This window comes from Lissotriton helveticus, chromosome 4_2, assembly GCF_964261635.1.
Source record: "Lissotriton helveticus chromosome 4_2, aLisHel1.1, whole genome shotgun sequence".
Lineage (NCBI taxonomy): Eukaryota > Metazoa > Chordata > Amphibia > Caudata > Salamandridae > Lissotriton > Lissotriton helveticus.
This window is the reverse complement of record NC_136064.1, coordinates 126,890,136-127,034,314: the sequence shown is the minus strand read 5'-3', so window position 1 is coordinate 127,034,314 and position 144,179 is coordinate 126,890,136. Positions and strand designations below refer to the sequence as shown.

Sequence of the window (144,179 nt, the reverse complement as noted above, 5' to 3'; positions counted from 1 at the left end):
TATAGTGGGAGAAAGGAAGTAACTATGAGCAAACTTACTATGTATCACAAAAAAAATTGCACAGTATACTATAAGTCTCACATTATATTATATTCATTTTGGTACTATTTCATTGATTACATATAAAAAAGAATAATGTCTGGAACAATTTTTAATTATTAAATATAAATTTATTGCTCTGATTTTTAAAAATGTAATAAGACTTCCAACATTATGTCGTCGGGAATGTCCTCATTTGGATTACATGATTCCATTTCTTCCACATATTTGAGAAACTCTTCGTCAAGAGACTGATCCAAAAAATCTGAATCGTTATTCTCTTCCTCTGGGTTGTCCTGAAGATCAAGTTTGAATGAAATTTCACATTTATTTTGATCTCCTTCCATTATGTTGCTGTAAATTGCATAAAAAAAAAATATATCAGTAGAGATAGGGCACTGTTGGGTTTAAGTTCAGAGAGGTACTTTTGAGTTTTTAACAGTCAAGTTATCTTTGGGCAGTGTATGGTGTCAGTCGGGAAGTTGAAATATAAAAAAGTGCATGTGAAGAAGCCTAAGTAAATTCATAAATATACTAGAGAAGCCTAAATCAATCCATAACTATAACAGAGAAGCCTATTTGAATCTATAACTATAACAGAGGGACAGTAAAAAACCTACATGCATCACTTTTTTAATATGGCGCAAAAGGTACATGTTGGGGCTTTCCTGGGGAGCGCAGGTGGTGAGGCTTGTGTCTAAGAGTGCAGTGGACTAGGCTTCATGAAGCCTATCCCCGACTGCACTCTTAGACACAGGTGTCTATTTGACTCTTTACAATGATGTTACCTGTGTTAACTCAGTGTAGGAAGCATATTGAGTTTGTTTGCATGGAGGAATTGTATTTTGTAAAATTGTGGAGCTCCATGTGAAAGCGTTTGCCTCAGTCTTAACTCTGCTGCGAGGCAGATGCTTGTACAGAGGACCTGTGCTGTGTTTACTAAATGTGATGTCATAAACGATTTTGGGGAAAATAAAAATAAAAAGATGCGTCTGTTTTTAAACCTCTGCGCCACATTATACTCAAAAATGTAAAAGCCATTTATTTTCCCCAAAATCGTTTTTGACATCACATTTAGGAAACACAGCACAGGTCCTATGTACAAGCATAGGCTTCATGAAGCCTAGTCCACTGCACTCTTAGACACAGGCCTCACCACCTACGCTTCCCAGGAAAGCCCAAACATGTACCTTATTGCGCCATATTTAAAAAGTGACGCATGTAGGTAGATGCGTCACTTTTTAAACCTCTCCGCCACATTATACTCAAAAATGTAAAAACCATTCATTTTACCCAAAATCATTTTTCACATCACATTTAGGAAACACAGCACAGGTCCTATGTACAAGCATAGGCTTCATGAAGCCTAGTCCACTGCACTGTTAGACACAAGCCTTACCACCGACGCTCCCCAGGAAAGCCCAAACATGTACCTTATTGTGCCATATTTAAAAAGTGACGCATGTAGGTAGATGCGTCACTTTTTAAACCTCTGCGCCACATTATACTCAAAAATGTAAAAACCATTAATTTTCCACAAAATCGTTTTTGACATCACATTTAGGAAACACAGCACAGGTCTTATGTACAAGCATTCCATGTCATTACTGAAACCTCACTATTTTACAAAATACAATTCCTCTATGCAAACAAACTGAATATGGTTCCTACACTGAGTTAACACAGGCAACATCATTGTAAAGAGTCAAATTGACGCCTGTGTCTAAGAGTGCAGTCAGGGATAGGCTTCATGAAGCCTAGTCCACTGCACTCTTAGACACAAGCTTCATCACCTACGCTCCCCAGGAAAGCCCAAACATGTTCCTTTTTGCGCTATTTTTAAAAAGTGACACATGTAGGTAGATGTGTCACTTTTTAAACCTCTGCGCCACATTATACTCAAAAATATAAAAGCCATTCATTTTCCTCAAAATCGTGTTTGACATCACATTTAGGAAACACAGCACAGGTCCTATTTACAAGCATTCCATGTCATTACTGAAACCTCACTATTTTACAAAATACAATTCCTCTATGCAAACAAACTCAAAATGCTTCCTACACTGAGTTAACACAGGTAACATCATTGTAAAGTACATAACACTTGACAGAGGTATAATGTGGCGCAGAGGTTTAAAATGTGACGCATCTACCTACATGCGTCACTTTTTAAATATGGTGCAACAAGGCACATGTTTTATGCTGCCAATGCGTCACAAAAAGTGACGCATCAGTAGCGCAAAACTGACGCATGGCTTTATAAATGAGGCTCATCTTTTTTTTGCACACTACTCCAGTTTAGTCCTGTCCACTGCACTCTTGGACACAAGCCTCACGTTTTGTGCTCCCCTGGAGAGACTTCATCTCATCTGCACCCCTGCTTAGGTGTGAGAATCGTATCACATGGGGAAAGCCCCATGTGAAAGCGTTTGCCTCAGTCTTATCCCTACTGTGAGGCATGTGCAAGATTTTGACATAACAGTTTCCTAAAAGTGCCGCAGTGAAATTTTATAGATTTCACTGTGTCATTATTACGAGGCTTTTTGCAGAGAAATGACCCCTCTCTGTACATTACACTTGACAGAGGTATAATGTGGTGCAAAAGGTTTTACAAATGACGCATCTACCTACATGAGTCACTTTTTAAATATGGTGCAACAAGGCACATGTTTTATGATGCCAATGCGTCACAAAAAGTGACGCTTCAGTAGCGCAAAACTGATGCATGGCTTTATGAATGAGGATCAATTATGTCATCTGTGTTACCTGAGATTAGGAAGTAGATTGTGCAGATGAGGTGAGACATGTCCAGAGGGACAGAGGAGGTGAGGTTTATGATCAAGACTGTAGTGGGAGAGAGGGCTTTCCCGGGAAGCATAGGTGGTGAAGCCTGTGTATAAGAGTGCAGTGGACTTAGACATAGGTCTCATCTTCTTTGTACCTGTGGACAGAGCTGTCTTCCACTATACTCTTCAATACAGGCCTCACCTTTTGTGTACCCCAGGAGAATCCTCACCTGATCTGTAACCCTGAATAGATCGTTTGTTTTTTGTCATTGCTTTGTTGTTTGGTAATAGTGGTCTATAATGTGCTATTTTTTTCTTTAACACAGATTGAAATCAAGATTTCAAGAGTAAACAAAGATGCCCACAAGGGAAAGGACAAGAAAACAACATAACCGAGAAAAATCAAAAACAGCAACGGAATTACAGCACTCTTCCACAACAAATACTTCAAAAAACAGGAACCAAGCTCCTGGTAAGACAACTAAGTCTTTTATTCGGAACATATGTACTTTAAAAAAAAATGATGGACAGCATGTAGAAAAAGAAAATGAGAGAGTAAATTTGAAAAGGAAGGAGAGAACCTCAAAGAATCCTACAACTGGAGAGAATAATATGTATAGGAATAGAAGGCAGAATCAGTTTAGAGACATTCGTAAACTAATGTTTCGCCATAGAGTGGTTTTAAATGTGTTAAAAAACATTAGGAAAGGTTAACAGAGAGCTGCTTTTTATAAGAAAAAAAAGTGTAGAGAAGATTGTTGATCAGGCTTTTGAAGTTATGAAAAAGTTATTTATTTTAATAATCAATAGAATTAGGACACTTAACAAGACAATTGATGTTTTCAAATCAAACAGTAGATGGAAAAGAGTAATTAATCGGACTCATTTTTGTAAAGTTTTTTCTGGAGAATGGATGCACAGTTCAAGTTGTGAGCCATTTTTTAATGAGGAGAGTTACTTCCAGGAGAATGATTTAGTGCATGCAGTTGACACCAGTGGTCGAGCGTATGAAGTGAAAGACAGTTGTCCGATTGAAAAAGAGAAACTTGTGCCTAGAGAACCAGAAGAGGTGTTAACTGATGAAGTTTTAGGGAGACGTACTAAGGGTCCAGTGTACACTTGGAAGTGTAGTCGTATTTGTTGTGTGCAACAGGAATCAATTGATTTGTTTTGTAATTTCTTACGTACATATAGTAAGAAAAGTATAAAGAAGAAAGTGAAGTTGTTGCAAGACTTAGATCCTTGCAGAGTGAGAGAAAAGACAGGTTTGCAAGGCCATTCACTGGCTTGTTTTTCTAGAAAAAGTCTGTCAGAGTGTTTTTCATCATTTTAGGATGATAGCAGTGCATCATACCAAAATGAGGAAATTAGTGAGAATGTTGTATTATGCAAAAAGTCCAGCACTTAAGCTTAAACAATTAAACAGTGCTCTTTTGCATGGAACTGAATTAGATGTGAAGAAGATTTGTGAAGAAATTGAAATTTGTTATTTTGATAAAAAAGAGGATAGTGTAGAAATTGACACAGCAATTCAAGGTAATGTGGAAGACAATGTACAGATTTCTAGTACAGAAAAGTTTGAGCAGGAAATTACCAGGTTTAAGGTGAAATCAAGTGAAAGGCCGAATTTTACTTGTGTGTGTTGTCGACGAAGTCATTATAAGCATCAAACTAGATTAGTTGATTTATACGTAAAAAGTGAAAAGATGAATAATTATGAGTGGAAGGATTTTGCAACTTATTTGTGGGTGGAGAATTGTTTTGATTTGAGTTCTGATCAGCGTATTTGTAAATATTATTATGATAAATTAAATCAAAACAGAATGCCTGCTGGAGCTGTTCATAATAATCTGGAGTTGGTAGACATTCCCCCTGAATTGATGGATTTAAATACATATGAGTCTATTTTGATTCAATGTGTCCACCCTTTTCAGGCAATTGTTCGCATGGAGCCTAAGATAGGGAAATTGCCTCCTACAGATTTGCAGAGAGGATTAAAGGGAAGAGTTGTTTATTTGCCTCTAGATTTAAAAAAAAAATACAATTGGTATAGAAAAAGTAGAAGAGGAACCTTTAGTTATTCTAGTTAATGGGGTTCCGACAAAGAGTAAAAAAATCGGGCAAGATTTAGTGGATGTTAGGAAAGTCAAAAAGGCAACGTTGTATTTAGTCAAAAACAATGAGTATTATAAACATGTATGTGTTGCAGCAGAGGAAACAGCTGCAGATGAAGACAGTGATTGTTCAGTCGGCCAAATTGAAAAAGTTGATGTCTCTAGAAGTGAAGAAATATATGAACGTTATATTGTTCATCCTTTGCATTCCAATGGGGAATGGGGAATGCAATTAAATTGTTTCAAATGAAAGCAGCAAAAGGAAGTCCCGTTAGTGTATGGGAAGAAAGTTTGGAAGCTCGTTGTTTTCCACAGCTATTTCCAACAGGTCGAGGTGGACGATATGACGATCGACCACTTCAAATTCCTGCATCTGAATATCGAAATGTAAGATTATATGCTGAAGATCCAAGGTTTCGTCAATGCATTCCCTATTTGTTTCATCTACTGTATGAAAGTGACTTGTCTGGGCTTTCTTATGCAGTAAACCATATGTATGTATGTATGTTGGGATTTATATAGCGCTTATAACCCAGGGGTCTCTAAGCGCTTTGCCTTGGGAACCCGTCCTGGCTTTTCCCTGTGGGCATCCCCAAGGTGAAAGCCAGGCATCCCGCCGCGGGGGGCCGTTGTGGAGATTAAGCAAGCTTAATGCCCAGAGTTGCAGAGTGTGAACCCATGATTAGGTCAGGCACCGAAGCGAATTATCGAGTCCGTGGACATTTGAGCTCAAGACCCTGCCGCGTCGGGAATTGAACCCTGGTCCCGGGTCTGCCCTCTGCTTCAGGGTCTGCCTGCTCTAACCAGTGAGCCACACTTCTCCATATACTGAAAAGTGGAGCACATCTACAAAATGTTTCGGCGAGGGACTTTATGGAGAAAGTGAATCTGCAAGATAATATTTTGGAATCTCATCTAATCAATCTCATGGCATGTCAGCGTGGTACAAACGAGTATTGGTACCGTCGTCATGGGGAATTGAAATGTATGCTAAGAAACTTAGGATCTCCTACATGGTTCCTCACTCTTAGCTGTGCCGAGTATGCATGGGATGACTTACTTCAATTTCTACGAGAGGCAAATGCAAATATACAAAATATGGAATTCAAAACACCTGGAGAACTGTGTTCTTTGGATCCAGTAAATGTATGCAGATATTTCAATCATAGATTTGAAGCTATGATGTCTTTTATTACCAACAAAAAAAATCCTCCGCTTGGAGAGGTTTTGGATTTCTTTTGGAGAAAGGAGTATCAAGCGAGAGGTGCTCCTCACATACATATGTGGTTGTGGATTAAAGATGCACCCACATTTGGAACAGATTCGGATGAAACAGTGATGAGTTTCATTGAAGAGTATTCAACATGTGTTGTTCCGAAAACTACAGAGGAAAACTGTTTAAGGCAACAAGTTTTACGCTTTCAATCCCATCGTTGTGGAAAGTACTGTCGTCGAAAATTCAGAAACAAGGACAAGTTCTACACAAAATGTCGTTTCGCCTTTCCACGACCAGTGATTTCTAAAGGAAGAGTAAATAATTTGATGTCTTCTCTGCGACATACTGTGACGAGGAAATCACCAAAAAATACATACAATTTAAAAAGAAATGAAGAGTCCAAGTACATCAACGACTACAACTCAGTGATTTTGTCCATGTGGAATGCTAACATGGATATTCAATTCGTTGCTGACAACTCTATTGCTGTGGCTCGATATGTGACATCTTACATCACAAAAAAAGAAAAGACAGAACTGAAGGAAATGTGGGAGGACATTTCACATGAAAAGAGTCTAAGCAAGACATTATACAGTTACAGTCTGAAGATGTTGTCGCATCGAGAAATTGGAGCATATGAATGTTCTGATCGATTGTCTTCGGCAAGTCTATATGCAAAATCTAGAACCATCATTTGGATGAGTCTAGGTCTTGCTGCAACACGAAATCGAGTTTTGAAATCTGTACAAGAAATAGAGTATTTGGCGGAGAAAGAACCAGAAAGTACAGATATTTTGAAGACCAACATGTTGGATACATACTATCCAAATAGAAGTAGTCATCTTGAGAACGTTTGTTTGCATTAAGTTCTGCAAAACTATATTTATAAGAGAACCATCAGAGAAGATATTAATAATGGGATATATGCTATCATTGGGTGTGAAGGATGTCTAGTGAGACAGAAAAAAGGCCATTTGATTAATCATCGAAAATTGAGTTGCGAAAATCCAGAGAAAAGGGAATTTTACTATTTGGCTCTTTTGCAACTCTTTAAGCCATGGCGTACAGAAGAGGAACTACTTGGAGATTTTCTCTGTTACGAAGATTCTTTTAATGCAACCAAGGATACCATAGAATGTCCTGTTTTTCCAAATTATCTGCAAATGTTGAACGAAGAAATAGAGCAAGAAACCACAATTGCTGCAGAGATTGCTAGAGACAGTTCCCAAGACAGTCAGAGTTCTGCTTCATTGAGTCAGGATCCACTTGGAGGACCAATTATCCAAAATGAAGCTGCCACTGCCATGGATGAGGTGGAAAGAGCTATGGAACAAGCTCAAGATGATGAAGTTAACTTAGAAGATTTGGTGAAACAACTAAACTTTGAGCAGAAACAGATATATGACGAAGTCACAGAACAGATTGAACATGGATTCAGTCATGAGAAAAAGAGAGTGCTCATGTACATCATTTAAGCCTGTCCAACTGTACGTGAGTGGAGAAGCGGGAACTGGAAAAAGTTTTCTGATTAAAGCAATTGCAACTTATTTGCAGAAAAGGACTGAATCACGGCTGTCTTGTGTTGTTACCGCTCCAACTGGGCTGGCAGCACATAACATTAAAGGGATTACTTTACATCGTTTACTGATGCTGCCAGTGGAGCATGATAACAAATTGGAGTATCACAAGCTATCTGGAGATGCGTGTTCCGAAGTTTCGAGAGTCCTGAAGAAAATGAAACTTCTTATCATTGATGAAGTAAGCATGGTGTCAAATATAATGCTTGCTTTTGTGCATTTGACATTGCAAGAAATTCTTAGAACAGACTATGATGTCTTATTTGGAGGAAAACATATTATTGTTTTTGGAGATCTTCTGCAGTTGACTCCAGTGAAAGGATTACCTGTGTTCAAAATGCTCACACATGAAGATACCAGGAAGTGCTTAGGAAGCATTGGAAACATTAAGATATGGTTAAACTTCAAATATGCATAACTGCTTCAAAATATGCGGCAGGCAAAGGATGAAGATTATAAAAATATTTTACAAGATGTAAGGATTGGAAAAGTAAGTCAGCAAGAGAAAGAAGCTTTACATGGACGGTTAATTTCAAATTTGTACCCAAATGAAAACATTCTTCCAGAGAATATTTTTAAGAAAATTAACGAGAGGAAATCTGCCATATGTTTGATGCCAACTCTGAAAGAATGTTCCATGTTCAACAACAAAATTTTAAATTTAGAAAATGAAGAGATAGTGAAACTGGAAGCTACAGATAAAATAGAGCATATGGGAGCAACAATTGTTTTGTCTGAAAATTTGAAATCGAAATTGGATTCATTAGAGAAGAGTATATCTAAAACTGCTGGTTTTGAAAAAACTCTGAATGTGTGTTTGAATTGTCGTGTCATTTTGAGAAGGAATTTAAATGTTGAAAGAGGTCTGGTAAATGGAGCAATGGGTCATGTTGTTGGTTTTGTGAATTACAAAAATAGAGATGGAATTGAAATTTTAAAAATTAAATCTGATGGCATTGATGAAATAGAACAAATTTGTTGTTGTTCAGCTAGATTTTTGCTCGTGAAAGACTTATATGTTCGCCGAAAACAGTTTCCTATAGTCTCAAGGTTTAAGTGTAGATAGCGCTTTGGTGAACATTGGAAGTTCTGTGTTTAAAGAGGGTATGGCATATGTGGCATTATCACAAGTCAGAGCTTTATCAGGATTGTACTTGATTGAGTATGATGAAACAAAGATTTGTGCAGATCTAGATTGTGTTAAAGAATACAATAGGTTAAGAAGAGAGTATGCTCCACATTTGCCTCAATATCCTCTGATTGAAAAACGTGTGGTAGGCCGAAAAAGAAGAAATGAGAGTAATTGCAGTGAGGTAGTAGCAAAAAGACAAAAAGTAGATGAAACTGTAATTGTAAGGAGAAGGAAAAAAGATTCTGTTGAGGATGTTGTTGGATTTCAGTTTGAAAACAGTTCTGGTGTCAACTGCTATGCTAATGTAGAAGTTAATGTTGTTTTTTTTCTTCAAAATTTACAAAAACAGATTGTCGAAAATCGGGAACAAACATTGTGCTGTTTATTGAATTCTGTGTTAGAGAAATGTAGTAGTGATAGAGCAAAAATAGAAAGTGTTTCAGAAATTAGAAATCTTCTAGACATATGTTCAGGTCAAAATCAATTTTCACAGAATATTCAGCAGGATTGTCAGGAATTTTTAATGTATATGTTTGATGTATTGCAAGATGAAGGAGTAGATATAAAAAATCTTTTTAACCTTTCTTATCAATGGCAACATGACTGTGATAACTGTGCTTAATCAACTACTACCAGAATAGACTCTGAAAGATTTATATATTTGACTTTACCAGACTGCAAATCAGTGCCTTTTAATAATCTAGTTAAAGCAGCGGATCACCATATGGTGTGTACCCAATGTAAGTCTGCAATGCTGTCCACATTATTTCTACAAAATTATGGTCAGTATGTCATTTTAATGTTCCAACAATGTAGACCTGATGGTACTAAATTGACAACTTCTATTAAAAATGTTGTGCCTTCTCAGTTATCGATATCAGGAAGAACCTTTACAACTGTAGCTATTATTTTTCATGACGGTCCTTCTACAACATCAGGGCATTACACATGCTATTTAAAAACTTCTAAAGGTTGGACCCAATGTAACGACACTCATTTGACTTTCAAACAACGTTTACCTTTTGGCTTTATAAATTCATACCTAGTGTTTTTACAGCCAAAATTTAGGTAAATGTAATTGGCCTATGAAGACGGGAGGAGTACTCATATATACTCATACATCTGACACTATTTGGCCAAATGGAAAGATGCAGGAATGAGTAAAGAGTCATGACTGAAAAAAAGGAGTATATGAAAATAATGAAAATATTTCCGATGTTCTTGGAGCTTTTCTTATGAAAGTCGATTAAATGGATTTTTAAGTGAACAGCAAAGTACTTTGCAACGAGAAAAGGACCTCCATGATATACTATTTGGCCTCAAGGAAAAGTAAGTCAATCCAAGATTAGTGTACATTTGTCATTTGTCAGTATCTAAGTTTTTTTTAAAAACACAATCTTTTAGATTGTGTTTTTTTTTTCCCGCTGTCATATGATGAGTAATTTGAACTCACTGTTTTAAGTGAAATTCAATATATTCTGAGAACAGCAAAAATAAACTATGTAACATGTTGTACAAGTTATTGTATACTTTGGATTGTGTAAATTAAATTGTATTCCCATTGTCTGACACTCACTTTTCTTTTTCCGTCCTCTTTGAGCTCTTTTAACTCACTTATAATGTCTTTCTCTCATTCTCTGTAACCCCTGTTCTTTTACTCCACTTCTTTGACAAGCCCTCATTCTCATTTCAACTGTCTGCATCCCCTCTCTCCCTTGCATAACTTTTCAGCTTTCAGTCTCTCTGCTTTACTTCCCTTTTCCGTATTTTCCTCCTTTGCACTTTTAGTAATTCCTGTTTACTCACTCAGCAGTATTATCGCACTCTATCACTATAAATCACCCACTCTCCCTCGCTTAGCTTTGTTTGCTCCTTACTTTTGACCTTTTCTATCTATTTTTCGTTCACTACTTCTATGTCCTCAGTGCCTCACTCTCCTTGTGTTATGTTTACTTGTGTTTATCTACCTTCTATCATTTCTTTTACAACAACTTCACTGCTCCTCTCTCATCGTTCTTCATCCCATTTCTTTTACTCTGGTTCCATTACTATCCCTCATTTCCTTTCTTTCAATGTCCTTCTCTTTACTTTCATCACCAAATTATTTTCTCTCAGTACCACTGCTTTACTCATCTTCTCCTCTCTTTCCTTTTTTTGATCCCTTACTCATTTCCTTTTCTCACTCATTGTACTCCACCTCACTCAGTTTTTCTCTTAGTGTGTCTCTCTACTAACTTCCTCACTCCATTTCCCTCAATCGTTGTATATTATCATCTCTCCCTTCATCCATTCATTCTATGACTGTTCTTCACTTACTCTCAGTTATCTTCTATTCCTCATTCTTCTAAATGCATCCTTAATTAGACTGTTTTCTGTCTCAGTCATTATCTTTTTACTTACTACTGTTTCCTGATTTAGTTTTGCTAACTCACATTGTTTTAGTATCTTTCTTACCTTCAGTTCATTTCTCTGTTCTTCTCTTCCTCTGTGTCAGTAAATCTATATGCCTTACTCTTAGTAATTTGCTCTCATTCTATTTCTTTTTTCTCTTTTTATCCTTCTACCTTACTTTATTTCCCGTTCTGTGTCCTTCACTCTTACTTTATTTCTAGATACACTGTTATGATTTGTAACCTCTTCATTTGTATCTTTTAATTTAAAATACATATTTTACTAATTTCTCTTCTCTCTTTCACAGATACAAACTGTAGTAAAAAAATGTAATTAAAGTTACATTTATTATATGGTAAGTGTGACTAAAAAAATGTAGTTTATCATCACCCTTTGCTTTAAGCTCACTAATACTTTCTCAACCAACCTCACTCCTGTTTCTTTACTCTGCTTCCCTCACTTATTCTTATTCTCCATGTTTACTCCAATTTCCCTATTTCCCCTCTCATATTCCACTTCTTTCAGTCCCTATTCTTTACTTCACTTACCCTCTGTTCCCTTCCTTTGCTTCTTCACTCATTCTGTTTTTCTTAATTAATTACCTTACTCCTACACACACACCTCATCCCCCTCCCAACACATACACACACTTCTGACATACACCCCACACACAGACCACACACACACCTCATACACAGAAAAAAATCCCCCCACACACACACTTCACATACACACACACATTCCATACACACACATACATCTCACACATAAACCCCCCACACCCACATACCCCTCACACATATCTCACACACCCTCACCTCCACCCACACCGAAACACCCCACACAGCCACAACCACAGAAACACCGACACCCCGACCTACACCCACTGACTCCCTACAACTCACACAAACTGCATTACTTATCTTTGTTTGCTATTTCACTCAAACCCATTCAGGTACTGTTACCTTTATTTTCTCTGTCCTTTGTGTTTGTCACTCCCCATCTGTTATCCTAATTCTATTTTTCACTCTCTTTCACCCCTCTTTACTTATACTAACTGGTCTTTTCTTACCCTCCCTCACCGTTCTTCATTTATCCCAGTTACGCCACTACCGTTCTCAATTTTTTTCTGACCTATCTTTTTCTTTCAAAACCCACTCACATTCTCCCACTATCTCTAGTTTAGTGTTCTTCCTCTCTCTTCCCTTCTTTCGCTCCTTTAGTGATTTTACTTTTCTCATTTTCACCCTATTACACTTTGTCTGTTTTTAACTATGTAGTAAACAATCCCTCTCTGTTTCTCCCTCTAGCTCTCTTTCTCTTAACATTACTCTCTTTGTGTTCTTCCCTCATGCTTACTCCTTCATTATTTTTTTTTATTTTTTTTTTGGTGCGCTCCCCGGTGCGCGCCCCGGTGCACGTACCGGTACGCGTACCCTGCAGAAAAAAGATTGACACAGATTCTTTAAAAATATAGGTTTATTTTTATAAAGTAAAGGTAGTTCTAAAAAGAACTGTTTTGCTTCTTCTTTTTGTTGTTTTATATTTTTTTTATGTTTTTTTGAACATTTTGTACTTTTTTGGGCTTTTCTGAACACTTTTAAATTTTTTTTGTATTTTTTATGGGGAGAAACAAAAAACAGGGAATTGTAAATGGCTCAACTGGAGCATGAAAAAAATCAGGAAAAATTAGGGGTTTTTTTGGACACTTATGGTTATCTTCAGAAACCATGATAAGTTCAATGCTTTGCTCACCATAAGCAAGTAACTTGTTACAATATTTGCATAACATTTTGTAATCATTAAACTTTGGTTGGATAGCAGCCAATGTGTCTCTTGCCCCCGAACCCGATGGAGTGGGTTGTTTTGATGTTGAGCGTCGAGACGTTGATGGGGGTAGTTTACTGCAGAGGTCCCTTAACTCTGCATTAGAGTAGTTATTTGGATGCTAACGCATCATGTGGCGAATCATCGTATGATTCCCAAAGGAATACTTTTTGTTAGGGTTCCCCCTGGATAGCTCAGCACCACAAATTAAGCAAGTCACCTTTGCTGCGTTGACTTTTTTAAAACCCCTTGGGAGTTTGTAGAACTGCCATACAAAGTGCTCTTTGGGTTTGTAGGGCTGTTTATCTTCTGGCAGGAACTCTCTTGTCTGTGCCTCCTCTTCCTCATCCTCCTCCTCTTCCTGTTCACCACCAATATAATCTTCTGGTGGTCTTTTAGATGGTGGTGGTGGTGGGCCAGATGCTCCAGCTGCTGATACTACTGTAGCCCTTTTCTGAGATAGAACTCGAAACAGGTCTCCCTCAGTCAAAGGACAAAGTCAGAATAAGGAAAAAAGGAGGGGGCTTTCATCATTTGGAAAACAAAAGTGTTCTGAACCAATGAAAAGTGTTATTATCAAGTCACATGATCCAAGCTTTCATCATTTGGAAACCAAAACATATCTACTCCAATGAAAAGTGTTATTTTCAGATCACATGACCCGACGCGCTTACGCTACGTGCCCCGGGGCGCGCCCCGGGGCGCGTCGCATAAGCGAGTCGAGACATTGCTCGATCGTATGCGATCACGTGCTTCCGGGTGCGCTTACGCAGTGCGTCATATGACGTATCACGCGACTACGCGAAACGTCATGATGTTGTTTTCGTTCGCGGGAATAGCGCTCTCGAGACGCTCCCCGGTACGCGCCCCGGGGCGCTCCATAGCATTACGCTCACCCGTACGTTCACCGGTACGTGCCCTGGGCGCGTACCGGGGCAAACAATTAAAAAAAAAATATTTACACAATTTAAAATTTGTTATAAAAATTATTACTTTCATACCTATAGATATTTGCTATTAAAAAACCTATGAAATTCACTGAAAAAAACATAGGTTTCACCCCAGTTATAGTTAGGAATTAGCATTTAAAAAACCTATTAAATTCACTGAAAAAACCATAGGTTTTACACCAGTTATAGTTAGCTGGAAGTATTACTCGCATAAAACCATTGAAATTCCCACGTTATAGTTAGTTGGACTCACTATAACTTGCGCGTGCAATGCACTGCTGATGACGTCACATATTACATCACTCATGACATGGTCAGTGACATCACTCATGACATCACTGATGACACCATCCAGTGAATGTGTGTCTTTCTGAAAAATAAATATGTGTTATATATGTATATGTAAAAGTTGATGGAAGAATAAATGTTTAAATAAGTGTTTACATGGATGTTTTAAAAAAATACAAAATGATTGGTTAACTGGTTTATTAAGTGTATCCTAGTGAACATAAAGAACAGCTTTGTTCAACCAGGCTTTTCGAACGCACGGCGGGTGCCTCCAATGGTTAGGGGTGGACCTCTACTGTTATTCAACAACTACGACTCGTGGAGCACCCTCAGGAGTTAAAGGTGATATGTATATATTACCTACTGGCGGTCACCAGTAGGTAGTTATAGTTAGGACCTAGTTTCCATAGGAAATCCACAACATTCTATTTGGAATAACTTTGGTGCTGGTGGACAAATCTTTGTTAATTTCTCCAAGAAAATGGCCTGCTCGGTTCTGCTCCTTCCCTGAATGTTTGGGGGTCATTTGTCAAGTGGGGGCCGAGAAAAAAGGGGGGCCCAAAACGTGTTTTCCCAAGGCAATTTTCCATAGGGACCTTTAGCCAGGGCTACAGCCGAACGACTGAACGGAATTACACCAAATTTGGCAGAGAGGTAGAGTTCCGTTCGCAGATTCTGCTTTTTGTTAAATGGTGTAAATCCATTCAGTAGTTTCTGAGAAAACCATAGCAATATCTAGAGATGGAGTTCTGCAAGCATACGGAAATTCGTACAATTTCGAGCACGAGCTGCAAGCTGATTGGCTGTCAACTGTCTGTCAACACTCCAAACCAGGAAGTGTTGGCAGCCATCTTGTTCATCGCTAGAACCGAGTCACAAGAAAACAGTAAAACAAAGTTGAGAAATAAGGAAAGGGGGCAGGGTGGAAAAACAATTTTTTATTTAAAAAAAATGTAAAATCGTGGCATATGCGTATGGTACTCGTATGCGGTGGAAAAGGGAAAAAAAAAGTTGAAGTCTGTTTTATTCATTAGGTCTCGGGGGGCCACATTACTGGGGCAATTTTTAGAGTTATATTGTTATGATAGTATGTAAACCTTTCCGTTTTTTTTCTGCACCATTGTACTCTGTACGTATGCGCAGCCTTGTTTGCAAGCACCATTTTTTTTCTTTTTCTCAAAGTTCGCCAAGCAAACCTTTCCTCATTTCGGGTATTACATTTGCTGCTTTCTTTTCACGGGTCGTGTTTGTCATCCGCTGGTATACTTATACTTATATTAATAAACATATTGTATCTAGATTTATTTGAAATGTAGTGTTGAGGTGCCAACCGCCATTTTAGTAGTTTTCCTCCGTTATTTTTATTATACCTGTTACTTTCATTTTACCCTCCGCATATTTTCTCTGTGATCGATGAGATTTCCTGCCAGAGACACCATAGTGTTTGTCCTTAGCCTCTGATGTTATTAGACGTGGCCACACGTATAACTTTATATTAAACAACTAGAAAAATAATAAGCTTAAACAAATTGGGAAGTTGACTCCAAAAGACGTATGATTGGTAATCTGCAAAACAAAAAAGAAAATTAGAGTTTAGAATTATGTAGATGTGACTAATTGAGCTGAAGCATTACAAGTCAAGGTAACATTACGATTTTATGCGTGCAGTGTGCCTCGTATACTTCAGTTCCGTTATAGTGCTGCATTGAACCGGATTGTAAATAGGCTGAGTTATTTCTAATGCATTGCAATGAACGTATTTTATATTTAGGAATCTGTGCTTACAATTGTATAAACACTGCGGCCGAAAACACTGCGGCCAGTGAAATTCACAACTTGAATTGAAATTTTCTTCTACATGTCGAAGGAGACAGAATTTTCTATAAGTTTAAAAGAGAAAGAGAAATGATGTCACAGAGAGTGAGAGAGAGAGGAAACATCAATAAAACTGTGTCGAAGAGTCTGATGTTGAGATGTTTTCTTGAAAAGTCAGACGTACATTTAGAAGCTGCTTGTGTCACTTTTCCCATATTAAAAGTGATAGAAAAGTGGCGTAATAAGCTTGTAGATCTGTTTGTCAGACTGTTGTAACCTATCTGTTGTCACTGTTCGGAGGTAATTAAACATTTTACACAGAGAAGCTGTTGCACACTACCGACTGTCTCTTTTCACAAATGAAGGTAACACTACAGTGTGCAGGGTGCCTAGTACATTACAGTTCCGTTAATGTGCCGCGTTCAAGTGGTGTCTATATGGAAGTGCCTATTGCGTTAGTGACACAAATGTGGCAGAACAGGATTGTAAATAGGCCGAGTTATTTCTAATGTATTGTAATGAAGGCATTGGGTATTTAGCCTCTGTCCTTATCGTTGTATAAACACTGCGGCCAGTGGAATTCACAACTTGAAGTGAAATTTTCTTCTACATGTCGAAGGAGACAGCATTTTCTATAAGTTTAAAAGAGAAAGAGAAATGATGTCACAGAGAGTTATTGAAAGATGGTTCTCTAGGTGTGGAAGAAGCCTTCACTGTAATCAAGAGAGTTAATCATTTCAATTTAGATAATGTTGTATAGAGCAGAGTGGAGATAGCAAAGTCCAAAACTTTAAAAAAGAAAGAGAAACGATGTGAGATAGTAAGAGAGAGAAAGGTAAAAAAGGAAATTAAAACGTGTGAGAGACATACACGATAGGGGAGGGGTACGTGAAGCCAGAGGTGCAACCACAGCCAAAAATATTGGGGGTGGGGGGGCTAGAAAAATTTTGGTTTGGGGGCTTAATTTCAAGCAAGAGTCTTGCTGCAGGGGCTGTAAGCGGGGGGGAATATCAAAGCCTCATTAACAAGCAAAATGTGTTTGAAAGACTTGTGATGTACTCGGGTGCGACTGAGTTTTGGCCCAGGAAGCTATGTCATCCTAGCTGAAGCCCCGTTAGCCCAATGTTTTTATTGCACTTGCTGTATACTACAGATTCTCTCTTTTGACAGATAAGTTGTCGTTGTTTCAGAAACAAGCTTCTTTGCTCACCTTGTGCTATTGGCGTCGTCCGTGTTACATAATCCATCGTGAAGTTGGACATCTAAAAGATATTAAAAGAAAGATGGTATGATTGGTAATTATTACAATATTATTTTGGAGTTAGATAATAGTGCGCTTTTGTAGATGTTGCAGGGCCTGTGTTCTATCGATAGCCTCACCCCATCTGTCTGTACACCCCGGTGTTTTCACGCATGCGCATAATTCCGCGCAGCCGCACTATGGTCCATGTCCTTAGATGCATGTATTTTTAAGCTCACCACTCAGAGTTAAGGTATACAACCGGAGTTCATTAAGGCTGTGGTCGGTTATGATTTAAGTTCAAATACGTTAAATTAATAAAGAGAGAAGGGACCGAAAGCTAATTCGCAATACAGATTATACATTGTTTCGCCCTGGAACCTTTTTATGTTGGTTACAATTATACAATATTTTTTTGTAGGTTCCGAGGCTATGCCATGGCATCATCCATGCAAACAGCTCAAAATGGGGGCCCGAGTAGATAAAACTGAATTGAAATGACGTTTTCTTTCTACATTTTAAGCGGGTCTCTCTAGGGCACGGACTTAACGCTGAATATTCCATCATTATTAAGGATATTTTGATTGTCGAAGGACCGCATTTTAGATTCTCTACGTGTCGGGAGTGCACAGCCAGACGGGGGAGCATGAATAGACAGGGAGAACCTGCATGTATCGGCACCCCTCTGACGTAGGGGGTGTTCAAAACGATGGGGGTGAGCATATAGTTAGAACACAGGACTGGCTACCGGGCATTTTTACATTTTGCAGAGCAGAGGGCTGATTTTGTTGATGGGGACCTGCGTGTGCAAAACAAAATTAGTTTTGCATTGATAATTTCGAAGCACACACAGGTCTCCATCTACGAAATTAGCCCCCAGCTCTGCAGAATATCAAAATGGCCGTTAGCCTGTCCTGCTCTGAGACGTTGATTGTCACATTTCTACGAACTGTTTGTATTGTGAATATATTCCGGACATTTCAGCAATTATAAAAATGTTACTGCTATTGGAAAAAAAAATTTAAACATGTAAATTAATAGATTATGTAGGAGTACGTTTGTCTAAAACACTAAGTCGTATTTTTGTATGTAGTCAGCTACAACCCTTTGCCTCCCTCCGATGCGTACTCAAGCCTCACTGCTCACCTTTTCGTGGAAAAGAGACATTCTTTATGATGTAGTCCCGATCTCCAACAAAGAAGTCTCATATATGGTGCCGAGTCTTGATATCTGTATGGGTAACGACATACTCGTGCTCCCATCATCATCATCGCAGGTTTTTCACCCGCTCAGTGCTTCGGGCACCACTAACTCAGTGACCAAAGAGACCACGCATGTGGTAGTGGGTCCCTTGTTCGGTGCTTTGGGAACAATTCTAAAATGGCATAAAACACGTGCGCTCCGTCTTTTTTATACATAGGGTCACGTGTTTGGTGACGGATACGCTGAATGGGTGTGGTGTGGGTGTATACCAGCCATGAGGGAGTGTGTGTGTCGATCTGATAACTAGACTTGCAACTAAGAAATCACTAACATGGAAATTTGGGCCTCATAGTATTGTTGTGTTTTCCTGGTAGCGTAAGAGTGGCTTTCTTTTTTCTATGTGATATTACAATGCAGTCACTACGTATGTGGCCTATTTTGTGACGCATTTTATTTTGTAATGCGTTTCAAAAACTACTTGTGGTAGGGTTCTTTTAAATTAAACTGCTTACGAGTTAGTTGAGTGTAGAAGTGTTTTTTTTTCTATTTTCTATTCTATCATAATTGTGCTGATTTTTCTCCTTAAGCATGCAGTACTATATTATTTTATAAAATGTATAATTGTTGAAATCATCTTTGAAAGTAGAATGGAAGCATGTAAGCGGCTCTTTGTGATGAAAAGCAATGCCAGCTCCCGCAGGAAGTGGGAAGCCGCTGGGAGCGCGTGTAGGCTTTTGGGCTCTTCCCACGGTCCGCAATGTTAGATTTGAACCCCGGGGGATTAGGTTCTTTGGGGATTATGAAAAATTAGTGATAAAGGCTATTTTTTTTAATGTTAGATTTATCGTACGTGTAACAAGCACGTATGGATGATGTAGCGTGCGAAGATTGGAAGAATATTTTTAAGATATTTATGAAGTGTTTGTGTTTAGATGTTGGATGGCTCTAAAAAGAGCCCTGATGTTTATAGGTAGTTTTTAGTGCCTACAAGTAAGTACCAATGCAGAGTCTAAAGTTCAAGAGGAAGGCTCTCTAGAGTCGTGTGAAAACAATAGACAGCTATTTCACTCAGTCAAGTGTGCATACTTAGTTTCACTAGAGTGCAGAGAAAAGAGAGACGGGCGTTTTCAATAAAAGGTGTTATTTATTGAGCAGTCTTCTTTCTCATACAAGAGAAATGAATTGCCACAATTGCAATATTTAGCATAAAGTAAAGTGCGTACAGTAAAAGGAGTATTAAAATATATAACTGTAAAAGCATTGATAAGGTTTCTTAGCCATATGTTTCTTTAAAAAAGATAAAATATATACATATAAATATAAATTGACTAACGTACTCAACTGGTGCTTCTAAATACGCCTACCCCGGTGTACCTGATCTAAGCCCAATACGTGGGAAGGAGTAAGTAAGTAGCAGTTTAAGTTAAGTTGGTTTTGCCAAGGAATCTGAATCAAGAATTCTCTTTAAGGGTTTAGTCAGCTCCGTTCCTGGGTATTAGAAAGCAGGAGGTCTTGTATCTCTCTTTCAGGACTCCATATCCCAGTAACCTGCGAGGGTATTGGGAAACACCGGAGCTGGATTTCTCGGCAGGAGAAAAGACAGCGTCTCTCTCAGTGCGTCAAAGAGGAGGGGCGGCGTCCGTGGGCTCTCGCATCAGCTGGGCTCTCGTACAAGTAGATAGCTGCTCTGCTCCAAAACCACCACCATGTGTTTGCTTAAGGCAACGTTGGTATATTTATACCTGAAAGGTGCTGGGTTTTGACGTAAGGTTGGACATAAGACTTCAATAAAGATGTCACTAAGTACTGGCCATTCTTAGAGTGCTCACAGGAGTTCTAGGACGAAATCAAAACAGAAGCAATGGGGAATTCCCAGGTTGCTGGAGGTTTGGTTTGTTTACAGAACTCGTTGTACTTTCTAGGAGCCTGGGGAAGTAGCCTTGCTTAATTTGGGCAGCATGGGCTATGACTAAATATGGATATGATTCTTATGCCTTTATAGGGATATTATTTATTATAACCACACAAGGGCATAAATCAGGACTATCGAATTTAGGGTCCTAGATAGAACTACAACACCCACTCCATGATCTAATGTCCCTCATTACTTACAACTAAGCAATAGTAAATATAATGATGCATGTGTTTTCCAACCCACCCCAAAATACATAAATCTGCATATTGAAATGGCATATGGTAATACACGAAAATAAGTATTGGTGCTGTACGCTTTTCAAGCAGTGTTATCATTCAGAAAAAAGGATTGCATATAATTATCAGCTGAATGATTTCCGAAAATTACACATGTAATGGCTCTTAATACAGAAGAGAAGGTCGAGACCATTCCATCACATATTAATACAAAACGCTGTACATGTGCTAGAGGCTGAGGTAATATATTGTCTCTAGAGTTCCTAAAATAGAAGCCCTGTTCTCTAAGAATAGTTCTACTTTAAGCAGAGTACATGTGCCAGAAAAAGGTAAATATTTTGGAAGTGGAAAAAAGTATTTTCCCTTCAGGGGAAAACACTGTTCAAAAAATTTTCAGTAGCTTTTGTTTATCAAAGCTGAAGGCCAAATTCAGAGTTCAGGGAACGCTGTGTGCTCGTTGCTTAAAAAAGTAATTCTTTCTGTTCAGGGGAGACAGATTCTCAAAAAATCGGTCTACGGCTTCAGGTGAAAGTTCGACCAAGTTTGAAAATGCCGCAACAGTACAGTCGTGAGAATGATTGCTATCATCGATGTCAGGATCAGCAATGCTCACAGAAGGTCGTACCTGGGTGATGCTGCTTTCACCTCGTACTTCACTACCCCCTAATCGTAGTGGTGAAGTCTCAACAAATGCCGTCATCAGAATGGGTAGCTGCTGGGGACAACACGATGCATGAGCCGTTATTGGACTTAACAAAGTATCTGTATCCAATGGTACTGCTGATGGTAGTGTAAGACAGACGTCCAACACGCATTCTTCTCCGCATAGCATACATCAAAGCACAGGTAAGATGCAATTCTGCCAGATGGGTCTGAATGAAAGAAACCAGGTCATATTCAGATCTCTTAGCTGGGCTGATCCAAGGACTTTAGTTATGCGGTCCCGATAGCGTATAGCTAGGATTGTTTCTTCCATCATTGCTGGAGTCTTGTCTGCGACTTGGCTTGCCATATCGGAGCAGAAGTATCAAAAATAAATAAAATTCCTGCTACGAGTCCCAAAAGAAGTGGTAGGCCGCCAAAGCCAGAATGGACAAAATTAGGAAAAATGCCCGGAACTGTTTCGAAGGGTGTTAACAGTCCCGAAAAAATTGTCTTATATACATCTTGGATGCCACTGGTATGTATTTCTGCCGTTGTCCTTGCGACTTGCAGATCATACATTTCTTTTGATGACGTTAAGGGCACAGTTGTCTGTAAAAGGACAGACTTTATTCTGCTTAAAGTATCAATTCGAATAGAAGAGATATTCAAAGAAGGCCAAATTGCCTTCGAGTTGCCTCCGTATCTGGAGTGCTGTTTGGATACAATATTTGCATACAGCAAGTGACCATGGAACTCATGCTGACGAGATAGGCTTTTCCTGGCGCCATGCCACAACAGCTGAGGTCCACTATTAGAATATAGCTCCCGTTAGAAATCCGTCTAAAGAATGGCTCTATTTGTGTTGCAGGTGTGCCGTGCTGGTGACATGAAAGGTTATTTGATGTCCCCTCGCAAGCCCCATGCAGGTTAATACCTTGACACAGAAGTATACCGCTCAGTGATCGTGTACAATTTTTACCACTAAGAAATACATTCTGTTTCTTTTCACTGTAACATGTGTGTGTGTAAGGTAATTTCCATGATGACTTGATGTACCCTTTACCCAACCTTTCATACTGGCCCGCTGGTATATACTCTTGGCAGTATTTAAATTGGAAAGTTGTTATCGGAATTGTGATTATTCCATGTATTATCCATTCAATGACAGGTCTTTCTGACATTGTCAATGGTAATCTCTCAAGTTTTTCAATGCTCAGAATCGTATAGTCTGCTCCTTTTTGTGCCAAACTGATTTGTGTATCAGTAAGGTTAAAAATAGAGAATAATGACGTTGTGTTGATTAAACGCCAGGGCACGTAGCCTGAACGCAGATTTTGCAACGTCCAGCCAAGCTGTACAATAGAACGTAATTGGGACTGACCGTGTTGTAACATTAGTAAGTCCTGCTCTATTATATCAATAGCAGATGATACAATACTGTCCAGTGAATATATTCTGGAGGACAGAGTCATTAACCCATTGTCCACAACAGAAAGTGATTTTTCCAAATTAATACGATCAATTTCTCGTCTTTTTTCTGCCGTTTCAATTTGCATTAGTTTCCAAGCTTCGTTGTACGCAGCGTATATACCGTCCGCTATGAAACATTTTAGACACTGTTTGTGTGGTCCCATTATGAAATCACGCAAGTCAGCACCGTCTTTAAGTAAAGTCAAGTGTTGCTTAATTTCAGCCAGAGTGAATTTCTGTAGCCACTTAAGGCATAGTTTGCCTACACTGTATGTTGTCTCTGGGAGTATCTTGGGTCTGGCCTGTTCAGTTTTAACCCCTGTAATTTGTTCAGGAATCTATCTTGACAGTTATTTGTGTCTGTGGGCCAGATCAACCATTTTTTCCAATCAGGATGTGTTCTGTTTTGGTTAAAAATATGGGATACGCCTATCTCCACATCAGTAGTGCTATTACTATCTGGCTTGGGCATTGGAATAGATGGTTTGCTTAAGTCTTTAATTTTGGCTAGGCCAAGACAGGTTGTCTGTTGAATTGTGTCATTCAAGAATATTATTTGTTCTGTGATCATGCAGGCTCTAAATAATGCTTCTAGGCCTTGGACCTGCCATTCTTTTTTACCCCAGATGGTTTTTGTTTCAATGTTATTTTTCCAGAAATCAAAACCAAATGTAATCATTTTTTCATAAAATGTTTCTGAATAAATCAATTTAGTATTTGTCAGTATCGTTTTCATTCCTGTCTTATTTAACATTTTGAAATAAAACGTTTCTGCATCAGTTGTGTTAAACCCTGAGAAGTATGGGAATTTCTCGTAAAATGTTTTCAAACTGCTTTTAGGTGGAGTTGCACAATGTTCCCATTGATTATAATTAAAAATATTTCTAGGTTGAGCAGATTTATGCAAATAGAGATGTGCAAAGTGATTATAACAATACATTTCTTCATAATTCGATGAACCCTGTAAGTAATCATGTTCTGTAAATTTTGCTGACATTACTAAATCTGACATCATATCATTAATACTTTCAAAGTCCCAATCATCAGAGAATGTACTTGGTTTTACAAAGTCACTTAATGAAATCTTTAACTGATGTGGATATTTCAAGAGCTCAACCGGGCCATAGATTTCGTAATCCGTTTTGTCCCATGCTACCCCACCGGGTATTGGATTGGCTGTGACATTCACTGATGATAGTTCTCTTTTCTCGATGTGGGATGACTTGTAAGGCTTTAGGACCAAGTTGATGTTCTGACTTGCTGTGTCCATTGTACTGTATTTTCCTTCACTGAATTTTCCCAAACAAAGAACCATGATGAGCCAAAGCAGGGGGAAAAGTACACCTAACACAATCCAAAATTCAATCCATGGAGAAATCAGATAGGTTTCTTTGAGTTGATGTAGAAATTCAGTTACTTTGTCTTTAAAAGTTTTTATTGATGGCAGCATTTCTTCCGGGTCGCTTGGATCTTCAGAAAAGTTATCGAAATTGATGAAGTAGCCAGATGCAGTTCTGTCAATTGTTGGAATTGCTTCCGGATTTTCAGTTGCTTTTGCATTTTTTGTTTCATTAGCATAGTCTGAGGCTACATCGTGGTAGACCGGTGTTTCTTGACGAACTGTTGCAATTTGGGTTTCAAGAGGCACAAGTTCCATTGCATTGTTGCATAGTCCTTTTTTATTCACTGCAGGTTTATCAAATGTGATTAGTCTCTTAGTTTGAACCTCTTGTATTGTAGCAAATTTTGGTACTCTACTACTTCTTGGGAGTCCACTGGGCCTACTACTTATTATTGGCCACATGATTGTGGTTTTACCGGGTCGATGGATACAACTCGGTTCTCCTTTTTACCAGCAAGGGGCGGTAGTACAACTGATCTTGTTCTGCTGATAGCTAAGACAGGTACTGCCAACATTCCTTCTTCACCGCGATCTCCTCCCTGACCAGATCCCCAATCTTTGGAATCCAGACAGGCCTTGCTGGGACAGGTGGTTTTTCTTCAGTGGCTGTTAGCTGTTGTTTTAACTTTATGTTGCTCAGGTCTTTTCTTGTTTCATTTAAGTCCTGTAAAATAGCCAAACGATCTTTGATATCAAAGCATTTTTCTTCTACCACTGAAGTCTGACTATCTAAGTCCTGAATATGTATTCTAGTCCCAAACAATAGTTTGTACGGACTGAAACCTTTTAGAGAATTTCTTGGCAGATTATTAAGACTACGTTGGACACTTGTTAAATGTTGGACCCACCCATCACCCAAACCTAATACCCTCGCCGTTATAGATTGCTTTATGTCCCGGTTTTTTCTTTCCACAATCCCATTTCCCTCAGAATGGAAGGGACAAGAGTACCGCAATGCAATGCGCATGCTGGTCATGGCCTCCTTATAAGCCCGAGAGCTAAAAGCAGGACCCTGGTCAGAATGTAGCATGCCAATTGCGTATGTGCCAATAAAGACTCGCAAATCTTTTATAACAGTTCTGGCATCAGCCGAGCGCTGGTGTCTACATTTTAAGTGAATCTAGTCTTAAACATAAATGGGACGTATTTCTCCTATTGGATTTCTGCATATAGATAGCTTTATGCTTTCTAAAAGAAGGGTCCTGGCAATACTTCGGTCGGTTCACGACTGCGATCTCTGTTGCAGTTTTGACAGCCGATTGCAAATTTGTAGTTGTGCAGGCTCATCCCCGGCCACCAGTATTCTGATTGTAATTCTTTCAGAGATGTCAAGATCTCCTGGTGCCTTAGACCTAATCCCATATGTGCTTCTTGAATCAAGAAGATCCTCCTGTTCGTGTTTGGAATCACTCTATCCCCCACTCCAGGGATTCGAGCAAAAGGAACGGAGTTTGCATCTATTACATATGTATAATTGAGTGGATAGTTCAGAGGTAATGCTGGACAGTTGCCATGTAAAGACGTTTTTACTGCCAGCATGGTTTCTCCGTCTATGTATTTTTCTGAACGCTTTTTTGTGGCTACGGCAGCCGGATTAGTTGCTTCTGCTATGGCTGTGTTAGCCAATAAATTTCCTGCAGCGTGAACGCCATCAAGCTGATGCCTCAGTGTATGGATCACGTGAATCTTTTGTAGTTCCTTCTGCAAAAGAATTACCTGTTCCCAAAGCTTTTTATGCTTTATTGTGGCACCTGTGTCATCTTTAAAACCGTTTTGAACCCAGTTCTGCAAGTCATTATTGTAAGATTTGACGCAGTAATGCGAATCGCACACTATTAGTGCGGGGAATTCGCGATCCGCAATATCGAGCGCCATCTTTAAAGCTAGCAGTTCACTTCGTTGATCTGAACTGTCTTTTACAGATTGAGTCATCGTTACCAATGGTGTCAATTTTCCTTCGTGCCACCGGCATTTAACAACCGCGCACGCAGCACTGTATATATTACACAGGCGTAAAGTTGTAGAGGCAGAATCTCGATTGGCAGAGGATATTCTAATTCATATTTTAGATTTTTTAATTTTTTCATATACGCGTCAAAGTAGTATTTCACGTCTTCTGCAGCAAGAGAATTTTCCCATTCGATCCATTTTGGATCTAATGCCACGTTAGTCAAATTGCGTGGGCTTGTTAATGCCTCAAAGGCTGATTCTGCTATTAAAACAGTTATTCTTTTGCCTTATGCTTGGGCTCTTTCTTTTGCTACAGCAGTTTGAACCGCATTTACAATGCTTTCTGTAATACTGAATATTTTTTTCAGCTTGTGGGTACAAGTGTGATTTGTAAGCTATTGGTACCTTTTCTCCCTCATTAGAGGTCAGGTACGTGAATCCGCATCTTACTGGGATGACTCGGATTACAAGGTTGCGTATGTTTTCGCGTGTTTGTAATTTTGTTTTAGCTAACATGTCTGTTTGCAATGATCTTAAAATTTCTGTGTGTTTCTGAGTCCAATTGATTGGTTTGAAATCAGGTTTTATTAATTCATAGAGAGGTTTAACCCTCTCTGCATAATTTAGAATGTATGTTCTTCCGAAATACAGGAAACCTAGTATTGATTGTAAGTTCTTCAGCATTTTTGGTGCTTGGAGTACAGCGCACTTCTCTAAGAAATTGATCGCTAGGCTTTTGCCTTCACTTGATAATTCATATCCTAAAAACAGGATGGTTAGATGGACAATTCGGGACTTTTTAAAGTTGAATTTGTAATCCTCAGCTGCAAACCCAAGTATTATGGTGTTTACTCTTTTCAAGTGAGTATCCAAGTCATCATCTGTTAGATAGATGTCATAGATAAAAGATAATGCCTCATCATCATATATTTGTAGTAACTCTGTTACCCTTGCTGAGAATAATCCTGGGCTATTCTTGAATCCCTGTGGGAGTCGACAGAAATTTGTTCTGCGACCCCATTATTGAGAAAGCGGTAAAATACCTGCTTTCAGGTGCTATGTTTTGACAAAAGAACCCATTAGAGGTGTCTAATGTTGTTTTGTATTGTTTGCGCACGATGTTATTCATTAGTGCTGCACTGTGTGAGTTTTGTACTCCAAATGTTTTGCAACATGAGTTAAGGTGTCTCTAGTCCAAAAGTAGACGATATGAATCGTCTGACTTAAAACAGGAAACAAAGGATTGTTCAGTTGAGAGGTGCATGTTTCAATCACCCCTTGGTATTCAAGTTGATCGAAGATCTCCCTGACTTGCTTTTTAGCTTCTTGTTTGATTGGGTACTGCCCTTGTGCAGTGGGTTGACATTTTAACTGGATTTTGCGAGGAGGAGAGTCCTCATCCCATCCTACGTGATTTTTGTATAATGCAGGAGCTTGGGCTACTGCCCATTTTCTTGCATATGTATATTTTCTATGAATTGGAATATTATTTGAGAAGCCAGGCATAATCATTTCGTCGCCATGAGGGCACTCCCTGACATACTCTGGTGGCCAGTCTTTCTCAGCTAAAAGGATGTCATAGCCTTTTGAAAGATTATCCTAAAAGAGACCTCTTACTTTCCTAGTCTTATCTCCCTCTATATGCAGTGTTATTTCGTATAATTTATGAGGTTTGCTAACTCTGGTATCTGCAGTTTCCACCTGAATGTATTCATTCGTGTTCACTCTTTCCAGAAGATTCATTAGGATCTTGCGAGCTATGGTCACTTCTGCTGCACTGTCTAGCATTGTCTGGGCCCAATCTTCGTTTTTCAGTTGTGTCCTTAGTATCCTCGGCTTGTTTAATTATTTTAATACTGGCTACCTTCTTTCTTGGCAATTGTAATTTTTTACTTTGATGAGCAGGTTCCTTGTCTTTGGACTTGACATGCTCTTCCCTGTGTTCTGACCGTCCTCTTCTTTCCGATTTCTGTGAGGAAGTCTGAAAAGATTGAGAGGGACGTGTATCAATATCTTGATATCTATCAGGTTTTTTCAAATTATCCCTATTTCTAAGGTTGTATCTTTTCTCAGAGGGCTCCCTCTGGGGAGACTTGTGCCCTTGGTCCGGAGATCTTTCTCTCCGCCGAGGAGACCTTCCTCTGAACTGGAATCTTTTTTCTTTGGGAGGGGATTGTTTATTTCCATCCCAGCTCTTTTTTGGAGTGTTTAGATTATTTTTAATAAATATATTTTCAGGATTTTCAGTTAGTTGGGGTTTCACTGGTTTCCCACCCAAACTATCTCTACCTAGTTCTTCATAGGATTTTTCTATGATTCTGGCAACTTCAAATGGCTGTTCTGCTATATCTGTTTCTTTCAATTTCTGGCGGATCACCACAGATGCTGCTTCTCCTTTTATATTGGCTAATAATATAGTCGAGACCTGCTTGAAGTCTTTCAGTAATTTCATACCCAGAGTTAAAGCAGGTTCTGGACCGTATTCATTTTGAATCTGTCTTAGTACATCTGGTATTACCGCCATGGACGGAACACCATGTGTTTTAGTGTAAATGGAAACAAAGACTGTGCCCCAAGTGTCACAGTCCTTCACATGTGGTGCGATCCCCATTGGAAGACAGATAGTCAGAATTCTGTGTTTCTTAGAAGGTGTAGTATCAGGAAATACTGCCTCTATTTGAGTGATTTTTTGTGCTAACCAGAATGGAATTTGTTCCCGTTTTGCGGGTGTTTTACCAAGATAGGATTGTATGTTCTGTGGTGTAATTTTGTTTGTGTTCCCCCGATGAGGCATCTGCTGTGGAATGTTAATAGCTGGTTGAACTGTTGTGGTCCGCATTACATATTGGACTAATTGTCTATGTATTTTAATCAGTTATTTTAGCTGTGCTAAAAGTTCTGGTACTGACATTTTTTCGATGTCTGGATGTGGTGTGTAGCTGGCTAGAACCGGCCACGTTGCTCCTGGTCTACCTAGTGGACCGAGCCTGGTGATGTGATTGTTATGTTTTAGGGCGCCTTTAAACCAGAGCAGGTGCTCTTGGTAATTTAATGGGATTTCAATCTCCTCGAAAGGAGTGTATTCATCCGGAGGTTCCTCTATTTTTTAAAAGTCGAAGTCGTATGTGACAGCGTTTGATCCTGGAAAGTTTATCCATGAATAGAATACCTCTGTCTGCCGATATTCATGGGCCTCTATCACGAATATGACTATACCACCTTGTGATGTCAGTCCGTTTTCTATAAGTTTAATTGTTATAGTTCTTCTTATGTTGACCGGAATGAGTATAGCATTCGGGTCATTCTGTTGGAGAGTTGTGTCTTCCAACAACAGTTGAAACGCTGTAGTATCTCTTTCTTCGTCTCCGTCAGGCATTTTACTGACAGAAGGTTTTTTTTGGGTTGCAGATCAGGTTTCAAGGAAACAAAAATTAGGTGCACAATATTTTGGAACACTGTATCCTTCAACGTTGACTAACCCAAAATCTTTACATAGGAATCTCTTCCTACTAAGTTCGGGGGATTTTAACCTTTTACCCACTCCAGACGTCTTTTGGAGTATTTACGGGAAAAGGGTTCTGTGTGAAAAAGCACGACTGAGTTACTCTAACGTCTTGCGTTAGATTTATCGCCTTACCAAACGTTGGGCGCCATGTAGTGTAGTTCCTATATTCCCAATAGGCTCTGCGCATTGGAATAATATATTCAGCAGTGTAGACGTAGGACTGAAGTCGACTAGGTCTCTACTGACTATATTAGACTTAAGTTTTGCCAGCTAGCTCAGAGGTCACTAGAAACTTTCTCGAATAAGCGAGGAGGAGTTCAACCTCCCTGGATAGACAAGAAGGGATTAGCTTCTGACAACCATATAACATGACAACTTTGCTATCTCAGAATAAGAGGCTATCTCTAGAGTCGTGTGAAAACAATAGACAGCTATTTCACTCGGTCAAGTGTGCATACTTAGTTTCACCAGAGTGCAGAGAAAAGAGAGACGGTCGTTTTCAATAAAATGTGTTATTTATTGAGCAGTCTTCTTTCTCATACAAGAGAAATGAATTGCCACAATTGCAATACTTAGCATGAAGTAGAGTGCGTACAGTAAAAGGAGTATTATAAAATAATACTGTAAAAGCATTGATATGGTTTCTTAGCCATTTGTTTCTTTAAAATAGATAAAATGTATACATATAAATATACATTGACTAACGTACTCAACTGGTGCTTCTAAATATGCCTACCCCGGTGTACCTGACCTAAGCCTAATACGTGGGAAGGAGTAAGTAAGTAGTAGTTTAAGTTAAGTTGGTTTTGCCAAGGTATCTGAATCAAGAATTCTCTTTAAGGGTTTAGTCAGCTCTGTACCTGGGTATTAGAAAGCAGGAGGTCTTGTATCTCTCTTTCAGGACTCGATATCCCAGTAACCCGCGAGGGTATCTGGAAACACCGGAGCTGGATTTTTCGGCAGGAGAAAGGACAGCGTCTCTCTCAGTGCGTCAAAGAGGAGGGGCGGCGTCCGTGGGCTCTCGCATCAGCTGGGCTCTCGGGCAAGGAGCTAGCCGCTCTGCTCTAAAAGGAGTAAGATGATTGCTGTTTCCAAACCAATAGCAAAGGAGAGCAGAAATCCACTGCAACCAGGATGTATTTTAAGCCTCATTTAATTGTAAGGGAAAGCAGTGGTCCAGATTAATACAAGTCAGAGGTTTGTCTGAGATCAATAAATGTGTCTAAGGTGGTAGTGTTGTGAGCTATCCCGACGTGGCGGTTAAACCCGTTGGCGTTGGAGGATGCGGCATTTAAGGCTGGTGTACGCGTTGGGGTGGAAGGCTATTTCGATGCTGATGTGGGCACAGCTTCAAGTAGGGCGCTGGAGTGGGACGCCTTTAAGAGGCGTCTGTATTTCGGCTACCGCGGGAGTTTGTAAAACCCTCCTCCAGGATGCCACGTGAAGGGAGGATCGCTCCGCGAGGAGGAACGGCGTAATCACGTGACTCCTGAGGCTCACGGAGCGGTTTCGGCCGCGCGGGAGGTAGTGGCGGCAGCGATGGAGAAGCTGCGCTGCTTTGACTATAAGGAGTTTCTGGTTCGAGCTCATGCTGAACGCGACAAGGTGGGCTCGCTGCTGGCCTGGTTGGCCGATCCTGGGACCCGGGGCACTCCTATTGTAGCTCTGGCCACCCCAGAGGGACACATGGTTTATACTCAAATGGAGATCAACGACCAATTCTTGACGCATTATGTGCACCTTTATAGGAGCGGGATGCCACGTGCGCCTGTGGAGCTGGATGAGTTCCTATTAGCGGCGCGGCTTCCCCAGCTCGACCCGGAACATGTGGACCGCTTGCGCAGGGATATCTCCGAAGGAGATCCGAGTGGCCATTAAACACATGGCTCGCCGCAAGACCCCTGGCACAGATGGGCTACCGATTGAATTTTACGCAGCCTATGCGGATGTACTGATACCGCGATTACAGGAGGTTTACCGGGAGGCCTGGGACACCGGGGTTCTACTGGCGACCACTCGCGAGGCCTTGGTGATACCCTTACTGAAGCGCAGCGGCGATGCTGGCTTCCGTTCGGCCTACCGCCCACTATCCATGCTCACAACGGACTATAAGATTCTGAGCAAGGTTCTCACGACGTGGCTTCTGGCCCACATGCGCGCTTTGGTGCACTCAGACCAAGCGGGCTTTATTCCCAAGCGCACCACCGCCACCTGCGTGCGTCGGCTGCTTCGGGTCATGGGGGGCAATGCTGCTGCCCCACCGGGTGCCTCTGTCCTTTTGATTGACATCGAGAAAGCATTTGACAGCGTTGAGTGGCCATACCTGTTTCTTCCGCGTACTGGAGGCCTTCGGACTGGGCGAACGATTTGTGAAGTGGACCGCCTTGCTTTATGCCGCGGCCCCTGCCCGAGTCAAGACTGTGGCCACCATCTCTGCCCCATACAGGGTAGGAAGGGGGACTCAACAGGGATGCTCCTTGTCCCCCCTACTATTCGCGCTCGCTATAGAGCCCCTGGCCGCTCACGCCCGTATGGGCCGAGCGTATGAAGGCCTTCCACTGAGAGGCGACACCCATTACATCTCTCTCTATGCAGACGATTGTTTGCTGTTTTTAGCCGATACTGACAATTCCCTGCGTGGGGCCGAGCGCTTGCTCTCGGATTTTGGCCACCTTTCAGGACTGAGAGTCAACTGGGGGAAATCTTGCCCCTTGCCGTTGGCACTAGGGACGGGTGACTCCCGGCGGGAGGGTGAACTGCAGTGGGAATACCATTGCCTCCCTTATCTAGGTACGCACATCTATCGTTCATCGTTGGACCTCCTGGAAGGTAACATCAACAGAGCGATCCGGAGTCTGCGAAGCTGCATGGGATTCTGGCGGACGCTGCCGCTGTCGGTCGCGGGACGAGTGGTGTTACTGAAAATGGTAGCACTTCCCCGTTTATTGTATCTGTTTCGCACTCTGCCGATCTGGATCCCGGCGTCGGTTTTTACCAGACTCCGCTCCCTACTCTCCGGGTTCATCTGGGCATCGGGTTGACGGCGCGTAGCGCTGTCCACGTTAATGCACCCCAGGGCAGACGGGGGTCTTGAGGTCCCAGATTTCAAGTGGTATAACTTGGCGGCGCAGCTGCAGTGGCTTACCCAGGCAGTGGCTTTAGAGTTCCGGGGTCCAGAGGGGGTAGCGGGCAGACTATTTCCAAGACATGTCATCTCCTTTATAATCCTAGGCCAGAAATTGGACCTTACTCAGCTCACACTGGAGGAACGTACGATTCGTAGCTGTTGGCTTCGTTGCCATAGGCGCTCCGGCACCACTCGCCCATATGCCCCTGAGATCCCGCTGGGGATGTGCACTGCCTTTCCGCACGGAGGCGACTGGTCTGCGCTGGCGACCTGGGAGGAGCTTGGCTTGCAAATGCTCGGTGATCTTTACAAAGAGGGATCGCTGCTCACGTTCCAAGAGCTGCGAGACGCTTACGACCTCCCAAGAGGTGACTACCTGCTGCACGCCTCGCTGGTGGCCGGTATTCGAAGATACTGGAAAAGAGGGCTCACCGAACCTCCGACATCAGAGTGCTGTCAATATGTGGTCATGGCCGCTGGCACTTACAAGGCTGTCACCTGCCTCTACCGGCGGCTGTCGACTGAAACCCTGCAGCCCCTGGATGGGCTGAGAGCCAAGTGGGAAGGTGATATCGGGCGACCGATCCCTGAGTCGGCGTGGCCGCAGCTATTGCGGCGGGCGTGGAAAGGCACTAGGAATGCCAGGTTCCAGTTGATCCACCCTACACCGAGCATACCTAACGCCAGTTAAGATCTCGCAATATTTTGAAGATGCATCCTCGCTCTGTCCTCGATGCGGGACAGCGGAAGCGGACTTCGCACACATGTTTTGGTCCTGTGGTGAGCTAACTGGTTACTGGGAGGCGGTGATGGCCTGCCTGAATGCTGTCACGGACCGGCAGATCGACGCAGATATGGGCGCTTGCTTATTGTTATGGTTCCCTCACACCCCCTGTACTCGCGTTACCAGTACGTTTTACGACTTGTGCTTGATCATAGCCAAACGAGAGATCACCATGCACTGGAAATCTAGCCAGGGACCCAGCTACTTGCGTTGGAGGACCACTCTCGTGCGGTGGGCGAAAGCGGAGAGCGCATTGCGGCTGCAACAGGCCAGGCGCCTAGATAATGACAAGGCCTTAGAGGTGGCTACAGCATGGGAGGCCCTAGTGATTGCGTTCCAGTTGCCTGAGAGCGAACTGAGTGAGGATGAGGGAGTAGCGACACCGTAGGGATTTTATTTTAAGGGGTACCCCACTTCCAGCTAGGCACGCATTCGTAACAAGTAACGATAGAGGTTCTGAGAGATCGGGTCCCCCATTGGTATGCACTACTTACCTTTTACTATTGGTCTTATCAGGGAGGTAACTCACTGTTGGTTCTCAGCTGCATGAGAGAGAGGACAACGGCACACTGACTAAGGGGGTGGGACACAGGGAGGGAACGGTTTGGGGGATTGTTATATATAAAAGGCATCTTGTCAGAAATACATTGTTATCCTGAAATGTCGGTTATTACTGCATTGTATTATCCTGTGCACTGAACTATTTCTGATCTTGACTGCCAATAAAAATTGTTTTTACAAAAAAAAAGGTGGTAGTGTTGTGGACGAACTCTTCATCTGCGGGAAGATGTAGCACTTAAGGACAAAGGCCAATATGTATCAAGCCTTTTTCCAAATTGCAAACATGAAGATTCTCAGAATCGGCCTGTTTGTGAATTGTAAAAAACCTTTTGGTAAGTATCGTCCCAAAAGGCCCTCGCAAAATAGAAAATTCTCTATTTTGCAAATGCAAATAAGGAATTGGAAAGTGCGATTCCTTAACTGGATTTCACATTTCTGGAAGCACCAGAAATGTGCTATTTGGTCTTAAGGAATTGCAAATTACAACCAACTTTAGGTTGGTGGTAATTTGTGATTTTCTTTAAACAAGCATTTTTTTGATTTTTTTAAAGTGCCATATGTCGCACGTGCATGCCCTTTGAGCATGTATATGCGCCATATGTGCACACATGCATATTTCAGGAGTGCAACAGGGTGTCCTTTTGGCACCCTTGCAACCTTGAAATTGAATTCTTAATTTGTGATTCTCTAATTGGTAATCGCAATTGAGAATGTCTTCCCATTCTTCCTATGGGCCTTCTAGCCTGTAGGAAAGAATAGGAAGGTATTAGGTATTTGCTAATCTCAATTTGCAATTAAAAAATAAGGAATATGTAGGATTCACAACATTTTTTGCAAATTCTAAATACATTGCATTTTGCAAATCTCTAATTGCGATTTGCTAAAAATCGCTATTTGAGAATCGCCAAACACTTTTTTTGATACATATGGCCCAAAGTTCCTAGTCTGTTTGTAAAGACATGCACACCAATAGCTTTGCTGCAATAATGAAATCGTAGCTGTCACTCCGGCATGTGTATATGTGAAGCCCTCATGTGCTGCTAGGATAAAAGACAACCTGCAATTTGATTTTCAAATAACTCTATCCCCCGCTCAAGGAATATGAGCAAATGGTATGTTTTGTGCACTCAACTGATAGATGCACTTTGTTTGGGTGTTTTCAGAAGCAGTGTTTGCACTAGAGTTCTCAGGCAAACAAATGGCTATTTTAATAGCATACATAGGAGGAAGCATGCAGTGGTAATTGTAATATGTTCGGATTGGGTGAGCATAGAGCAGCTACCAATTTATGGGAACTATGCTCCACAACCCCGGAGCAAAAGGATACTGTACAGGGCATTCTAGCACTGACCTGAATAAGAGCGGGTATAATCAAAGATGAGTCGTTATTTCCTAATACTCCACCCCAGGCATAGAGGTATCAGTGGTGTCAGTTTGTGTACATGGATCAGATGCCATGAATCTATACCTGCAAGATATTATTTCTCTTATGGGCAAGGCACAACTATTCAACTTCTCTGAAAAATATTTGTTTTGATGCACAGTTGCTGTAATCTGTGAACACATTTTGCGGCCCGTGTCCCTATCAACAGTCAAGTCATCACTGACAACATTCAGTTTGGCAGAAACTACCACCTACCTCAAGATCAATTGTACCTTTTTTCAACAAATCCATGTCCCCCTGTCAGTAAATGATGTTTAATAACAAACAGTGTTTTTTCCAGTAAATTGATAAGCATATTATGAATATGATTTCAAACCTATATAACATAATGGGTGTAAATGTTACCATTTGTATTTATAAGCTACTTTATTAGGCATAAGATGCAAATTTTTTATTAGTTTTTCAGTGATTTGTTGTTTCCCTATTGGCCTAATCTTCAATGATCCGCTAAGAACTAGTCCCTAGTCATATGGTTAGTATTGCAAAGCATAACAAATTTTTGCCGAAATGCTACATGATCAACAGAAATTCTTATCTATCAAGTCTTTTCACTATTTGATCTGTATAAATGATGGTACTTTATTTGACCTATTTGTACCGAGTTATTAATGCTATTTCTTAATATTAACTGATGTTGTTTGAGATATTTCCTTTGGATTTGCCTGGGCCTTGAGTAGCGTGCATATTGATGCAGCTGCTATTTTTGCATGTAGGAGTGTGACAGGTCCGTCACATGCTAAACACATGAGTGTGAGGACCACATCTGTGCAACAATCTTTCTCCGTGATGTCACTTTTGTACCATTTCAGTTGAAGAACTTCAAACTGCTGCCACAATTTGCAACAAGTCTTCTTTTGTGCTCATTTAATCGCTAATAAGTAGTGACTTAAGGCAACAATCACAAAGTTAGTTTGGGGTTGCAAATGGCCTTATTTGCATAATCTGAGCCTTTGAGAGTGCAAACAATGTTTTTGCGGATGTACAAAACCCAAACTGGTTACCAAATAGCAATTTGGGTTTTGCAATTCAGTATTAGGAAGAGGCATGTTGAGGGCATTCCTTCTTAATAATACATTAGAATGGTATATGTGAATGTTTTGCGACTGAAATGTGTACACAAAATATTCACAACTTACCACCAATTTAAAGGTAACCCATTAGCAAATGTAAAGGTGCTCTTTCCAGTTAGAGAATGGTTTGAAAAATATTTTTAAGGGGAGGCAATGGTCCAACATACCATTGCATATTCATAAACTCATCCTGTTGCCTTTAAGGAAATCACTATTCATTACTTTAGTACATCAACCCAATGTTGCACTACTGTCCACATTCTCTTTTAGGAAGCAAAACCCTATTGATTACTCATTTCTCCTGGTTGTGTTTTCACTTGCAGGGCAATGTTTTTTTATGCACTTGCTCAGAAAAGAATGTTGTTTTGAAACTAAAGATAACTTTTTGTGCATGTCTATTACTTACACCTAACTTCTGACTAGGTCTGGCAGAGATACGAATTGTGATGATCTATCTCCACCCACAAGACATTTAGGGTCTGATTTAATATTTTAAGTTAGGAATACTCCATCACAATTAGATATCCTGATGTGTTTTTGAAAAATCATAGGATAAAGTACACATATAATAAGTTAGACATGATATCCGACACATGCATGACAGTGACCAGCTCACCAAACACTAAATCAAGCCCACAGTTCTTATTGGATGTTTACCACATTCTTCATTTTTCCCCCCAGTGGTAATTTCCCAGTCATGATATCTTTAGGGGTTATATCTTCAAAGAAAGTGACTCCGGGCTTTTTTAACCAGGCCCAGCATACTTGCCCAACTATGGATCAATACACAAAAGTATGCAGTTCCTAACAGTGAAAAATGGGAAAGACCAGGTTGCCCAAGGGAAATTGAGCTCACTCTATGACCTAAAGGAGGAAAGGTGTTGCTATGTTAGGAATTAGGACCATCACACACCCAGCCAGCTAGGTGCCATGCTTCATCATAGGGTCTGCTCCTCGTCAGGTCGGCACTGCAATACCTGACAGACACCCTATGAAGGGGTCTTTGGCGGAGATCTTTTATTGATTGCCATTCCGTGCAGTGCATATTAAGGGGTCTAGAGAGTGTAGACATGGAGAATGTTTGTCAGTAGACCAGGTGAAAATTAAAACAGGAAGTAGAGGCCCAATCAAAACTATTTTGATTAGTGTGGCACCTATCCTGAATAAAGTGTGGTGCACCCCTGCTGTAATGTAACAGGGTACCACGCTCTTTAAAATGGTTGACATGTTTCTTGCCTAAATGTCAATTAGATGGCAATTCATCAGGATCAAAATGAATTCTGTCTACAGTATATATGGTAGTCCGGTGTAATCACAGTGAAAGACCACACACAGCACCCTAAGTGTTATGTTATGTTATGTTAACAAAAGCTTATAAAGCGCACGGTCACCAATAGGATTCATGACGCTAATCAGGAGTAGTGTTGTTGCTTATGGACTTTTAATAGGCTTGCTCAAACAACCAGGTCTTGAGAGCCCGTCTGAATCCCAACAGGTTGTCACAGCTCCTGATTGTCAGTGGGAGAGAATTCCAAAATTTAGGGTCAAGGTAGGAAAACCTGCAACCTCCCTGCCATTTGAGTTTGATAGCCGGGGTGGCTAATAGGTAGAGATGGACTGATCGAAAATTGCGCTGAGGAGTGTGCTTTGTAATCATATCACTGATGAATTTTGGGCTCTTGCAATGCAGAGCCTTGAAGGCTATACAGACCTTCTTTAACGCTGCCCGTTGGACAACGGGTAACCAGTGAAGTTTTTACAGCCAAGGCCTAGCCGATTGCCATCTTGGCTGTTTGTAAATAATCTTGCCGCCTGGTTCTGAACTATTTGTTGACGTTTGAGTAGAAACAGTGGCAGACCAATGTAAAAAGAATTTGAGAAGTCAAGGCCAGAGAGAACCAGCGCTATCACAACCTGAGCGAGGGGGGAGCGGGTCAGCAAGTGAGCAATCTTCCTGATTTTACGCAGTCGGAATAGACTGGTGGAGACCACTGCTCTCACTTGTCCTCTGAGCGAAAGATCTGCATTTATAATGTGGTACCTGTAAGTCGAAATGTCAACCTGTAGAAACAAAAAGGAAAATTACAACATATGAAATGAAATGAAATGAAAAATTACATTTATATAGCGCGTAACTACCCGGAGGCCTCGCAGCGCACATATTTATGTGGATGTTCATGTTAGTCCACTTTGAAATACATCAGCCGCTATACAATTTTAAAATAATGGTGCAACTCTCAAGGTGTGAAGAAAACTTGCAACACGCGGTCTTGGTGTGACCATGTGTGAGTTGACAAAGTTAAAAATAAAACCTCCGGGTCTCAAAATACCCATTTGTAATTAGAATTGTGATAACCCCCCCACTGGGGTCAATGGCTTGTAGCAATGATTCCTGGAATGTGTTGACACCGTGAGGTGCAGTGTCCTAAGGCAAAATGAGGGGAAAAAATTGATGTTAAAACAACCGGTGAGGCATTACCAGCCAATTATTGTCCCCTCCTGTAACACAGCTCACAGCTTCTGGCATTCAGGGGGCAGGGATCTCAGCCGCACTGGGAGATGTACTTCAGCTCCAACCCCTGTGTTGGATAGTGGTCGCCTTCTTGGAGTGATGACCAGATCCCATAAACAGGGTCCAATAATTACCATGGAGCCCAGTAAAGGTGACAGCCACCATAGGATGTGCGAATGTGAGTAGCCTAAACTTTTGTCAGGGAATATTTCAGTGTTGTAAATACAATCATATTCAAAAACCAACGTAGTGCATCAACATATCCTGAACTGACATGATGGATAAAAACAGCCCAGGTGTGCCTAAAAGCTTAAAATACTTATTAATGGTCAATGATGCAGATGTGGGTCTAGGTGTCGGTCCCACTATTGGTGATGGTGTCAGAGCCACTACCAATGGTAGTGTTCCAGCGGGGTGTAAGTTCATCTGAGATTTGCAAAAAAAGAAAGGCAATAGACACTCAAACCTTTATATTCAGTCACCGCCCATCCCAGGGTATATAAGTGGGGGGCACCAGAGTAGGGGTTCTATCTAGTCAGCAGAATCCAAGGAATATTCTCAGTGAGTTCCTCTTTGTCAGAGGCCAGCCTCTGCACCCACCTCTAATCAGTATGGAATAGTGTGCCCTTGCTCATTTTGGGGTGTGCTTCCAGAATGACCAGGCGTAGTGCACCTGGTTGGTGTTCCAGGTGTTCAAAATGTGTGGTCATCTTGGTGTGGGTTTTGTGGCACCTGATGTTACTCCTGTGCTCAGTGATACATGTCTTTATAGGCTTGTTAGGCATGCATATGTAGCAGAATCCACATGGACAGGTGATCATGTATATGCAATTTGATGTATTGCAGTTGGTGTGCTTCTTTAAATGCCACCTAAATTCAGCAGAAAATGCTATTTCTTTGGTTGGTTTGGTGAGAGGGCAGACTGTGCAGGCACTACATGGGCAGTGTCCCCCAACTGGTGGAAGGTCCCAAAGGGGTCTCTGTGAGGATATGTTTTGAACTCTTGGCGTGGTGTGTATCGTGTATCTTTGAGATTGCTGGTGTGCTTGAATGCAAACCTCAGGGTAGGCAGGTTGAGTCTGTCGGTGCTCAGGATGCCCCAATGTTTCCTTATAATCTTTCTAATCCTATTGGAATCTGGGTTATACATGGTGACACACATGAGGCCCTCAGAAGGACCTTTTCACCATGTTTCAAGTAAAGACTCGATTGTTGTTTCGGGCACTTTTTAACCCCTTCCACACTCATGATGAGCTCAGCTCGTCATGTAACGCGGTATTTGCGAATCTTTAGCGCACAGCGGGAAAACTCTTTAGCGCGGATGGGGTTAACGACAGTGCAATGTTGCGTCTAGGATATTCCCTTTCGCATAGGTTATCTGCTAGGATGACTTAATTCCTATGAGGTTTTATTTTAGGTCCATACCCCCAGTATTTTACCAGAGATGCTTGCAGTATTAGTGGTTGGCCGTTGGTAGTGATGAATTGGGGTTGATTGAACTTGCGGAGTTTCATTGCATGGAATTCTGAGGAGTTACATTAAAACTCAGTGAGATTCTGTGGAGATCTACAAATGGTGAAAATCATCATGTTGCTCTGCTTGCACTGATTTATAGCACTAGGAGCTTGTTCTGGGTTACAAAATCAGTGCAAGCGGCATCTCATGGAATGCCCAAGGGCGATGCTTCTTTATTGTTACCAAGTAGATTTTCTACTTAAGTGGCAGTTTTCTCACCTTGAATTGTCACAACCACCCAAGAAAATCACTCTAGGAGGCACCAGTTTTTGCACAAAAGTTGCAACATGCAGCACAGTCCTCAAACGAAATGATATAGTCTCCAACCAGCGTGAATGTTGCCCCATCATAATAGCTGAAGTAGGACTTCCGACTCCTTGTCAGGTAGTCCCGTTTACAATAAGACTTATGTTCAACTGACATGATAATTAGGGCCTAAGTTGTGTGCAGTTTTGTGATATTAATAATTTCATTGAACAATAAATAACACTAAAAAATAAAGGCTCAAAGTCAAGCTTGTTAAAGAATGAATAGCAAGTGCATATTTTAAAGGACTTTTCCAAAAAACCTATTCACTGTAGTTGCAGAAATTGCATTGCTGTATTTGTTTCAATTAAGGTGATGGAACATGTGGCTCACTTTATAGCATTGTTCGTCCCAAACAGGATTCTAAATATGTATATGCTTACTCAGCTGACACCAAAGGAAGAATAGAATTTGGAATGAGATTTGGAGAGCACACACATAAAAGTGACTTTTGTTCATCAATAATTTGCAATTTAAATCATTTAATATAAGAATAGGTGCACATATAGAAGAAGTAAAGTTTGACATTTTTCATCATTGAACATGGCATCCTTTTCTGATCTGAAAGAGCTCCATGATCGACACTTGGATGCGACTGCGCCGGTGACTGAATATATAGCAAAGCATTCTGCCTTCCTTGATGATGCGATTACTCGGATGTTACCTTCTTTCAACAAAATCTTCTCCTCAGGTCTGTTTTTAATAATAAATGTATTTTTATTTTATTTTGCTAGTGAAATCAAAAGCAGGGATAGACAATTGACATGAATGATCAAATGTAAATTTCTACACTTAGGACAAAAACACATTGATAATGAAAAGTGCATTGTAAAATATATAAATATTTACCACTCATCCATAGTGTCGTTTACACTGTGTATTAAAAAGCAAGATGGACTAAAAATAATGTTACTCATTTCCCTGATGTTGCACAAATATTGTATAATTTGGGGCACATGTATCAATATTGCTTTTTGCTATTCCGTAATGGCGAAAAATAAGGAATCGCAATTAAGTAATGCATCAATAAATCGCTAAAAAAATAGCGATTTCTTAAAATTCCTTAATTGCGATTCTTTAATTGAGAATCGCAATTAAGGAATACCCCCCCATTCATTCCTATGGGCCAAGAGGCCCATAGGAATGAATGGGAAGACATTCTCAATTTGCGATTCTCAATTAGAGAATCGCAAATTGAGAATGCAATTTCAAGGGTGCAGGGGTGTCCAAAGGACACCCTGTTGCACACCTGAAATCTGCCTATAAGTACATCTTGCACACACACATACCCCAAGGGCATGTTTGTGTGTAAAATGGAACTTTGAAAAATGCACTTTAGTGGATTTTTCTATGTTTTCGCAAATTACCATGAAGGTCAACTTCATGGTAATTTGCTCCCCTTATTAGCGAAATCGCTAGTTTTTTAAGTTTGATGCATTGCATTTAAGGAATCTCAATTTGAGATTCCTTAAATGCAATCGCAATTTAAGAAATCGCAATTTTGCGATTACTTAAATTGCGAAAAGTACAAAAATGATGATGCATCCCAAAAGTTCAAATTGCATTCGCAAACGGCCGATTTTTGCAATTCGCACCATTTGCCAATGCAATTTTCAATGATACATGTGCCCCTTTGAGAATAGAGAATTGTAATAAAACATAGGAGGCTGTTTCTGCAGCTCAATATATAGAATGCACCAGATACTGAGACGAGACAAATTGTATTACAGATCTGGTCCCCTTAAATATTAGTGACATTAAAATTCTGATGATTCATGAATGCAATAAACAAATATATTACCCTAGTTGTTTTAATGAATCTTTTTTATCTCACTATTTCATGATAAGACAGTTATACCTGAGCATATATGCACAGTTGGAGGTATTTAGATTATTTAAACTAGACTCAATATCACATTGGACATAAAACCTAGACCCCCGTAACCTTTAGCTCGCCCAGAGCATAAATAGTGCAAGTTCAAGGGCTGCATTCAAAGGTATATATACCAGCCTGCTACATTTATGGAGGTGGCAGTGGTGTCCATTGTCACATATTTAACTTTTGTGTTATTTTGCGATAGTGTGTTATATTGGGAATTAAATCACTTCTAAGTTGAATGGAAGTTAAACGTGTTGAGCTTATGTAAGAAGTACCATCAAATTTCCCAAAAAAATGAGTTTGAGATGACACCTTATAACATACATTGTGTCGCAACTAACATGCAGGGCTCCACAACGAGGCCCTGTAGAAATCACCCTCATTAACATTTTAACTTTCAGTGCCCGTGCAAAGACCCACCTCATGCACCAATAAAGCTACCTGTGTCAAATAACTGAAAACAGGAAGCCCGTCCTATGAAGAAAGTCAGGCTTAGCAACCTTCAAGCAGGAGGGCCAGGCAATCATTGTTTAAGCATTGTCCTGCCCTTTGACTTCTATTTTCTGAGGCGGTCAGGAGATATATCAGCAGAGACAAACCAGACGGCACCTCTGATCCAGATCCGTTGCAATGGGAACCCTCCTTCTGAATCGAGCATGGCAGATCCACACAAATGTAAAGATAACTTGCGCACATGAATTGCACAGTGATGTCATCAGCATGCATGATGGGGAATCACATATAGCATAGTACGTTTGTTGTTAGAGAGCATTGCATGTTACCAACACCAATAGGGGGACCACACTGATAGTTATCTTCCTGTCCCCGATGAAACCATTGCACATATACCTCATTCCAGAGACCAACGAAGCCCACATGGGCATAGAAACTGGCCTGCTGAGGACATATTGACAAAGACCCAGCCTTGCCAAATGCAGACATTACATCGATTGGACAGAGAGGGTTAAAGTGGCATCAATAAGTGCCATTGGTTAAATCCTTTTTTGAATCTCACTGACCTCATGATTGTGCACTGTGGTTGCAATGACCTAGGCACTTTGACTGGGGTCGGTCTGGAAATGCTTATGAAGAGAACCTTAAGAGAATTGATGTCACTTTCCCCCCAAACTGCCTTTGTCTATTCTAACATATGCCAAAGGCAGATATGGAACTGGTACAATCAATATTGTCCACAGATTGGGAAAGCTAGGAAACATGTCAATAAATCTGTTTCTGCTTTTCTCCGAGATTATAGGATGGGGTCCATTTACCACAACAATCTAAGTTTCAATATGCAAGGCATCTAAGGGAGAGAAGGTGTACATTTTAAAGATGAAGGTAACAGAGTCTTCCTTCAACGTTAGACTCTGCATAGGTACTTACTTGTAGGTACCAAAATCTCTCAATAAACACAACAGCTTTTTTTAGAGCCACCCAAGATCTAAACACATAAGCTTGATGTATCTGAAAAATATTACTTTTTATTGCTTGCATCCAATGTGTTAGGAGTCATGCACCCAACAAGGCCACACTGAGTGCCGTGCTGAATGGTTGACTCCTAATATTACCGTGTAAAAAATAGCACCTATCACAAATTTATATCCTCCTCGGGGAACCCATCCCTTGGGCCCTATATACAACATTGGGGACTGTGGGGGGAGCCCCAATGCCCCCATGGTCCCATCGGCTCCCAGCGTCCTTCGGAAGCCAGCACTGCTTTTCCACATGGATAGCTGCTAACATGCAGCTCCCCGTGTGGAAAAGCAATATGGTTTGGATTTTGAAAGAGAAAGCAGGTTTGCCTGCTCTCTCTTTCAAAATCCAAACCAAGTTTGCTATGGCAGAGCAGTGTCCCGGGGTGGACACCCTGAAACACTGCAGGAGCCGGCCCTGGGGGGTGGCAGTCTCTAGGTCTAACAACCGCTCCAGGAGGGGGCCCACGCGGTGCCCTCCCACAATATACAAAGTCCCGGGGGTGGTCGTTCCCAGGGCTTGGGGGAACTTTAATACTCCCCAGCACTTTTTAGAATGCCCCAGGGGGTAGCAGTCCCAGGGGTGGGGGGCTGTTGAACCCCCACAGCCATGCATATTGCTGGGGGGTGCCTTTAAGCCTCCCCAACAATTTATTTTGTAGACCCCAGGGCTGGGAGCCCCTCTGGGTCCCCCATAAAATGTAATACTGGGGTTAACTAATAAGCCTGTGCTTTGTTTTAATATTATTTTTTACGGCAGGATCCACGCACCCTCGTGAATTTTGCAGTTTTTTGGGAAAAAATAAAATGTGGGGGATCCTGGGGGTCCTAGTTGGACCCACTAAGCAGGTCTAGAGGGTCAGTGTATTTCTACCCTGCCCCCTTAATAGGTTTTACTCACTTATTCCACTGACTTCTTCAGCCTCGCTTCTACCGAGGCACAAAATGGCTGGATTGGAATGTTGACAGCCAATTAGCATGGACCTCGTGATCGTAAGGGTGCGCTTAGGGTACGCTCAGGGTGCGCAGATCCTGCGCGGGCATAGATATATATGTGATTTTACTTTTGATTTTCTCAGCAACTGAACGGATTTACACCACTTAAGCAAAAGGCACGACTCTGAACCAAGACCTCCCTCTTTGCCAAATTTAGTGTAATTCCGTTCAGCATTTCGGGCTGTAGCTGTGATTAAAGGTTCTCATGGGAAGTTGCATGGGGAAAACGCATTTTGGGACCCCACTTTTTTCTCGCCCACCCCCTTAATTCCTCAAAAAAAGAGCAATGGGCCATATTATAAACAAAAGGCTATACATTATCGCCACTTTTATCGGCAGGAAACTGCAGATAAAGCGGCGATAATGGGCTTGATAATATGCCCTTGTGAATAACCATAGCAGCCCAGGTTAACATCAGAACCTGGGCTGCTATGGGAATTTACAAGGGTCTATGGTTTTTTGTTAATGTTGGGAGGGTGGGCTTGATCATACGTCCTTGTAAATTCCCATAGAAGGCTATGTTATGGTGTTAACATGCGCTTCTATGGGAAATAAGAAGGCCGTGTTATCAAGCTCATTATCGTCGTTGTATCGGCAGTTTCCTGCCAATAAAATGGGGATCATTTTAACACCGGTCCTTGATAATATGCACCTAAGTTTATTGGTCAAAAAAAGAGCAATGGGCCATATTATCAACAAAAGGCGATACATTATCATCGCTTTTATCGGCAGGAAACTGCAGATAAAGCGGTGATAATGGGCTTGATAATATGCCCTTCTGAATAACCATAGGAGCCCAGGTTAACACCTGAACCTGGGCTGCTATGGGAAGTTACAAGGGCCTATTATCAAGCACATAATCGCCACTTTATCAGCAGTTTCCTGTCGATAAAAGCGGCGATAATGTGTCGCCTTTTGTTGATAATATGCTCCTTCATTTCTATGATAGTATGTAAAGCTTTCCTTTTTTTGGTGTAGCAGTTGTACTCAACTCGCATGCTCAGCGTCGTTTCGAAGCTCACGTTTTCTTTTTCTTCAAGTTCAACAAGCAAACCTTTCTTTATATCAGTTAGTAAATCTGTCGCTTTCTTTTCCCGGTTTGTGTGTGTCATCCGCTGCTGTAATTTTGTACAGTATTAATAGTCATATTTTTATATATTTATTTTAAAGGTAGTGCTGAGGCGCCAAACGTTGATTACGTACTCCGTCCACCGCCATTTTAGTAGTTTCTCACCGTTGTTTTATTATATCTGTTAGTTAGAACTCAGTAGTTTTCAATCCTAGTCTTGAATATCTTACTATAGTATTTCAACATTATTTTTATTGTGGACCGCCATACCCCTCCCCCACAAAATAAAAGAAGTATGGAGTTTTTTTTATCAACTTTTATTAAACATAAAATATAAACGAAACTCAATTATGACTATATTAGAACTGGCAAAATAACTTAAACAATGTTATAAACAAATTGTGAAATGGATTCCAAAAGGTGTTCGATTGGTAATCTGCAAAAGAAAAAAGAAAATTAGAGTTTAGAATTATGTAGATGTGAGTAAATGAGCTGAAGCATTACAAGTTGTGGTAACTCTACGGTTTTACGTGTGCGGTGTGACTCGTACAATCCAGTTCTGTTATAGTGCCACGTTCAAGTGGTGTCTATATGGAAGTGCCTATTGTGTTACTGACGGCCGTTATGGCGACTTATTTCTAATGCATTCCTATGAAGGCTTTGTAGATCTAGGCCTCTGTGCTTACTATTGTATAAACCTTGCGGGTAAACATTTCAGGCAGTTGGTGTCACAACTTTTCTGAACAATTCTTCTACACGTCGAAGACAGCAGTGTCTAAGCTTAGGAGAGAAAGAGAAATTATGTCACAGAGAGTGATAGAGAGAGAAAGAGAAAGAAAACAACATTAAAACTGTGTTGCAGAGTCTGGAGTTGAGATTTTGTCTAGAAAAGTCAGACGTACAGTTACTAGCTTCTTGCATCACTTTACCCATGTTAAAAGTGACTCAAAAGTGGAGTAATAAGGTTGTGGATCTGTTTGTCAGACTGTTGTAACCTATCTGTTGTCACTGCTTGGAGGTAATTATAGATTTTACAGAGTTTTACGAGTGCAGTGTACCTGGTACATTTTACTTGTTATAATGCCGTGTTCAAGTGGTGTCTATATGGAAGTGCCTACTGCGTTACTAACGCCTGTTATGCCAAATTATTTCTAATGCATTCCTATAAAGGAATTGTAGATCTAGGCCTCTGTGCTTACCGTTGTGTGAACTGTGCGCTTAAACACATACGGAAGGGGAGTTCACAACTTCACTTGAAAATTCTTCTACACGTCCAAGCAGACAGCAGTGTCTAAGTTTAAGAGAGAAAGAGAAATGATATCACAGAGAGTGAGACAGAGAGAAAACAACATGAAAACTGTGTCGCAGAGTCTGGAGTTGAGATTTTTTCTTGAACCAGACGTAGATTTACCAGCTCCTTGCATCACTTTACCCATCTGTTGTCACTGCTTGGAGGTAATTATCGATTTTACAGAGAAGCTGCTGTACACTACGCACTCTGGGCCATAATATCAAGCCTGGGCGACAAAATTATCGCCACTTTATCGGCAGGAAAGTGTCGCTAAAGTGGCGATAATGGGTTTGATAATATTCTCTATATAATTCCAATCGAAGTTCATGTTAGATGTCCTTCACATCTAACATGAGCTTCGATTGGAATTCCATGTAGCATATTATCAAACCTATTATGCCCACTTTAGCGGCAGTTTGCTGCCGATAAAGTGGCAATAATTTTGTTGCCAAGGCTTGATAATATGGCCCTCTCTCCTTTCATAAACAAAAGTTACACTACAGTTTTACGAGTGCAGTGTACCTGGTACATTTTACTTGTTATAGTGCCTTATTCAAGTGGTGTCTATATGGAAGTGCCTACTGCATTACTAATGCCTGTTATGCCGAATTATTTCGAATGCATTCCTATGAAGGATTTGTAGATCTAGGCCTCCGTGCTTACCGTTGCATAAACCTTGTGGCCAAACACTGCAGACAGTTGGATTGACAACTTCATTTTAACAATTCTTCTACACGTCCAAGCAGACAGCAGTGTCTAAGTTTAAGAGAGAAAGAGAAATGATGTCACAGAGTGAGAGAGAGAGAAAGAGAGAGAAAACAACATTAAAACTGTGTTGCAGTCTGGAGTTGAGATTTTGTCTTGAAAAGTCAGACATACATTTACTAGCTCCTTGCATCACTTTACCCATGTTAAAAGTGACTCAAAAGTGGCGTAATAAGGTTGAGGATCTGTTTGTCAGACTGTTGTAACCTATCTGTTGTCACTGCTCAGAGGTAATTATAGATTTTACAGAGAAGCTGCTGTACACTACGCACTCTGGGCCATAATATCAAGCCTCGGCGACAAAATTATTGCCACTTTATCGGCAGGAAAGTGTCGTTAAAGTGACGATAATGGGTTTGATAATATGCTCCATGGAATTCCAATCGAAGCTCATGTCTGATGTCCTTCACATCTAACATGAGCTTCGATTGGAATTCAATAGAGCATATTATCAAACCTATTATGGCCACTTTAGCGGCAGTTGGCTGCCAATAAAGTGGCGATAATTTTGTCGCCCAGGGTTGATAATATGGCCCTCTCTCGTTTCACAAATAAAGCTAACACTACAGTTTTACGAGTGCAGTGTACCTGGTATATTTCTGTTGTTATAGTGCCGCGTTCAAGTGGTGTCTATATGGAAGTGCCTACTGCGTTACTGAAGCCCGTTATGGCGACTTATTTCTAATGCATTGCTATGAAGGCTTTGTAGATCTAGGCTGCTGTGCTTACCTTGTATAAAGAAATATTTCAATTATGTAAGTACAATTTAAAACCATTGAGGGGTAGGAAAGCCATATGAAGGAGAAAAAAATAGCATTATGCATATACAATTTACAGTGGAGGCTGATGTTGTGACGTCTTCTCTTAACTTTGCTTCTGTCGTCTTTTGTCGTGTCTTGAAAGGCTGTGGTTTCGCTGAGTCTGGTAGTTTGTCTGTCACCGGAGCACAGGCAGGCAAAATAGAGCGTGCTCATGTCAGTGCACGCATTATGGGAACCGCGGGGCTGACCAAACGAAGCCTATGGCCGTCATTGGTAGCGTTTTTTGTGGTCTGCAAGAATGATGGCCCTGGGGGACATGCCATTGGGTAATGTATTGGTTTCCAGGCTAAATGATAGCAAGCATGCTAGGTGGTGGCATGTGGGTACTGTAGGCGGGCGTGCACCGCGCATGTGCAAGTATGAGTGTGTGCACTAACAATTAACAACAGAGAGAGATGGGAGCGGTGTTATAATGTACGAAGAGGCAGGCCCAGAATCGGATCTGCAGTGAGTCTTCACTTTTAATCATTCTCCATAGCATGCCCTGAGCTCTGATTTGTCAGTGAGAGGGTGATCGCACCACAGTTTATCCTGTTTATCATACTCAGCTTGTACCCGCGCATACGGTACGAATATGCTTTGATGTTAGGCGTTGCATTAAAGCTTCAGTGTGACGTCATGTTCAGCGTTCTGTACGCGAAAGTTGGCAATGTTTCTACTTGGCTTAAAACATGTATGTATTTAATGTACATACTAAGGGCAGACATTTGGGATAACTATGATTTTTTTTAATACTTTACTAATCATATATTACTTTTAACAAGAAATACACAAATCGCGGTAGAACATCATGGGTACTGGTATTGAAAGAGCTGCGCAAGTGCATCATAAGCGTACGCAAAGCCATGTGACTTTAAAAGTAGAGATTTGATTGGTTCGTAACTTTTCCTATTGCGATTTTTGAAAGTTCCGTCCCATTATAATTATTCGACTTAGACTTTCTAAGAAGAAGCATTTGTTCTGAGAATTTTCTCAAATAGATCAATGAACTCATCTTCCAGCAGTTCTTCAGAGGGAGATTTCATTCCTGAAGAACGTCCAAAGAAGAGGAAAGAAGCTCTAATTTGGAAGTTTTTCACTTTTCCAGCAGGTCAAAAAAAGGTTAATGCTCCAATAGTAACCTGTAAAATTTGCCAAACAACTGTTTCAAGGTGTGAGCCATGTAAAAAATACTCCTTTGGCAAGGCAAATATGGTGCGACACGTGAAGAACTTGCACCCCAAGAACTTTGCTTGAGCTGCCAGATGTAGGTTGCACGAGAACCCACCTGCTGCTACACCAAGCACATCAACTGCGGCAGCAGCATTTTCTGCAAGCAGTCCACACCCACCTATTGATTCTGACTTTGCTAAAGTTAAAATTAGTTGCATTTATTGCGATAAACTTTTGTGTTATGGGGAACAGTCTATAGACCTGATGAAACGCTCTGTTCCACTTGGAATTTGTTGAGAAAACACAAAAAAAAGACAAAACAAAAAAAAAACTGTTCTTTTAAGAACTACCTTCACTGGTCAAAGAAAGAACTATATTTCTATGTTAGTGAGTACAAGTTTGTCAGAATGAATGTGTAGTTCATAAATGAATGAATGAATATATCACTAGTGTATGGAGAATGTGAAAGTGCAGAACTATAAGGAAGTGCTACAGCATAAATCTATAAGGTGTTTAACTATAGTATACTGTAGTATGTCCGAAGCACTTGAATGTAACATATGTACATAAATATGTTACAAGTCTTTGCTTCAATTTGCGCTGCTGGTGAAACTGCCTGGGTGAATTTGTATGTGTTATGGGCGGATTTACAATCCCCTTGTGCCTATTTTACACAGCAGTTGCGTCGCTCTTGTGACACAGCGGTGGTGCAAAAGATGTACCATGGTGTGTGCTATTAACAATGTGATGCATCTGGAGGGTGCATTACATTGTAAAGCCCTGCACCAGAAGAGGCTTTCCTGTGCAGAAGGGGGTGCAGCTACGCCTCCTAAAAGTGACTGAGTGAAATGTATAACATTTCATTCAGTCACTTTGGAAAACCTTGCACATGCTTGAAGCAGGTGTAAGGATTTATACAGCATTGTGAGCATAGGGCCCCAAGAGAATTGCTGGAGCTGTGTTATACTTGCAACCGACGTCAAGTAATAATTAATCAAAAATTACTTTGCAATTTAGTTTTGTTATTATTTTGTAATAAGAATATGAAATATAATCTAAAAAATAAAATAAATATAAATATTTATATTAAAAATATAAGAAATTAGTATAAAAAGAAAGACATAATAATTAATACATTTATAAATTATCATTTACAAAACCTTTGAAATGCACTGAAAAAAACATAGGTTTCACACACGTTAGAGTTAGGAATTAGCATTTAAAAAACCTTGCAAATTCATTGTAAAAACCATAGGTTTCACACACGTTATAGTTAGGAATTAGCATTTAAAAAACCTTGCAAATTGATTGAAAAAAACATAGGTTTCTCACGTTATAGTTAGCTGAACATTTCTGTCATACAAAACCTTTGAAATTCCTCTGTTATAGTTGGCTCAGCTAACTATAACTTGCACGCCCACAATGCACTGCTGATGATGTCACATTTTACATCACTCATGACATGGTCAGTGACATCAATCATGACATCACTATTATTATTTTATTATTTTTAAGTCACCCCAAGGTAGACCTTAGATAGCTCACAAATTATACATGTCCTGGTAGTGAAAAACTCTCCTATTCATTTTTCACTACTGTGAAGCCTACCCCTACCATAGGTTAATATTGAAAAATCTTTGTTACATATAACAAGTGAAGTTTCTATGTGAAAAGCAGTAGAACTCTCATATTTAGTACCAATGGAATTTTAATGATAAGTCCACTGTAATGATGATGTGAAATGTATCATTACAACTCTAAAAGTGATTTTTTCTGCTTAGCCATGTCTGCCTCTAGCATTTCTCCAATGCACGTCTGGGATGGGTGATAGCTGGGGTTTGTGCATTCCTTCTGTAAAGCTACACACAAAGGTAGCTTAGTTGTGACTTCATAGGCCATCCTGAAGGGCCATCCTGAACAAGATGAAAGGAAGGAGCTGGCCGCATCCTCACACTTATGCTCGAATACCCTGTGTTATGTCCCTACACACAGGACTGCTTAACCCACTGCAGTGAGTCTGGAGCAAGGGCAAGAAGGGAGGACCTCTGTGCACATCACACCTTTCTTGGATGTCTCCCCCACTGAAAAGACACAGCTGGGTAAAAGAACTGGGCTCCTGACCTTCCCAACTGAGAATATTCCTTGACCTATGGATAGTCTGGCAGGAAGAAGGACTGATGTGCTGCTCAAGGACTATATCTCTGCTGGACTGCTGCTCTAGAATAACTGCATTTCTGTTGTGTTAATCTGCTGCCTGCTGCCTTCCTTGCCTGGGTGAGAAGGACTAGACCCATATCAAGTGAACACAGAACCAAAGAGTCTGCAAGGGCTTGCTGGGTCATATTCTGTTCTGAAGTCTCAGGGACATCAAAGACTCCCAACCAGCCTGCAGCAGCACCTGCAATCTGCCATCTGTCAGTCGGCCTTGCCAAGTGGTGCCAACCCAGGCCGGGGCCCTTGGAAATGGGCCTGAGGTGCTGCTCCAGCATACTCTATGCTTTGCCATAGACACAGAAGCTCAGCACCAGTGCACCACTGCCACAGCAGATGCATCACCGCCAATGAAAGGATTGATGTGGATGCCTCACTCACTCTGCAGCTCAGTGACTACATTTCCGATGCTTCTTCGACTCTTCGATGCCCTTTGTTTCTTGCATCTCTGCCCCATCAACAATGCACTTAAGGAACTTTGAAACCTACAATCCTGATCCGTGTATCTGGACGAGACTCCATTGTCTTTGGCCTGAACTTTGGTAGTTGTTCCAGTGAAGCATGAGACGATAGCCCTGGTTGGCGGATTATGCTTTTAAGCACTAAATTACAGTTTATTCTTTAAAAATTCATGGCTCAAGTTCTACTTTTTGGATTGTTGTAGCTGTAGTCTAGTTTTGTTCATGAAATTGAGCGCTTTTTGTCTAACCAATTGTGGTATCTTCTTGCGTGGTGTTTTCACTGTTTCACTGTTTGAGGTGCTGCACAAACACTTCACACGGTGCCTCTGAAAATAAACCTGATTGATATGTGCCAAGTTACTGGGGGAACAGAGATTAATATGATTTAATTACTTAAAAAAATCATAATCTATATCTATTTCTGTACATTTGTTTTACCAGGTGCTGTGAAAGGGGAGCTGCTGATTGAGCTATCGATTGCTCCTTACTTTCATTGGACCTTTCCAGCCTGTGACTATTTTTCAGACATCGTTCTTGGTGGCTCCACTGATCAGTGTGTTGCAGTGATAGAGAAGTGGCAGAGAAATGAACCTGGCGCTCTGGACTGGAGTCATGTAGCAAAGGCACTTTGTGTGCTTCAGGGGAACAGGTATGTATTCTACACCTCATGATGTATTACAAATGCCTTCATTTATTTACCTTGCCAGCAATCCTAATTTCATTAAATTAATTTAAAAGTTTCCAGAGGTAGTAGCAGGTTCATGCCACTTTTTCATTTTTGATACTAGAGATTTGTAGGGCATTCATCAAACTGCTTTCCATCTTTGAACCTGTAAGTGAGCAAGTATAACAAATCTATCGCTCACCATTTCTTGAAATGCAATTTTGGTTTGTAATGTACTCAACGTACTTTGTGATTTAGTAATTCATTTTGTATCACAAAAGGTTTACCAACTCATTCTGAATCACAAATAGGAGAAGTCATGCATTGAGCATCTCTGTTGTTTTTAGTATTAGCATTGAGGTGTGTCACTGGTTTGTTACTGCAATTGTCCTAATAATTAAAAATAAATTGTGCTCAAAAAAGTTTTAAAAAAGTTACTTAATTCTAAAAGGAATTGATAAAACATTCAAAGAGGGATGATGTTACATTACACAGTTTCCTCTCCAGGAATTTTTTTGGGGTGCCTGCTTCTATAAATTATGTTCTCTAATGGGATTTTGTTCATAACAGTAGTGCAGGTTCCTTTGAAAAAAAATCACATTCAAAATTCAAATACAGGGATCATGGTATACTGTTCCTTGTAATCATTCATCCTTGTGTTTGGAGTCAGTCGATGGGGGTCACAAAAAGTGTCCTACCTATTTAAGATGCCTTAGCTCAGCTTTTTTGACACTCAACGTAACTTGAAATCTCGCAATGTAACTATATCAATATGTAGATTGTATTGCAGGTAGTTCAAAAGAATTTGGTGATCAACTCCCAACCCCTAGCTGTTCCTAAACCATGCCCTAAGCTTAGTAGGACATATACCAGATGAAATGTCAACATTTATCATTCAAAAAAGTAAGAGAACCTTAAAAATGGAAACACTTAGGACGTTCTTAACCTATTTTAGCATTGTACAATTGCAGCCATATCAATTAATTAACACATTTTAAGATACCAAATGTAAATAAATATTCGGGGACATATTCACCAAATGTTTTTGTAGTATGTTTAGTTCTACTTCAGTAGTACTACTATCTTTATTTTGTGCAGAAATCACGAAAGGATTCTCCACACTCATACAAATGCATTTGAGTTGCAAATATGGGAGAGACAGGGAGGATTAACTGCACTGGGGAAATACTAACTGCTGAAGGGGAGTGGTTAATGAAGGAGCATAGAGAATTTAAGGGAGGGTAAGATAGGGATATTCACCCATCTACAAAAGAGTAACACCATTACCTTTCACAAGCTTCACTTCTAAACTTATTACAATGAAAAAAAATTGGATATGTACTCCTCATCAGAGGTAGTGTAAGCCCATCACAACACACGGCTAACCACTGATGATGTAAAACCCTCCCATAGAAAATATTTGGGCTAATAACTTCATATAAACCCCCATGGAAAATGAAATGGAAATAAATATTTAAATGATTTGAAAATTGGAACACATTTATTTTAAATGTTTAAAAACAGATCTATATATTTTTATCAAATATCAATATATTGTAATGGACTTTTTATGAAATGATTAAGTTTGGTAGATGTATAATCCAATATATACATTTTTTTAATTAATTCTATACATCATTTTTTATAATTATTAAGTGAATGATGATAGCCAACAGTAGCAAAGTTACTCAATAGTGTATGTGTAAGCTTCCCTGTGTAGATTTACTCACATGTAACTTTACCTATAAATAGACCCTTTGTGAAAAGATACAATTGAGGAAATTTACTAAACAACAATGAGTCTAAAATCTTAGTCGGCTATCGGGGTTCGAAATCTAACAGTTTCAAAGAAAGGGCAATTTCTTTGACTTAGAGTCTGATTTAGACTTCGATGGATGAATATTCTTTCACTCATATGACATAGTATACTTCCCCCATTGTCGCAGTATATTATATCCTGGGTAATTTGTAATATGGCGGACATTATATTTCACCTAACAATCTCTAAGCAGGCCCTGAGTACCAAATTAATTGATGGCCAGGAGAAAAATAACTAAGCTGAATTCTTATTAACCAAGCTAAATGCTAGAAGAGAGAAAGTCAAGAATAAAATGGCAGACATATCAGATTTGCAAATACAAAAAGCAACCCTATATTTTTAGACACTCACATTTATTCTACAAACAATATGCTAGACAAAAGAATACAAGGTCGACCTCAATTTTTTCAGTTGTTTCATAATTGGTGCAGGATTTTCTTAGCATACTTCCTTAATCCCGTTTTTGGATAAATGTAGCCATCAGTATTATATTATTCCAAATGTCAAATGCAGGATTTTGGCTAACGAGGGCTTGATACAGAGTCAATATATTTTGTGATAAAGTGTCAAGTTATACTATTTTATTGAGATTGCACTAACACATTATAAAAGATGAGTAAGATATATAACATGTGGGTGGTAGAAATAGAAGAATTACTGATCACAAATTCAAGCGCCTCATTTATATGTTGGTGGGGCAGGAACTCTGTGGTAAAGGTGACAGAGTTCCCACCCCACCAACATTGTGTTCTAGCCACTCAATGTAGATGGAGATGGACATTGGTTGTGGCCACAACAGTGATTACACCATGACTGCCACAACCAAATATCTCCAATTGCCCAAAGAAGTAAATGTTGGTGGAGAATTGGCTATATGTCCATCTACCCAATTACGATTGGTAGACATATAGATTTTTTTACTGTCTTTCACTGCTAGGCACACCCAGGTGGTGAGGGAAAAAGAAAATCTCCTCACCGCTTTGGAAATAACTCCCATGGAGGCATTATTTTTTTAATTGCAAAGGATTTTGTTTTAACATAGAAAAAAACTCTTTGGTCAAGTTGCTGGAACACTCTGCACTTAACATCGGAAGACTTTGATGGAAACTGCTAGGACTGTGATAGTGCCAATGCTTTGTAAATGACCACCTGTTGGTGGACAATTATGAATCTTTAGTGGGGTACCTCCACCAGGGCGATAGATTAATTTATTCCATCACCCTAATGCTAAAATCAGCTGTCCATTGGATTCTAAATCAGGCCGAAGTATACATTACTTTCCTAAAGATATCTAAGTTATTCTGAGGGTCAATAGGAGAGAATTGCAGAGTTTTGCTGCAGAAATAGAGAAGGACCTCTCCCCCAAGTAGCTGTTTTGGCTCAAGACAAGTAAGCAAGAACTGGTTGGCTGAGCACAAGGACCTAATGGGAGCATAGGGTATAGATTTGCCTGTCAGTAACTGCAATGATGGACAATCTGATGGACAAATGTACGGGCTTTAAATAAAACTTTGGAGCAGATAGGCAGCCAATGAAGAGAACTGATGACAGAGATTGGCCATGTTAACATCACTTGCATAATTCAGCCTAAACTAAAATTAAAGAATTACCATGGGTACATGCCAGCTTGCTCTGTTGCATGAAATGTAAATGATGCCCCTGTTCTTCTAGTGAGTCAAGTGAGAGATTAGAATAAACATAAATGTCCAGGTTTTGTATAACCCTTGCTGTAGTGGACGGGGGTAAACAGGACAGGCCCCACATGAAGAAGGAGTGAGTAAAACCCCATCTCAGTCTTTTTGGACTTTCAAGTTAAACTTTGTGGACTTCCACCCAGGTGGGAAAGCAAGGCAGAGTGACAACGTCTTTGCCTGCTGCTCTGAGGAGATGCATCCTCTACTTCTAGACAGGTCAAATATGAATGTAGGCCTATATTTATCTTTTTTCACTCAGCTATCCACCTTGCTGTTCTGCGTGAAAGGGCAGGAAGGGCAGGAATCCACCACATTTAACATTATATGGCGCATTCCTGTCCTTTCCCAGCACTGTTGCAGTTTTTACTGCCTAGTCAGAAATAAGGCACCTTTCCATCACAGGTGCCTGAATCATAGGCAGAATTATTTTTGTGCAGAAAGGGACACCTTGTATCCTTATCATTTCCTTTACTTTCTCCTCCTCAAGAACTGTGTCCTGATTCACAAAATTGCTGCTGCTACTTTCCTCTCAGATTGCAGACAACTAATCACGGCATTTCTGTTGGAGCGTGGTCCCATGGATCCACTGTAATGGATCTGTGTTTCTACATATACGTAAACCAGGGTTCTGCCCTCCCTAAAAAACAACACAAGTTTAGCTTTTAAATATGAAGTTAAGTTATTTAATGTTTTTATCCATTTTTTTACTTAAAATATTTGAAGATTAGAATCACTTGATAAACCTAAGGTTAAAGTAATGTTATACTATGGTGTGTTTGATAAAAAAAAATAATATATATATATATATATATATATATATATATATATATATATTCACTGAAAAAACCATAGGTTATAGACCATATATAGTTAGGAATTAGCATTTACAAAACCTTGATAATTCACTGAAAAAACCATAGGTTATAGACCATATGACCATATATGTCATCAGTGATGTCATCAGTGATGTCATTTGAGATGTCATCAGTGATGTCATCAGTGATGTCATTTGAGATGTCATCAGTGATGTCATCAGTGATGTCACTGACCATGTCAAGAATGATGTAATATGTGACATGATCAGCAGTGGATTGCGGGTGCGCGATATATAGTTAGTACAACTAACTATATATGGAATTTCAATGGTTTTGTGTGAGTAAAATAAGGTTTTTTAAATGCTAATTCCTAACTATATATGGTCTATAACCTATGGTTTTTTTAGTGAATTTTCAAGGTTTTGTAAATGCTAATTCCTAACTATATATGGTCTATAACCTATGGTTTTTTCAGTGAATTTTCAAGGTTTTGTAAATGCTAATTCCTAACTATATATGGTCTATAACCTATGGTTTTTTCAGTGAATTTCATTGGTTTTTTAAAAGCTAATATCTATAGCTGTAAAATGTATTCTTCTTTAAATCCAAAAATATATTTTATATGTTAATTAATAATTTTTTTTTAAATATTTTTTTTGTTTCGCTCCCGGTTCGCGAACCGGGAAGCTTCCCGTTAGCTCATCTTGATGCCGCGACCCAGTCCGCGAACCGGTAAACGTTCCGTTAGCTCAACTGCCGCGTTAGAAATCAACATCGTGACGCGTCGCGGAAGTATCACGTTGTCGCGTAATGCGTCTTATGACGCGCTGCGTTAGCGCACCCGGAAGTGCTCCGGTACGCGAACCGAGGCGCGAAGCGCAGCGACCCAGAAGCGATCCGGGGCGCGTTCCGCAGCGCGTAACATAAGTGTGAGAGGTCATGTGACTTGTTAATAAAACTTTTCATTGGTTCATTTAACTTTTGGTTTCATAATCATGTAAGGCTAGGTCAGGTGACCTAAAAATAACACTTTTCATTGGTTTAGAACTATTGTTTTTCCCAAATGATGAAAACCCCTCCTTCTTTCCTCACTCTGACTTTCATCTTTGTGAGAGGAAGACCTTATTTCATACTAGAGCAATGGCTTCAATGGTAGCTTCAGCTGGTCGACCCCCACCACCACCTCCTCATGGGAAGAGAGGACCACCTCCCCAGGTCATCACCAACACAGAGGAGGAAGAGGAAGAAATAGAGGAAGAGGAGAGAGAAGGACCACAGTTCTTGGAAGAGGTGCCCCGGGTTTCCCATAGGAAAGCCAGTTTCATTTGGCAGTTTTTTTCAATGCCTCCAGGCCATAAGAAAGTGAATGCGAGGTATGTCACCTGCCTCATTTGCAAAGAAAAATTATCATGAGGGACTGATAAAAAGTATAGTTATGGGAACTATACTATGCATAGGCACATGAGCAGGTGGCATCCACTCAATTACAGCCGGGCGGAAATACGAGACATGGAACAGAACCCAACAGCAACTCCTGTGGCCAGGTCAACTTCGTTGATTTCTTTGACAGCAGCAGAGGCACGGAAAACCGTGCCAAACATCCAGGATAATTTTGGGCATATGAAGTTTACTTGTCTGCACTGCGGTGCATTGATATCATGTGGCAACATGAGTATCAATTCAATAAACCTAGCTTACAACAATCATAATTGCCCTAACCGCCCCACACAGTAATTTTTTTTTTGCTCCTGTTGAGCCCTTTTCAATGCCTGTTTTTTGTTGTTTCCCCCCCCCCAAAAAAACCAAAAAAAATATAAAATTGTTCGAAAAATACAAAAAAAACAAAAAATGTTCAAAAAAAAAAAAAACAATATAAAACAACAAAAACATTTAAAAAAAAGTTCTTTTCAGAACTACCTCCCCTTTCAAAAAAAATTGCTAGAATGTTTAGCACTCTAGCAAGCTCTATTTCTTTTAGTTCGCTCCCAGTTCGCTTCCCGGTTCGCGAACCGGGAGCGAACCAAAAAAATTAAAAAAGAAGAGTAAGTATAAGGAAAGTAAACAGAGAGTGATGTTAAAAGAAAGACAGCTATAGGGAGTAAACCAGAGATACTGTTTAATAGATAAATTTACCGAAGAAAATACGGAAGAGGGTATAATTGTGGAAAACAAAATAGATAAGGAAGTGAAAGAAAAAAAAGAGAGTAGAACAATAACAAAGAAGAGTTTCTTGGAAAATGTGAGTGAATGTTCAAAATAAGATTAAAACATGGGGAATAACAGAGAGAAAAAATAGAAAACAGAAAACAAAAAATAACAGAAAAAGATTAATTGAAACAGCAAAGAAATGTAAATAACATAGAGCCATATCATCAACATAGGCAATAAAAGTTTTGCAGCTTTTATCGGCAGAAATATGTCACCAAAGCCGCTTTTGCGGCAGAAAACTGCCGCTAAAACCACTTTTGCACCAGTTTTCTGCCAATAAAAACAGCAATAATTTTATTGGCTGTGTTCATAATATGCCCCTTAGTGTGCTTCAACTACACAGAGAAAGCATTATGAACAAGTAGTGAAAAAGTGATCAGTCAAAGACACTAAGAGTAATAGAGACGGAGTGAGTGAACAAGAGTGAGGAACTATGAGAAGAGAGGGACTGAGAAAAGGAGTGGAAGGAGTTGAGTAAGTAGGTAAAAGAGAAAAGAATGAGGAAAGTAGCAAAGGCAGGAAACTGAGGGTTAAAGAAATAAAGCTGTGGAACTAATAGTAGGTGAATGTGATAGAAATGTAACGAAAAGAATACAAAACATTTACCTTATAATTGTCGTTAAATTACTCACTTTTTGTTTTTATACTTTCAATCTGTGAAAGAGAGAACAGACATTTGAAAAATATTAAAACATGTATTTAAAAATTACAAAAGACAAGGGGAAAGATTAAAGGACAAACAGTTTTTCAACAACTTTGACACTGACAGAATCTTCTGCTTCTCCAGGCCCCCTACACAGTCCTAAAGATATACATTTTAAACTAACAGTATCTTGATGCAGATGAAGTGAGGCCTATCTTAAAACATGGTGCATCTTTTGCACTGCTGTTGTCTCAGAAAAGTGTCGCAAGACACTAACATTTTAAATGATTGCTTCAGGATGCTAATAAGATGTGTCCTATCCAGAGGTTTGTTTGAGGTGAGACCTACTCAGGGTTCCAAATGAAATTTCGAGTTGTTGAAGAGAACAGAGGACATAATACATGTGGAGGCCTGCCAACGAAGTGATTAATGTCCACTGCACTCTTGAACAAATGTCAGACCTCCTCTGTCTCCAGGAACAGGCCTAAACCTCATCTACACAATGTGGTGTGTAATGTTAGGAAACACAGGTAATATAATTGAAAAACATGGACATTTTTTTGCTCATTCCACAATCATATGACCTGTGTTTCCTTTGCTTAGGTATCTCATTGTGGAAATGTAGTCTATCATATGAAAGACTACGTAGAATATGAGCACTGTATGCAAGAACTTTGACACTTACAGAAGCCTCTCCTTCTCCATCCAACCTACACAGTTCTAAATGTACATCATAAATCGAAACAGTACAGAATTAATTATACATGTTAAATGGTTTATTTTTGCTGTTCTCAGAATGTATCAAATTTCACTAAAAACAGTGACTTGAAGGTATTCATCATATAACAGCGGGGAAAAAAAACCACAATCAAAATGATTGTGTTTAAAAAACCCATACAACATAACAAATCAGAATTCAGAACTCCTTAAAGTTAACTTACTTTCCATTACGTCAAAGGATGTCCTATGAACAGCTTACACTCTGTTGTGCTGTTATTACTTTCAGCCCGCCACTTTCTGAAAGAAAACCTCCATCGTTTTGAAAAACATGTTACATACAATAAATGACTTCTTGCTCTCTACCACAAGTTTCCACAAGGCCAAATCTTGTCAGAGCCATTTATAACTCTTGGATTTCTTGTAAGCCAATCCCGTCATTTGGCATTTCCGCAACTTTCAGAATTAAAATGTTGAAGATCATTTTCACAATCCTGGACTAGTAATATCTTCCCCTTCTTCCTCAGTCATGTTCTACATTTCCTATGACACTGATACTGCTTACTATGAAGCAGACTTACACTACCTCTATGACTACTACAATTATTTAATTCTCTACATCACTTTTAATCACAAAGCAATGTAAAACAGTAGACAGCATTGCAGACTTACATTCCCTCTACTCTATGTTTTGATTGGCTGCTTCAATTAGCTTATAAAAAGAAATAGTTTTTCTGAACTCATTCAAAGTGCACTTATTTCTCCATGACGTCCAGTCTTATGGTTAGAAGTTATGTCTCTGAACTACACTTATCCTCAAGGCCAAATCGTGTAGGAGCCATTAGAACTTCTTGAAATTCCTCAGAGCACATCCCGAGATTCTTTCCCTAAAATTTTGGTTTTAAAAACACCAGGTAAGAGTTTTTAAGGTCATACGGCAATTTTTTTGTGAAAATTAAAACAGAATCATTGCAGAATGACCAGCCATTTCTAGACTTTAAATACGCTGTGTAATGTCCTGATGTTATTGAAGAACCGTCATGATATATAATTGCTGCAGTTACAAAAGTCCTTCCTGATATTGACAACTGCGAATCCACAAAATTTTTAAGTAAAGTTGTCAATTTTGTTCCATCAGGCCTACATCGTTGGAACATTAAAATGACATACTGGCCATATGTTTGTATAAATAATGTGGACATCATTTCAGATTTACATTGGCTACACTCCATGTTGTGATCAGCTGCTTTTACTAGCTTATTAAAGGAGACTGATTTACTGTCTGGCAAAGTTAAATATATAAATCTTTCTGAGTCTACACTAGTAGTACTTGATACCAAACAGTTCTCGCAGTCATGCTGCCATTGATAAGAAAGCCCAAACAGCTGATGTACATCTACACCTTCAGCATGCAATACATCAAGCATATACATTAAAAACTCCTGACAATCTTGCTGAATATTTTGAGAGAATTGTGTTTGGCCTGAACATCTGTCTAACAGATTTCGAATTTCAGACACACTTTCTATGTTTGTTCTATCAGTGCTACATTTTTCTAAGACAGAATTTAACAAACTGCAAAATCTTTGATCAGAATTGACCACAATCTCTTCTTTTACATTTTCTAGAGAAAACAAAACATTAACCACTACATTAGCATAGCAGTTGACACCAGAACTGTTTTCGATTTGAAAACCAACAACATCTTCAACAGAATCCTTTTTGTTTCTGCTTATAATTTCAGGTTCATCGACTTTTCGTCTTTTTGCTACAACCTCCCTAGTATTGGTCACATTTCTTCGTTTCCGGCCTACCACACGTTTCTCAAACCAAGGATATTGAGGCAAATGTGGCGCATACTCTCTTCTTAACCTATTGTATTCCTTAACACAATCTAGATCCGCACAAATGTTTGTGACATCACACTCAATCAAGTACAATCCCGATAAAGTTCTAACTCGTGACAATGCCACATATGCCATACCCTCCTTGAACACAGAACTGCCAATATTCACCAATGCACTGTCTACACTTAAACCTTGCGATTTATGGATTGTCACCGCATATGCCAAGCAAACAGGAAACTGCTTACGGCGAACATATAAGTCTTTTACAAGCAAAAATCTAGCAGAACAACGACCAATTAGCTGTACTTCCTCAATGCCATCAAATTTAATTTTTAAAAATTCAATTCCATCTCTATTTCTGTATTTCACAAAATCAACAACATTACCCATTGATCCATTTACCAGACCTCTTTCAACATGTAAATTCCTTCTTAAAATTATACGGCAGTTCAAGCACACATTCAGAGTCTTTTCAAAACCTGCAGTTTTAGATATACTCTTCTCTAATGAATCCAATTTTGTTTTCAGATTCTCAGACAAAATAATTGTTGATCCCATATGCTCTACTCTGTCAATAGCTTCCAGTTTCACAATCTCTTGCTTTTCTAAATGCAACATTTTGTTGTTGAATTTGGCACATTCTGCAAGAGTTGGCATCAAACATATTCCAGATTTCTTCTCAGTAATTTTCTGAAAAATATTCTCAGGCACAACATCTTGTTCTGGATATAAATTTGACAGTAATCGTGCATGTAAAGCTTCTTTCCCATGCTCGGTCACTTTTCCAATTCTAACATCTTGTAGAATAGTCTTGTAAACTTCATCCTTCGCCTGACGCATATTTTCATGCAGTTCAGCATAATTGAAGTTTAACCATATATTGACGTTGCCAATGCTGCCTAGGCACTTCCTGGTATCTTCATGCGTGAGCATTTTGAACACAGGTTGCCCTTTCACTGGTGTCAGCTGCAGAAGATCTCCGAAAACAATGATGTGTTTGCCACCAAATAACACATCATACTCTGTTTTGAGAACTTCTTGCATTCTCAAATGCACAAAGGCAAGCATGACATTGGAAACCATGCTTACTTCGTCAATCATAAGAAGTTTCATTTTCCTCAAGATTCTTGAAACTTCAAAACAAGCATCTCCAGATAGCTTGTGATATTGTAATTTGTTGTCATGCTCCACTGGCAGCATCAGTAAACGATGTAAAGTAATCCCTTTAATGTTATGTGCTGCCAGTCCAGTTGGAGCGGTGACAACACAAGACAGCGATGACTCTATCCTTTCCTGCAAATAACATGAAATTACTTTAATAAGGAAACTTTTTCCAGTTCCCGCTTCTCCACTCACGTACAGTCGGACAGGCTTCAACGACGTACATGAGCACTCTTTTTTGTCATGACTTAATCCATGATCAATTTGCATGGTAACTTCGTCATATATTTTCCTCTGCTCAACGTTGAGTTGTCTTTCCAACTCTTCTAAGTTAACCGCATCCTCCTGAGCATGTGCCATGGCTCTTTCCACTTCATTCATAGCAGTGGCAGCTTCATTTTTGATAACAGGTCCTCCTAGTGGATCCTGACTCAATGAAGCAGAACTCTGACTCTCCTGAGAACTGTCTCTGGCAATCTCGGCTGCAATCATTGCTTCCTGCTCAATTTCCGCATTCAACATTTCTAGATATTTGGGAAAAGCAGGACATTCTATGGTCTCCTTGGCGGCATTGAAAGAGTCTTCGTAACAGAGAAAATCTCCAAGCAGTTCCTCTTCTGCACGCCAAGGCTTGAAAAGTTGCAAAAGTGCTAAATAGAAAAACTCCTTTTTTTCAGGAGATTCGCCACTCAATTTTCGATGGTTTACCAAGTGGCATTTTCTTTGCTTGACCAGACAACCCTCACTTCCTATTACAGCATACACTCCTTTCTCAGTATCTTCTTTGATGTTCCTCTTGAATATGTAATTTTGAAGAACCTCATATAAACAAACATTCTCGAGGTGAATGCTTCGATTTGGATAATATGTATCCAACATGTTGGTCTTCAAAATGTCGGTACTGTTTGGCTCCTTTTCCGCCAAATACTCAATTTCCCGCACAGGTTTGAGAACTCGATTACGCGTTGCAGCAAGACCAAGACTCGCCCAAATGATACTCCTGGACTTGGCATAGAGACTTGCTGAAGACAACCGGTCAGAACATTCGTACGCTCCAATTTCTCGATGCGACAACATCTTCAGACTGAAACTGTACAACTTCTTGCTGAGGCTCTTTTCATGGGAAATGTCCTCCCACATATCCTTCAATTCTGTCTTCTCTTTTTTGGTGATGTAAGACGTCACATACCGAGTCACAGCCATACAGTTATCAGCCACAAACTGTATATCCATGTTGACATTCCACATGGACAAAATCACCGGGTTGTAGTCGTTGATGTACTTGGACTCTTCGTTCCTCTTCAAATTGTATGTGTTTTTAGGTGATTTCTTCATCACATTATGTCGCAGCGAAGACATCAAACTGTTTACTCTTCCTTTAGAAATCACCGGTCGTGGAAAGCCGAAACGACATTTGGTGTAGAACTTGTCCTTGTTTCGGAATTTACGACGACAGTACTTTCCACATCGATGGCTTTGGAAACGCAGAACTTTTTCTCTTAGGCTTTTCTTCTCCTTTGCGTTTGGAACAGCACACGTAGAATACTCTTGTATAAAACTCATCACTGAGTCTTCTGGATCCGTTCCAAATTTAGGTGCATCCTTGATCCACAGCAACATATGTATGTGAAGAGCACCTCTTGCTTGGTACTCCTTTCTCCAGAAGAAATCCAACACCTCTCCAAGAGGTGGATTCTTCTTATTCATGATGAAAGACATCATAGCTTCAAATCTATGATTGAAGTACCTACATACATTGACTGGATCCAAAGAGCACAGTTCTCCGGGTGTCTTGAATTCGATGTTTTCTACGTTAGCATTTGCCTCTCGTAGAAATTCAAGTAAGTCTTCCCAGCCATACTCGGCACAGCTCAGAGTGAGGAACCATGTGGGAGTTCCTAAGTTCCTCAGCATACATTTTAAATCACCATGACGACGGTACCAGTACTTATTAGTACCACGCTGACACGCCATGAGATTAATCAGGTGAGAATCCAAAATACTGTCTTGGACATTGACTTTATCCATAAAGTCACTTGCCGAGATGTTTTGCATGTGTATACCACTTTTCAAGATGTGGTTCACTGCATATGACAGTCCAGACAGATCGCTTTCAAACAGGAGATGAAACAAATAGGGAATGCATTGTCGAAACCTAGCATCTCCTGCATACAATCGCAAAGTCCGGTATTCAGAAGCAGGAATTTGATGAGGTCGCTCATCATATCTTCCTCCCTGACCTGTTGGAAAAAGCTGTGGGAAACACCGAGCTTCCAAACTTTCCTCCCAAACACTAATGGGACTCCCTTTGGCTTGTTTCATTTGAAACAACTCAATAGCATTCCCATGACTTCCTTGGAATGCAAAGGATGAACACTATAATGTTCATATATTTCTTCACTAGTAGAGGGTTCTACTTTCTCAATTTGACCAGCACACAAATCGCTATCCTCTTCCTCACTTACTTCCTCTTCTGCAACATATACATTCTTATGGTATTTATTATTTTTTTTCAAATACAATGTTGCCTTTTTAACTTTCCTAACATCCACTAAATCTTGCCATATTTTCTTATTCTTTGTCGGAACCCCATTAACTAAGATAACCAGAGGTTCCTCTTCCACTTTTTTTACTCCAATTGTGTTAATGTTTTTCTTCAAAATCTAGAGGCAAATAAACAACTCTTCCCTTTAATCCTCTCTGTAAATCTGATGGAGGCAATTTCCCTGTCTTTGGCTCCATTCTTACAATAGCCTGAAAGGGATGGATACTTTGAATCAAAATAGATTCATAAGTATTTAAATCCTTCAATTCAGAAGGAATCTCAACCAATTCCAGATTATTATGAACTGCTCTAGCAGGCATCTGGTTTTGATTTAATTTGCAACAACAATAAGTACACACACGTTGATCCAATCCCAAATCAAAACAATTTTCTACCATCAAGTATGTTGTGAAATCCTTCCATTCACTATTATTTTCCCTTTCACTTTTTGCATATAAATCCACTAACTTAGTCTGATTCTTATAATAAGTGCGTCGACAACATACACAAGTGAAATTTGGGCTCTCACTTGATTTGACCTGAAACGTCGCAATTTCCCTCTGGAAATTATCTGTACTGGAAACCTGTACACTATCTTCCACATTACCCGCTTCTTCTTGGTCAATTTCAACATTCTCCTCTTTACTTCCAAAGTAACAAAACTCAATTTCTTCACATATATTCTTCACATCTATTTCAGAACCATGCAAAAGAGCAGCGCATAATTGTTTAAGCATAATTGCTGGACTCTTAGCATAGTACAACATTCTAACTAATTTCCTCACTTTATTATGATGCACTGCTAGCATCCTGAAATGATGAAAACCACTCTGGCATACTCTCCTGGAAAGACAAGCCAGTGAATGACCATGCAAACCTGTCACTTTATATGCCCCCAAATTTCTTTTTCAGGGGTGCAGCAGGGTGTTCTTGAGACACCCCTGCACCTTTGGAAAAATTCCTAATTTGCGATGAGCTAATTGCTAATCGCAAATTGCTCCTTCATTGCTATGGGCCTCCTGGCCAATGGAAATGAATGAGTAATTTGCAATTAGCAATTTGCTCATCGCAAATTAGGAATGGTAAAGAATCGCTATTTATTGCTTAAAATTCGCTATTTAGGAAATGCAAAATAGTTTGATGATACATATGGCGGTTCATCTCTAACAAGATAAGAAGCTTAGGGATAGATTTATGATGACTGGCGCATCACCAGGGATGTGCCAGTCATCCTGCGCTGCTGTTCCGCCACCCATGGTGTGCTGCATTTACAATGCGGCGCAGCATGGGGCAAAAATGGCACAGATGCGTGACGCATCTGTGCCGTAAAGGTGGCGCATTGCTGGAGTTGTATCGCAAGTGTGATGCAGCTCCAGCAAGGCTCAGGGGTGCCCCATCTCCACAATGTTGCGTCAAGACCTATGCCTGCTTCAAGCAGGCCCAGGGTTTTGACGTAGCTTTCTCCTATCTGATTGTAAATGCGGCACACCATAAGTGGCAGAGCAGCGGTGCACGTTAACTGGTGCATGCCTGGGGATGTGCCATTTAACATAAATCTGCCCCTTTACATTTAAGTATGTGCAGGGGACACAGAGTCGGTGAGGCTTATCCAAGGTTAAGAAGAGATGAGTCCTGTTCACTGAAAAATTAGACATAGGCTTCACCTGCTCAGCATCGTTGGACATGGCTATATAATAGCTGCAAAATGTTACTCTTGTTAAACAATTTTACTATTATAATCTCTGAGATTTGTCTCTTACTCTGCAACATATCATTGTTGTTATCTTTCTTTAAAGATAAAGACAACATCAACATGAGCGACAATCAGCAATCAGTTGATTTTGACCTCATCATTGAACTCGTAATTGAAACATCAGTGGATGTTGATCCCTTGGATGATTTAAATTCTGAGGATGAAGAAGAACGTGATGAGGATGCAGATTTGTCCGAATTATATGACATAGGATGGGAAGCTGACGTGCTTGAGCCTATGGAACTATAAACATTTATTTTAAAAATTTATAATAAATAAAAAGTAAAAATGTAAACCGTTTAATTTAAAAATAAAGACACCTTCAAAAACAGGTTATGTGTAGTGTCTTCAATAAAATATTAAAATATGCTCATAAAATTAGATCAGATTCACATATAAAATAGCACAGGTAACATGAATATAAATTCCATTTCTTTTCTGCTATTTCTGTATTCTAAATTTGCCAAGCACTAAAAAATCTTCTATGTAAAAATGTCAAGTAGTGTTTTAAGTTTTTGATTACTGTTATTGATTTACTGTTGGGTAATAGTGGTTAATAACATTTTTTATTATATTTTACCACAGATTCAACTGCAGATCATTTCAAGATTTCAGCATGCCAACCAAAGAAAGAGTGAGAAAGGCTGCAAAACGTCAAAGACAGCAGGTTAATGAAAAAAAGCAGCAGTCCTCTAACAAAAAGATTTGTCAAGTCACCAAGAAAGCACCGGGTAAGAGTACAAAAACATTTATAAGAAATATTTGTAGTAAAAAAAATATTACTACAGAAAATGTTTCAGTCCAGAAAAAGAGAAGCAATTCAAACGGAAAGGAAAGGCCAATGAAAAATGTTACTGCTAGAGCAAGAGATAACTCTGTGCATGATAGTAGAAGGAAACAACAGTTTAGGGACATTCGTAAACGAATGTTCCGCAACAGGATAATTGGCAATTTACCAACAGAAAGTGGTTTTTTATAAGAGAAAAAAAAAAGTTGAGAAAGTTATTGATCAGGCATTTGAAATTAAACGTAAGTTATTTATTTTGATAATCAATAGAATTAGGAAGCTAAACAAGGCAATTTATGATTTCAAAAGAAATAGTAGATGGAAGAGAATAGTTAATCGTAGTAATTTTTGTGAAGTTTTTTCTGGAGAATGGATGCATAGTTCAAGCTGTGAGGCATTTCATAATGAGGAGAGTTATTTCCAGGATAATGATTTGGTGCATGCAGTTGACACCAGTGGTCGAGCTTATGAAGTGAAAGATGGTTGTCCAGTTGAAAAAGAAAAACTTGTGACAACAGAGGCAGAAGAGGTGTTAGGTAATGAGGTTTTAGGAAGACGTGCTAAGGGTCCTGTGTACACCTGGAAGTGTAGTAGTATTTGCAGTGTGCGACAGGATTCCATCAATTTGCTTTGTGATTTTGTACGGTCATTTAATAAGAAAAGTTTGAAGCAGAAAATGAGGTTGTTGCAAGAACTAGATCCTTGCAGAGTGAGAGAAGTGACAGGTTTGCATGGTCATTCACTGGCTTGTCTTTCCAGGAGAGTATGCCAGAGTGTTTTTCATCATTTCAGGATGCTAGCAGTGCATCATAATAAAGTGAGGAAATTAGTTAGAATGTTGTATTATGCTAAGAGTCCAGCAATTATGCTTAAACAATTATGTGCTGCTCTTTTGCATGGTTCTGAAATAGATGTGAAGAATATATGTGAAGAAATTGAGTTTTGTTACTTTGGAAGTAAAGAGAGAATGTTGAAATTGACCAAGAAGAAGCGGGTAATGTGGAAGATAGTGTACAGGTTTCCAGTACATATAATTTCCAGAGGGAAATTGCGACGTTTCAGGTCAAATCAAGTGAGAGGCCAAATTTCACTTGTGTGTGTTGTCGACGCACTTATTATAAGAATCAGACTAAGTTAGTGGATTTATATGCAAAAAGTGAAAGGGAAAATAATAGTGAATGGAAGGATTTCGCAACATACTTGATGGCAGAAAATTGTTTTGATTTGGGATTGGATCAACGTGTGTGTACTTATTGTTGTTGCAAATTAAATCAAAACCAGATGCCTGCTAGAGCAGTTCATAATAATCTGGAATTGGTTGAGATTCCTTCTGAATTGAAGGATTTAAATACTTATGAATCTATTTTGATTCAAAGTATCCATCCCTTTCAGGCTATTGTAAGAATGGAGTCAAAGACAGGGAAATTGCCTCCATCAGATTTACAGAGAGGATTAAAGGGAAGAGTTGTTTATTTGCCTCTAGATTTGAAGAAAAACATTAACACAATTGAAGTAGAAAAAGTGGAAGAGGAACCTCTGGTTATCTTAGTTAATGGGGTTCCGACAAAGAATAAGAAAATATGGCAAGATTTAGTGGATGTTAGGAAAGTTAAAAAGGCAACATTGCATTTGAAAAAAAATAATAAATACTATAAGAATGTATATGTTGCAGAAGAGGAAGTAAGTGAGGAAGAGGATAGCGATTTGTGTGCTGGTCAAATTGAGAAAGTAGAACCCTCTACTAGTGAAGAAATATATGAACATTATAGTGTTCATCCTTTGCATTCCAAGGAAGTCATGGGGAATGCTATTGAGTTGTTTCAAATGAAACAAGCCAAAGGGAGTCCCATTAGTGTTTGGGAGGAAAGTTTGGAAGCTCGGTGTTTCCCACAGCTTTTTCCAACCGGTCAGGGAGGAAGATATGATGAGCGACCTCATCAAATTCCTGCTTCTGAATACCGGACTTTGCGATTGTATGCAGGAGATGCTAGGTTTCGACAATGCATTCCTTATTTGTTTCATCTCCTGTTTGAAAGCGATCTGTCTGGACTGTCATATGCAGTGAACCACATCTTGAAAAGTAGTATACACATGCAAAACATCTCGGCAAGTGACTTTATGGATAAAGTCAATGTCCAAGATAGTATTTTGGATTCTCACCTGATTAATCTCATGGCGTGTCAGCGTGGTACTAATGAGTACTGGTACCGTCGTCATGGTGATTTAAAATGTATGCTGAGGAACTTAGGAACTCCCACATGGTTCCTCACTCTGAGCTGTGCCGAGTATGGCTGGGAAGACTTACTTGAATTTCTACGAGAGGCAAATGCTAACGTAGAAAACATCGAATTCAAGACACCCGGAGAACTGTGCTCTTTGGATCCAGTCAATGTATGTAGGTACTTCAATCATAGATTTGAAGCTATGATGTCTTTCATCATGAATAAGAAGAATCCACCTCTTGGAGAGGTGTTGGATTTCTTCTGGAGAAAGGAGTACCAAGCAAGAGGTGCTCCTCATATACATATGTTGCTGTGGATCAAGGATGCACCTAAATTTGGAACGGATCCAGAAGACTCAGTGATGAGTTTTATACAACAGTATTCTACGTGTGCTGTTCCAAACGCAAAGGAGAAGAAAAGCCTAAGAGAAAAAGTTCTGCGTTTCCAAAGCCATCGATGTGGAAAGTACTGCCGTCGTAAATTCCGAAACAAGGACAAGTTCTACACCAAATGTCGTTTCGGCTTTCCACGACCGGTGATTTCTAAAGGAAGAGTAAACAGTTTGATGTCTTCGCTGCGACATAATGTGATGAAGAAATCACCTAAAAACACATACAATTTGAAGAGGAACGAAGAGTCCAAGTAAATCAACGACTACAACCCGGTGATTTTGTCCATGTGGAATGCTAACATGGATATACAGTTTGTGGCTGATAACTGTATGGCTGTGGCTCGGTATGTGACATCTTACATCACCAAAAAAGAGAAGACAGAATTGAAGGATATGTGGGAGGACATTTCCCATGAAAAGAGCCTCAGCAAGAAGTTGTACAGTTTCAGTCTTAAGATGTTGTCGCATCGAGAAATCGGAGCGTACGAATGTTCTGACCGGTTGTCTTCAGCAAGTCTCTATGCCAAGTCCAGGAGTATTGTTTGGGCGAGTCTTGGTCTTGCTGCAACGCGTAATCGAGTTCTCAAACCTGTGCGGGAAATTGAGTATTTGGCGGAAAAGGAGCCAAACAGTACCGACATTTTGAAGACCAACATGTTGGATACATATTATCCAAATCGAAGCATTCACCTCGAGAATGTTTGTCTGTATGAGGTTCTTCAAAATTACATATTCAAGAGGAACATCAAAGAAGATACTGAGAAAGGAGTGTATGCTGTAATAGGAAGTGAGGGATGTCTGGTCAAGCAAAGAAAATGCCACTTGGTAAACCATCGAAAATTGAGTGGTGAATCTCCTGAAAAAAAGGAGTTTTTCTATTTAGCACTTTTGCAACTTTTCAAGCCTTGGCGTGCAGAAGAGGAACTGCTTGGAGATTTTCTCTGTTACGAAGACTCTTTCAATGCCGCCAAGGAGACCATAGAATGTCCTGCTTTTCCCAAATATGTAGAAATGTTGAATGCCGAAATTGAGCAGGAAGCAATGATTGCAGCCGAGATTGCCAGAGACAGTTCTCAGGACAGTCAGAGTTCTGCTTCATTGAGTCAGGATCCACTAGGAGGACCTGTTATCGAAAATGAAGCTGCCACTGCTATGAATGAAGTGGAAAGAGCCATGGCACATGCTCAGGAGGATGCGGTTAACTTAGAAGAGTTGGAAAGACAACTCAACGTTGAGCAGAGGAAAATATATGACGAAGTTACCATGCAAATTGATCATGGATTAAGTCATGACAAGAAAGAGTGCTCATGTACGTCGTTGAAGCCTGTCCGACTGTACGTGAGTGGAGAAGCGGGAACTGGAAAAAGTTTCCTTATTAAAGCAATTTCATGTTATTTGCAGAAAAGGACAGAGTCATCGCTGTCTTGTGTTGTCACCGCTCCAACTGGACTGGCAGCTCATAACATTAAAGGGATTACTTTACATCGTTTACTGATGCTGCCAGTGGAGCATGACAACAAATTACAATATCACAAGCTATCTGGAGATGCTTGTTTTGAAGTTTCAAGAATCTTGAGGAAAATGAAACTTCTTATCATTGACGAAGTAAGCATGGTTTCTAATGTCATGCTTGCCTTTGTGCATTTGAGAATGCAAGAAGTTCTCAAAACAGAGTATGATGTGTTATTTGGTGGCAAACACATCATTGTTTTCGGAGATCTTCTGCAGCTGACACCAGTGAAAGGGCAACCTGTGTTCAAAATGCTCACGCATGAAGATACCAGGAAGTGCCTAGGCAGCATTGGCAACGTCAATATATGGTTAAACTTCAATTATGCTGAACTGCATGAAAATATGCGTCAGGCGAAGGATGAAGTTTACAAGACTATTCTACAAGATGTTAGAATTGGAAAAGTGACCGAGCATGGGAAAGAAGCTTTACATGCACGATTACTGTCAAATTTATATGCAGAACAAGATGTTGTGCCTGAGAATATTTTTCAGAAAATTACTGAGAAGAAATCTGGAATATGTTTGATGCCAACTCTTGCAGAATGTGCCAAATTCAACAACAAAATGTTGCATTTAGAAAAGCAAGAGATTGTGAAACTGGAAGCTATTGACAGAGTAGAGCATATGGGATCAACAATTATTTTGTCTGAGAATCTGAAAACAAAATTGGACTCATTAGAGAAGAGTATATCTAAAACTGCAGGTTTTGAAAAGACTCTGAATGTGTGCTTGAACTGCCGTATAATTTTAAGAAGGAATTAACATGTTGAAAGAGGTCTGGTAAATGGATCAATGGGTAATGTTGTTGATTTTGTAAAATACAGAAATAGAGATGGAATTGAATTTTTAAAAATTAAATTTGATGGCATTGAGGAAGTACAGCTAATTGGTCGTTGTTCTGCTAGATTTTTGCTTGTAAAAGACTTATATGTTCGCCGTAAGCAGTTTCCTGTTTGCTTGGCATATGCGGTGACAATCCATAAATCGCAAGGTTTAAGTGTAGACAGTGCATTGGTGAATATTGGCAGTTCTGTGTTCAAGGAGGGTATGGCATATGTGGCATTGTCACGAGTTAGAACTTTATCGGGATTGTACTTGATTGAGTGTGATGTCACAAGCATTTGTGCGGATCTAGATTGTGTTAAGGAATACAATAGGTTAAGAAGAGAGTATGCGCCACATTTGCCTCAATATCCTTTGTTTGAGAAACGTGTGGTAGGCTGGAAACGAAGAAATGTGACCAATACTGGGGAGGTTGTAGCAAAAAGACGAAAAGTCGATGAACCTGAAATTATAAGCAGAAACAAAAAGGATTCTGTTGAAGATGTTGTTGGTTTTCAATTTGAAAACAGTTCTGGTGTCAACTGCTATGCTAATGTAGTGGTTAATGTTTTGTTTTCTCTAGAAAATGTAAAAGAAGAGATTGTGGTCAATTCTGATCAAAGATATTGCACTTTGTTAAATTCTGTCTTAGAAAAATGTAGCACTGATAGAACAAACATAGAAAGTGTGTCTGAAATTCGAAATCTGTTAGACAGATGTTCAGGCCAAACACAATTCTCTCAAAATATTCAGCAAGATTGTCAGGAGTTTTTAATGTATATGCTTGATGTATTGCATGCTGAAGGTGTAGATGTAGATCAGCTGTTTGGGCTTTCTTATCAATGGCAGCATGACTGCGAGAACTGTAGGGTATCATTTATATATTTAACTTTGCCAGACAGTAAATCAGTCTCCTTTAATAAGCTAGTAAAAGCAGCTGATCACAACATGGAGTGTAGCCAATGTAAATCTGAAATGATGTCCACATTATTTATACGAACATTTGGCCAGTATGTCATTTTAATGTTCCAACGATGTAGGCCTGATGGAACAAAATTGACAACTTTAATTAAAAATGTTGTGGCTTCGCAGTTGTCAATATCAGGAAGGACTTTTGTAACTACAGCAATTATATATCATGACGGTCCTTCAATAACATCAGGACATTACACAGCTTATTTAAAGTCTAGAAATGGCTGGTCATTCTGCAATGATTCTGTTTTAATTTTCAAAAAAAAATTGCCGTATGACCTTAAAAACTCTTACCTGGTGTTTTTAAAACCAAAATTTTAGGGAAAGAATCTCGGGATGTGCTCTGAGGAATTTCAAGAAGTTCTAATGGCTCCTACACGATTTGGCCTTGAGGATAAGTGTAGTTCAGAGACATAACTTCTAACCATAAGACTGGACGTCATGGAGAAATAAGTGCACTTTGAATGAGTTCAGAAAAACAATTTATTTTTATAAGCTAATTGAAGCAGCCAATCAAAACATAGAGTAGAGGGAATGTAAGTCTGCAATGCTGTCTACTGTTTTACATTGCTTTGTGATTAAAAGTGATGTAGAGAATTAAATAATTGTAGTAGTCATAGAGGTAGTGTAAGTCTGCTTCATATTAAGCAGTATCAGTGTCATAGGAAATGTAGAACATGATTGAGGAAGAAGGGGAAGATATTACTAGTCCAGGATTGTGAAAATGATCTTCAACATTTTAATTCTGAAAGTTGCGGAAATGCCAAATGACGGGATTGGCTTACAAGAAATCCAAGAGTTATAAATGGCTGTGACAAGATTTGGCCTTGTGGAAACTTGTGGTAGAGAGCAAGAAGTCATTTATTGTATGTAACATGTTTTTCAAAACGATGGAGGTTTTCTTTCAGAAAGTGGCGGGCTGAAAGTAATAACAGCACAACAGAGTGTAAGCTGTTCATAGGACATCCTTCGCCGTCATGGAAAGTAAGTTAACTTTAAGGAGTTCTGAATTCTGATTTGTTATGTTGTATGGGTTTTTTAAACACAATCATTTTGATTGTGTTTTTTTTTCCCCGCTGTTATATGATGAATACCTTCAAGTCACTGTTTTTAGTGAAATTTGATACATTCTGAGAACAGCAAAAATAAACCATTTAACATGTATAATTAATTCTGTACTGTTTCCATTTATGATGTTCATTTAGAACTGTGTAGGAGGCATGGAGAAGGAGAGGCTTCTGTAAGTGTCAAAGTTCTTGCATACAGTGCTCATATTCTACGTAGTCTTTCATATGATAGACTACATTTCCACAATGAGATACCTACGCAAAGGAAACACAGGTCATATGATTGTGGAATGAGCAAAAAAATGTGCATGTTTTTCAATTATATTACCTGTGTTTCCTAACATTACACACCACATTGTGTAGATGAGGTTTAGGCCTGTTCCTGAAGACAGAGGAGGTCTGACATTTGTTCAAGAGTGCAGTGGACATTACTCACTTCGTTGGTAGGCCTCCACATGTATTATCTTCTCTGTATTCTTCAACAAACCTAAATTCCATCTGCAACCCTGAGTAGGACTTACCTGAAACAAATCTGTGGATAGGTTACACCTTATTGGCATCTTGAAACAATCATTTAAAATGTTAGGGTCAGATTTATGGTGGCCGTGCGCCTCTTTTGCTCCATTGTGGGTCACTTTTGTGTAAAAGATGCACCATGTTGCAAGATAGGTTTCAGTTCATCTCCAGCAAGATACCATCAGTTTAAAATGTATATAATTAGCATTGTGTAGGGGGCATGCAGAAGCAAAAGCTTTTATAAGTGTCAAAGTTGTTGCATGCAGTGCTGCACTTCTAGGTACTGTTTAATATGCTGGACTACATCTGCACTATGAGATACCTAAGCAAAGGCAACACAGGTGATGTGATTGTGAAATGAGGAAAAGAAACTCCACATTTTTCAATTACATCACCTGTGTTTCCTAAGTTTATGAATGACATTGTGCAGATGAAGTTTAGGTCTGTCCACGGACACAGAAGAGGTCTGGCCTTTGTTCAAGAGTGCAGTGGACATTAATCACTTCATTGGTAGGCCTTCACATGTATTATGTCCTCTGTTCTCTTCAAACAACTCGAAATTTCATTTGGAACCCTGAGTAGGTCTCACCTCAAACAAACCTCTGGATAGGACACATCTTATTGGCATCCTGAAGCAATCATTTAAAATGTTAGTGTCTTGCGACACTTTTCTGAGACAACAGCAGTGCAAAAGATGCACCATGTTTTAAGATAGGCCTCACTTCATCTGCATCAAGATACTGTTAGTTTAAAATGTATATCTTTAGGACTGTGTAGGGGGCCTGGAGAAGCAGAAGCTTCTGTCAGTGTCAAAGTTGTTGAAAAACTGTTTGTCCTTCAATCTTTTCCCTTGTCTTTTGTAATTTTTAAATACATGTTTTAATATTTTTCAAATGTTTGTTCTCTCTTTCACAGATTGAAAGTATAAAAACAAAAAGTGAGTAATTTAACGACAATTATAAGGTAAATGTTTTGTATTCTTTTCGTTACATTTCTATCACATTCACCTACTATTAGTTCCACAGCTTCATTTATTTAACCCTCAGTTTCCTGCCTTTGCTACTTTCCTCATTCCTTTCTCTATTACCTACTTACTCAACTCCTTCCACTCTTTTTCTCAGTCCCTCTCTTCTCATAGTTCCTCACTCTTGTTCACTCACTCCGTCTCTATTACTCTTAGTGTCTTTGACTGATCACTCTTTCACTACTTGTTCATAATGCTTTCTCTGTGTAGTTGAAGCACACTAAGGGGCATATTATGAACACAGCCAATAAAATTATTGCTGTTTTTATTGGCAGAAAACTGGTGCAAAAGTGGTTTTAGCGGCAGTTTTCTGCTGCAAAAGCGGCTTTGGTGACATATTTCTGCCGATAAAAGCTGCAAAACTTTTATTGCCTATGTTGATGATATGGCTCTATGTTATTTATATTTCTTTGCTGTTTCAATTAATCTTTTTCTGTTACTTCTTCTTTTCTGTTTTCTATTTTTTCTCTCTGTTATTCCCCATGTTTTAATCTTATTTTGAACATTCACTCACATTCTCCAAGAAAGTCTTCTTTGTTATTGTTCTACTCTCTTTTTTTTCTTTCACTTCCTTATCTATTTTGTTTTTCACAATTATACCCTCTTCCGTCTTTTCTTCGGTAAATAGATCTATTAAACAGTATCTCTGGTTTACTCCCTATAGCTGTCTTTCTTTTAACATCACTCTCTGTTTACTTTCCTTATACTTACTCTTCTTTTTTTTTTTTTTGGTTAGCTCCCGGTTCGCAAACCGGGAAGCGAACTGGGAAGCGAACTAAAAGAAATAGAGCTTGCCAGAGTGCTAAACATTCTAGCAATTTTTTTTGAAAGGGGAGGTAGTTCTGAAAAGAACTTTTTTTTTAATGTTTTTGTTGTTTTATATATTTTTTTTATTTTTTGAACATTTTTTGTTTTTTTTTGTATTTTTTGAACAATTTTATATATTTTTTGGTTTTTTTGGGGGGGAAACAACAAAAAACAGGCATTGAAAAGGGCTCAACAGGAGCAAAAAAAAAATTACTGTCTGGGGCGGTTAGGACAATTGTGATTGTTATAAGCTAGGTTGATTGAATTAATGCTCATGTTACCACATGATATCAATGCACCGCAGTGCAGACAAGTATATTTCATATGCCCAAAATTCTCCTGGATGTTTAGTACGGTTTCCCGTGCCTCTGCTGCTGTCAACGATATTAACGATGTTGACCTGGCCACAGGAGTTGCTGTTGGGTTTTCTTCCATGTCACGTATCTCCGCCCGGCTGTAATTCAATGGATGCCACCTGTTCATGTGCCGATGCATGGTATAGTTCCCGTAGCTATACTTTTTATCAGTCCCTATTGATAATTTCTCTTTGCAAATGAGGCAGGTGACATACCTCGCATTTACTTTTTTCTGCCCTGGAGGGATTGAAAAAAACTGCCAAATGAAACTGGCCTTCCTATGGGAAACCCGGGGAACCTCTTCCAAGAACTGTGGTCCTTCTCTCTCCTCTTCCTCTAGTTCTTCCTCTTCCTCCTCTGTGTTGGTGATGACCTGGGGAGGTGGTCCTCTCTTCCCATGAGGAGGTGGAGGTGGTGGTGGGGGTGCACCAGCTGAAGCAACTACTGAAGCCATTGCTCTACTATGAATAAAGGTCTTCCTCTCACAATGATGAAAGTTAGAGTGAGGAAAGAAGGAGGGGTTTTCATCATTTGGGAAAAACAATAGTTCTAAACCAATGAAAAGTGTTATTTTTAGGTCACCTGACCTAGCCTTACATGATTATGAAACCAAAAGTTAAATGAACCAATGAAAAGTTTTATTAACAAGTCACATGACCTCTCACGCTTATGTTACGCGCTGCGGAACGCGCCCCGGATCGCTTCCGGGTCGCTGCGCTTCGCGCCTCGGTTCGCGCTCCGGAGCACTTCCGGGTGCGCTAACGCGGCGCGTCATAAGATGCATTACGCGGCAACGCGATACGTCGCGCTTTCGCGACACGCCGCGGATCGCTTCCGGGGAGCTGCGCTTCGCGTACCGGAGCACTTCCGGGTGCGCTAACGCGGCGCGTCATAAGACGCATTACGCGACAACGTGATACGTCGCGCTTCCGCGACGCGTCACGATGTTGATTTCTAACGCGGCAGTTGCGCTAACGGAACGTTTACCGGTTCGCGGACCGGGTCGCGGCATCAAATTGAGCTAACGGAAAGCTTCCCGGTTCGCGAACCGGGAGCGAAACAAAAAAAATATTTTTAAAAAAAATTATTAATAAACATATAAAATATATTTTTGGATTTAGAGAAGAATACATTTTACAGCTATAGATATTAGCTTTTAAATAACCAATGAAATTCACTGAACAAACCATAGGTTATAGACCATATATAGTTAGGAATTAGCATTTACAAAACCTTGAAAATTCACTGAAAAAACCATAGGTTATAGACCATATATAGTTAGGAATTAGCATTTAAAAAACCTTATTTTACTCACACAAAACCATTGAAATTCCATATATAGTTAGTTGCACTAACTATATATCGCGCACCCGCAATTCACTGCTGATGATGTCACATATTACATCATTCATGACATGGTCATTGACATCACTGATGACATCACTGATGACATCTCAAATGACATCACTGATGACATCACTGATGACATCTCAAATGACATCACTGATTACATCACTGATGACATCTCAAATGACATCACTGATAACATCTCAAATGACATCACTGATGACATCTCAAATGACATCACTGATGACATCACTGATGACATCTCATTTGACATCATTGGTCACATCACTGATGATATCATTCATGTGACAATACAATGCATCTCCTCACACTTTCATATAACCTCTGTTACACCCAGTGTTTAATACAGAGTATAATTTTTTAAACCATTGACACACCAATACTAGTTACTACATACGCACTCACTGATTCCTATGTTTACACAAACACTCACTCATTCACCCATACAATCATTCATACATACAATCACTCATCTTTACAACACTATCATATGCACTCATACACCTATACAGACACTCACACTCTGCCACTCATCCATGGAGTTACTCACACACCTAGTCAGTCCTGTAAAGAATCAATCACACTTCCATTTTCTAATCTATACAGTTAAACATAGAGCACCTTACATTTTCAAACATATACTAACACATACTTACTCTCTTATACAATCATTGTTACAAGTACACATTGATCTGCACAGAGTCACACACCTCCCAGCCAGCCACACACACACTCAGTCTCCCATACAAATACTTGGGCAATCAATCAATAACCCATATAGTTACTCATATAGCTACTGATCAACACATGCAGCAGTTTACAAAACAAAAGACATAATGATGCACAAATTAAGACAGTTTAGTCACTAACCCATGCACTCAGTGAGACACATTTAATCACTCACTCATACATTCAGTCATGCACCTACTAAATCCTTCGTCCAGACACTTATACATCTACTCATTCCTCAATATGTAAGACATATTTTAACTTTACAGAAACATACAGTCACTGGATGTTGTCATCAGTGATGTCATCAGTGATGTCATTTGAGATGTCATCAGTGATGTCATCAGTGATGTCACTGACCATGTCATGAATGATGTAATATGTGACATCATCAGCAGTGAATTGCGGGTGCGCGATATATAGTTAGTGCAACTAACTATATATGGAATTTCAATGGTTTTGTGTGAGTAAAATAAGGTTTTTTAAATGCTAATTCCTAACTATATATGGTCTATAACCTATGGTTTTTTCAGTGAATATATATATATATATATATTACCTACTGGCGGTCGCCAGCAGGTAGTTATAGTTAGGACCTAGTTTCTACAGGAAATCTACAACATTCTATTTTGAATAACTTTGGCGCCGGTAGACGAATCTTCGTGAATTTCTCTAAGAAAATGGCCTGCTCAGTTCCGCTCCTTCCAGGAAAGTTTGGGGGTGATCCATCAAGTGGGGGCCGAGAAAAAAGGAGGGTCCCAAAACGTGTCTTCCCCATGCAATTTTCCATAGGGATATTTAGCCAGGGCTACAGCCCGAACAGCTGAACGGAATTACATGAAATTTGGCAGAGAGGTAGAGTTCTGTTCGCATATTCTGCTTTTTGTTTAATGGTGTAAATCCGTTCAGTAGTTTCTGAGAAAATTGCAAGTAAAATCATAGCGATATCTGGAGACGGAGTTCAGCACGCGTACTGAAATCTGTTCAATTACGAGCGCGAGCTGCATGCTGATTGGCTGTGAACTGTCTGTCAACACCAGGAAATGTTGGTTGCCATCTGGTGCCTCGCTAGAACTGAGTCACAAGAAAGTAGTAAAACAAAGTTGAGAAATAAGGGAAGGGGGTAGGCTAGAAATATTCTGACCCTCTATGCTTGCTCATGGGGTCGTACATGGATGTTTAGGCTCTATTTTTTTTAAAGCAAAATCGCGGCATATGCATAGGGAAATACGTGCAATCATGAGCAGGAGCTGCATGCTGATTGGCTGTCAATACTTCAAACCAGTGTTGGCAGCCATCTTGTTTGTCGGGAGAGCAGAGTCACAAAAAAACAGCAAAACAAAGTTGAGAAATAAGGAAAGGGGGCAGGGTAGAAACATTCTGATCCTATCTTCTTGGTCAGGGGGTGGTACATGGATCTTTAGACTCAATTTTTATTTTAAAAAAAATAAAAAATGGCGGGGTACTCATGCAGTACTTGTACACGGTGGAAAAGGTGAAAGCTCAGAACTCAGTAGTTTTCAATCCTAGTCTTGAATATCTTACTATAGTATGTCAACATTATTTTTATTGTGGACCGTCATACCCCTCCCCCACAAAATAAAAGAAGTATGTAACTTTTTTTAAACAATAATCCATGTAAAAAATACTCCTTTGGCACAGCAAATATGGTGCGACATGTGAAGAACTTGCATCCCAAGAACTTTGCTCGAGCTGCAAGATTGAGGTTGCACGAGAACCCACCTGCTGCTACACCAAGCACATCAACTGCAGCAGTAGCATTTTCAGCAAGCAGTCCACACCCACATATTGATTCTGACGTTGCTAAAGTTAAAATTCTATGCATTTATTGCGATAAACTTTTGTGTTATGGGGAACAGTCTATAGACCTGATGAAACGCAGGATGCAGGATCTTTGCTGTCCTCGACATTAGTTGTTCTTTTTTTTCATTCTTTTGTTGTGAAGACAAAAAAAGACAAAACTAAAAAAAAAAAAAAAGCTGTTCTTTTTAGAACTACCTTCACTGGTCAAAGAAAGAACTATATTTCTATGTTAGTGTGTAAAAGTTTGTCAGAATGAATGTGTAGTTCATAAATGAATGAATGAATATTTTACTAGTGTATGGAGAATGTGAAAGTGCAGAACTATAAGGAACTGCTACAGCATAAATCTATAAGGTGTTTATCTATAGTATACTGTAGTATGTCCGAAGCACTAGAATGTATCATATGTACATAAATATGTTACAAGTGTATGCTTCAATTTGCGCTGCTGGTGAAACTGCCTGGGTGAATTTGTCTGTGTTAGTGGCGGATTTACAATCCCCTTGTGCCTCTTTTACACAGCTGTTGTGTCACTTTTGTGACTCAGCGGTTGTGCAAAAGATGTGCCATGGTCTGTGCTATTAACAATGTGACGCATCTGGAGGGTGTATTACATTGTAAAGCGCTGCGCCAGAAGAGGCTTTCTTTTGCAGAAGGGGGTGCAGCAACACGTGTGAATCAAAGGTTATGTTACAGTGAGAGGAGGTCTGCCACAAGGATGATGTTATCAGTGATGTCATCAGGGATGTCATTTGAGATGTCATCAGTGATGTCATTGACCATGTCATGAGTGATGTAATATGTGACGTCATCAGCAGCGCATTGCGGGCGCGCAAGTTATAGTTAGCTGAGCTAACTATAACGGAGGATTTTCAAAGGTTTCGTATGAGAGAAATGTTCAGTTAACTATAACGTGTGAAACCTATGTTTTTTTCAATGAATTTGCATGGTTTTTAAATGCTAATTCCTAACTATAACGTATGTGAAACCTATGTTTTTTTCAATGAATTTGTAAGGTTTTTTAAATGCCAATACCTAACTATAACATGTGTGAAAAGTATGGTTTTTTCAGTGAATATATATATATATATATATTACCTACTGGCGGTCGCCAGTAGGTATATATAGTTAGGATTTTTTCTCTATGGGTTTTTTGAAAATTCTATGTCTAATAACTTTGGCGTTTGTGGACGGAATTGGCTGAAATGTTCAGGAAAATGGCACATTTTGTTTCTGAGCAGCCCTTGAAAATTTGGGGGGGGTTCGTCAAGGGGGGGCTGAGAAAAAAGGGGGGTCCCAAAACGTGTTTTTAACATTGAGTTTTCCATAGGGCGGTTGGCCTCACTTTTAGCCCGAACGGCTGAATGGATTTGCACGAAACTTGGCAAAATTGTAGGGACTGGTAGCCCGATGTGCCTTTTTTAGGTCTCAATATATGTGCTCCAGTGGATTTTGAGAAATTAACGTTTAAAAAAAGATATATATCTGTAACAGCGGACCAGGCAGCGCTCCGGTTCGCGTACTTTACGCGCAACGGAGCTTTGTGAAGCGAAGCTGATTGGTTCTCCGGCGTCTGTCAACATTCCAAAAAGTCCGTAGCGGCCGCCATCTTGTCTCTCGGTAGGATCGAGAGACAAGAGGAGGTCAAAACAAAGGGGGAAATAACTATAAGGGGGCATAGTAGATCCTCGCTGACCCCCTAGGTTTGATGTGGAGGTTTTAAAAGGGCCCCGCGGGGCAAAAAAAAATAATAATAATAATAATCGAACGGCTGAATGGATTTGCACGAAACTTGGCAAAATATTAGGGACTGGTAGCCCGATGTGCCTTTGCTAGGTCTCAATATATGTGCTCCAGTGGATTTTGAGAAATTAACGTTCAAAAAAAGATATATATCTGTAACAGCGCTCCGCTTCGCGTAACGGAGGTTTGCGAAGCTGATTGGTCATTCTGTCACTGGGCTATAGTTGGGCTACATCTGGCTGATATTTGGGCTACATTTGTTTTTTTGTGTGTCTGGCGGCCATCTTTGGGCTACATTGGGCTACATTGGGCTTCATTGGGCTACATTGGGCTACATTTGGGCTCCAACATATATATAGGCCAATGTAGCCCAATATATATTTTTCAAAGTTAATTTTCGTAAAAACCACTGGAGCATATATCTTGAGACATAGCAAAGGCACATCGGGCTACCAGTCCCTACAATTTTGCCAAGTTTCGTGGAAATCCATTCAGCCGTTCGAGCTAAAAGTGAGTCCAACCGCCCTATGGAAATGAAGGAAATGAATGGGTAATTTGTAATTAGCAAATAGCTAATCGCAAACTAGGAATGGTAAAGAATCGCTATTTATTCCTTAAAGTTCGCTATTTAGGAAATGCAAAAAACTTTGATGATACATATGGCGGTTCATCTCTAACAAGATAAGAAGCATAGGGATACATTTATGATGACTGGCGCATCACCAGGGATGTGTTAGTCATTCTGTGCCGCTGTTCCGTCACCTATGGTGTGCTGCATTTACAATGCGGCGCATCATGGGGCAAAAACAGCACAGATGCGTGATGTATCTGTGCCGTAAAGGTGGCGCATTGCTGGAGTTGTATCGCAAGTGTGATGAAGCTCCAGCAAGGGTCGGGGGTGCCCCTGTCGCAGGGTTTCTGTTCTCACACAGAACTGTGGACAGAGGATTGGAACCTCGGCGAATTAGGGTGTCCCAAAACTCACGTTAGTAATCAAAAACTCCTTAGCAAGCTAGGTACAGTGTCACATTGGATATAACAAACTCTCAATGTTTAGACAATCCAGAATATGAACTTATAGTACCTCAGGATATGTGGAACTCATGAACAGTCGGTCGTTATATATTTCTTAGAAACCAGAACATGGAGTTAAGAAGAACACATGTGTATTTGAAATGTTTATTTACTAATGCCGTCTTCTCAGGCGTAGTATCTTAGATAATAGAAGTACACATATTATCAGTAGCAAAATTACCAGCATAGTTACTAGTACATAAAAAGCGAATGGTGACAGTATGTTAACATGCTGTAAATGAATAAGAGTTAGCAACACTTATAAGCAGCCGCGGGCCGTGGAGGGAGTTACGGTGGGGCAGGGAGGCGGGGAGGGGGAGGGGCAAGGTAGAGAGGGCTCCACCCTGCTTCTCCCCCTCCCCGCCTCCCTGCCTCACCGTAACTCCCTCCACGGCCCGCGGCTGCTTATATCTCACCCTCCCTAATACACATATTATATTATTTGCTAAGAAGGTCTCTTTGTGTTGGTTTAGGGCGTGCCCATACTTTAGTGTCTTAGATTTGAAGGAATCACATCAGCATACACCAGCTCTCTCTTCATGTGAACCGCATCAACTGTTGTGTATGTGTGTTCGGCAAAGCAATATAAAACCCGCCTCATGCCCAGAATTGGCAGAAGTTGCACTTATGTTATGAGTATGAAGTCGTGGAGATCAGACCTCATAACAATTCTGTATCGTGTTGTTCTTGAAACTTTAGCACTCGCTGTACAGATATAGTTTAACAAGCAAAGCAGATAGTAGAGCAATAACATATTATTCTCATGTAAACCACGATGAACTACTAGGTGGAAAGCTAAAGCAACAACTAAGTGTCGTGTGCAGAAGTTGCAAAAAAGGAAAAATGGCGTTTAAACCGGTAATGAGCCCATGCTAACTTAACACGGTGTAAAGATATCCAGGACCTAGATGACACCTCCCCATGATCCGGAAACGAACTGAATAAGATAATAGAAGTGCCATCTCATGAGAGCAGATTGCAAGTTTATATGTGGACGGTCCGCAAGGTAAAGCATTAAAAACTTGGAAAATTTAATGCTAAAGAAAAATAAAACAGCCAAGTACTTTATCGAGTCTTAAGCCAATAGGCAAGGTAAATAATAAAAACTTGACAAATAAGTCAATGAATTGTCAATGAAATGCTAGTACTCAGCATATCAAACATGAAAAAGGTCTATGACATAACTGTGTATGCAAAATAAGCTGCAACAGCCTCCAATAGGAAGTCACCGTCTTCATCCGAAAACAGTTCAGCCATCCAATTTAAAAGCGGAAAAGAACATACGTGCTCTCCCAGCACCGGATCCTCTATCACCATCAGAGGACAGCTCGGTGGGTTTTCAAGAAAGCTCTGTTCCAAGAAAGACTGTGCTGCCGCCAGTAAATTCCAGGGACCAAGTAGTCCATGCATCAATGCCACAGCCATAATCCTTTCGCCAGGACAAACCAACTCGTGAGTAATGATAGGAGTCATCAGCTGATTAAAGTCGACGTCAGGAGAAACCGGTCCGCAGAGACACAAATCAATGGCCCAATCGAAATCACAGGTCAGGCAGTGAAATACAGGCTGGACACAGGTGAAGTAGGAGAATCGAAAAGATAATCCATATGCCGTGCTTAATATCGCCAACGGCATTGTGCCATAATATTCTAGCATGCGATTGCGGAACAGTGTCAGCAGCTGCAGGGTGGGAGGTTGCATAGGAGGGACATCCATATTTAAAAATGTAAAAAAGCACAAGAGCGTCCGCTGGTAATGCAAGTAAAAATGCCAATCCACGAACCGGAGTGGAGAAAATAGAATGAAAGGAAGCAGGGATGACTCCAAAGATTTTCTCAAATGAAGTCACGAGACCACTGGTAACAACTTTAAAAAAGTGCGCCAGGGTCTTTGTGGAGGATGCGTTAAAGATAGTCGGAACCATCTTGCTGAAATTGAAAGGCAAATCTGAATTAAAAGTATTCCTTTTATCGTAACAGTAAGTGAACGGGTTATTTGCTGCAGAAATGTTCTATTTCCTCCCACACATGAACATAGGGAGTTTTCAATCTGGCCACAAATACCAACCTTGGGACAGATTTCAACGGCATGGCAAGAATAAGAGCTCTTTTGTCTCAGAGAGAGGTGGCCTTGAGTTCGGCCCGTGAAACTTTCGTGCTTCACATAGCGAACACCCGTACAGAGGTGCAGACCCTTTTCAATTAACTCAGAACAATCTTCATTATTGAGCATCAAATAACTACCATTTTCCAACAACTTGAACGTGGGGATGATAGCAGGAACTGGCGTGCCTTGCAACACGCAAGCCATATTTGGTCGGTGTTTGTTGCATGAACCGTGTAACTGTATGTGCCTACACATTAGTGAATGATCTGGCGTCTCAGTGCATTCCTCTCCATTAAGATAAACTTCTTGATCATCTTTGAAACATCTGTATGTGTATGGAAGCGACCAGACCTCATGAAGAAAAGCACTACCTAAAGGTTCATAACGACCTATTGGTATATATTTCATACAATTTGAAAACTTATATAAAGCAAAAGGCAGCGTTATTAAACCGTGGATAAGGCACGTTGCCAAAAAACCCGCAATCCTCTGCTGATGATGTCACTGAGCATGTCATGAATGATGTAATATGTGACATCATCAGCAGTGGATTACGGGTAATAGTATCTCTAGTTTACTCCCCTATAGCTGTCTTTCTTTTAACATAAGTGTCTGTTTCCTTCCCTTATACTTACTGTTTTTGGTTCGCTTCTAGTTCGCGTACCGGCGAGCGAACTGGGAAGCGAACTAAGAGAAATAGAGGTTGGCACAGTTCCAAATATTGTACCAATTTTTTAATAACGGGGAGGTAGTTCTGAAAAGAACTTTTTTTTTTATTGTTTTTGTTGTTTTATATTTTTTTTATTATTTTTCGGAACATTTTTTTACTTTTTTTGAATTTTTCTGAAGTTTTATATTTTTTGGGGTTTTTCTTGGAGGGGGCAATGAAAACGATTCATTGTAAAGGGCTCAACAGGAGCAACAAAACAAAAAAAGAAGTATTTATTATTTTGGGCGTTTCGTACAAACTTGCATATGATAGTCAATAACTCTGTTGATCAGAGTGATGCTTTTTTCTCTGTAGGAAATGAATCCATCGCAAAATACGCAGGTGTGTTTTACTTCACCAAATTTCATTTGTATATTTGGCACCATCTCCCTGCCCTCTGGTCCCGTTACTTCCGGTACAACAGATCTTCTGGCCATAATAGGGAGATTATCTAGGTCGTTCCGAAAGTGTGCAGCACTGTAGTTGTTAGGATGCCACCTAGTCATATGGCGATGCATTGTGTAGTTTCCGAAACTGTATTTTTTCTCGGTTCCTCTGGACAGTCTATCTTGACATATAAGGCAAGTTACGTATCTTGCATTTACTTTTTTCTGACCTTTGGGAATTTTAAAAAATTGCCAAATGAAGTTCTCTTTCCGGTGAGACGTCCTGGGCTGCTCAGGCAAAAACTGCCTCTCTTCGTGCTCGTCGTCCTGTTCCTCTTCTTCTTCTTCTTGTTGAATTATAACTTGAGCAGGTGGTCCACTCTTCCTTGGATGTGGTGGAGGTGGTGGGGAAGCACCAGCTGAAGCTACTAAAGAAGCCATTGCTCAGTGATCACAAAGGGTCTTTCTCTCACAATGATGAAAGTCAGAGTGAGGAAAGAAGGAGGGATTTTCATCATTTGGGAAAAACAAGAGTTCTCAACCAATCAAAAGTGTTCATTTTAGATTATATGACCTAGTCTTACATCATTAGGAAACCAAAAGTGAAATGAACCAATGAAAAGTGTTATTACCAAGTCACATGACTTGCTGTGTTTACGTTAAGCGCTTTGCAGGGCCTCCCGGTTTGCTTCCAGAAACCTGCGCTTTGCGACTCGCTTCGCGTACCAGTTCGCTAACGTAGCACGTCATATGACGTATCACGCGACAACGTGAAACGTCATGCGGACGGGAGGCGTCACGATGTTGTTTTCTAACGCGGCACTTGCGGTAAAGAAATGTTTACCGGCTCGCGGTCTATTTCGCGGCATCAAGGTCAGCTAACGGGAAGCTTCCCGATTCGCGAAGCGGGAACGAAGAAAAAAAAATATTAAAAAAAAAATTATTCATAAACATATAAAATATATTTTTGGATTTAAAGAAGAATACATTTTACAGCTACAGATATTAGCTGTTAAAAAACCAATGAAATTCACAGAAAAAACCATAGGTTATAGACCATATATAGTTAGGAATTAGCATTTACAAAACCTTGAAAATTCACTGAAAAAACCACAGGTTATAGACCATATATAGTTAGGAATTAGCATTTAGAAAACCTTATTTTACTCACACAAAACCATTGAAATTCCATATATAGTTAGTTGCACTAACTATATATCGTGCACCCGCAATCCACTGCTGATGATGTCACATATTACATCATTCATGACATGGTCAGTGACATCACTGATGACATCACTGATGACATCTCAAATGACATCACTGATGACATCACTGATGACATCTCATTTGACATCAATGACCACATCACTGATGATATCATTCATGTGACAATACAATGCATCTCCTCACATTTTAATATAACCTCTGTTTCACCCAGTGTTAAAAAGAGAGTATAATTTTTGAAACCATTGACACACCAATACTAGTTACTACATACGCACTCACTGATTGCTACGTCTACACACACCTTCACTCATTCACCCATACAATCATTCATACATACAATCACTCATCTTTACAACACTATCATATGCACTCATACACCTATACAGACACTCACAGTCTGCCACTCATCCATGGAGTTACTCACACACCTAGTCAGTCCTGTAAAGAATCAATGACACTTCCATTTTCTTGTCTATACAGTTAAACATAGAGCACCTTACATTTTCAAACATATACTAACACATACTTACCTTCTTATACAATCATTGATACAAGTACAGATTGATCTGCACAGAGTCACACACCTCCCAGCTAGCCACACACACACTCAGTCTCCCATACAAATACTTGGGCAATCAATCAATAACCCATATAGTTACTCATATAGCTACTGATCAACACATGCAGCAGTTTACAGAACAACAGACATAATGATGCACAAATTAAGACAGTTTAGTCACTAACCCATGCAGTCAGTGAGACACATTTAATCACTCACTCATACAGTCAGTCATGCACCTACTAAATCCTTCGTCCAGACACTTACACATCCACTCATTCTTCAATATGTAAGACATATTTAAACTTTATAGAAACAAAAAATCACTGGATGTTGTTATCAGTGATGTCATCAGTGATGTCATTTGAGATGTCATCAGTGATATCATCAGTGATGTCACTGACCATGTCATGAATGATGTAATATGTGACATCATCAGCAGTGGATTGCGGGTGCACGATATATAGTTAGTGCAACTAACTATATATGGAATTTCAATGGTTTTGTGTGAGTAAAATAAGGTTTTCTAAATGCTAATTCCTAACTATATATGGTCTATAACCTGTGGTTTTTTCAGTGAATTTTCAAGGTTTTGTAAATGCTAATTCCTAACTATATATGGTCTATAACCTATGGTTTTTTCTGTGAATATATATATATATATATTCACTGAAAAAACCATAGGTTATAGACCATATATAGTTAGGGAATAGCATTTAAAAAACCTTATTTTACTCACACAAAACCATTGAAATTCCATATATAGTTAGTTGTACTAACTATATATCACGCACCCGCAATCCACTGCTGATGATGTCACATATTACATCATTCATGACATGGTCAGTGACATCACTGATGACATCACTGATGACATCTCAAATGACATCACTGATGACATCACTGATGACATCTCAAATGACATCACTGATGACATCACTGATGACAACATCCAGTGACTGTATTTTTCTGTAAAGTTAAAATATGTCTTACATATTTATGAATGAGTCGATGTATAAGTGTCTGGACGATGGATTTAGTAGGTGCATGACTGAATGTATGAGTGAGTGATTAAATGTGTCTCACTGAGTGCATGGGTTAGTGACTAAACTGTCTTAATTTGTGCATCATTATGTCTGTTGTTCTGTAAACTGCTGCATGTGTTGATCAGTAGCTATATGAGTAACTATATGGGTTATTGATTGGTTGCCCAAGCATTTGTATGGGAGACTGAGTGTGTGTGTGGGTGGCTGGGAAGTGTATGACTCTGTGCATAGATGTATGGGTTCAAAAGTGCATGTTGGAAACAGCTGTATGGGCGGTTGACTGTGTGCATGACTGTATTGGTGAGTGGATAGATATCTCAGTGCTACATGTCAAATTAAGTACATATGTAAAATACAGTACATGTGAGAGTTGACATATATAAATAACTGTGCATAAGAGCCAGTGAATGTGTGAGTGGCTGTATGGATCATTGTGAACTTGTATCCAGGATTGTATAAGTGAGTAAATATGTTTTAGTATATGTTTGAATAAGTAAGGTGTGTTTAACTGTATAGTTAAGGAAATGGAGGTGTGATTGATTGTTTGCATGACTGTCTAGGTGTGTGTGTAACTTCATGGATGAGTGACAATCTGTGAGTCTGTGTTTACACTGAGTGTATCTAAGGTTATATTAGAGTCTGAAGAGGTTCATCGTATTATCACATGAATGATTTTATCAGTGATGTCATCAGTAATGTCATTTGAGATGTCATCAGTGATGTCATCAGTGATGTCATTTGAGATGTCATCAGTGATGTCATCAGTGATGTCATTTGAGATGTCATCAGTGATGTCATCAGTGATGTCACTGACCATGTCATGAATGATGTAATATGTGACATCATCAGCAGTGGATTGCGGGTGCGTGATATATAGTTAGTACAACTAACTATATATGGAATTTCAATGGTTTTGTGTGAGTAAAATAAGGTTTTTTAAATGCTATTCCCTAACTATATATGGTCTATAACCTATGGTTTTTTCAGTGAATTTTTAAGGTTTTGTAAATGCTAATTCCTAACTATATATGGTCTATAACCTATGGTTTTTTCAGTGAATTTCATTGGTTTTTTAATAGCTAATATCAAAACCTTTACAATGTATTATTCTTTAAAAAGAAAAATATTTTTTACATGTTTTTAATACAATTTTTTTTTATTTATTTTTTTGTTTCGCTCCCAGTACGCGTACCGGTTAGCTTCCCGTTAGCTCAATCCGGAGGCGCGACCCGGTACGCAAACCGGTAAACGTTCCTTTTGCGCACCTCTCGCGTTACAAAACAACATCGTGACGCGTCGCGTCAGCATGACGTTTCGCGTTCTCGCGTAATACGTCATATGACGTGCTACGTTCGCGTACCCGGAAGCGCAGCGGTACGCGAACCGGAAGCGATCCGCGGCGCGGCGCCGACCGCGTAACGTAAACACAGCAGGTCATGTGACTCGGTAATAACACTTTTCATTGGTTCATTTCACTTTTGGTTTCCTAATGATGTAATACTAGGTCATGTGATCTAAAATGAACACTTTTCATTGGTTTAGAACTTTTGTTTTTCCCAAATGATGAAAACCCCTCCTTCTTTCCTCACTCTGACTTTCATCTTGGTGAGAGAAAGACCCTTTATTGAGACTTTGAGATGGCTTCATTAGTAGCTTCAGCTGGTGCTAACCCACCACCTCCACCAAATCCAAGAAAAAGAGGACCACCTGCAGAAGTAATTTTGCAAGAAGAGGAAGAACAGGAAGAGGAGGAAGAGGAGGAAGAGCCAAGGTTTTTGCCAGAGGAGCCCAGGAGGTACAATCGAAAGGAGAATTACATCTGGCAATTCTACAGAATTCCTGAGGGGCAAAAAAAAGTGAATGCACGCTACGTGTTTTGCCGTATATGCGGTGATAGATTGTCAAGGGGCACTGATAAAAAATACAGTTATGGCAATCATACTATGCATCGGCATATGAGTAGGTGGCACCCAAATAATTATAGTGCTGCCCAGCTACGTGACAAACAACAAAATCCCCTCCCAATGGCAAGAAGATCGGTGGTTCCAGAGGTGTCGGGACCAGAGGCGAGGGAGATGATTGCAAACATCCAAATGTTGTTTGGGCACGTAAAGCAAGTGTGCGTGGAATGTGGCGATTTCATCTGCTACAGAGAAAGTAGCATCACTTTGATTTTGCGAGCAATTCAAAATCATGTTAATGTTTGTACGAAACGCCCCAAAAAATAAATTCTTTTTTTTTTTTTGCTCCTGTTGAGCCCTTTATAATGGATCGTTTTTGTTTCCCCCCCCCCAAAAAAACCAAAAATTTTTTAAAAACGTTCAGAAAATACAAAAAAAGTAAAAAAATGTTCAAAAAATACAAAAAAAATATAAAACAACAAAAACATAAAAAAAAAGTTCTTTTCAGAACTACCTCCCCATTATAAAAAAATTGGTAGAATATTTGGAACTCTGCCAACCTCTATTTCTCTTAGTTCGCTCCCCGGGGCGCTACCCGGTACGCGTACCGGCAGCTAACCAAAAAATATATTTTTAAAAAAAAAGAACAGTAAGTATAAGGTAAGCAAACAGACAGTTATGTGAAAAGAAAGACAGCGTTAGGGAGTAAACAAGAGATACTGTTACCTACAATCCACTGCTTATGATGTCACATATTACATCATTCATGACATGGTCAGTAACATCAACAGCAGTGGATTGTAGGTAACAGTATCCTTAGTTTACTCCCTATAGCTGTCTTTCTTTTAACATAACTGTCTGTTTCCTTCCCTTATAGTTACTGTTCTTTTTTTAAAAAAAATTTTTTGATCAGTCATAAACAGTGACATTAATAGAAACAGAGAGAGTGAACAAGAGTGAAGAACTATGGTCCTCCTCAGCCACCCTCAGAAAACCAAGGGGGTCAAGATACATCTACCGTGCCCCCTTCTACCCATTCTGAACATTATTTGCCCTCCATCTTGTATCTTGATTCGACCGAAACACAAAATGGTGGACTCCCATAACGCTGCTGGTTTGCGAACCGGGCAACTTCCCGGGAAGCGGTCCAAAAAAAAAAGTTGGGAAAGTAATTCACAGACACTAAGAGTAATAGAGATGGAGTGAGTGAACAAGACTGAGGAACTATGAGAACAGAGGGACTGAGAAAAAGAGTGGAAGGAGTTGAGTAAGTAGGTAATAGAGAAAGGAATGAGGAAAGTAGCAAAGGCAGGAAACTGAGGATTAAAGAAGTGAAGCAGTGGATCTAATAGTAGGTGAATGTGATAGAAATGTAACAAAAAGAGTACAACTATTTACCTTGTAATTGCCGTTAAATTAATCACATTTTATTTTTATACTTTCAATCTGTGAAAGAGAGAACCAACATTTGAAAAATATTAAAACATGTATTTAAAAATTACAAAAGACAAGGGAAAATATTGAAGGACAAATAGTTTTTCAACAACTTTGACACTGACAGAAGCTTCTGCTTCTCCAGGTCCTCTACACAATCCTAAAGATATACATTTTAAACTAACAGTATCTTGATGCAGATGAAGTGAGGCCTATCTTAAAACATAGTGCATCTTTTGCATTGCTCTTGTTTCAGAAAAGTGTCGCTTCAGGATGCCAATAACATGTCTCCTATCCAGAGATTTGTTTGAGGTGAGGCCTACTCAGAGTTCAAGATGAGATTTACACTTGTTGAAGTGTACAGAGGAGATAATATCTGTGAAAGTCTACCAATGAAGTGAGTCATGTCCACTGCACTCTTCAACAAAGTAGAAACCTCCTATGTTTCCCTGGACAGACCTAAACTTGATCTGCACAATGTGATTCGTAATGATAGGAAACACAGGTGATGTAATTGAAATATGTGCAATTTATTTTGCTCATTTCACAATCACATCACTTGTGTTTCCTTTGCTTAGGTATCTCATTGTGCAGATGTAGTCCAGCATATGAAAGAATACGTAGAAGTGCAGCACTGCATGCAATAAATTTAACACTTACAGAAAACTCACCTTCTCCATGCCTCCTACACAGTTCTACATATACATCATAAATGCAAACAGTACAGAATTAATTATACATGTTAAATGGTTTATTTTTGCTGTTCTCAGAATGTATCAAAATTCACTAAAAACAGTGACTTGAAGGTATTCATCATGTAACAGCGGGGAAAAAAAAACACAATCAAAATGATTGTGTTTAAAAAACCCATACAACATCAGAAATTAAAATTCAGAACTCCTTAAAGTTAACTTACTTTCCATGACGTCCAAGGATGTCCTATGAACAGCTTACACTCTTTTGTGCTGTTATTACTTTCAGCCCGCCACTTTCTGAAAGAAAACCTCCATCGTTTTTAAAAACACGTTACATGCAATAAATGACTTATTGCTCTGTACCACTATTTTCCACAAGGCCAAATCTAGTCAGAGATATTTATAACTCTTGGATTTCTTGTAAGCCAATCCCATCATTTGGCATTTCCGCAACTTTCACAATTAAAATGTTGAAGATCATTTTCACAATCCTGGAATAGTAATATCTTCCCCTTCTTGCTCAGTCATGTTCTACATTTCCTATGACACTGATACTGCTTAATATGAAGCAGACTTACACTACCTCTATGAGTACTACAATTATTTAATTCTCTACATCACTTTTAATCACAAAGCAATGTAAAACAGTAGACAGCATTGCAGACTTACATTCCCTCTACTCCATGTTTTGATTGGCTGCTTCAATTAGCTTATGAAAATAAACAGTTTTTCTGAACTCATTCAAAGTGCACATATATCTCCATGATGTCCAATCCTATGATTAGAAGTTATGTCTCTGAACTACACTTATCCTCAAGGCCAAATTGTGTAGGAGCCATTAGAACTTCTTGAAATTCCACAGAGCACATCCCGAGATTATTTCCCTAAAATTTTGGTTTTAAAAACACCAGGTAAGAGTTTTTAAAGTCATACGGCAATTTGTTTTTGAAAATTAAAACAGAATCATTGCAGAATGACCAGCCATTTCTAGACTTTAAATAAGCTGTGTAATGTCCTGATGATATTGAAGGGCCGTCATGATATATAATTGCTGTAGTTACAAAAGTCCTTCCTGATATTGACAACTGCGAAGCTACAAAATTTTTTATTAAAGTTGTCAATTTTGTTCCATCAGGCCTACATCGTTGGAACATTAAAATGACGTACTGGCCATATGTCCGTATAAATAATGTGGACATCATTTCAGATTTACATTGGCTACACTCCATGTTGTGATTAGCAGCTTTTACTAGCTTATTAAAGGAGACTGATTTACTGTCTGGCAAAGTTAAATATATAAATCTTTCTGAGTCTACACTAGTAGTACTTGATACCATACAGTTCTCGCAGTCATGCTGCCATTGATAAGAAAGCCCAAACAGCTGATCTACATCTACACCTTCAGCATGTAATACATCAAGCATATACATTAAAAACTCCTGACAATCTTGCTGAATATTTTGAGAGAATTGTGTTTGGCCTGAACATCTATCTAACAGATTTCTAATTTCAGACACACTTTCTATGTTTCTTCTATCAGTGGTACATTTCTCTAACACAGAATTTAACAAACTGCAAAATCTTTGATCAGAATTGACCACAATCTCTTCTTTTACATTTTTTAGAGAAAACAAAACATTAATTACTACATTAGCATAGCAGTTGACACCAGAACTGTTTTCAAACTGAAAACCAACAACATCTTCAACAGAATCCTCTTTGTTTCTGCTTGTAATTTTAGGTTCATCGACTTTTCGTCTTTTTGCTACAACCTCCCCAGTATTGGTCACATTTCTTCGTTTCCGGCCTACCACACGTTTCTCAAACAAAGGATACTGAGGCAAATGTGGCGCATACTCTCTTCTTAACCTATTGTATTCCTTAACACAATCTAGATCCGCACAAATGTTTGTGACATCACACTCAATCAAGTACAATCCCGATAAAGTTCTAACTCGTGACAATGCCACGTATGCCATACCCTCCTTGAACACAGAACTGCCAATATTCACCAATGCACAGTCTACACTTAAACCTTGCGATTTATGGATTGTCACCGCATATGCCAAGCAAACAGGAAACTGCTTACGGCGAACATTTAAGTCTTTTACAAGCAAAAATCTAGCAGAGCAACGACCAATTAGCTGTACTTCCTCAATGCCATCAAATTTAATTTTTAAAAATTCAATTCCATCTCTATTTCTGTATTTTACAAAATCAACAACATTACCCATTGACCCATTTACCAGACCTCTTTCAACATGTAAATTCCTTCTTAAAATTATACAGCAGTTCAAGCACACATTCAGAGTCTTTTCAAAACCTGCAGTTTTAGATATAGTCTTCTCTAATGAATCCAATTTTGTTTTCAGATTCTCAGACAAAATAATTGTTGATCCCATATGCTCTACTCTGTCAATAGCTTCCAGTTTCACAATCTCTTGCTTTTCTAAATTCAACATTTTGTTGTTGAATTTGGCACATTCTGCAAGAGTTGGCATCAAACATATTCCAGATTTCTTATCAGTAATTTTCTGAAAAATATTCTCAGGCACAACATCTTGTTCTGGATACAAATTTGACAGTAATCGTGCATGTAAAGCTTCTTTCCCATGCTCGGTCACTTTTCCAATTCTAACATCTTGTAGAATAGTCTTGTAAACTTCATCCTTCGCCTGACGCATATTTTCATGCAGTTCAGCATAATTGAAGTTTAACCATATATTGACGTTGCCAATGCTGCCTAGGCACTTCCTGGTATCTTCATGCGTGAGCATTTTGAACACAGGTTGCCCTTTCACTGGTGTCAGCTGCAGAAGATCTCCGAAAACAATGATGTGTTTGCCACCAAATAACACATCATACTCTGTTTTGAGAACTTCTTGCATCCTCAAATGCACAAAGGCAAGCATGACATTGGAAACCATGCCTACTTCGTCAATGATAAGAAGTTTCATTTTCCTCAAGATTCTTGAAACTTCAAAACAAGCATCTCCAGATAGCTTGTGATATTCTAATTTGTTGTCATGCTCCACTGGCAGCATCAGTAAACGATGTAAAGTAATCCCTTTAATATTATGTGCTGCCAGTCCAGTTGGAGCAGTGACAACACAAGACAGCGATGACTCTGTCCTTTCCTGCAAATAGCATGAAATTGCTTTAATGAGGAAACTTTTTCCAGTTCCCGCTTCTCCACTCACGTACAGTCGGACAGGCTTCAACGACGTACATGAGCACTCTTTCTTATCATGACTTAATCCATGATCAATTTGCATGGTAACTTCGTCATATATTTTCCTCTGCTCAACGTTGAGTTGCCTTTCCAACTCTTCTAAGTTAACCGCATCCTCTTGAGCATGTGCCATGGCTCTTTCCACTTCATTCATAGCAGTGGCAGCTTCATTTTCAATAAGAGGTCCTCCTAGTGGATCCTGACTCAATGAAGCAGAACTCTGACTGTCCTGAGAACTGTCTCTGGCAATCTCGGCTGCAATCGTTGCTTCCTGCTCAATTTCCGCATTCAACATTTCTACATATTTGGGAAAAGCAGGACATTCTATGGTCTCCTTGGCGGCATTGAAAGAGTCTTCGTAACAGAGGAAATCTCCAAGCAGTTCCTCTTCTGCACGCCAAGGCTTGAAAAGTTGCAAAAGTGCTAAATAGAAAAACTCCTTTTTTTCAGGAGATTCGCCACTCAATTTTCGATGGTTTATCAAGTGGCATTTTCTTTGCTTGACCAGACATCCCTCACTTCCTATTACAGCATACACTCCTTTCTCAGTATCTTCTTTGATGTTCCTCTTGAACATGTAATTTTGCAGAACCTCATACAGACAAACATTCTCTAGGTGACTGCTTCGATTTGGATAATATGTATCCAACATGTTTGTCTTCAAAATGTCGGTACTGTTTGGCTCCTTTTCCGCCAAATACTCAATTTCCCGCACAGGTTTGAGAACTCGATTACGCGTTGCAGCAAGACCAAGACTCGCCCAAACGATACTCCTGGACTTGGCATAGAGACTTGCTGAAGACAACCGGTCAGAACATTCGTACGCTCCGATTTCTCGATGCGACAACATCTTCAGACTGAAACTGTAAAACTTCTTGCTGAGGCTCTTTTCATGGGAAATGTCCTCCCACATATCCTTCAATTCTGTCTTCTCTTTTTTGGTGATGTAAGACGTCACATACCGAGCCACAGCCATACAGTTATCAGCCACAAACTGTATATCCATGTTAGCATTCCACATGGACAAAATCACCGGGTTGTAGTCGTTGATGTACTTGGACTCTTCGTTCCTCTTCAAATTGTAAGTGTTTTTAGGTGATTTCTTCATCACATTATGTCGCAGCGAAGACATCAAACTGTTTACTCTTCCTTTAGAAATCACCGGTCGTGGAAAGCCGAAACGACATTTGGTGTAGAACTTGTCTTTGTTTCGGAATTTACGACGGCAGTACTTTCCACATCGATGGCTTTGGAAACGCAGAACTTTTTCTCTTAGGCTTTTCTTCTCCTTTGCGTTTGGAACAGCACACGTAGAATACTGTTGGATGAAACTCATCACTGAGTCTTCTGGATCCGTTCCAAATTTAGGTGCATCCTTGATCCACAGCAACATATGTATATGAGGAGCACCTCTTGCTTGGTACTCCTTTCTCCAGAAGAAATCCAACACCTCTCCAAGAGGTGGATTCTTCTTATTCATGATGAAAGACATCATAGCTTCAAATCTATGATTGAAGTACCTACATACATTGACTGGATCCAAAGAGCACAGTTCTCCGGGTGTCTTGAATTCGATGTTTTCTACGTTAGCATTTGCCTCTCGTAGAAATTCAAGTAAGTCTTCCCAGCCATACTCGGCACAACTCAGAGTGAGGAACCATGTGGGAGTACCTAAGTTCCTCAGCATACATTTTAAATCACCATGACGACGGTACCAGTACTCATTAGTACCACGCTGACACGCCATGAGATTAATCAGGTGAGAATCCAAAATACTATCTTGGACATTCACTTTATCCATAAAATCACTTGCCGAGATGTTTTGCATGTGTATACCACTTTTCAAGATGTGGTTCACTGCATATGACAGTCCAGACAGATCGCTTTCAAACAGGAGATGAAACAAATAAGGAATGCATTGTCGAAACCTAGCATCTCCTGCATACAATCGCAAAGTCCGGTATTCAGAAGCAGGAATTTGATGAGGTCGCTCATCATATCTTCCTCCCTGACCTGTTGGAAAAAGCTGTGGGAAACACCGAGCTTCCAAACTTTCCTCCCAAACACTAATGGGACTCCCTTTGGCTTGTTTCATTTGAAACAACTCAATAGCATTCCCCATGACTTCCTTCGAATGCAAAGGATGAACACTATAATGTTCATATATTTCCTCACTAGTAGAGGGTTCTACTTTCTCAATTTGACCAGCACACAAATCGCTATCCTCTTCCTCACTTACTTCCTCTTCTGCAACATATACATTCTTATAGTATTTATTATTTTTTTTCAAATACAATGTTGCCTTTTTAACTTTCCTAACATCTACTAAATCTTGCCATATTTTCTTATTCTTTGTCGGAACCCCATTAACTAAGATAACCAGAGGTTCCTCTTCCACTTTTTCTACTCCAATTGTGTTAATGTTTTTCTTGAAATCTAGAGGCAAATAAACAACTCTTCCCTTTAATCCTCTCTGTAAATCTGATGGAGGCAATTTCCCTGTCTTTGGCTCCATTCTTACAATAGCCTGAAAGGGATGGATACTTTGAATCAAAATAGATTCATAAGTATTTAAGTCCTTCAATTCAGAAGGAATCTCAACCAATTCCAGATTATTATGAACTGCTCTAGCAGGCATCTGGTTTTGTTTTAATTTGTTACAACAATAAGTACACACACGTTGATCCAATCCCAAATCAAAACAATTTTCTACCATCAAGTATGTTGCAAAATCCTTCCATTCACTATTATTTTCCCTTTCACTTTTTGCATATAAATCCACTAACTTAGTCTGATTCTTATAATAAGTGCGTCTACAACACACACAAGTGAAATTAGGCCTCTCACTTGATTTCATGTCAAACGTCGCAATTTCCCTCTGGAAATTATCTGTACTGGAAACATGTACACTATCTTCCAAATGACCCTCTACTTCTTGCTCAATTTCAACATTCTCCTCTTTACTTCCAAAGTAACAAAACTCAATTTCTTCACATATATTCTTCACATCTATTTCAGAACCATGCAAAAGAGCAGCGCATAATTGTTTCAGCATAATTGCTGGACTCTTAGCATAATACAACAGTCTAACTAACTTCCTCACTTTGTTATGATGCACTGCTAGCATCCTGAAATGATGAAAAACACTCTGGCATACTCTCCTGGAAAGACAAGCCAGTGAATGACCATGCAAACCTGTCACTTCTCTTACTCTGCAAGGATCTAATTCTTGCAACAACCTCATTTTCTGCTTCAAACTTTTTTTGTTAAATGACGGTACAAAATCACAAAGCAAATTGATGGAATCCTGTCGCACACTGCAAATACTACTACACTTCCAGGTGTACACAGGACCCTTAGCACGTCTTCCTAAAACCTCATTACCTAACAACTCTTCTGCCTCTGTTGTCACAAGTTTTTCTTTTTCAACTGGACAACCATCTTTCACTTCATAAGCACGACCACTGATGTCAACTGCATGCACCAAATCATTATCCTGGAAATAACTCTCTTCATTAAAAAATGCCTCACAGCTTGAACTATGTATCCATTCTCCAGAAAAAACTTCACAAAAATTACTACGATTAACTATTCTCTTCCATCTACTATTTCTTTTGAAATCAAAAATTGCCTTGTTTAGCTTCCTAATTCTATTGATTATCAAAATAAATAACTTACGTTTAATTTCAAATGCCTGATCAATAACTTTCTCAACTTTTTTTTTCTCTTATAAAAAACTAGTTTCTGTTGACCTTTCTTAATATTTTTTAACAAATTGCCAATTATCCTGTTACGGAACATTCGTTTACGAATCTCCCTAAACTGTTGTTTCCTTCTACTATCATGCACAGATTTATCTCTTGCTCTAGCAGTAACATTTTCATTTGTCCTTTTCTTTCCATTTGATTTACTTCTCGTGTTATGGATTGAAACATTTTCTGTGGTAATATTTTTTTTATTACAAATATTTCTTATGAAATATTTAGAGCTCTTACCCGGTGCTTTCTTCGTGGCTTGAGAAATCTTTTTGTTAGAGGACTGCTGCGTTTTTTTTTTCTCCTGCTGTCTTTGACGTTTTGCAGCCTTTATCTGTCTTAGTATTGTAGGCATATTGAAATCTTGAAATGATCTGCAGTTGAATCTGAGGAAAAATATAATAAAAAATGTTAATAAACATTATTATCAAACAGTAAATCAGTAATAGTGATCAAAAACATAACACACTACTTACAATCAGATAGGAGAAAGCTGCGTCAAAACCCTGTGCCTGCTTGAAGCTGGCATAGGTCTTGACGCAGCATTGTAGAGATGGGGCACCCCTGAGCCTTGCTGGAGCTGCATCGCACTTGCGATACAACTCCAGCAATGCGCCACCTTTACGGCACAGATGCGTCACGCATCTGTGCCGTTTTTGCCCCATGCTGCGCCGCATTGTAAATGCAGCACAACAGTGGCGCAGGATGACTGTCACATCCCTGGTGATGCGCCACTCATCATAAATCTATCCCTAAGCTTCTTATCTTGTTACAGATGAACTGCCATATGTATCATCAAAATATTTTACATTTTCTAAATAGCGAATTTTAAGGAATAAATAGCGATTCTTTACCATTCCTAATTTGCGATGAGCAAATTGCTAATTGCAAGTTACCCATTCATTTCCATGGCCTAGGAGGCTAATATGAATGAAGGTTTAATTTGCGATTAGCAATTTGCTCATCACAAAGTAGGAATTTTTCCAAGGGTGCAGGGGTGTCTCAAGAACACCTGCTGCACCCCTGAAAAACAAATTTAGGGGCATATGGCACACATACATGCCTTAAGGGCATGTGTTGGCGTCATATGGCACCTTTTGTTTTTTTGAAAAAAAGCTTTTTGAAAAGAATTCACAAATTACCACTAATTTACCACAATAGTTTCCAAATCCTTAATGTCATTTTTTACATAGTTTTTGTTTGATACACTGCATTTAAGTAGTCACAAAATTTACAAATGCTTCAGTGCAATCGCAAAATAAGGAATAGCAAATTTTGCTACTCCTTATTTTGCATCAAAGTTGTTTGATACATACCATTTGTCTAATTAACATTCGCAAAGGCCGAAATTCATAGAATTTTGATCTTTGCAAATGCTAATTAGCTTGATACATATGGCCCCAAGTGAGGCCTGTCTTGCGACATGGTGCATCTTTTGCATTACTGCTGATTGGGTTTTATGTGGTACGTTTTTTTTTTACACCATGACATATCTGCCTAAATGCATCAATTTTTAATGTTGTCACCTCATAGCAAATATTATGCACCACCGCTGCATCATAAAAGTGACGCACAGTGGCAGAAAAAAGGCATACACCTATCATAAATCTATCCCTAGCATTTTAAATGATTAATCCAGGATGACAATAAAGTGTGTCCTATCCAGAGGTTTGTTTAAGGTGAGGCCTACTCAGGATTGCAGATTAAAGTTACGCTTGATGAAGAATACAGAGGAGATAATACATATAAAGGACTACCAATGAAGTAAGTAATGTGCACTTTATTGCGCCAGTCATCATAAATGTATCCCTAAGCTTCTTATCTTGTTACAGATGAACCACCATATGTACCATCAAACTATTTTGCATTTCCTAAATAGCAAATTTTAAGGAATAAATAGCAATTCTTTACTATTCCTAATTTGCAATGAGCAAATTGCTAATTGCAAATTACCCATTCATTTCCATGGGCTAGGAGGCTCATAGGAATTAATGTTGCAATTTGTGATTAGCAATTAGCTCATCACAAAATAGGATTTTTTTCAAGCGTGCAGGGGTATCTCAAGAACACCCTGCTGCACCCCTGAAAAAGAAATTTGGGAGCACATGGCACACCTACATGCCCTAATGGCATGTATGGGCGTCATATGGGACCTTTTTTTTTTTTGAAAAAAATGCTTTTTGAAAAGAATTCGCAAATTACCACAAACTAGAAGTTGGTGGTAGTTTCCAAATCCTTAATATCATTTTTTACATATTTTTTTTTTGATACATTGCATTTAAGGAATCACAAATTTTGAATTATTGACATTTTAAGTAAATTCCACATGTGCAGTGTTTTCAAAATATAATTTGAAAATCGTTTTTGGGGAAAAGTAATGGTTTGCAAATTTATGACAAGGACATAATGGTGTATGTTTCTCTATAAGGCATTTCAGTATCTCTAATGTCATTTTTCCCATATTACATTATAAGACCTTTCCCCATGAAGCACATTCCTTGTAAATATGCTCCCACCTGTGCATTGCAAATTTAGATTTTGACTGTTTCAGACACATAGCCATGTTGAAAGTGACCCAAAAAAATTGCAAACGTTTTAAAATAACACATTCATGTGTCTTAAGGACATTTTAAGTCATTTCCCCATGGACAATGTTTTCTAAGTGGCACAAAAGAGGTATACACCTATCATAAATCTGTCCCTAGCATTTTAAATGATTAATTCAGGATGACAATAAGATGTGGCCTATCCAGAGGTTTGTTTAAGGTGAGGCCTACTCAGGATTGCAGATTAAAGTTACGCTTGATGAAGAATACAGAGGAGATAATTTATTGTAAAGGCCTACCAATGAAGTAAGTGATTTCTACTTCATTGCGCCAGTCATCATAAATGTATCCGTAAGCTTCTTATCTTGTTAGACATCAACCGCCATATGTATCATATAACTATTTTGCATTTCCAAAAAAGCGAATTTTAAGGAATAAATAGCGATTCTTTACCATTCCAAATTTGCTTTGAGAAAATTGCTAATTGCAAATTACCCATTCATTTCCATGGGCTAGGAGGCTCATATAAATGAAGGTGCAATTTGCGATTAACAATTTGCTCATCACAAATTAGGAATTTATTCCAAAGGTGCAGGGGTGTCTCAAGAACACCCTGCTGCAACCCTAAAAAAGAAATTTGGGGGCATATGGCGCACATAAATTTTAACAACATTCCTTTACCTCAACAACGATTTTCAAATCATAACTTCAAAACACTACACATGGGAAAATTACTTAAATTGTCCTTAAGACACATAAAAGCGTTTTTGATTGGCTTTCCTGCATGGTAGGGTCACTTTTAACATGGCTATGTAACACAAACATTCAAAATCAAAATTTTCCATGCACAGGTGGGAGCATATTTACAAGCAATTTGCGCCACAAAGAAAGGTCTTACATTAAAATGGGAAAAATAACATCAGGGACAGTCAATTGCCTTATAAAGAACCATACACCATTATGTCCTTCTCATGAATTTAAAAACAATTCCTTTTTCCCAAAAACGATTTTCAAATCATAATTTCAAAACACTGCACATGGGAAAATGACTTAAAATGTCATTAAAACACATGAAAGCGTTTTTTGATTGCCTTCCCAGCATGGTTTGGTCACTTTTAACATGGCTATTTAACACAAACATTCAAAATCTAAATTTTCCATGCACATGTGAGAGCATATTTACAAGCAATTTGCGCCACAGAGAAAGGTCTTACACTAAAATGAGAAAAATAACATCAGGGACAGTCAATTGCCTTATAAAGAACCATACACCATTATATCCTTGTCATGAATTTAAAAACAATTCCTTTTCCACAAAAACGATTTTCAAATCATAATTTCTAAACACTGCACATCAGAAAATGACTTAAAATGTCATTAAAACACATGAAATCATTTTTTGATTGGCTTTCCAGCATGGTTGGGTCACTTTTAACATGGCTATGTAACACAAACATTCAAAATCAAAATTTTCCATGCACATGTGAGAGCATATTTACAAGCAATTTGCGCCACATAAATCATAATTTTCTCCTTAAAGCACACTATTCTCTATCTAAAGTAAAGAAATATTTTCTCACCTTAGCAAATACTTTCAGTTTGAAAACAGTCTAAGAAACACACCAATTTGTCTTCAGCAGAGCAAAAGGTATGCACTCCAGAGTCTGCAGCTATCAAAAGCACAGAAATGCTATAATTCTTCACACATATTTCTCATGTCACCCAATCAAAACTCTTCCCTCACTTTTTTTCAAATGAAAACCCTTCCCCCTCTGCCCTTTCTGCCTATTTTCCATAGCAACCACCTCTTGGAGAAACTCTGGTGTTTGCAAGTTCACACAACAATGTTGCAATTGAACTCTGAACTCTCAGTGCACCTGCATATCCAGTGCTTTCTTTCATTTAATGATTTTTTATTGACCACTCAAAATACATCTTTCAAACAACACATCTGTACACCCTAACTTTCTGTTTTCATCAATCAAAATCCACCAATCACTGTTACTGCTTCATGAACACAGAAACTCCACAGTTTTTTTCATTTCAAACTCTCATTTTTTCAACTGCCATTTCATTGCCACACTTCATCTGACTGCAGGAGAACCTTCTCTCACCATGTTTTCTGTCTGGATTGTTGGTCATAGTTATATTCACTGGGCTCAAAGGTACGTTGAAAGCAGGAATTTACCTAACCTCAATTTACAAGATGTGGAAATTAAGTGGTTTGGCCACAGAGGATTAAAATGTCACCAATTGATACCATTGGTGAAAACCTTTATGCATTTGCCAAAACCTGACCTGTTAATTGTGCACTGTGGAGGTAATGACTTGGGCACTTTGACTGGTGTAGGTCTGGAAATGCTTTTAAAGGACACCTTTGAGCAATTAATGGCACTTTTTCCTCAGACTGCCTTGGTATATTCAAATATATGCCAAAGACAGAAATGGAGGTGGTCAAACCAATTTTGTCCACAAATTGAGAAGTCGAGGAAGCATGTAAACAAATCTGTTTCAGCTTACATGAGAGACCATGGAATGGGCTCCCTGTACAACAATAACTTGCGTTACTACATGCAAGATATCTACAGAGGAGATGGAGTTCACTTCTCAGATGAGGGCAACAGAATTTTCACTCTGAATTTAAAAATGTGCATTGGTACCTACTTATAAGTACCTAAATGTACCATAAACCCAAAAGCTCTTCTCAGAGCTACCCTACATCTAATCACTCACAATTATTATTTTACTCTAACTTTTTTCACTAATTTTCAACAAAGTACACTCCCTGGGGCGCTACCCGGTACGCGTACCGGGAGCTAACCTCGCGAAATTTTTAAAAAAAATGTTTTTTTTTCGCACATATAAACCTCCTCAGCCACCCTCAGAAAACCTAGGGGGTCAAGATAACTCTACCGTGCCCCCTTCTACCCATTCTGAACATTATTTGCCCTCCATCTTGTATCTTAATTCGACCGAAACACAAAATGGTGGACTCCCGGAACGCTTAAGGTACGCGAACCGGGGCGCTCAACTGTTCGCGTACCGGGTCGCTCCCTGGGAAGCGCACCATCAAAAAAGGTGGGAAAGTAGTTCACAGAAAAGCCACTTGAGACAATTTCACCAAATATAGATTAGCTCATACTACATACCAATCCCTACCATTTTCACAAATTTGATTGGAATTCCATTTAGCCATTTAGCCTGTAGACCTCTCTAAATACCGTGAGGTAAATTACTTCACAAAACACATCTGAAATGTTGGAATTGACAACCAATTAAAATGTTACTTTCATTTTCTACTTTTTTTACCTGACATTTGATTGGTTATGTACCCGAATATATATAAAGGAAGAGAAGGAAACACAGCCATTTTGACTACTACTTCCTGGTGTACATTTCAATAGGATTTTCATTAATAACATCAACTTCTTTTTAAAGGTAAGTTGTTATTTTTAAAACTGAAGTATATTGTGCACTTTAAGTTAATATGGCAAACTTTTTCTGTTAGTTATATACTATCCCTCTGTAGTACTTATAAATTTAGATACACTTTTTTATATTCCTACTTCCACTCTGATACTATACACTGCCCAAAGATAAATTCTCTGTTAAAAACTGCCTATCTAAAATTAATCCCAACAGTGCCCTACCTCTACTAATATATATTTTTTTTATGCAAATTTCAGGGAAAATGGAAAGTGAACAAAACATTTCATTTGAAATTGTCCTTCCAGAGTCCAACACAGAAATCATTGATCCAAATGAGATTGAATTTATGGATGAAACTTGGGACCAAGAACTACTGCAATGTGTACAAGCAGTAGATAACCTCCTTGCAAATGAGGACATTTTACAACCTCAGAGACTACAATCTATATTCCATGATAATTATGAAATTTCTGACAATGAAATGTTAGAAAGTTTAATAAATTATGAAACACAATAAAAAAAGCTTAAAAAATAAAAAAAAATAAAAAATAATCAACAAAACCAACAATCAATTAACATACAGCATTTGAAAAGTCTATCATTCATTTTTCATTGTGGTACGCTCCCCGGAACGCTTTTGCTTCGCGGGGCCCCTTTAAAACCTCCACATTAAACCTAGGGGGTCAGCGAGGATCTACTATGCCCCCTTATAGTTATTTCCCCCTTTGTTTTGGCCTCCTCTTGTCTCTCGATCCTACCGAGAGACAAGATGGCGGCCGCTCCGGACTGTTTAGAATGTTGACAGACACCGGAGAGCCAATCAGCTTCGCTACGCGAAGTTCCGTTACGCGTCAAGTACGCGAACCGGGGCGCTGCCTGGTCCGCGCTTACAGATATATATCTTTTTTTGAACGTTAATTTCTCAAAATCCACTGCAGCACATATATTGAGACCTACAAAAGGCACATCGGGCTACCAGTCCCTACAATTTTGCCAAGTTTCGTGCAAATCCATTCAGCCGTTCGGGCTAAAAGTGAGGCTAACCGCCCTATGGAAAACTCAATGTTAAAAACACGTTTTGGGACCCCCCTTTTTTCTCGGCCCCCCCGGACCAACTCCCCCCAAATTTCCAGGGGCTGCTCAGAAACAAAATGTTCCATTTTGCTGAAAATTTCAGCCAATTCCGTCCACAAACGCCAAAGTTATTAGACATAGAATTTTCAAAAATCCCATAGGGAAAAAATCCTAACTATATATACCTACTGGCGACCGCCAGTAGGTAATATATATATATATATATATATTCACTGAAAAAACCATAGGTTATAGACCATATATAGTTAGGAATTAGCATTTACAAAACCTTGAAAATTCACTGAAAAAACCATAGGTTATAGACCATATATAGTTAGGAATTAGCATTTAAAAAACCTTATTTTACTCACACAAAACCATTGAAATTCCATATATAGTTAGTTGCACTAACTATATATTGCGCACCCGCAATCCACTGCTGATCATGTCACATATTACATCATTCATGACATGGTCAGTGACATCACTGATGACATCACTGATGACATCTCAAATGACATCACTGATGACATCACTGATGACAACATCCAGTGACTATGTTTCTGTAAAGTTAAAATATGTCTTACATATTGAAGAATGAGTGGATGTATAAGTGTCTGGACGAAGGATTTAGTAGGTGCATGACTGAATGTATGAGTGAGTGATTAAATGTGTCTCACTGAGTGCATGGGTTAGTGACTAAACTGTCTTAATTTGTGCATCATTATGTCTGTTGTTCTGTAAACTGCTGCATGTGTTGATCAGTAGCTATATGAGTAACTATATGGGTTATTGATTGATTGCCCAAGTATTTGCATGGGAGACTGAGTGTGTGTGTGGCTGGATGGGAGGTGTGTGACTCTGTACAGATCAATGTGTACTTGTATCAATGATTGTATAAGAGAGTAAGTATGTGTTAGTATATGGTTGAAAACGTAAGGTGCTCTATGTTTAACTGTATAGAGTAGAAAATGGAAGTGTGATTGATTCTTTACAGGACTGACTAGGTGTGTGAGTAACTCCATGGATGAGTGGCAGAGTGTGAGTGTCTGTATAGGTGTATGAGTGCATATGATTGTGTTGTAAAGATGAGTGATTGTATGTATGAATGATTGTATGGGTGAATGAGTGAATGTGTGTGTAGACGTAGGAATCAGTGAGTACGTATGTAGTAACTAGTATTGGTGTGTCAATGGTTTCAAAAATTATACTCTGTTTTTAACACTGGGTGAAACAGAGGTTATATTAAAATGTGAAGAGATGCATTGTATTGTCACATGAATAATATCATCAGTGATGTGGTCATTGATGTCAAATGAGATGTCATCAGTGATGTCATCAGTGATGTCATTTGAGATGTCATCAGTGATGTCATCAGTGATGTCACTGACCATGTCATGAATGATGTAATATGTGACATGATCAGCAGTGGATTGCGGGTGCGCAATATATAGTTAGTGCAACTAACTATATATGGAATTTCAATGGTTTTGTGTGAGTAAAATAAGGTTTTTTAAATGCTAATTCCTAACTATATATGGTCTATAACCTATGGTTTTTTCAGTGAATTTTCAAGGTTTTGTAAATGCTAATTCCTAACTATATATGGTCTATAACCTATGGTTTTTTCAGTGAATTTCAATGGTTTTTTAATAGCAAATATCATAAGCTGTCGAATGTCAAGTACGTGGTAAGTGAAAACATTTTCGTGTTTATGCACACTGATCTGCTTTGAATGGTGCCCCCCCCCCTCATTTCTATTAGGAGTACTCTCTCTTTGCAGATAGTGAAAGGTAGTTAACGCAGGCCTTTGCCCCCGTTGTAATCCGTCGTGCCTGCTTCTCTCTCCATTTGATTGATTGTTATCCAAGTATTTACTGTTTTAGAATTAGTTCTCTTTGGTTCATTCTCTATTTACAAACAAACACAGAGTCGCAATACTCTGTTTAGTCTTTGCAGATAACGAAAAATCGTGTAAAAAAAAGAAAAGGAATCGAGCAAAATCAGTAGGCCACTAATGGGATCTCTTTTTGACCTCGCTAAAATAGAAACATTAGGAACAACCCCTCATGACAAATACAAAACTAGTGAGATGAACTGAACTCCACACAATGATGGCTGCAAAACAGCTCGGCTCCGCCACCCACCCCGCCCAAAATAACGATAAAGAGCGGCTGCCATGATTGGTTGCGGAATGGCCACGACGGAGCTACGAAATGATGCTGCTCTCATGCTAACCCCAGCTTCAGTCTGAAACATCCAGAAACACTGTAGACTACCAATTCGATCAGTTCCGGTAGCGCCCCAATGTAACCCGGTAGAGAAGAACTAGCCCTCCCCTCTTTGACTGATGGTTCTTGTTGCCTGTCCCTTCTGTTGTCATTTAACAGAACTATTTAGCCTGCTGAAAGGGGTTGTGTTCCGACCGCTGGTTGGTGGAGACATTTTGACTATATTCTGGACCTGCGTTGTCGCGTAATGCGTCATATGACGCGCCGCGTTAGCGCATCCGGAAGTCATCCGGGGCGCGTAACGTAAGCATAACAAGTCATGTGACTTGTTAATAAAACTTTTCATTGGTTCATTTTACTTTTCTTATTGTAATGATGAAAGGCTTGGTCATATGACCTAAAAATTACGCTTTTCATTACTTCCGAACATTATTTTTTCTTAAATATATGTTATAATGTTCCAGACTAATGTACTTTCCCGGAAATTTTACAACTGTCCTGCAAGTAAAATATATTCTTTTTTCGAGAAAAAGAGCGTTTCTTCGTCCCATGATGGAGCCGTTGAGCAAAAGAGGGTCGACCTGCTGTCTTAGTCGCCGATACGCCTGAATATGAGATTCTTATCGATCACTTTATGTTGCAGGAATAGAAAACACAACAGCCCTTGACCATTTATCTTTACTGCGTTCCTTCGTATTATACCTTTTACCCTTCATGTAATTGGTCTGCTTTATTTCACTTGCCTTTTAATGATTCTAAAACAGTGACTATTATTACAAACTTTACCAATGTATATACTACTACCATGTTTTCTTTTAAAAACCTTTATTGTGAAAATTTCATTATACAAATACGAGCCTATAACCACGTGGGCCGGCCACGGAGCAAACTGTAATCGTATGTGATGAGTAGACATTTACACTGTAGAGGAACGTAACGGGCGGGCCATTAGGTTGCAAGAACTAAGGTGTCTAACAGTTACGGAATCGGTGGACGTACATTTTATAATTAAAATACGACAGGGCCAGTTACAATAAAATTATCTAGATATACATTTGCGGGCAAGTACCATGGGTGACGTTAATTCGAACTTTCAACAGTACAGTAATCAATAACACATCAGAACTTAATATCAATAGGGATGTCGAAATATTCAATCAATTCTCGTCCCCGCCCGCCATGTGCTTCAAAACTGCATACGTATCTCGTGATTTCAAGGTTCTGCAACCAGTACACAACAAGGAGTTACGAGTCCCATTTATTCCGGCGCCATTTTGGGCGAGGACGGGCAGGTCCAGGATATAGTCAAAATGTCTCTACCAACCATCGACTATGATGATGTTCATATGCTGTATTTATTAGAGTAACACTCATCTGTCCACATGAAATTAATTTGCCACAATCTAAACATGTCATTTTAATCTTTCCAAAGTTCTTCTAAAAATTTGGGACCGTTTCCCTTGCCTCTGAAGCTCTCAGTGCCACTTCTTTGATGAATGTACTAGCAGGTCAGGGGTTCTCCTCCAAATCTCTCTTTTATGCAGCACTATAATTAATTGGTGCCACCTCTCCATATGACGATGCATGGTATAGTTACCACAACTATATTTTTTTTCGGTTCCTCTGGAGAGTTCATCGTGGCAGATGAAGCGTGTAACGTACCGGGCATTTACCTTTTTTTGCATGTACAGGAAAGGAAAAAAAAATCGAGCGTCCGAGTTCTAAGGTGTCCCAGGGCCATTTTAGTGGAGGACATGATACAGCGATAATGCCCTGGATAAGGACACTTCCTTCGGGCACCCCACGCCGTCTTTCGGCGCAGCATTGTAGGATGGCCACACCAGTGCGGCAACTTGCTAGACACCACCTCGGTGCCATCCGGATCTCGGCGCCCCACTGCAGATGAACTGCCTCCACATGGAGAAGCGGGAGAGGCTCGTTTGCGCCGCCTCCCCCCCCCCCTTCGGGCACCCCACGCCGACTTTCGGCGCAGCATTGTAGGATGGCCACACCAGTGCGGCAACTTGCTGGACACCACCTCGGTGCCAACCGAATCTCAGCGCCTTGTGTTGTCTTCCATTCCGAAAATATTGTTGGCAGCATTTTGAAAGGAAAGACAAACAGCCGTTTGTGGCCCTCACTACACCGTTCTCCTAGTGAGTCTCACATTGTTACATTTAGGAAGAATGTTGAAGAGTAGTATGTTGAAAATCTGAAGCCATTGTTATACAAACTCTCAACCAGCCTTGGATGGAAAAATCCTGAAGAATGTACAAACTGAAAACCAGTTTTTCTCTGTATAGCATCAGCAGCAACGCTTGAGTCAGCTTTGTGTGAAGCCGCCATTTTGATTCAATCAATAGCGTCCCCCTGCACACATTCAGGGACCTGGTCGTGTCTTCAGGTCAAACGGATTGTGGGACAAGATGCACAAAGGAAAAGGAAAAAAGTTCCGCCGGACCCCGGGAGGTAGCCGCCTATGTCATGGGCGATCTTAGGCCACACCAGGGCAATAGTGAAGCTGCAGCAGGTGCAAATAAGCTTCAGACAGTGTTACAAGCGCTGCTCAGAACTCTCAACTATGACACCACCTCGGTGCCATCCGGATCTTGGCGCCTTGTGCTGGTTCCGGCCTATTCACACATCGGTCCGCTACTGACGCCACCTCACAGGCCAACGGGGCACCCCACGCCGACTTTCGGCGCAGCATTGTAGGATGGCCACACCAGTGCGGCAAATTGCTGGACACCACCTCGGTGCCATCCAGATCTCGGCGCGTTGTGCTGCCTTCGGCCTATTCGCCACAAGTGCGCACGCAACTCAGCTGCATAGCGAGTGAAACACCAAGGGGCGCCCCACTGCAGCCGAGGAACCTCCATCTTGGGGGCGACGCACAGCATCACATTGCTTTCCAATGCAGTCAGATCCTCAAACAGCCCCCACTGACTGACGCGAACTCACAGGCCAACGGGGCGCCCCACGCCGACTTTCGGCGCAGCATTGTAGGATGGCCACACCAGTGCGGCAAGTTGCTGGACACCACCTCGGTGCCATCCGGATCTTGGCGCGTTGTGCTGCCTTTGGCCCCATTCGCACATCAGTCCGCTACTGACGCCATCTCACAGGCTAATGGGGCGCCCCACGCCGACTTTCAGCATTGTAGGATGACCACACCAGTACAGCAACTTGCTAGACATCACCTCGGTGTCATCCGGATCTCGGCGCCCCACTGCAGATGAAGTGCCTCTCAACTATGAAACCACCACTGTGACATCCGGATCTTGGCGCGTTGTGCTGCCTTCGGCCTATTCGCACATCAGTCCGCTACTGACGCCATCTCACAGGCTAATGGGGCGACCCACGCCGAGTTTCAGCATTGTAGGATGACCACACCAGTGCAGCAACTTGCTAGACATCACCTCGGTGCCATCCGAATCTTGGCATCTCAACGCCTAGTGGTATCTTCCATACAGAAAATATTGTTACGCTACCTTTGGCCCCATTCGCACATCAGTCCGCAACTTAGACATCACCTCGGTGCCATCCGGATCTTGGCATCTCAGCGCCTTGTGGTGTCAGTCAGAAAATATTGTTGCGCTGCCTTTGGCCCCATTCGCACATCAGTCCGCTACTGACACCATCTCACAGGCCAACAGGGCGCCCCACGCCGACTTTCAGCATTGTAGGATGGCCACACCAGTGCGGCAACTTACTAGACACCACCTCGGTGCCATCCGGATCTTGGCGCGTTGTGCTGCCTTCGGCCTATTCGCACATCGGTCCGCTACTGACGCAAACTCACAGGCCAACGGGGCGCCCCACGCCGACTTTCAACATTGTAGGATGGCCACACCAGTGCTGCAACTTGCTGGACACCACCTCGGTGCCATCCGGATCTTGGCGCGCTGTGTTGCCTTCGGCCTATTCGCACATCGGTCCGCTACTGACGCCGCCTCACGTGCCAACGTATTTTCTCCGCATTTTATACCCTATGCCGCATAACAGGTCATGTGACTTGTTTATAAAACTTTTCATTGGTTCATTTTACTTTTGGTTTCCTAATGATGGAAGGCTTGATCATATGACCTAAAAACAACACTTTTCATTGGATGAAAACTTTTTTTTTTTCCAAACGATGAAAGCCCCACCTTGTTTCTGGATGTTTCAGACTGAAGCTGGCGTCAGCATGAGAGCACCACCATCTCGTAGCTCCGTCGTAGTCATTCCGCGAGCAATCATGGCAGCCGCTCCCCACCAGAAGCCTGCAGGAGTCGGGGCCCCCAAAACTTTTGATGAATTCTCAAGGCGGAGGGGACGCTTTCGAGAATGGGGTCCAAGACCTAGCACACAAGCGTCCGATTTCCAAGGTGTCCCAGGGCCATTTCAGTGGACCAGGCCCAAAAAGGAAAGAGCCTGCCGCCATTTTGAGAGTCCTGTGACAGCCGCCTATCGCTGCACCGCAAGAGTGGGCGCAACTCAGCTGAATTGCGGCTTTTGACACAGTGGACCAAAAACGGACGGAATGGCAACTGAAACGGTAAAGGGGCGCCCCACTACAACAGATGACACTCCACCTGGAGAGGCCCGTTCACGCCGCCTCCCCCGGGGCGCCCCACGCCGTTATTCGGAGCAGCATTGTAGGATACCAAAACCAGTGCGGCAACTTACTGGACATCACCTTGGTGCCATCGTTCTGCTGCCTTGGAACTATTCGCACAACAGTTTGCTACTGAAGACCCACCCCCCGCGACGCCCCACGCCGTTATTTGCTGGGTGGCAACTTACTAGACATCACTTTCGTGTCATCTAGATTTCAGCGCGTTCTGCTGCCTTGGAACTATTCGCACAACAGTTTGCTACTGATGACCCGCCCCACGCCGGAAATCTGGACGTTGTGCTGCGTTGGGACTATTCGCACAGCCGACCGCTACTTCGTTGTTTTTCCCTAAAAATGTTTATATGTTATTACTATTTTTGTTTTCTTGTATATATTTATAAATTATTAAAGTTTTATAATCTTACTACTTTGTCGGAGTGCTATATATTTTTAATGTGACACATAATTGTAAAAACTTTGATGTACAAAGAGTCATCCCTGGAATCTTCCGCTTCACGCTCGGTCCCCTCCCCAATCACAATACAGGATGGTTTTCAGATAATAGCAACGCTTCTGCTGTGACGGATCTCATCGAGTGTGGGCCTTGATCTACTATAACTCCTTTGAAGAGGGGTGAATCTTTACAGCTGTGGCCATAAACTACATCTGCAGGGCTAGCTGATACCCTAGGACCAGCCTGGACAATCGGACACAGAGGAAAAGGAGTGTCAGAGGGTGCAGTAGTGAATAGGGCGAAAGGGAGGTGTCGGGCGGGCACAGGGTGTGATTCTCAGGAAAGAGCAGCGCAGATGGGGGGAGGTTTATTACCCATGCATAAGACAGAGAGCGGGGGTGACCACTGGCTGGGGGAGATGCTTGCGAGGGTGGGGAGCCATGCTAAGGATCGACAGCGTGCACAGAGTGGGTCTGGTCAAGGCATCTAAAATGGCTGCCGTGCACGACAAAAGTGTGGCATTTGAAAAAAGACAAGATGGCGCAGACAATGTTTTTCAACACTTCCTGATTTCCTTCGAATCGAACGTTAACAGACGTTGGGGCATATTACCAAAGTTAAGCGATATTTATCCCTAACGATGCATTGCAAAGATTTTTTTACCGTCAGAAATTATCGCAGATAAACCTTGCTATTATCAAAGTTTATCGCAAATACGATAAAAACCGACCGCAATGCATTAATATCGCTGAAAACTCAGCGATATTCATGCATTACCGAGCTAATCCTCTTAGCCATGTTATCCACCTCCCATAGGATAACATGGCTAAGAACTGCTCAGGGCAGCTGTTACTTTTTGGAGATATTCGCGCTTATCTCGAATATTTCCAAAAGTTGATAATAGGAGATAGCGATGTTAGCGACTGTTTCCAGTCGCTAACATCTTGGCATGCCCACTTTGCATGTCATTAGTGATAAATATCACTCACATGCAAAGTGGGGCCCAAGATGGTCGCTATCTCCTACTAGCCGTCGCTAACTGGTGTTAGCAACAGCTAGGTAATACAGATATAATTTTATCTCCGCGAAGCGGAGCGCTGTTACAGATATATATCTTGTTTTTGAACGTTAATTTCTCAAAATGCACTGAAGCACATATATTGAGACCTAGCAAAGGCACATCGGGCTACCAGTCCCTAATATTTTACCAAGTTTCGTGCAAATCCATTCAGCCGTTCGATTATTATTATTATTTATTTTTTTTGCCCCGCGGGGCCCTTTTAAAACCTCCACATCAAACCTAGGGGATCAGCGAGGATCTACTATGCCCCCTTATGGTCATTTGCCCCTTCGCTTTGGCCTCCTCTTGTCTCTCGATCCTACCGAGAGACAAGATGGCGGCCGCTACGGACTGTTTGGAATGTTTACAGACACCGGAGAGCCAATCAGCTTCGCTTCGCAAAGCTCCGTAACGCGAAAAGTACGCGAAGCGGTGCGCTGTTACAGATATATATCTTTTTTTGAACGTTAATTTCTCAAAATCCACTGAAGCACATATATTGAGACCTAGCAAAGGCACATCGGGCTACCAGTCCCTACAATTTTGCCAAGTTTCGTGCAAATCCATTCAGCCGTAAGATTATTATTATAATTTTTTTTTTTTGCCCCGCGGGGCCCTTTTAAAACCTCCACATCAAACCTAGGGGGTCAGCGAGGATCTACTATTCCCCCTTATGGTCATTTGCCCCTTCGCTTTGGCCTCCTCTTGTCTCTCGATCCTACCGAGAGACAAGATGGCGGCCACTACGGACTGTTTGCGGCCACTACGGACTGTTTGGAATGTTGACAGACGCCGGAGAACCAATCAGCTTCGCTTCACAAAGCTCCGTTGCGCGAAAAGTACGCGTCCTAGGCCGCTGCCCGGTCCGCGCTTACAGATATATATCTTTTTTTAAACGTTAATTTCTCAAAATCCACTGGAGCACATATATTGAGACCTACAAAAGGCACATCGGGCTACCAGTCCCTACAATTTTGCCAAGTTTCGTGCAAATCCATTCAGCCGTTCGGGCTAAAAGTGAGGCCAACCGCCCTATGGAAATTAACATGGGAAAAACGCGTTTTGGGACCCCCCTTTTTTCTCGGCCCCCCCTTGACGAACCCCCCCCAAATTTTCAAAGGCTGCTCAGAAACAAAATGTGCCATTTTCCTGAAAATTTCAGCCAATTCCGTCCACAAACGGCAAAGTTATTAGACATAGAATTTTCAAAAATCCCATAGAGAAAAAATCCTAACTATATATACCTACTGGCGACCGCCAGTAGGTAATATATATATATATATATATATATATATATATATATGCAGGACCAATTCCCTCGGAAAGAAAAGCGTGGAGGTCAGAGGGGAATCTTTTGGAAGCCCTTTATTTTTCGGATACACCAGCTGGTAGCGGCAAATGCATTTCCGCATGAAAATACCTTCCTCAGTGCCCATGCTCCAAACAAGAGTCTCGCAATGGCTTCATCATTGCTGCTTCACTGTGTGCTGCGGTCGACACTGGACTCCTCCCCTAATAAATAGGCTCACCTATTGGAGGTCACGTGAGAATAAGAGAACTCCAACTCCCAGCATGCATCATGATCATGCTGCTGGGCCGGTGGTATGGGAGGCAGGAAAAATGTGAAAATCTGCTCCAATGTCCTTTGTAGTTATGATGGTGAGACTCCTTGCAATGCATCCGCGTTACAAAGTTCTTCCTCCGGTCACCTCAGGGCTGCTGGGCCAAGTAGACAGTAATGCGCCTGTGCGGGGACAGCCGTCTGGCTACACAACATCCTAACGGGGGTAAATACCACCCACCGCACTGCTCCTCCTGTCCCTCCGGCGTACACCAAACTTCTCGATCCCTCGAGTCCACAAAGACACTGCACGCAGTGTAATGCCAGTCTAGTCTAGGTAACTTGTCAGCACGACCTTCCGTGACACGCTCCTGGCTTGGCGCGAACATATGCAGGACCACTTCCCTCGGAAATAAAAGCGCGGAGGTCAACGGGGAATCTTTTGGAAGCCCTTTATTTTTATTTTTCTTTTTTTTTATATAGATGAATGAGTATTTATGATGATTGAGTATGTGTATGAGTAACTATATAGAAATGTTGGTGAATGAGTGAATGTGTATGTAGATTTTGTAATTTCTGAACAGATTGTTGTAAGTGGAATTGAGAGAGAGAATGCCATTCTTTCACAAGGATGATGTCATCAGTGATGTCATCAGTGCTGTCATTTGAGATGTCATCAGTGATGTCATGAGTGATGTCACTGACTATGTCATGAGTGATGTAATGTGTGACGTCATTAGCAGTGCTTTGCGGGCGCGCCAGTTATAGTGAGTACAACTAACTATAACGTGGGAATTTCAATGGTTTTGTATGAGTAAATTGTCCAGCTAACTATAACTGATGTGAAACCTATGTTTTTTTCAGCGAATTTGCAAGGTTTTTTAAATGCTAATTCCTAAGTATAACGTGTGTGAAACCTATGGTTTTTTTCTGTGAATTTCAGAGGTTTTTTAAAAGCTAATTCCTAACTATAATGTGTGTGAAACCTATGTTTTTTTTCTGTGAATTTCAAAGGTTTTTTAAAAGCTAATTCCTAACTATAACGTGTGTGAAACCTATCTTTTTTTTTCTATGAATTTCAAAGGTGTTTTAAAAGCTTATTCCTAACTATAACGTGTGTGAAACCTATGGTTTTGTTCTGTGAATTTCAAAGGTTTTTTAAAAGCTAATTCCTAACTATAACATGTGTGAAACCTATGGTTTTTTCAGTGAATTTCAAAGATTTTTTAAAAGCTAATTCCTAACTATATCGTGTATGAAACCTATGGTTTTTTCAGTGAATTTGCATCTTTTTAAAAAGCTAATTCGTAACTTTAACGAGTTTGAAAACAACAATTTATAAGTGAAATATTGTTTTTTAATGATAGGTAATTATTATATCTATTAATTTTTTTATTTTTTTCTAATTATTTCAAAACTATTTTTTACATGTTTTTCATATATATGTTTTTTGTATTATTCGTGCACCGGTGCGCTCACGGTACGCGTACCGGCGCGCACACCGGTACGCGCAGCGAGAGCGCCTTATCGCGATCGAAAAAAAAAAAAAATGTAATAAAAGTAAATAATAATATATAAAAGTACTATTTTTAATATTTAAGAACCGTATTTGAACTTTAAACGCATTCCCGAAAAACGTCACTGCTACGCGCCGCGTAAGCGCCCCCGGAAGCGCCCAGAAAGCGCCCACGTACGTGCCGCGTAAGCGCCCCGGAAGCGCTCCGGAGTGCGTAGCGTAAGCGCGTCAAGCCATGTGACCTTAAAATAACACTTTTCATTGGTTCAGAACATTTTTTTTCCAAATATTGAGAACCCCACCCATTTCTCTCAATATTAATTTGTACTTGGAGAGAGCAAGAGGTATTCTGTGCATTATCTGCTTCTCAAAGTTTTCTGATCTACAGCAATGGCTGCAAGGAGTCATCCAGCAGTGATTCTGAAGGTTTTTTGCCTGAGGACCCTCCTCAGCACAAAATAAAGGACCACTTAATTTGGAAACAAATTTCATCCCTGAAGGAAAAAAAAAGGTTAATGCTGCTAAGGTTACCTGCAAGATATGTGGCACTACTTTATCCAGAGGCAATCCTAATAAGAAATATAGCTTTGGAAATGCCACTTTAATTAGGCATGTCCAGAGAAGACACCCAAATAACTTTGCCAGGGAGAGTGTCAGGGACTTGGCACGGAATGCACCAAGAGATGGCGGTAGCACCTCCACTGGTGGAGCAACAGCTTCGGGAACACCACGTGGAAGAATGATCCCTAACGTGCAGCCGGTCTTTGCAGGCATAACATTTCTATGCGTGGACTGTGATGAACTGCTCTGTTATGGGGAGCAGAGCATTGAACTCATTGTTAGGAAGAGAGAGGGACACCGCTGCCCTCCCCGTCCCTAATTTTTCACCATTTTTTTGCACCTGCTGAGCAGTTTTAGAATCCCTGGTTTTGTTTTCCCCTGAAAAAAATACAAAAAAAATATAAAATCGTTATAAAAAAGTATAAAAAAATATTTACAAAAAGAAGAAAAAAAAAGTTCTTTACAGAACTACCTCCAATTCTCAAAAAAGAGCTGTATTCTTTACATATTTTACAATTCTTTTTTTCAGAGAATGTGTACTGAATAAATGAATGAATAAAATGAGTGAATGAGGGGGAGAAAGTGATAGAGGGATCAAGTGACAGAAGACGAGAGAGAGAAGGTGAGTTGTAAACAAGAGTGAGTTGAAGTGGAGAGAACGAAGGAGAGTGACAGGGAGTGACGGAAAGAAAGGAGTCAAGGTGAAAAAAGGGGATTGATATTGAGAGAAAGAGGGTGACAGACGATAAAGTAATGGGACTGAGAGTAAGGCAACAGGAGTGAGGGAGAAGGAAGGTGGACTGATTGAGAGTGTGTTGATGACAGTCAGTGTTTGAAGATGAGTGAGGGTAATTGAAGGGAAGTGACAGTGAGGGGACAGAGGGAATGAGGCTAAGAGTGAGGGAGTGAGAAAAGGGGTGTGAGGATGTGAGAGGAGTGAGAGAAGGAGTGGGTGAAGTGGAGTAAGGTGAGTGAGGGAAGGGCAATGAGTGAGGGAGCGAAGGAAGGGAACAGGGGGGAACAGGACTGAAGCAGAGGTACTAAGAGAAGGTGACTGGGGGATAAAAGTAAGGGGAAGGGGAATGAAGGGTGGAGAATGAGGGTTAGTGAGGGAACCGGAGTAAGGGAACAGGAGTGAGGGAGGGTGAGGGAACAGCAGTGAGGATAAGTAAAGAGGGGTGATAGAGGGTGGATAAAGGCAAGTGAGAGTGAGACTAGGGGAGTGAGAGAGTGAGGAAACAGAGGGAGTGAAGGAAAGAGTGAGAGAAGTGGACTGAGAGAGGAACCAAAGAAAGGTAAGTAAGGGAGTGTCGGAGAGTTAAAGGGAGTGAGCATGAGGAAAGGGGACTGAGAGAGTGAGGGGATGGAGGGAGTGAGGCTATGAGACAGAGAGTGAGGGAAGGGTAGTGAGGATGTGAAAGGACAGACGGAGTGAGAGAAGGAGTGAGTGAAGTGGAGTAAGGTGAGTGAGGGAAGGGCAATGAGTGAGGGAGCGAAGAAAGGGAATAGAGGGGAACAGGACTAAAGCAGAGGTACTAAGAGAAGGTGACTGGGGGATGAAAGTAAGGGGAAGGGGAATGAAGGATAGGGAATGAGGGGGGTGAGAGAACGGCAGGGTTGATGAGTAAAGAGGGGTGATAGAGGGTGGATAAAGGCAAGTGAGAGTGAGACTAGGGGACTGAGAGAGTGAGGAGACAGAGGGAATAAAGGAAAAAATGAGAGAAGGGGACTGAGTGAGGGAGCAAAGAAACGTAAGTAAGGGAGTGTGGGAGAGTTAAAGGGAGTGAGCATGAGGAAAGGGGACTGAGAGAGTGAGGGGACAGAGGGAGTGAGGCTAAGACAGAGGGAGTGAGGGGAGGAGAATGAGGATGTGACAGGACAGAGGGAGTGACAGAAGGAGTGAGTGAAGCGGAGTACATTGAGTGAGGGACGGGCAATGAGTGAGGGAGCGAAGAAAGGGAACAGAGGGGAACATGACTGAAGCAGAGGTACTAAGAGATGGTGACTGGGGGATGAAAGTAGGGGGAAGGGGAATGAAGGATAGGGAATGAAGGGTAGTGAGGGAACCGGAGTAAGGGAACAGCACTCTAAGCACTCTAAATTATTTTTTTCACTCTAATTTTTTACACTGTTTTTCCCCGTGGTGCGCTCAGGGTACGCGTACCGGTAAGCGCCCATGTGCACGCACCCTGAGCTTACTCCGCGAAATTAAAAAAAAAACTAAAACATTTTTTTGCCCTTCGGAGTCCTCCTAGGCCCCCCTGATAAAACATAAGGGGGGCAGGGTATCTCTACCCTGCCCCCTATCAACGTTCTCCACTTTTATTTTTCACCTCTTGTGTCTCTGTTCTTCAGAGTCACAAGATGGCGGACTATGCAGACCATTTAGAATGTTTACAGACACCCAAGAGCCAATTAGCTTTTGAAATTTAGAACCAATTAAAATGTTTCTTTGGTTTTGAATTTGTGTGTGATGCAGTTTCATTGGTTTTCTATGTGAATATACATGAAAAATGAGAGGGAAACACAGCCATTTTGTGATAATACTCTTTAAGGTACTTTTGTGAGGAATTTTTGGTGTTCTATTTCTGGTGTGAAATTTACACAGTACTAACTCTTCTACTGCTTTCTAAAAGGTGAATTGTTAATTTGTAAGGGGAATTTAATACTTGATAAAGCTAGTTTTATATTATCTATTACTAAAAACGATAAATTAAAGTAATTTTTTTCTGCAATTTACAGCAAGAAATTTGAAAAGAATATGGATCTGAATGAGGACACCGTTGATATCATTTTTTAAATTTCTGCGACTTTTGTTGAGGCGAGTTTTATTGAGGTCTTGAATGATCCTGTTGATCACACTATCCATGAAGAAGACCTTTTTTTGAGAGGAGATGGAATGGGGGATTTTAATGATGAGACTTTGGATGCTGAATTAATGGAATGTTTGGACTATATTGAGTTTCAGGACTCATGTATGGAGACTTCTGATGAGGAGATTCCTGATCAGTTAATGTTAGAAGTTCTTTTAAATTATGAAAATTCTGAAGAAAACATTTATATTTAGAAATTATAAATTGTTTGAGACAATTTTTTATTATTCTATTTGTAATTTATGAGATAGTAGTGAAATGACTGTGGTATAAACTGAGACTTATAGTATAGAGTGCAACATGTCTTTGTTACATAGTAAGTTTAATCACAGTTACTTCCCTTCTCCCACTATATTTTCTCCAATGATATTCCTGATAATCTTGCTGAATATTCTGTGTAAATTGATTTAGACCAGAACATATGTCTAAAACCTTTCGAATTTCAGAAACACTTTGTATTTTTGTTATATCACTGCTACATTTCTCTAATACAGAATTTAATAAACAACAAAGTGTTTGATCACGATTTTCAGCAATCTGTTCTTTTACAGTTTGGAGAAAAAAACCAACATTAACCACTACATTAGCATAGCAGTTGACACCAGAACTATTTTCAAACTGAAATCCAACAACACATTTAACTGAATCCATTTAGTTTCTGCTTACAATTGCTGATTCATTTACTTTTTTTCTTTTTGCTACAACTTCACTACAATATTTCTCATTTCTTCTTTTTCGCCTACCACACGCTTTTCAAACAGAGGATATTGAGGTAAATTTGGAGCATACTCTCTTCTTAACCTATTATATTCTTTTACACAATTTAGATCTGCATTAATCTTTGTTTCATCAAAATCAATCAAGTACAATCCAGATAAAATTCTGACTCGAGATAAAGCAACATATGCCATGCCCTCCTTAAACACAGAATTTCCAATATTCACCAAAGCACTTAAACCTTGAGATTTATGAATAGTTACTACATATGCCAAAGAAACAGGAAACTGTTTTCTGTAGACATATAAATCTTTCACTAGCAAAAAACGAGCAGAACAACGACTGATTTGTTGTACTTCTTCAATACCATCAAATTAAATTTTTATAATTTCAATTCCATCTCTATTTCGGTAATTCACAAAATCCACAACATGACGCATTGCTCCATTTACTAAACCTCTTTCCACATGTAAATTACGTCATACAATTATACGACAATTTAAAGATGCATACAGAATCTTTTCCATACCAGCAGTTTTAGATATTGTCTTCTCTAAAGAATCCAATTTTGATTTCAACTTTTCAGACAAAATAATAGTTGCTCCTTCATGTTCTATTTTATCAATAGCTTTCATTTTCACAATCTCTTGATTTTCCAACTTTAACATTTTGGTGTTGAAGATTGAATATTCTTGCAGAGTTGGCATCAAGCATATGACAGATTTGTTTTCAGGAATTTTCTTAAAAATATTCTCTGGGAGAATATTTTCCTTTGGAAACACATTTGAAATTAATCGTCCTTGTAAAGCTTCTTTGCCATGCTAAGTTAGTTTTCCAATTCTTACATCTTGTAGAATATTTGTATAATCTTCATCCTTTGCCTGTCGCATATTTTGAAGTAGTTCTGCATATTTGAAATTTAACCATATGTTAACATTTCCAATGCTTCCTAAGCACTTCCTGGTATCTTCATGTGTAAGCATTTTAAACACTGGCTGTCCTTTCACTGGAGTTAGTTGCAGTAGATCTCCAAAAACAATGATGTGTTTGCCTCCAAATAACACATCATAGTCTGTTTTAAGAATTTCTTGCATTCTTAAATGCACAAAAGCAAGCATTACATTTGATACCATGCTTACTTCATCAATGATAAGAAGTTTCATTTTCTTTAGGACTCTTGAAACTTCACAACAAGCCTCTCCAGATAGCTTGTGGTTTTGTAATTTGTTATCAATAAGCGATGTAAAGTAATCCCTTTAATGTTGTGTGCTGCCAACCCAGTTGGAGCAGTAACAACACAAGAGAGCGATGACTCCGTTGTTTTCTGCAAATATGTTGCAATCGCTTTAATCAGGAAACTTTTCCCAGTTACTGCTTCTCCACTCACATACAGTCGGATAGATACAAATGATGTACATGAGCACTCTTTTTTCTCATGAGATAAACCATGCCCAATTTGTTCTGTGACTTGGTCATATATTTGTCTCTGCTCAACGTTTAGTTCTTTTTCCAAATCTTCTAAGTCAACTCCATCCTCCTGAGCTTGTTCCATGGCACTTTCAACTTCATCCATGGCAGTAGCAGCTTCATTTTGTATAATTGGTCCTCCTAGTGGATCCTGACTCAATGAAGCAGAACTCTGACTATCTTGAGAACTGTTTCTAGCAATCTATGCTGCAATTGTAGCTTCTTGCTGTATTTCCTCGTTCAACATTTGCAGATAATTTGAAAAAACAGGACATTCTATCGTATCCTTGGTTGCATTGAACGAATCTTCGTAAGTAAGAAAATCTCCAAGTAGTTCCTCTTCTCTACGCCAAGGCTTAAAGAGTTGTAAAAGAGCTAAGTAATAAAATTCCCTTTTGTCTGGAGAATCACAACTCAATTTTCGATGATTAATCAAATGGCCTTTTCTTTGTTTTACTAGACAGCCTTCACATCCAATTACAGCATATACACCTTTATTGATGTCTTCTGTGACATTCTTTTTAAAAATGTAGGTTTGCAGAACTTCATAGAGACAAGCGTTCTCAAGGTGAGTACTTCTATTTGGATAGTATGTATCCAACATGTTTGTCTTCGATGCGACAACATCTTCAGACTGTAACTGTATAATTTCTTGCTTAGACTCTTTTAATGTGAAATTTCCTCCCACATTTCCTTCAGTTCCTTTTTTTCTGATTTTGTGATGTAAGACGTCACAAATTGAGCCACAGCAATAGAGTTGTCAGCCACATATTGAATATCCATGTTAGCATTCCACATGGACAAAATGACTGGGTTGTAGTCATTTATGTATTTGGATTCCTCGTTGCTTCTTAGGTTGTATGTATTTTTGGGTGATTTCCTTGTCACAGTATGTCGCAGAGAAGACATAAAATTGTTGACTCTTCCTTTCAATGTTATTGACGTGGAAATGCAAAACGACATTTCGTGTAGAATTTGTCCTTGGATTTGTATTTTCGATGACAGTATTTCCCACAACGATGGGTTTGAAAGCGTAAAACTTGGTGTCTTAAATTGTTTTCTTCTGTTCTTTTCGGAACAGCACATGTAGAATACTGCTCAATGAAACTCATCACTTTCTCATCTGAATCTGCTCCAAATTTTGGTGCATCTTTAATCCATAGCAGCATATGTATGTGAGGAGCACCTCTTGCTTGATACTCCTTTCTCCAAAAGAAATCCAACACCTCTCCAAGCGGAGGATTTTTTTTGTGTGTAATAAAAGACATAGCTTCAAACCTAGGATTGAAATACCTGCATACATTAACTGAATCCAAAGAGCACAGTTTTCCAGGTGTCTTGTATTCAATATTTTCAATGTTTTTATTTGCCTCTCGTAGAAATTCAAGTAAGTCTTCCCAAGCATAATCAGCACAGCTAAGAGTGAGGAACCATGTAGGAGTTCCTAAGTTTCTTAGCATACATTTCAATTCCCCATGACGATGGTACCAATACTCGTTAGTACCAAGCTGACATGCCATGAGATTAATTAGCTGAGATTCCAAAACACTGTCTTGCAGTTTCACTTTATCCATGAAATGCATTGCCGAAACATTTTGTAGATGTGCTCCACTTTTCCGTATATGGTTTACTGCATAGGAAAGTCCAGACAAGTCACTCTCAGACAGTAGACGGAACAAATATGGAATGCATTGACGAAACCTTGGATCTTCTGCATATAATCTTGAAGTCCGGTATTCAGATGCAGGAATTTGAACAGGTCGCTCGTCATATCATCCACCTTCACCTGTTGGAAATAACTGTGGAAAACAACGAGCTTCCAAACTTTCTTCCCATACACTAATGGGACTTCCTTCGGCTTTTTTCATCTGAAACAAGTCAATAGCATTCCCCATTACTTCTTTGGAATGCAATGGATGAACACTATAATGTTCGTAAATTTCTTCACTTCTAGAGACATCAACTTTTTCAATTTGCCCAGTAGAGACATCAGTGTCGTCTTGTGCAGTTGTTTCCTCTTCTCCCACATACACATTTTTATAGTACTGATTATTTTTTACCAGATACAACGTTGCCTTCTTGACTTTCCTAACATCCACTAATTCTTGCCAGATTTTCTTACTTTTTGTCGGAACACCATTAACTAGAATAACCAGAGGTTCCTCTTCTACTTTTTCGACACCAATTTTATCAATATTTTTCTTAAAATCTAGAGGCAAATAAACAACTCTTCCCTTTAATCCTCTCTGTAAATCTGAAGGAGGCAATTTCCCTGTCTTAGGCTCCATGTGTACAATAGCCTGAAAAGGATGTACACATTGAATCAGAATAGACTCATAGGTATTTAAATCCATCAATTCAAATGGGATGTCTACCAACTCCAGATTATTATGAACAGCTTTAGCAGGCATTTTGTTTTCATTTCATTTATTATAGCAATATGTACAAATACGAAGATCAGAGCCCAAATCAAAACAATTTTCAACCAACAAATAAGTTGCAAAATCCTTCCACTCATTATTATTTATCTTTTTGCTTTTTACATATAAATCAACTAATCTAGTCTGATGCTTATAATGAGTCCGTTGACAACAAACACAAGAAAAATTAGGCCTTTCACTTGAATTGACTTTAAACTTTATAATTTCATTTTCAAATTTTTCTGTACATAAAATCTCTACATTCTCTTCTACATTACCTTCTATTACTGTATCAATTTCTGCACTGACCTCTTTTTCACCAATGTAACAAAACTCAATTTAATCACAAATGTTTTTGACATCTAATTCAGTTCGATGCAAAAGAGCACTGTTTAACTGTTTTAGTTTAAGTGCTGGACTTTATGCATAGTACAACCTTCTCACTAATTTCCTCACTTTATTATGATACACTGCTAACATCCTAAAATGGTGAAAAACATTCTGACATACTTTTCTTGAAAGACAAGCCAGTGGATGCCCTTGCAAACCTGTTTTTTATCTCACTCTACAAGGATCTAACTCTTGTAAAATTTTCATTTTTTGTTTCACACTTTTCTCAGTATATGTCCGTAAGAAATTGTGAAACAAATCAATTGATTCCTGTCGGACACTACAAATACTACTACATTTCCTTGTATACACTGGAGTCTTAGGACGTCTCCCTAAAACTTCATCAGCTAACACCTCTTCTGTATTTCTAGGCACAATCTCTTCTTTTTCAACCGGACAACCGTCCTTCACCTCATATGCTCGACCACTGGTGTCAACTGCATGCACCAAATCATTATCTTGAAAGTAACTTTCTTCATAAAAAAATGGCTCAGAACTTGAACTATGCTTCCATTCTCCAGAAAAAACATCACAGAAATTATTTTGATTAATTACTCTCCTCCACTTACATTTTGATTTGAACACAATGATTATCTTATCAAGTGTACGAATTCTATTCATTACTAAACAAAACAATTTATTTTTCACTTTAAATGCTTCATCCACGATCTTAACTATGGTTTTTTTTCTTGTAAAAAGCAGTCTTTTTTTAAACCTTTTTACATTTTTTAATAAATTTGTTACTATTCTGTTGTAAAAACATTCGTCTACGTATTTCAGAAAATTGCTTGCTGCTTCTTTTGGTATGCAAAGTATCATCTCCTTGTACATCCTGTTTTCTTTGAAATTACAAGTGTTTCATTGTTCTTTCTTAAAAAAAAAATGTTTTCTTGACATTTCAATAAGTTCCTGAGAAAATTTTTAGATTGCCTACCAGGAGCATTTTTCTTTTTCTCTGAAGATTTTATTTTGGTTGGTTGTTGATTTTCTTTTTCCTTAGTCCTTAATTTACTTTTATGAATTTTTTCTCTTCTTGACTTAGAAGGCATCTTTTAGTTTGTTTGTATAGATGATTATAATCTGTAGTAAAGAAAAAGAACATATTATAGACCACTACAAATATATTACACATCAATTACAATACGTAAACAATATAAACACTAGTATACAACAAAAGGCTCATTTACATTACATGTGCTTTGCTTTCTGTCAAAAACGATTAACTAATTATTTTTTATGTCTTGTTTATATATAGGTGGTCTGTTTTTGGCCTGTACATACTTTGAAATAATATGAGCAGAGACACACATACTGCTTGCAGAGAAAGAGATGGTAGATTAAATGTAATATGGTGGACATGTGCCCAACATCACACCAAATCTATTGCATTTTCAATGCTTGTTTACTTAACAGATTAATAGGATTTTAAATATAATGTACCATGTGTGTCTCTGCCAACAATATGTGTGACTCTGCCTAAGATTACAATGATGGGTGAATCAAGCTTCACTTACAGTGTGATCTTAGGCAGATTAGTAGGCTTTTAGATAAAATGTACCATGTCTGTCTCTGCCGACAGTATGTATGTCACCGAGGGCGAGATCTATTGCATTTTCAATGCTTGTTTACTTTGGTTCCATCAAGAAGGCATTCAGATATGTCACACATTTGCCATAAATTCTGAATGTTAGCACTCTAGTTGCTCATTATATCAAGCTGCACTCACAGTGTGATCTTAGGCAGATTAATAAGATTTTAGATATAATGTACCATGTCTGTCCCTGCCGAAAGTATGTGTGACTCTACCTAAGATCACAGTGATGGGTGAATCAAGCTTCAGTCACAGTGTGATCTTAGGCACATGATCAGAATGTTAGATATAATGTACCATGAGTGTCTCTGCCAACAGTATGTGTGACTCTGCCTAAGATTACAATGATGGGTGAATCAAGCTTCACTTACAGTGTGATCTTAGGCAGATTAATAGGATTTTAGATATAATGTACCATGTCTGTCTCTGCCAACAGTATGTGTGACACCGAGGGCGAGATCTATTGCATTTTTTATCTTTTTTAATTTTTTAATTTATAAATTTGCCATTAAAAGAAACCTTTAAACATATCTCTGGACCAGCATTACAAGCTGCGTGCGCAATCTTTGACATAGCTGTGTGGGGAAATTGCCACGAAGCGAATCACTGCTGGAAAACCCTTGAGGAGAGCGTAATCCTCGCTATCCTGTGCCTTTGACCGCCCGCCTCCCGCCGCCAGACCCCAGCTCCACCACCGGGTCCGGCCGCCGAGCGGAGTGCGGTGTTGGGTTCCGTCTACAAACTACAATCCCCAGCATTCCCGGAGACGCAGTCCGCGTCAACCACGCGCCAGGCGGCACTTAAATCTGCTGCCACCCCGGTCGAGGGGGGGAAATTGCCACGAAGCGAATCACTGCTGGAAAACCCTTGAGGAGAGCGTAATCCTCGCTATCCTGTGCCTTTGACCGCCCGCCTCCCGCCGCCAGACCCCAGCTCCACCACCGGGTCCGGCCGCCGAGCGGAGTGCGGTGTTGGGTTCCGTCTACAAACTACAATCCCCAGCATTCCCGGAGACGCAGTCCGCGTGAACCACGCGCCAGGCGGCGCTTAAATCTGCTGCCACCCCCGTCTCGCGGGAAGCCGGGCGAAGCCCGGGCCAAGGGCGGGCCCGTTTCAGCCCGTTCCAGACTGAACCAGGCTGGGCTGGGCCTATTCCCTTGGTTTTCATCTGCCAGTCGATCCATTCTCCTGCCTAAGGTACTCTCCTTTTGACATTTGTGATCTGAATTCAGCCCCCGGAGCCTGTACTCCTGCTATAATGTCTGTAACAAGGGGATCTAGAAGTAAGACTGCCCTTAGAACTGCGCAGTTTACAGGACCTATTGATAAGTTCATAACTACCACTACCGAGGCAATTAACCTAAATATTTCTCTCCTAGAGCGCAGGGTTTCTCAGGACCTTGCGATCGCTAGGAGATCTTCTTTGGGCCCTATAGCTGCGGCCCTAACCCCGCTTCCAACAGCTACACCTATTCCCATTTTAATGCAGCCTGGAAATGTAGTAGCACAAGTTCATTCTATCCCTAATGCAGTTGACCTGTCGGCCACAAATTTGTCACTGGAATTGGACACCTCAGGGAACCTTGAGATCACCCCTGATCTAGAGTTGATCGTGGCTGAAGATTCCACCCAAGGTGCTCGGTCTATGGGGGTGAGAGAAGGTGCTATACCCAAGCAGCCAGTACCTATAAACAAAGGGAATAAGGTTAACCAACTTCCAAAAAATAAGAGAAATAAAGATTCAATAATAGCTACAATCACAAACGCTACCACTAATACTAATTCTGTATCTTCTGTTTTGCCCAACCCTTATTGTCCCATTTTGGCTAACGTTCAGGAGGGTGTCCCTTGTCAGTCAGATCGCGATTTCTCTCAGCTATTTGATAATTTTAGGGACCTACTTATACATCATCTTCAGCCGCTGGAACGGAGTGTTATGGCAATTGAAAAACAGCTTGCCATACTTCTTGTCAAAACACCGAACCAGCCTAGGGCAACATTTGACAAACCTGGGGGGGGATGCACAGCGGTCGGTCCGGGGGTTCCTCCAGTTAACACCGATAGACCGTCTGTTACGCTTAATACACAACCCAAAACAAAGGACTCTACAATTCCCACACCACCTGTGATAAATACTTGTGTAAATTGCACAAAATCAAAGCCCAAAGATACACCCGTATCCCAGATACCGATATCTAGTCAGCAAACTCCTGCTGTCCATACCCCTCAAGTTATGTTAACTGACACTGATCATACTACGACCAATGTGCTTTTACAGCAATCTAATAGTAAACCTCAGGCTCCCCCTAAAACTCATCCCCATGTAGGTAAGAAGGGGCCCAGACCTAAACGTCCAGTTCATCTGGCTCCCGAGGTATCTCCATTTACCGTTATCTTAACAGGAGTACCTGAACTTACAGCAGGAACAGATGAACCTCATTGGTCCCTCCGGAACAAAATCCTCCAGTGGCTCAGTATCAACAGGCCCCTGAAGTCTTCCATCACCTGTAGAATTTCATCTGTACGTAGGGTACCATGGGTGGGGAAGAGCCCCAAGAGTATCCAGGGAGATTGCGTTATTGTTACATGCGACGATGCCTCTACTGTGAACCATATTTGTTCATGGCCAGATTTGGAGAAGAAAGGGGGAATCGATACCCATCGACTCTCCTTTTTCTACCCCCCACTTTTAACTATCACTACCCAATTCCTCCGCCAAACTGGGCCATGACCGAAGAACATCCATGGAATTATGGTGACTCATGGCGAATCCAACAGAATAGGGGCAGGGAATGGGCACCTCGCCCCCGGTATTCCAACAATAGCCATTTTTCAGATGGCGGGTGGCAAGGTATTCAGACATCCAACAGATTTGACTGCCTGGAGATGGTTGACTGACATTATGTCCCACCACCATCAAATCAACTAGTCAATAGGCAGTCAGGACCTAGTTTAAGTGTGCAATCTGCCCATACCAGCATGCAAGCAGTCCCCACTGTGGCCCCTGCATCTCCAAGTGGTCATGTGGTTTTACAGAGGGTCTCCGTTCCGGAAGGTATCTCCATCCAATCCCTCCCTTTCAGTCACCATTCCACCAATACCCAATCCCCCATTAGGAGGTCAGCAATTGGACAATCTAGGACTATAGTCCAGGCTACTAAGTCTGCCGATCTTACCCTGATCTCCTGGAATATTGCAGGTATTGCAGGGAAATTAAACACCCCGTTTTGGCTCAGGTTTATAGGAGAAGGGTTCGATATAGTCCTCCTCCAAGAGACCTGGAGCCAGGAGGATATAAACATAGAAGGCTATTCATCCTACTGTCTCAATGCCACTAAATCCAGCTCAGGCAGGGCAAAGGGGGGGCTTCTGATACTTCTATCTAACAGATTGTGTAATTATAAAGTTAGAAGCAACTCAACTGTGGGAGCTCATAGCCAGGTATTAAGGATTGAATGTGGCAAGGGAAATGATCTGGTCCTTGTTAATTTCTATAATAACATCTTCGATGTTACCCGAGGGAGTATTTTGTTCCCCTTGGAAAAAGAAATCGCCAAGGCCATGGGCACTTCTCACAAGATGACGGACATCCTTTGGGCTGGGGATTTCAACCTGCAGCCATGCCACTTATCAAAGGGGAATCCCTGTGGTTTCGGGATGGAGCCGGATATCCTTAGTGGGGGCTCAGGCAAGGGTGAGGACTTTCCCCATTTTCCACATTGCCACTATGGCTCTGTTTTAAACAAACTGTTACTCAAATTAGATCTACTCCTGTTAAAGTGTAACAAAAACAACCAGAATGCCATTTGCCCCACTTTCACAGGGAGGGAAGCTGGGACTTTTATCGATCACATCCTGTTTTCCAGCAATGGTGATTACTTAAACCTGTATGTGAGAGAAGAAAGTCTTAGTGACCACAATAGTATCTGTGTCACCCTTCCTGGTAGAGGTTCCATAATAGAGACCGGAGAATCCTGTACTACCGAAATTGTTTCAAGCAGACCTAACGGCCCGAGGATCAAATGGACAGGGGCCAATGCTGCGGCCAAACAAAGGGAGGTCATAGTTAGCTGTAAAGCCGAGATCGGTTACTGCCTGAATGATGCTATTGATCCTGATCTCTTGTTATTACAATTCATCAGAATCAATATTGTTATTGAGGGTATTTTCAGAAAGAAATTGTCAACTAACAAAACTGTAAAACTGGGTTGGTTTGATAATTCCTGTATAGTAGCCTTACGGGAACTGAAGCTTGCCGTAGGGTTTAAACCCCGAGAAAGCAACAGAATTAAACAAACAAGGGCGAACTACAAAATGGCTATTTCTAATAGGAAAAAGGTCTTACGGAGAGAAGCATGGGACAAGTTGAACGAAGCAGTTGAGACTAAAAATAGTAAACTCTACTGGGAAATAGTCAATAGCCCATTTTTAAATACAGAAGGCATCCCGGAAATTACTTCTCATGTTGCATGTGAGGAGTGGATTATCCATTTTACCAAAATTTTTAACCCAGAAGGGATATTATTAACTTTACCTCCTGTTGAATCGCCCATATGGACACCTATACCCTTGGGGATAACCCTGGAAGAGGGACTTAAAGGCCTTGCCAACAGTAAGGGGGGGAAGGCCCCGGGCCCCGATGGGGTCCCTATAGACTTATTAAAAGCTGTACCTGACCTGTGGGCCCCCATTCTGGTGAGGACTTTCAACTGCGCAGCCGAAGGTAACATTCCCCCTTCCTGGGGCCAATCGGTTATTATCCCCTTATTTAAAAAAGGTAGTAAATCCGAGGCCTCCAATTATCGCCCCATTTCTTTATTGGACGCCTCAGTAAAGGTTATGAGCAGAATTCTGCTCATAAGGCTAGAAACCTGGGCTGAAGACATGAATATTTTAACTAAGGTGCAATATGGCTTTAGGAAAGGCATGGGCACTCTAGAGCAATGTGTAAATTTGGACCTTTTAATTAACAAATACACAGTAGCTAAAAAGGGCAATTTATTTTTATGCTTTGCTGATTTCAGCAGCGCGTTCGACTTAGTCGATCACGGTATTCTTTGGCAGGTTTTATTGGAGTTAGGGGCACCGAAAGAAATAGTCCACTTTTTGGCAAGGCTCTACGAGAAACTTTCTTGTAAAGTCCGATATGGTACCCTAGGGGAATGCACACCATTTTTTAAAGTGTCAAGGGGCATCCGGCAAGGATGCGTGTTAGCCCCTCTTTTATTTTCCCTTTTTATTAATTGTGTTGATCGCACTTTAGCCACTATACCGGCAGACGCCCCGCTGATTGGAGGCAAACCTGTCACAATCTTATTATATGCGGATGACGCTGTCCTTTTATCCCGTACTCAGATAGGTTTACAGCGTCTCATTGACAGTTTCTTGCTGTTTATCCAAAATAGGAGACTCTGTGTAAATAAATCTAAGACCTATGTCATGCTGTGTGGTCAGTCAGCTAACAAACTGAAGTCCAGTTTTTATTTAGATAATGACAAAATGCTTCAAGTCAAATCATTTTGTTACTTAGGAATCACCTATGCCACCGACGGGTCTTGGAAACCCGAGCTTGATAATATCAGGATGAAAATGTTGCGAACTTCCAGCAGCGTATTTCGATTTGCCTCCAAGCTCGGATCAAGAAGTATCCGAGATATGATCAATATATACAACATACGCTGTGTTCCTTCTGCATTGTACGGGGCGGGTGTGTGGGGCCACATAGATGTCACTCTCCTACAAAAAGATGAAAATAAGTTTTTAAAAAGAGTGTTATGTGTCCCCCATTCTGCTTCTGTTCAACTAATCCATGACGAGGTTGGGGTCGAGTTTATTTCTGACTTCGCAGCCGTCCGCCCACTTTTATTGTGGCGCTCTATTTGGGCTAAGTCAGAGACTCGATTCACTCAAGAAATTATTCTTGATTGTATAGGTTTGGACTTCTCATCACGCATCCTTTGGTTGAAATATATCCACTTTTGGTACAAAACTTTGTTTGACATCGATGTTTTCCTTGACCCTGAACTGGCGGTTGAAATACCCAAAAAAGAAATTAAACAAACTTTTTTAAAGTATAAAAAGAAAGGGCGAGATGAGGTGTATGGCAAGTTGGCTACTGTGAAGTTTTATAAGGAACTTAGTTTACCACGGGGTTCCAAGTTTATCTTTCTATAGTCAGCCGTCCATCTCATCAATTTGTCCTAACTCGTGTTAGGTTGGGTATCGTACACCATCTTGTTGCGTTTCCAGTACAGAAACTCAAATCAGAAACTCCCTGCCCTTGTGACAATACTTCACGCCAGAGCTGCTGCCATTTTTTACTTTTTTGTAAATGTTATCACTTTTTAAGAATAAGGTACCTAAAATCCATTTTTATCAAATATAACATACGGTCTTTTAAGAATGCCCTTGCGTTACTATCAGCCCTAGAGAGCGTGGATATTTGTTTTTTTGTTGCCACTTTTATTCTGAAATGTACAGCTGCCAGGAAATGTATTGTATTGCCATAATTTTATATGCTCCTGTCTGTACTCATTGGTTTTTATATATAGTTTGTGGCAAACATTTATGTAAATTGCCTTTCTACTCTGGGTTTGATTCAAACTGTACAGCCGCTATGAAGAGTACCTTCTGTGATAATTACTTTTAACCTGTCTGCACATGTATGCACCCCTGCCTTCCAGCCTTTAATGTTTAATTATTATCTATCGTATATATTGCACCTGAAGTCCATTTTATTCGAAAAGTACAGCTGCCAGGAAGTGTCTAGAGTTGCCACATTTTTACACTGCCCTGTCTGTACTTATCTGTCTTTTAAATCTACTTTGTAATTTATTATGTTCCATGTCTTTGGCTTGGGGTTTGTTTAAAATGTACAGCTGACAGGATATGCACTCCATGTGATAATTACTTATTCCTGTTTACACGCGTATCCCCGCATTTTCTAGTTTATTACTATAACGCCAAATATGAACTGAAGTCTAGAGTTTGTTACTATTTGTTCTCTCCTCACATGAAATTTCCCGGAGTTCTCTTGTATATCTTCGCCTTTTTTTACAATAATTTTAATGTAACAAATTGTATTATAAGTTTTGCTTGTATGATTTGTACTTACAAATCGAATAAAAGCTTTTGAAATTGAAAATTGAAATTGACATAGCTGTGTGTTTATAAGGTATACTTCTTTATAAATTGCGCACGAGTCTTGTAAATATGCCCCTCTTTATCTTATATTCCATCTCAATTGATACCATTACTGAAATACTTTATACATCTCCCACACCATTTCATATGGTTTTCTATCTGCTATTCCTATCCCTCTCCATATATTCACTGCTTCCTCCCATAATAAAGGTTACACAAGGCGCTTCAAAAAAAGGAGCATATTTACAAGTCCAATGAAACCATTACACAATTTCTAAACCAACATTGAATCCAAACATAAAAACAATTTATAAAGAAGTCTACCTTATAAACACACAGCTATGTCAAAGACTGCGCACGCAGCTTGTAAATAACCCTCTCTTTTTTTGTATATTCTATCTCAATTTATGCCATTAAAAGAAACCTTTAAACATCTCTCACGGCATTTCATATTGTTGTCTGGGTGCTAATTTTATTATTTTGCAGGCATTTTCTGCTTGCACCCATGTCAAACATTGCGCAAGAGTCTTGTAAATATGCCCCTCTTTATCTTATATTCCATCTCAATTGATACCATTACTGAAATACTTTATGCATCTCCCACACCATTTCATGTGGTTTTCTATCTGCTATTCCTATCCCTCTCCATACATTCACTGCTTCCACCCATACTAAAGGTTGCACAAGGCGCATCAAAAAAAGGAGCATATTTACAAGTCCAATGAAACCATTACACAATTTCTAAACAAGCATTGAATCCAAGCATAAAAAACAATTTATAAAGAAGTCTACCTTATCAACACACAGCTATGTCAAAGACTGCGCACGCAGCTTGTAAATAACCCTCTCTTTTTTTGTATATTCTATCTCAATTTATGCCATTAAAAGAAACCTTTAAACATCTCTCACGGCATTTCATATTGTTGTCTGGGTGCTAATTTTATTATTCTGCATGCATTTTCTGCTTGCACCCATGTCAAACATTGCGCAAGAGTCTAGTAAATATGCCCCTCTTTATCTTATATTCCATCTCAATTGATACCATTACTGAAATACTTTATGCATCTCCCACACCATTTTATATGGTTTTCTATCTGCTATTCCTATCCCTCTCCATACATTCACTACTTCCACCCATACTAAAGGTTGCACAAGGCGCTTCAAAAAAAGGAGCATATTTACAAGTCCAATGAAACCATTACACAATTTCTAAACCAACATTGAATCCAAACATAAAAACAATTTATAAAGAAGTCTACCTTATAAACACACAGCTATGTCAAAGACTGCGCACGCAGCTTGTAAATAACCCTCTCTTTTTTTGTATATTCTATCTCAATTTATGCCATTAAAAGAAACCTTTAAACATCTCTCACGGCATTTCATATTGTTGTCTGGGTGCTACATTTATTATTTTGCAGGCATTTTCTGCTTGCACCCATGTCAAACATTGCGCAAGAGTCTTGTAAATATGCCCCTCTTTATCTTATATTCCATCTCAATTGATACCATTACTGAAATACTTTATGCATCTCCCACACCATTTCATGTGGTTTTCTATCTGCTATTCCTATCCCTCTCCATACATTCACTGCTTCCACCCATACTAAAGGTTGCACAAGGCGCATCAAAAAAAGGAGCATATTTACAAGTCCAATGAAACCATTACACAATTTCTAAACAAGCATTGAATCCAAGCATAAAAAACTATTTATAAAGAAGTCTACCTTATCAACACACAGCTATGTCAAAGATTGCGCACGCAGCTTGTAAATATGGCTTTTTTTTTGTATATTCTATCTCAATTTATGCCATTAAAAGAAACCTTAAAACATCTCTCACGGCATTTCATATTGTTGTCTGGGTGCTAATTTTATTATTCTGCATGCATTTTCTGCTTGCACCCATGTCAAACATTGCGCAAGAGTCTAGTAAATATGCCCCTCTTTATCTTATATTCCATCTCAATTGATACCATTACTGAAATACTTTATGCATCTCCCACACCATTTTATATGGTTTTCTATCTGCTATTCCTATCCCTCTCCATACATTCACTACTTCCACCCATACTAAAGGTTGCACAAGGCGCTTCAAAAAAAGGAGCATATTTACAAGTCCAATGAAACCATTACACAATTTCTAAACAAGCATTGAATCCAAGCATAAAAAACAATTTATAAAGAAGTCTACCTTATAAACACACAGCTATGTCAAAGATTGCGCACACAGCTTGTAAATATGCCTCTCTTTTTTTGTATATTCTATCTCAATTTATGCCATTAAAAGAAACCTTTAAACATCTCTCACGGCATTTCATATTCTTGTCTGGGTGCCAATTTTATTATTCTGCATGCATTTTCTGCTTCCACCCATGTCAAACATTGAACAAGAGTCTTGTAAATATGCCCCTCTTTATCTTATATTCCATCTCAATTGATACCATTACTGAAATACTTTATACATCTCCCACATCATTTTATATGGTTTTCTATCTGCTATTCCTATCCCTCTCCATACATTCACTGCTTCCACCCATATTAAAGGTTGCACAAGGCGCTTCAAAAAAAGGAGCATATTTACAAGTCCAAAGAAACCATTACACAATTTCTAAACCAGCATTGAATCCAAGCATAAAAAACAATTTATAAAGAAGTCTACCTTATAAACGCACAGCTATGTCAAAGATTGCGCACGCAGCTTGTAAATATGTCTTTTTTTTTTGTATATTCTATCTCAATTTATACCATTAATAGCTTTAATCTGGAAACATTTACTTTAGTCCTCAGCACAACATACCATAGTTTTAAAGTAGGCATATAGGTATATTTGTAAATCCACACTATATATAACCAGTTTTGAAAAATATGCCATAACTTGTGAGAAAATAACATTGTTTAATAAATAATACATTTAAATTAAAAAAGTTTGTATTTTATTTTAGGGACGCATGGCCTGAGAAGCAAAATATGGTACAAAGGAAAATCAAGCATGTTCTAAAATACAATGCCTGCAAAAGTAACCCCTTGACTCCCATCATCCTGCCTCAGGCTGACTGTCTGATTTTGCCTCATTGTTTGGAGACCCACGTGACAAATAAAGAAGGGTTCTACAGTGCTTTAAACAATGTCTCATCACTGGTAAAGGATGGCGGGCATTTAATCCTGATAGTGTGCCTCAATACTACTTATTACATTGTTGGGGGCTTTAAGTTTCCCCATCTATGTATGGATGAGAGTTTTATAAGGAAAGCGCTTTGGGATGCTAACTATGTTATCAAGGAGCTGCAGGTGTTTCCTAGAACACTTGATCAATTGTATGATGTGGTAGATTACAGCAGCTCATTACTTGTTCATGCTAAAAAATAATCAACTGTTGAATGTACTTATGAATTCTAATTGATAGACATAGGGGCCGATTAGGATGGCGGTTTTTCCGCATCCTCCGGGCCGGCGGAAGTGTCCGCCGGCCTGGAGGATGCGGAAAAACCACGGCGGAGACTCCAAAGACCCACCGCCAAATTAGGATGGCTGGTGGGTCTGGAATTCCGTCCGCCGCTTTTCCGCCGCGGTCGGCTTCCGACCGCGGCGGAAAAGCTATAACATGGCAGGCGGTGTCTATGAGACACCGTCCGCCATATTATGATGTTGGTGTAAATATGCTTTTCCATGGCGGCTTTTCCGCCATGGAAAAGCATACGGACATTCACTTTGGGGGCCCGTTGCGGGCCCCCTGGGTGAATGGGGGGTGGGAGGTGCACATGGGGGGTACCTATGGTACCCCCCTGCATTTGCGTACACAAAGCAGCATGCACCATGCGGTGCCTGCCGCTTTGTGCATGTAAATGCAACACATGCATTTTTAACATTGAGGCGGGTGCAGCTTGAAGCTGTAATTCAATGATGCAGGTGTGTGTGATGCAGGTGTGTGTGATGCCATTAGGATGTGACCGCCAGGGTGGCAGTCACATCCTAATTGCCATGGAGGGACCGCCGCTGCCCATGCGGACGGTCCCTCCTACTCAGGGGTGGCGGACGGACGCAAGTCCGTCCGCCATCCTAATCGGCCCCATAATGTCTACAGAGAGGAAAGGAATAGGTTGTCCCTGCCCTGAATTAAATCCCTTCTGTTTCCTCCTTTGTTGGACCTGTTGCTGCTGACATCAGTGGTGCTCTGCTCTCTGTCTCTCCTTACTTCTTGACCACAGGCCTTTGCTTTTCCTTGGACCACTTTCCCTTTGCTCTGCCAATTTCTGATTTAAATATTATCATCTTGTCCTTTACTGAAATGTCACATGGATTGTTGCTCAAGCAATAACTGCTTGGAGGAGTGATGGGTTGATTTGATTTGATCATGCATTTGATTTATTTGCAGCTGTAAAGAATATTTAAATCTTAAAATAAAATGATGGTCCTTTTTCTCAAATAATTCAAATCGTGTGTGTTTTGTTCTGCAATGCTCTAAATCCTCTGTGTGTTTGTGTGTCCATTAATGTCCATAAATAGAAGGTTGAAATATATAGTGGCTATTTTTCCTTAGAGAATAGCATATAGCCCTCTTTCCACTATCTATTTTGTAATATGTAATGTGTAAATCTGTAAAGATGGTTAAAATATATAGTGGCTATTTTTCCTTAGAGAATAGCATATAGTCCTCTTTCCACTATCTATTTTGTAATGTGTAAATACAGCTTTAAAATGCACTAGTGGAATGTGGAATAATAGTAATTCTAATGATGCATTTTGGTACTTTGTAGTACACTATGCAATGCAGTGGAACCATCCAGTTCTGAAGACTCATTTTAGGTTTAAATAGTGTTTTAATAAATATTTTAAAGAACGTCTAGCAATGGAAATATGATAACAGTGAGGGCAGTCCCTCCCTCTCTATTCCTTCTGCTCTCTCTTTTCTTTCTTTAAAGGCCCAACCTTTTTACCCACCACCCCCCCCAGCCACCCTACACCTTTTTAATGCCAGTAGTCATGTTATCAATGTTAACTGTTCAGCAATGTTTAGCCATCTCACAATTAATGGTGATCTGAAATGGCTGACTTCTATCTTGGCATTTTTTTATCTGTCCTCCAAGATGGTGGTTTCAATCTGCTCCTCATGTTAGTGGAGGTTTTACCATATCAATTATATATGCAGAGGAAACACTCCATCCATCTTGATGGACAGTTTAGCGTCTTACCAACAGGTCTTCTCCATTCCTAGTGTGCAATTGTCTGCCATCGGACAATACCCCATCATCAGTTATGTGTCCTCTAGATCAGCAGCCT

General features: G+C 39.9%; 1 protein-coding gene across 1 annotated transcript; it reads left to right on the top strand.

Annotated features, from left to right (window-relative positions):
• The first annotated feature begins 41,563 nt into the window (after positions 1-41,563).
• On the top strand, positions 41,564-142,268 carry LOC144752099 (nicotinamide N-methyltransferase-like). The gene is made up of 3 exons (XM_078640043.1): positions 41,564-41,711; positions 53,579-53,786; positions 141,845-142,268. Exons 1-3 carry the CDS (start codon positions 41,564-41,566, stop codon positions 142,266-142,268), a joined length of 780 nt encoding a protein of 259 aa, XP_078496169.1.
• The last annotated feature ends 1,911 nt before the right edge of the window (positions 142,269-144,179 follow it).

Coding starts and splice junctions, on each gene's coding strand:
- LOC144752099 (XM_078640043.1), top strand. CDS start 41,564: ATGGCATCCTTTTCTGATCTGAAAGAGCTCCATGATCGACACTTGGAT. Junction 41,712..53,578: donor CAACAAAATCTTCTCCTCAG/GTCTGTTTTTAA, acceptor TTGTTTTACCAG/GTGCTGTGAAAGGGGAGCTG. Junction 53,787..141,844: donor TGTGTGCTTCAGGGGAACAG/GTATGTATTCTA, acceptor ATTTTATTTTAG/GGACGCATGGCCTGAGAAGC.